Raw genomic sequence first — 143,782 nt, 5'->3', positions numbered from 1 at the left:
GTGTAAAAAGCCAATCTCAAAAGGTTACTACTGAATGATTGCATTCATATAGCATTCCTGAAATGGCAAAATTATAGAGATGGCTTTGTGTACTTTTATACATGAAACTGTCACATTTTTGACAATTAGCTCCCCCCCCCCCGCCATGCTTCTCAATGCTGTCATAAGGCAGTATCTAATTCATCTCTCTCTGTGCCGTGGCCTAATCTAGTGTCTGACTCTAGCGTAGGTGGTAAATATCAGCTTGTTGAATGAGTGAATGAATGAATAAGCGTGCCATGACTCCAGACAGACATCCAGGAATTGTCAGCACCTAGACTAGAACTTAGAGAAGCGCCAACAATCCACAAGGTAAGTTCAAATACAGGCCTGCCAGCATCGCCACATAGACTTCCTGCCAGGAGCGATGTGGTTTTGGAGGCCCAGGTACCCCCGGGTGCCATGTAAAACAGGTGATAGCTGTACCTGGCCAGAAGACAGATAATGGCTACAGGTGGACCTTGAAACCGAGATCCAGAAATGGGCACATTTGCCCAACAGATTCTGTTCTTTGGGAAATGGCTCCTCCATGAAGGGGAGTTTCAAGGACGCCTGGGCTCCCTCCAGGGGCCAATCTGGAGCCAGCTCTGTCCCTACACTTCTCCCCTTCTCCCTGCGCCCACTCAGCTCCTCCAGGCCCTCCCACCCTGCTGGACCCAGATGGGCTCCCCTTCTCCTCGCTGTCCGTGGGTCTTGCCTTAGGAGTGTGTTTAAAGTATTAAGACTGTATGGATTGAATAGTACACACTGCTGTTTCTGGGAGCTGGATATGTGTAAGCTCTTTGGAAGCAATTTGGGAATGGCTGAGCTGCGACCCGCCTGCTCAGCTCACACAGGAGCAAGCGGGAGGTCTCATTAGGCTGACTTTCCCCTCCCTTCTGGGAGCCTGCTGTTCAGAGACCAGCTGTCAATACTTTGGGGGTGGGGGGGGATGACATCTACATTTTTAAGAAAATGGATCTGCAAGTATTTAACCTCGAATCATAAACAGAAGCAATAAGTTAGAGAGAGGCCGGGGAACAGGAAATCGTAAGGGGAGAAGCCCATTCTCCAGAGAGAGGAGGATTTTCTTGGGCAATGACAATCAGCAGCCCTTCATGGAGAGGCTGGTAACTGAGGCCGGGCTGGCCTGGCTGCTCGAACCACTATGGGAGGAGTTCAGCCCAGAGGGGTGTTCTGAGGCTGTCTTCACTGAGTTCTCTGTCTAGTTGTCCCCAGAAGCCCAAACCCAGGCATGGACATTTTAGGTCAGACACAGGGACGAAGATCTCAGTGGGAAATGGACATCCTCCTGCAACCCGACAAGGAGTGCACAGTGTAGGCTCTTGTGGGGATTTTCAAAGAGAGGGAATATTTCTAGCACTTCTCTAGCTGCTAACTTGCTTTGCCACTTTGGACAACTTGCGTAAACCCCAAGACGATGCAAGTTTACAGCAGTTCTGATGGCTTCCTTTGGGCCGGGAAAGACAGAAGTGGATGAAATATGGTTCTAGATTTCCAGAACTGTCCAGTGTAGTGGGAGAGAGAAATATCAGCCACAAAGTATAATATCAATCAAGGCAGCTGGTGATGAGGTGGCCCACGTCAATATGACATACAAATAAGTCAGACTCAGGTTGCAAACCCAGCTTTACCACAGCCTACTGGAAGGACAAGTGATTTCGCCTCCTGGAGCCCCAGTTTCCCAGATCAAAGAAGCAGGGGTCTCATCTCTATGAAGACCCGCGAGGCAAGGAAAGCAGAAGAATGTGAATCAGGTGGAAAGGCAGACCCAGGACATTGTTCTGAAGCTGCCTGAGTGTGAACCGAGGTTTGGGGTGGACGTCTGGAAGCCTTCTTGAGGTCTGTATCATCCAAGAACTGAAAGAAATCTAAAGAAATCATCTGCAGATAGTTTATCCCTGAGTTTCGCCCAGGATCAGCGCTTAACAGACTTTTGCTGAACAAACGGGCGAGAAAGTAAGGGAATGAATGGAGTAAACAGGAGAATGAATTCAAGACCTTTAGTTGAACCCCTGAAAATAAAGATTTTGTTTGTTTGTTTAACGAACATATGGTACTTAGTATATGTCGGGCGTTGTTCTCAGGGCCTCACCTAAATAAACTAATTTAATATTCACTCCAATATAGGGAGGCAGTGTTATTATTATACCCATTTTACAGATGAAGAAACCTAAACACAGAGATGTTAAGCACCTTGCCCAAGGTCACATAGCTAAAAAAGCAACACAGCCAGGCTTTGACTCAAGCGTCTGGGCTCTGGGGAGCCAGACTGCTTCTCTAGTAGGAGGGACGTGTTGCCTGAGGTCTTGAGGGGCGTGGCTACTGGTCCTGTGCATCTACAGCAGTCAGCTCAGGCGGACAGCCCCTGAGAGGGTGTCCGGAGCCAAGGCCTGCCCTCGGCCTCTGCTTTGACTCAAGGGCCCAAGTTTAAGGGCCTCACCCTCAAGCCCCCTCAACACTACTAAGCCCTCTCTGAGCCGAGGGCCCCAATTCTGTCCTTGAGTCTATGGTGGCCTTCCACTCCAGGTCCTCCCAGAAAGAGCCCCTCCTGGCTCCTCTCCAGGGCATCAAGCAGGAATGGCAAATAGGTCTGTCCTTTTGCCAAGTGTGGCCGATCAGCAGTGGCTACCTACAATAATGGGTGGAAAAGGACTTGGGGTCACATGTGAACTCACCAGGAAGGTCACCCTGGTCCCTCACTAATGTCCCCACAGGCATAGAACACAGGTTTGCTGTCACTGGCCAGCATCTCACCCAACCCCACGGCTGAGGCCCATAGTCCTCTGTCTCTTGACCAGCTGGGCTAGATGCCTTCCTCTGGTCACCTACAGGCTATTAAGCCATTATGTCAGTCAGGAATCTTCTGGATGTAAGTAACAGACATCCAGCTCTCTACTAACAAATGAAAAAAAGGCAAACCCGTCACATCCCTGAGCCATTCCTGGACAGATTTCTCACCCCCTCCATCTCTCTGTTTTCTTCTGTTGTAACTTGTTCTCATGTAGATTTTGCCTTTAGGATGGCAAAAAAAATTGCCGCCAATAGTGCCATTCATTTCTTTATCTATAGTTTCAACAAAAGTCCCAGAATTGAGCCTCATTGACTTAAGTTGGGTCGCACGACCATCCCTAAACCGATCACTCTGGCCAGGGGATGTTTCAGTGGACCGTGCCGGAGTCACATGACTGCCTCTGAAACGGGATTCAGAGTTGGGAGCCGAGGTCAACTCCACTAACATTCTATGAACCTGGAATGGAAGAGGACTGGCTCTCCAAAGGAAACTTGGCTGACTTTTCCAGAAGGAGTAGGGATGGATTCTAAGCTGACATGACTCCCAAAGACTGGCCCTCATTCAACGGATAGATTTAGTTCCTAGCTGTCCCTCCTACTCTGGCCTATGCTCTGGTGTCGCCTGTTTCTAGCAGAACTGTTTTAAATAAGGTCAGTGTAGTCCCCTAAGAAAAGGAAAAAGTTGCCTGTGCTTTTGAAGGGGACTGGCTCCTCATCGTTTACGTGCCTTTCCTCCCTTCCCCTGTGGTGACATCAAGTAGCTATGCTAGAGCTGCCTTGTCCCCAGCACTTACCACCGGAAGAGAGGCCAGGGGTCAAAGGCCATGCCCCTGGAACTGATATCCTCACACCAGAGGAAGGAACACATAGGGAAGGGAAATCTCAGAACTGGTCTTGGTGCCACTACTCCTGTGTCCACTTCTCCTCCTCCACCACTGCCACCTGACTCTCCTGCCAGGTTCCGGGTGGGAAGAAGGTGGAGGAAGGAGACATTGGGCCTGAGAAGTAGGGCGGGGCCCCGTTATGGCCCATCTTGAAGACCCCAAGAAGGCATTCAGGCTGGTGCCGCTGAGCCAGGAAGCCTTTGTGAGCTCCTGCGTAGGTGCATGATGAAACAGTTTTTCTGGAAGAAGTATTTATGGGATGGATTAGAGCGGAGAGTCCCACAAACTCTGCCGACTAGTCACTCTTGGCTTCTGTTCTCTGGGTTTTTCCCTAGAACTCAGTCCTGAGGAGATGAGCTCTTTGCTGGCCTTGTAGGTCACTCACATCAGAAAGGCGCTGTGCTCCTTGAGATTTTTTTTTATGGTATGGAAAATTTTCAGATACAATCAAAAGTGTAAAGAATAGTGTAATAAACCCCCCTGTGCCCATTTCTGGGCTTCAACAATTATTATTAACTCAGGGCTCCTTTTGTTTCATCTATAGCCCCACCCATCCCCACTCCACCCTGGATCACTTTGAAGCTACTCCAGACATCATATATCTTCAAGATGCTCAGATTGCAAGTGCCCCAGAAGATCTGGAGATTCCATTCTCCTTGAGAAGAAAGGAATCTGGTCTGTAATTACTATGTCATTTAGCAAAGGAGAGTATTGTCCTTCCTTCTCCACAAACGTGGCCCAATTCTCCTTAGTTGATTTTATACTTTGCATCTTTTGGGGAGCAGAACTGCCCTCCTGTTATTCTGGTCTGGAAATGCTCAGCTGGAGCGATTGCAATGTCGTCTGCCTGGGCACCCCCACTGCCCTCCTCCTACCTTCTTGACCCTCCCCAGGTCTGACCACCTTCTGAAACTGTAGCTGTGTTTTCTGCCTGCTCCCCACTCCCTCTTACCCGATTTCTAGGCTCCTTCTCCCTCCTTCCCCAGGATTCCAAGACGCACAGATGGCCCAGGGAAGCAGGATAGCTTGGAGAACCCTACTTCTCATTTCACAATCCCAACACACAACCCTCTCTCTCCCATACACTGTACCAGCCCGCAAGCTGCTGCAGATTCAGGAATCAAAGAGACACTGGGCTTCGAACGTAAACACGGGCTGACCTTGCGCTTTCAAACTATATGTTATCTCCACCCCAGCAATACTCCTTGAATAACTAATAAACGTGAAAGAAAGTTCAGGAGGAAAAAAACACAACAGAAATGATTATTATTGCTTAAAGAGCTGGAGAAAGATAGCAAGGTCCTTCTAAAGTTACAACACCGTCTTTAGCAGCTGCAGGGTGCATTAAAGCGAGGGGCCAGGGAGGGAAGATACGGCATATTTCAAAGCTGACGGCTGCAGTAACAAAAAGCGAGGGGGGTGTTGTGTGGAATACGCCAAGTGTTTGAAGTGGACAAGATTTCTAGCATGTTGCCTTGATGCCTGTACATACTTAATAACAGATGTTTGGTCTCTCTAGGCAGATAATTGTCCTGCTGTAAGGTTGACTTGACCTGCCTGAGCGGTCCAGCTTCGAGCACCGCAGCGGTAACAAATGATCCCAGCTTCTCTCGTTTTTACTGGGGGAATGCTCAGCCACGCTTCCTTTTAAGCACATAATTACTCGGCGGCAACTGAAGCCAGTACATCCCCCTCTGCTAATGGCCACAGAGCCATTCGGTCATAATTTATGGGGACAGGGTTCAAAGTTTTAATAATATTTGGATAATATCATTGCCCACATGTCGGTGGTGTCGTGATGAATAGAAGGAGAGTGGGCTTATTTCGATTCCATGCATGACAGTGCGAGCGTTAACGACTGGGTGCCCGGCGTGGCCTTTATGGAAAACGCCACCAGGCCACCAGCTCATGAATTATAGATGTGGCCATGAAGGATTATAAACAGCAGTGGGGATCACACAGGGACGCTTGTTCATGAGGGACTGTCCTGTTAGCGCCTCTTCCTTATGCAGATAAATGAATTGCAAAGAATACCAAAACGTGTAAATAAACCCTTAGCGGATAACGTATTAGCACATCAACATAAAAAACCCAGCGCTGGGCCTGCTTGGGGATATTTATGTTTATACTCTCTGCTCAAGTGGCTCCTTGGTTTTTTGGCTTCTTCCTGCTCACCTCATAATTCCCACATCCTAACGGCACTTCTGGGCACATGTCTCAGATGCTCTGCAGACCCCATTGGCTCTGGTAAACCAGTTTGCCCAGAGAATCCCTTCTGGGCAGGTAGTTGGGTAGAGGATGCGCCTCGGATTCAGGACAGACTTAGTTAGGACTGCCTCGGGGAAGTCATGGAATGCCCTCCAAACAGAGGCCGCACACGGGCAAATGCTAGTGGGAGAAGAAGAGACATTTCTGCCCCAAAGAGCAGAAAGGACGTGATCTCAGCCACAAGCCAGGTAGGAAAGAGCCTTAGAGGTGATTAAGTTCAACCCGCACTGCTGGCAAAGAGCAGGTGGGGCAAAGCGAGTCTCAGAGAGGAGAAGAAACTCCCCCGAAATTATACAACTTTGTTGCCAAGCCAAGATTCCTCACTCGGCATGGCCCAGGGCTGCCTTATCTGGCCTGAGTTTTCTCTCCCCAAAGTGTAAACATCCAACACTGGCCCCAAATGATAGTGTTAAGACTGAAAAAACGTTTGCCAACTTCCTCCTGTTAATCTAGACTGACTCACCCTGAACTTTGACAAGATTCGCGTGCCGTGAGCAATCGTTGAACTTACCACTCGATATCCATTTAATCTGAAGGATTTATTTGGGAAGAACAGCAATTATGGCTGCACCTCAGAATAACTAGGAAACAGCGCATTTAAATCTCGTTAAATAGCTCACTGGAGTTCTAAACAGCTCCCCTCCACCCAGGTTCTGATCTTGAGCTGTCTCTCACCTGGGCCTTCTCTCTGAGACCAGGAGCGGTTTGGAGCAGGTTCCAAACAGCCCGGCTTGTTCCTCTGCTGGCGGCACTGTGTACGATGCTTTCCATTTTCCACAGTATCTCAAGACACGTTATCGTTTTTTTTTATCTTGCCAGGAGAAAGGAGGGAGCAGAAAGGCAACATCATTTATTGAGTTTCAATATTTTTTAAAACTATTGTACAAAAATTAACTTTTTTGGTTTATAGTTTTATGATTTTAATGCATGTATAAAGTCCTGTAGCCACCATCACAATTAGGATACAGAACAGCTCCATCACCCCAAAATCTCCCTCCTGCTAGTGTTTTAAAAAGTTAGACCCTCTCCTAACACCTAACCCCTATTCCCCGTGGACCACTGCTCTCCTCTTCATCGCTGTAGCTCTGTCTTTGGGAGTGTCGTATAAATGAAACGGCACGGTGCATAACCTTCGGAAACTAGCTTCTTCCTCGCAGCATAGCCTTTGAGGTCCATCCGCAGCGTACTACTTTGGGTCATTTTAGCCGAGTAGTGTTCGATCGCAGAGCCTCCACTGGGCATCCAGTGTGTCCCGGGCAGTGTACGGGGTAGGGTAATGGCTGCAGCTCTGAAGCTCTGTCCCGGTGTTTCACTATACTAGCTCGGGTGGCCTCTCAACAAACCACTGGGGCAGCTACTAGCATTATGCCCATTTTGCAGATGAGGAAATCAGGCCATAGAGAGGTTACATAGCTTGCTCAAGGTCACACAGTAGGTAAGTACAAGAATCGTCTGTAAGGTTGCAGCAGGGTCCATCCTTGTATTTTCTAATAGAAGATCATAGTTATAAATGTCTCTGGCAGGGAGATGAGAAATTGAAATCCCCAGGGAGGGGTAAATGGCTGATAACATTGCCTTCCAGAAGCAGGCTGTGCTGGGGATTGGGGACAACTGACGTGGCCAGAAGAAAAGCAAAGAAATGGGGCTAGGAGCTCCCTCTACCCCATGCCGCTAAGGCCCACTTAACAGAGTTTGCACCCACCCACACGCATCCCAGGAGAAAAATCGCACTTTACAGGAATACAGTGGCTGATCAACAGGAAAGACCCCCGCCTCCAGCCTTCCTGCCTAATCTCAGGAGTTGGGAAGGGCCGGACCTGAGAATTTGGAGTTACCGTGAATCCTCGGGCTGCTGACCTCAGGTCTCCAGAAGGGCAATCATCAGGCATCTTACCCAGCCACCTTCGAAGCCGGAGACGCTGCTCCTGTCTTTGGAACCATAACTACCTATAAATGGAGATGCAGATTCCAGTTGTCACCTCAGCTGGTATTGCACACGGGCGGACACTGAGGCCCAGAAAGGGAGTGGACTTGCCCAAGGCCACAACAAATCATCAGCAATTCCAGGACGGTAACTGGGATCCCCTGCTCCGCTCCTTCACTCGTTCATCCACTCATTCAACAAATGCTGTACTTACCACATGCCAGCGCTTTTCTAGATGCTGAGACAAATGATGAATACGGCACAGCACTTGGCTTTCTGGGATGACAGTTTTGGCAGGAAGAGAAACATTAAACAAATGATCAAAAACAAGTAGATCATTTAAAACTATTATAAAGACTATAAAATTGTCTTGTAATTCTCAGGCAGTGTGTTTCCAGATAAACCCAGGGGCTTCCATTTCCTAAAGGAATGAGGGTCAAGTTTCCTGTGATGGCAGAAGCTTCTGGGGACCCTCCCAATGAGGTCATGCAAAAACGTAGTTATACAGTTCTGTAGCCTTTATTACAGATGTCAAATGCTGGCCCCCCAAATACCGCTAACAACCTATGGATAAGGCAAAGCTGAGTCTATTGGTCACCGCAGTGGAGAGAGAGCACCACCTCGACAGCGCGTGGGTAGCATCTTAAAGAGGGAAAGGCAAGACCATTTCTACTGAGATTCTGAACTCTGTTTTGAGAAGGGTTTTCAAAGCGGCAGGAGCGGGACCTGGTTAGAACTGGGTAACGGCCGTGTCCTAATAGCTAGAATAGTAGCTGCTGGAAACAGCAAGGTGATGATTTTGAGGGAAGAGTTGCAAGGAGTCTTGGGGTATGAAATGTTGTTGGCTGCTTTCTGTTGAAGAGTTTACGGGATATGCCTGTAACGAACAATCAAGTTAATTCGCTGGGCCACAGTAGTGGGTGGAATAGTAAAGTTATGCTAATGAAGACAGTAATATAGTAAAGTCATGTTAAAGATAGTAAGATAGTGAAGTCACTATAGGTACTAAGCCATGTGGGGTAGATGGTTTTGGTTCTCACAGAAGTAATACCTGTTCATTCTAAGCCAGTCAATAGAGGCAATAATAACCAAAATAATATCCACGCCTCTCTGCCAATCAGTGAGGGTTAGGAAGGGGTGAGGAGATCTATGTTATGGATGCCGACTCAGAAGCTGAGAGGGGTGAAGATGCTCAGCCTGAATCCTCTAGTTTGAAGCAAGAGAACCAGGATTCAAATGCAGATCTGTCTGTCTCTGTCTCTGTTCGATCTCCACCAGCTAAAAGAAAGGAAGATAAAAATCACTCATCCACAATAACCGATTCCAACCTTTTGGTGATTATCTTTTTTCTGTGTACATGTGAACAAACATAATTTTATTTATTAACATAAATAAATTTATTTATTAACGTATTTATTAACATAATTTTACTAGCAGTTCAATTATTTTTACTCAGCTGTCCCCAGCTCTTTGCTCAAGTCACATTTTTTGTCTTGCTTGCCCAAATACATGGCTACTTTTTCTGGAAAAGCATTGCAAAGTTTCTTTGGAAACCACCCTCTCTCTTCCACTCTCAGCCATGCCCTTCCAACAGGGCTCACCCTCCCACCCCATCCTCTTCCTGGCTTGGTGTGACCGTGTTCCTCAGATCTGGACAACTGGCTTGGGCTTGTGTTAAAGTGATTGATTCTGGTAGAGTCATGTGATGCAAGCCAGGCCCATGAGAGTCTTCCTAGGACTTTTTCTGAGACAACTCAGGGAAAATGTCCACTCTTCTTCAGAATTTTGAGGCCTAAATATTCAATAAGCTTGAAGCTGCCAAGGGCCATCTTTGCTATCAACTAGGGAAAATCTATCTGAAAATAAAACCTACAAAGAAGAAAGCAGGGCCACATCCAGTATTCTGATAACTTGCCTGAGCTTCTGGATCCAGCTATGCCTGAAGCCTTTTGAACTCTTAAACTATGCAGGTATAGAAGCCAATAAATTCTTTTTATAGTTTAAGGTAGTATGAGTCAGATTCTAGCCCATAAACCTAAAATCCAGAGGCTTTTTTCCAGTTGTTCTAAGTTCCTGGATCTCATACATAAGGCTGGACAGTTGAGATGCAGCCCTGGAATTCTCAGTAACTCACATTTCCATCATGACCACCGCCATGCCAAACACCCTTAGCAGCAGTTTATACTGTTCAAACCTTTGTATTTAAACATTCTTTCTCCCAAGCCCAACTGCAGAATTTTGCCTCAGTGTGGAAGGTTCAAATTAAGGGTCTTAATTTGAAGGCTGCCACCCAAACACCACCACCGCTACCACCTCCACTTTCACCACCACCATTGCCACCATCACCTTCAGCACCACCACTGCCACCCGCACCCGGCTGATCAAGTGGCCCTTGTTCCATTTCAGAGGGGCTATCACAGCACTTGCCGGGGGCTTTGCAAGTTGTCAGTCAAGTTATCTGTGTACTCCCTGGACAGGGAGCTCTTTGAGGGCAGGGACCCTCTGAGTTAACGCTGAGCCCCCAGCGGCTTGCACATGGTCTGGCCAGAGCAAGAGCTCAGGTAGGATATGCTCGCTAAGTGACGGAACCTGAGACTCTGGTGCAACCCAGATGCCTGAGCAGGAGGCTGAGGCAAGGTTCTTGATCCACAAGCTATGCCATGAGGGTGATGACTACCACTTTCCGGCAGTGGTTGGGCAGGGGCCTGAGAAATGAAGAGGAGGTCTGGGCAGGGCTCCCATCCAGGGGGAAGCCCCTCAGTAGACTGGGAACTTTCTGGAGGCTTGCACCAGCTCCGATTCAATCAATGCTCAGCCCGCAGAGCCTTGCCAAACGGGAACCAGACGTCAGCCAGTATTTGTTCAATGAAATGAGCTTGATATCCATTTATTTACTTTTTAATCTTAGAATTAAATCCCCTAGTATAGTAGTTCTCAAATTTCAGGGGTGCATCAGAGACCCCCTGGAGGGCTTGTGAAAACACGGATTGCTGGAGGCTCCCCCGGAGTTTCAGATTCAGCAGGTTAGTGTGGGTCTGACGATTTGCATTTCTACTAGTTCCCAGGTGATGCTGGCACTGTTGGCCCAGGAGCCCCATGGTAAGAACCACTGCCCTAGTGGAAGGTGAGTGAGATGTCATTGGGATTGGGAAGCCCAGGAAGGACCGGAAATCCCTACCCCATCTTCTCCCATCCTGTCCCCCTCCTCGCAAGGCCTTCCTGGGCCATCAGGGCAAAGGTCAGAGGCCTCATCAAAGAGTCCAGCGGAGAAGCTGGGGCCGGGGCAGGGGAAGACCCTACCTGGGGAAAGAGCAGATTCCCAGGGGCAAGGGGCTCCTGTTTAGCCAACAAACAGAAGGGGCTAAATCCCCAGGCGGGCCTCTTTTTTGAGTAAACACGGTACAGGGCTGCCTGTGTAAACACGCTTTGTCTACTGGCGGATTAAGAAGAGCAGGGCTGGCCTCTTTTTTCTTTCCTTCTCTTTTTCCCTTTCTTTTTTTTTTTCAAGCGCTGAGAAAAGCCATTAAGGGATTAACACCCCGATTTATGAAAATGGAGGATGATAAAGGAACAATGGGTGACAGCATTGTGTAAACGACATTGATTCATTTCAGAGACAGGACTGTTAACCGGGAGAAATGGAGAAATAAATGGAACAATGAGGAGATGCTTTTACCAGCTTGTCATTAATTAGCCGAGAGTACAATTGTTTTATTGTCCTTTTTGAAAAATACAAAATTGGTAGGAAAATACAAGCACTGAGCAAAGCCATTATTCTGTGTCACCGGCTGACATCTGCTTTTCCTTTTCTCCTGAAGCTCGCCTCGCCTCCGGAAGTGGTTTCCTAAGGGAGGAAAAGAAACTTTCCCTCGGCACAAGGTTCTTATGGAGTTTGGGAATGAAATGACCCCCTAAGTATGCCTCAGACTCCTCAGCAATGGAGGGCGGCCTCTAAGCTAGAGACGCCCCCATGGTCCTCTCCCACCTTCACCAGCGAGGGAGTGAGGGGCTGGGAGGTGGGAGGTGAGGGGCTGGCTGTCATGCAGGTCTCGGGTAGTAGGTGGGAAGGGACAGGGGCTTGGGGAAAGGGAGATGGCTGCTGTGAACAGCGAGGCCAGCACAGTGGTCCCCTGCCCAGGCCCGTGCCACTGTGCAGGCTGAGGTGAGGCTCGCTCACCTCCCTCACCCACTTCATCTACAACTGGGAGCTGAGGTGTTTGAAATGTGCTTGTGTCAGGATGCCTGGAACCAAACGCCTTCCCCAGATCAGGAAAGTGGGCTCAAATCCTGACACAGCGCTTTCCTCAGAGCCACACACAGGGCCAGCCCTCTCTGGGAAGGACACATTTCTGGCCTGATGGGAGTTAAAGAAGACTTCTCTGGCTCCAGGAGGGCTCATGGGCTGGAGGGGAAATGCATGGCACAGGCGTGGGACCCCAGAGACGCCCAGGGCGGAGGGCGCAAGGGCAGACGACAGCAGGCCTGCGTGAGCTCCTGTTGGAATAAGCTGGCCACGCGCTGGCTGGCTTGTCCACACCCGGCCGGCCCAGACAGAGGGGCAGCCGGGAGAGGAGCAAGGCTGCCCGGATCCGAGTCTCAGCCACCCTGCCATTTTGGGGACCATTTGTAAATCTGAGCACCCCGTGTTTATATTCTAACTTGTCAGATATAGAAAAGTTAGCCATCTGTGGCTATTTCTAGAAAGAGTCAAACAATCACACAAGGGTTAATAGCACTTATAAAGAAAAGGAGCTCACAGAAACAAACAGTGTGCCTGGCAAGGAAACTGTAAACAGCTGTCCCATTGTTCTTGCCTTCTGTGACTATTGGTCATTGTTCGGCCTTTAATCTGGAAACACTATAGATATAAATATAGCTATCTTTATAGCATTGTATCTTTACAGGCAAAGATAAAACAATGCATCTTTCTATCTCTGATCTTTATATTTATATAAAGATGTCTTTATCCAGGAAGATTATGTATGTCTGTCTCATATAAATGTTGACGAGGTCGACTTGTATCCATTCATACCGCACACTCTGTGTCTCCTGTGTGCCAGGCACTGCTCTGGTGCTGGGCACACAGCAGGAACAAACGAGAAATCCCCCACCCCCTTCCCTATAGAAGTTACAGTACTGGGCTTGAAAACAGAAAATAAATATGTCACGATAGAAACAGGTCACATCATAATTAGTACTACGGAGAAAAACGGAGCAGGTCGGGGGGCAGGGAGATGTGGGAGGTGTTATTTTGTATGAAGTGGTCGGGAAAGGCCTCACCCACGTGGGGACACTTAAGCGGAGACCTGAGCTGGCAGCCACGCAGGGAGAAGAGTGTTCCAGGCAGAGGGCAAAGCAGGCACAGAGGCCTGGAGGCAGGCATATGCGCAGTGGGGTTGGGGCACAGAAAGAGCCCATTAGGCTGGAAGAGTGGGCAAAAGGGAACAGGGCATTGGCGCCTCCTCAGAGGGTGACAGGGGCCACTGAAGAGCTGAGAGCAGAGGAGTGTGACTATCCGATGTGTGAGGCACCAGGATCACTCTGGCTGCCGTGTGCAGAACAGACCAAAGACCGTGTGTCCAGGTAACAGCCTCCGCTGGACCAAGCTTCACATTTCAGGCCCCTCCAGGGGCCAAGCAGGTGCTGAAGGGGAGGAGCAATAGAAAACGGTGGGAAGTGTGGGAAACTGGAGCCCGCTGGCTGGTCCCAAGGGGCAACTGCTACTCAGGCCCTGCTCCTGTTGAACTTGAGAGACATGAGCACACAGTGGCTATATCTTGTTGTCTCAAAGTGAGGTTGCATTTACAAGTGAACTCTCCTAATTTTAAACCTTTTACAGTTAAACAGAGCAAGCTTGAGGCAAGACTCACCCACCAGCCATGGGTTTCTACTCTCCCCTGAATCTTTCATCAGCCCAGGAGAACTCATGCGCATATCTTCTTACCCTTTATTATCCGGCTGCCAGGGAACTCAGGGATGAGCTTAATCTTAAAGCATTGTAACTATAGTGCATAAAATTACTGGCAAAATCATCTCCTTTCTTCTTCCAATTCTCCTAGTTTAACACGATTTTTAAATGTTCAGTTAAAGACCATGTGCTGTTTTATTGTAAGCAACCTCAAATTATAAGTGAGGAATAAATTCTAACTAAACTAGGCTGTAAGAGAATTGCTACTCTGATCACTCTTTTATAACATATATTATAGGTGTTTAGAAAAAAATGTATTCTGATAACAAACCTTATTAAATGTTTGCCTTTTGTTTGTGAAGCTTATGTGGTCAGGTCTGTAAGTGTCCCCACGAACAGAGCTTTCTGTCACTTCTCTGCATCCTCCCAGCCTGTAGATTCCATTGCTGCCGTTCCTCCTCCGCCCGATGGCTCCTGTCCCGCCCAATGATTGGACTGGAAATGGGCCCCATCTCCAGCATCCACCTTCCCAATGCCAGCTCAGCCTCCCTCCTGCTTTGATGCCCAGGGAAGGCACCTCTGCCTCAGGCCACTCGGACACCAGGCAAACACTTTGGATCAGCGAGGGGAAATTATTTGCATGTCGTGTGCCGTTTCTGGTCAGTTGGAAGTGGTTGCTGGAAACATTTGTGTTAAGAAGGGATCTGAGGCCATGTTTGGTTAAGTAGGAAACTGCAGGCCAGTGAGTAGCGCTGTCTGCTGTCGTTAGCAAGCCAGCTTCTTGCCGTGGGGTGAGGAGGGGCAGGAAGCCACTCCATCCCTTCTGACAGAATCGCATCCAGGGCTCAGGTGAAATCAGAGACCACCAAGTGCAGGCTGAGTGGCTGTTTCCTTTGGCTGCTGTTACCAGCCTTTAACGGTAACATCCCTGGACCCTAACTCTGTCTCCTACAGGTTGCACGACCTTTGTCAAGTTCCTTAAGCTCTCGGAGCCTCGGGTTCCTATAAAATGGGGATAATAGTTGCATCCCATTTGCCAGGACAAAAGGCATGATTAAATGTAAAGACCTTAACTCAGTTGTCGTAAGTATAAACAGTCAATGTTGTCTATTGTTGCCGTTATTATCATTATTTTTTGGAGGGTCACTCTTGGGTGTGCCCATGGTTCTGTCAAGTTTCCTTGCTCCACGTCTCACCGCCTCCTCCCGCCATACGGCCTGCCATGTCCCCTCCACTCCCGGCTCCCCAGTCCCCGTCTCTGGACGACGTCATCATCATTCACGGTCTGGGGTTGCTGCCAGGGCTCAGCTCGCCGTCAGTATCCTGGTCTCCACCTCGCCGCTGCTCTGCTCCTCAGTTTCTCACCAGCTCACTCGGAGTCCCAGAAGCAGAAATCTGATTGCACCACTGGCCCCTGCATTGTCCCCATCCACTCATGGTCACTCGGCCGACAAAAGAGCCCACGTTGCAGCCTGTGGGCAGGAAGACCCAGAGCCGAGTCAGACATGCTAGAGGCTGAGCCAGCCCGAGGCAGAGGCCAGCCCCGTCCGCAGCACGCCCCCGGGACTCCCTGTCGGAAAGGTTCCGAGAGGCCGACTGACGGGCGGCTGAGGTACCAGCCTTGGCCTTGGCTGCATCCTGCAGTTGACCATGAAGAGCCTGGGGGTGGCCATCAGGTGGCCCCAGCCCTGGCACCAGGGGAAAGAGCTCAGGAAAGATGTGACAGGTGAAAGAAGGCCACATCTGGACTCCAGTCCTGATTCTTCCAGAAAAAAGCAGAGATGGCAGGGCTGGGCCACTTTGACTCTGCAAGCCTATGTTTTTTAATCAACGAAAAGGTATGAAATTGCTGTTATTTCACTGAGTCCTTGCAAAAGCATATGATTTACTGATGAAAAAAGGAAAACAGGGCAATGCTTATGATTAGCCGTCTTTACAGTTGTTTCCTAAACTTTGCATTAGTCAGTCCTCTTCTTCAAGTGACAGAAGCCCAATCTATGCTGCCTTTGGCCAAAATCAATATAATAAGAACGATAAGGCGTTTACTGGCTCGTGGAACTGAGAGATGTGAGGGTCAGAAATCCTGGCTCCATTGGCATCTTGGCCTTTTGACGTGAATTCCCGCTCAGCCTGGGCTCCAGAGCCAGACATCCTGGGTTCGAAGTCTGGCTCTGCCACGTTAGAGCTACAGGATCTTGGGTGAGACACTCACCTCTCTGGGCCCTGGGTTCCTCCTCTATTGTGGGGCAGTAACAAGAATACCTCCCTTACAGCACTTGAGGATTCCACAAGGCGATACGCGTGAGTTACAATAGCACCTGGCACACAGTAAGAGCTATAGTATTATTAGATTTTATGATTATGATTTTTTTAGTTGATTTTTTTGGATAGTTATTCCTTTGGCCACCCAGCTCATTAACTTCCTTCTTATTTGGGAAATCTGCCACCTTTTGAGTCTTAGAAGGAGTGGAACCCACCTCTCAGCAAAGGCAAAAAGTGGCAGCTATCCATCCCTCCAGCATCGCTTGCAGCTGGGAGGCGGCACGTGACCTGTGTTCCACCCATCAGAACATCCACCTAGGTGATTAATTGGGTCCTTGTGATACAAAAAAGGTTAGAATTGGGCAGCATTCTTGGGGCAGTGGTGGCCTCACAGCAAGATGGAGTGCCTGGGCCAGCTGTGCAGGGGTCAGGCAGAGCAGCCAGTATGCCACCCTCAGCAGGGTCAGCGATGCTTCTGATGCATAGGAGTAGTGGCATCAGTGCCCTCACCAGACCTTTCTGTGGAATGGTGGCAGCATCTGCCTGGCTGTGTGGCCTCGGAGACTGGCTCTCCAGCCTTCCTAATAGTGTGATGCACTACCCATATCCTTAGATTAATTTCTTTCCTGCTTAAGTCAGCCAGAGTCTGCTTCTGCTAAGAACCCTGCCTGATAATATAATAATGCGGGGCAGAAACGTTTCTCCAAGCTCTAGAAGGATTTCAGCTTTAATTCTTTTAAATTATTAACCTCATAAAAATGCCTCTTCCCATGACCAAGCCGGAGTGGCCCCTAGGTGTTAAGAGTCTGCAGCTGGCATTGATCGATGCCCCGCCTTACCAAGATGCCAACAGGTCATATGCAGCCAAGACTGCTGCCAAGAGCCCTTGAATTTCTGCTTTGCCCGCTACTCACCACCCCCGGGTGCTGCCTGGACTCCTCAGGGAATTGTGGGAATGAGAGGGAGTGTTGGAGGAGAGAAGGAGAGCAGAGAAGCTCATGGCAGCCGTATGCTCAGAATCACCTGGCACCTGTAGCCCGGCCCTGCCAGAGAAAGCCCACTGCAGAGGCAGCCGAGCCGGTTTCAAAAGGCTTTTAAGGTCTTGTTGGTAAAGAACAATCAAGCAGCCTGATATCTTTGGCCAAAAGCTTTGGCCCCGTGCAGTAGAGTGGAGTCACGCACACAGCCTGTGAGCCTCAACATGCCGTGGTCCTTCCCTCTGAGATAACAAGGACTGTGTGGGGAACCAGCCCTGCAAAAGATTGGGAGAACTGGGCTCATTGATTAGCCACAGGTGGAGGGTGGCCATCAGAACTATCTGGAAGGCCTGTAAAAATGCGGATTGTAGGGCCCCACCTCGGAGTTGCTGATTCACAAGGTCTGGGGAGAGGCCTAAGAATGTGCATTCTAGCAAATTCCCAGGTGATGCTCACACTTTGAGAACCACTGCCTTAGGATGAGTCACTTACAGTTTCCTCATCTGTAAAATGGGAGAAGTGACCCACCTCACAAGATGGTCCTGAGGGCTGATCATGTTCATGGATGTGACAGTGCCATATAGTGAACCAAACCATCTAAATCTGAGTCGTTCATAGTAATGTTCATAATAATGTTGTTCATGACAATGCTATGAGTGTTCTCAGAGGGAAGCTGGCGTGCAGCGACACCACCATAAGTAACAACATTTATTGACCCCCGTGAGGGGCTCAGCACTGCTGAGAGTACAGAAACCATGGAAACGAGCCTCCCACCCACCAGCAGCCTCCTGTCCCATTAGATTTCTCACTTGGTGCTCAAGAACACCCTTTGGTTTAGTCTCTCCATTTTATAGGAGGAAACAGAAGCTCCAAGATATGAAGAGACTTCGCAGAGGCCACCTAGAGTGGACACTTTCTGGGATGCCTGAGCGTCTCCCAACCACCTCCTGCCTCTTCCTCTTGGAACTGCCTTCCTGCCCTTGGGGGTTGACTGCGTGTCATCTTCATGCTTTGTGACCCTGACATTCTGGCCAGAGTTGTTGGATCAAAGGTTGACCCCTGACCTAAGCTGGTCCAATTAGTTCCTCCCTCCTGGGACTGTAGACCTGCTACTAAGAGACACCGCCTAAGTGTGCTGACCAGAGGATGCAGGTGGGAGCATATGTGGGAAGGGAGAGGAATAAAGGCCGCCCACAGAAAGCATGGAGGCAAGAGCCGGAGTGTGCCCGAGCTTCTGAGTTCCTATTTCCCATAACCTACTGAGACCCTGCTACCTTCCTGACCTTTGATTCCACCATATAGCACTGTAGGGAGTAAAGTTTTTATTTTTGCCTGTAAGTGAAAGAAAACTACGTCAAGGAACTTTATATAATAAAGATATTACTGAATGTCACTCAAGTAGCTGAAAAGTCCAGAGGTAGTTCTGGCTTTAGATAGGGCTGATTTGGTAGCTGAAATAATATAAGAGAAGACCCAGTTTTTCTCTATCTCCCTCTTCTGCTTTTTGTGATGTAGAATTTATTCTCAGGAACCATGGGGTCCTTTGCAGCTCTAAGCTTTTCTTTCTTGGTAGCAAAATGGCTGCAACAGTTCCAGACTTCACATCATAACCCATGCTATCCAAAGGAAGAGGGAATCTTTTCAGTTGGCCCTGTTCAAGTTCTAGGATTCACTCTTATTGGCCCAAACTAGGCTATGTGCCTATCTCTCAACCAATGGACAGTGAGATAAGACATGCTGTTTAGATTGAACCAATCAGGACTCTCCCCGGGAACAGACGGCGGTGGGGTCCATCCCTCCCACACCATATGATTGAAAATGGGAGAAAGAAGAATTCCCCGGAAGACAACTGGGCATTTTTGGTGGAGATGGCAGGCAAGGAATAGACGTTACAAGAACAATCAACATATGCCCACGACATCCTATAGTCTTAATAAATGTTTCTTTCTTGTTTCATCTTGAGTTAACTTTTAACTTTTAACCAAGGCACCCTAGCTAAACAGGTGCAGATGATCTTCACCCTTTACTTTCACTAATTTATGCTAAATCGTTTCTGGGAAGCCCCTAGGATATTCTTGCCGAGTTGAAGTAGGCAAGAGGAGAGAGAAGTCAAGCCCCACTCATTGAGATAGAGTCTAGTCAGACACGGCCGATCTCCTTGTCTCTACAAGAACTTAACAGAAATATAGTTATTGTGACCAAAAATAAGATATGAACAAGATCTAAAAGAATGATACTAAGTAAAATTATAAGGATTAATTGAAAATATTTAAAATGCAAATCCTACATGTTTTATAATGTTTCATTAACTTATAATAATCCATTTCAATCAAGATTTAGTTGCCTGACTCATTGAAGGAAATTTAGCTTGAGTCATGACTTTAAAGAAACGGACTATTTGTTTTACTAGATTCTTTATATTATTATAATATTCATATAAATATTTGCCGAGAGGAAAACGTTCAAAATCTTACTCGATGAGAATAGCAAATAAAACTTCAGAACTATCACAAATGCTTAAGCCACAAATAATGCTGTGTAATTTGCAGGATGAGTAATTTGCAGGAGAATTTGCCTGGGGAAGAAAACGCCAGAGACAATAGCCGCGCACCCTTTTAGGAAATGCTGAATCACCAATGTGCATGATGGCAGAGGACAACGTGTGTGAAGAACACAGACACTGAAATCTCGGAGCCAAAGAGTTAATTAAGAGCGTTGGACTTTTATTGTGGAGACATTTTAGGAGCACCTTGTCAATATACTTCTCCTCAACGATTGCCCAAGAGGAATATGTAGGTAAAATCATGTCTAAATCTGCGTACAAAAGCTCTTTCAATCCATTTAACTTCAAAACTCTAATGACAAGAAAACATTGCACAATATTTATTTGATGGCATTTTTTCCTTCTTAGTGGTATGTGAAATGATCACCATACCTTGACAGCATCCTAGATTTGACAGAAATATGGTAGTTCAAGTTTCGTAAGCTGAAAGCTCACGCGGTGCAACTCCACTATATTATTATTGCAGTGACAGTTATTTTTTGCTACTATCGGCCACTCTCCAATGCTCCATAAACTGTTTTCTTTTTTCGCCTCATATGTGTGCATCACAGCCAAAGTACAGTGAAGCTTCAAAGTTAGCCCCATCATCGGTAAGGATATTACTTGTGGTTCTATCCGAAAGGGTAAGTGCATTTTATAAACAATTTTACAACAGTACAAATGCCATTATATCACAACTGTTTTCTGTGGTTGAACACCTGATTTCCTCCATGAATCTCAGATCTGTTAAAGGAAACATAGCAACCAGACACAGACACATTACCATTTACTGACAGGCACTGATGGCTCCAGCACAAATGGGAGAGCAGGTCAAATAAACAAATGCTTAGTGTTGTCCAGTGAAGTGTAAACAAGATCCAAATAAATGAGTGGGCACATTTCCTTCCTGCTCAGGCAGCAGTTCCGTGTTGGTTGGTCTTTAACTATGCCTTCAATGCCTCCATCCGGATGGGATTCATCAGCCAAGTTGCCTTACATGTCTGGCTGTTTCTAGAAAATTAATGCTAGAATTAATCCTATAACCATGTGAAAGCATGATCGTGCCCCTGCAAATCTTTCTTCTTGTCCATGGCTGATCATTCCATTACGTCATAATTATCATACAGCTATAGCGTAAATACATAGTTATTTCCATCTCTCCGTCCAGATGGTCGGTTACACGATAATTACAGTATGTTTGTACTTACTGGGTTTAATTACCAGATAATCAGGAAGAACATGCAAATTGCTAGGTTGTTGTAACACAGCACATTGAACCAAGTAAAACCTGTGTATTGCATATAAGTAAACAAGCTCTTACGCAGGATTGTGCACCATAACCTGTGACAGCAAGAAGCCTGAGGCTCATTATAGGTCCATTGTGTGGGTTAGCATTACACTCCCTGAGCTTGGATTAATGTCCAGATTATAAGGAAATGTAACGGGAGAGACGCTGGTGCTGCCACGCCTGCCAAGGGGACAATGGGGAACTGGCTGCAGGAGTGGCTGAATAAGGCGCCAGCTCTTGGCTCTGGAGCCCTGCTCGGCTCCAACCTAGTGCATTCCAGAGTCACGTGCACGCATCTATTCTCAGCCCAACCGTGTACCTGCCCCAGTGCTAATAGAGAGAGATTGGAAACCATCAACTGAATAAACCTCTCCCGGGAACAAAACGTCGCTTCACGCAGATGCCAACTGATAGTTCCCTGGTGTGTCCGTTTTGCCACCAGGACTAATAACTAAGCATTTTCCCCCTTGGTCACACTAAGGGGAGCTGCCCAGATCAATCATCTTCTGATTCCCGTGATAGGACCACTGTTGCACATTTTGTGGTGGCCTCATCTATTTTCCTACTTTCCCCTTCCTAACTTCCACTTGGAAATCCAGGTCATTCCAAATAAGCCAGACTCATCCCTACTTCCAGGTATGAAACTTGTGACATTTGCAATCAACCTCTTCCCTCCCCCTTCCTACAGCAATTGGTTTAGGGTTGGACATATGCGTCAAGCCACTTAAGCCAAACTCAGCACAGAACAATTTCTGGAAACGTCAGAAGTAAGGCACTCTCTCTTCCTTCCTGGATGTGAATGATCAAGACTGAAACCTCAAGAGCCACTAAAAGCCATCTTGCAACCATAAGGGAGAAACTGGGTCTTTAGTGACATCATTGAGCCACAGGAACAAGCTTTACCTGAAACCGCTATTTTCCAATTACATAAGTGAATAAGCTCCCTTTATTGTTTACGCCACCTAGATAGACTTAGGGTTTCTATTTTTTACAACTAGAAGCATAATAATTTATAAAATTGCCACGACTTATCTGCCTGGATTGTCACAGAAAATTTCTTATAGGTTTTTTTCATGGAAACTTCTGTCCCACCTCCTGGACATGAGCAGCCTTTGTGTTCTGATACGTCATTTCTTGTTTCTCCCCAGTTTTATTGAGATATAGTTGACATATAACACTGTATTAGTTTTAGCTGTACAACATAATGATTTGATATATGTATATATTGAAAAATGATTACTGCAATGACATTTGCCACCTCACATAGTTACAAATAATTTTTCTTCTGATGAGAACATTTAAGATCTACCCTTTTACCATTTTCCAAATATAAAATAGAGTATTGTTAACTATGGTCCCCACGCTTCTGTACATTACATCCCCAAGACTCGTTTATTTTATAACAGCAAGTTTATACCTCTGACTCCCCTCACTCTTTTTGCCCAGCCCCCACCTCTGGCCACCACTAATCTGTTCCCAGTATCTATGAGCTCAGGGTTTTTCACTGGTTTTTGTTTTGTTTTGTTTTTTCCAGATTCTACATATAAGTGAGATCATATGGTATGTTTCCAATTTATTTCACATAGCATAATGCCTTCAAGATCCACCCATATTGTCACAAATGGCAGAATTTCCTTCTTTTTATGGCTGAATAATATTCCACTGTGTGTGTATATGCGTGCATGTGTGGGTGTGTACATATACACATATCACATTTTCTTTATCCATTCCTCTATTGATGGACACTCAGGTTGTTTCCATGTCCTGGCTACTGTAAATAATGCTGCAACGAACATGGGAGTGCAGATATCGCTTCCACATAGTGAATTCTTTTCCTTTGAGTTTATACCCGGAAGTGGACTTGCCAGATATGGTAGTTCTATTTTTAATTTTTTGAAGAGCCTCCATACTGTTTTCCACAGTGACCGCACCAATTCACATTCCCTCCAGCAATGCACAGGGTTGCCTTTTTTCTACATCATCCCCAACACCTGTTATTTCTCGTCTTTTTGATGATAGCCATTCTAACAGGTGTGAGGCGACATCTCACTGTGGTTCTGATTTGCATTTCCCTGATGAGCCGTGATGGTGAGCACCTTGTCAGGTACCTTTGGCCATCTACACGTCTTCTTTGGAAAAATGTCTATTCAGTTCCTCTGTCCGTTGCTTAATTGGTTTGCTTGGGTGTGTGTGATTGAGTTGGATGAGTTCCTTATATATTTTGGATATTAACCCCTTAAAACATATATGATTCACAATTATTTTCTCTCATTCCATAGGTTTCCTGTCACATCATTTCTACAGCTTACACTTTGATTGCTGCTCCTGCTGACATAAGATGGCATTCCAGTACCTATCAATGGGAAAGGCAGCTTCCTCTCTGGAAAAGAAGCAGAAGAAGTTTTCTTCATCCCTGGGTGGGGCTGGGGGGAGACACAGCACGGTTCTGCTCTCCTCCCTGTAGAGAAGCCTGGCAGGAGGACCCCGAGACAAGGCAGGTGGAATGTTGCTTGAGGTTACTCAGTGCTGCAGGCCAGGATGGAGACAATCCAAGGGCAGTGCCAGGAAGACAACTGACATAAACCCAAAGAGCAAAGGGAAGGCATAACAGTGGAAGGAGTGGGGAGGGGTCTTGGTAGAGAGAGGCAGAGAGAGGGATGTGGTGTGGTCCTGAACCCACAGATGAAGAGCATGCACTGGGTCACCCCTGAACAAGGGCCCTGTCATCTGCCTCAGAGTCAAGGCTTGAAGCAGCCATGTGGGGCTAGACTTTCATTCAACCCGCAAATGCTCATTGCCTGTTGAGGTACAGAGGGCCAGACTTGTCCCAGACGTCGAGTCAGACACATACACCCCACAGGGCCCTTGCACTCATCCTTCTTGTGTCTGTCAAGTGAGGCAGACAATTAAACAACCGATTGCAATAAAACATGGAAGTTGCCGGTCTAGAAGAGGTACGAGGGGCTGTGGGCGGATACAAGGAGAGAAACCAGACAAACTCAGGGTCAGGGTCAACCTCTGCAGGAACCGCCACTCACTCTGAAGCCTGAGGGAAGAGCAGCCCTGGTCCCGTGTGAGCAGGACGGAAGATGCTTCAAGCAGAGGTAAAGAGCCTTTGTCAGGAGACAGGAGCGGCTGGACAGATTTCTAGGAGAGGAAGGGGCAGGCGAAGCTGGAGAGGCAGCGGGAGGGCGAGCCTGGCGGAAGTGCGGCTGCCTGGGCGGGCGGGGGCCGGACTCCCAGGGCCTCGCCACAGCCACCGGGCAGGGAGTTTGCCTTTTATCTCAAGGGCAGTTTCGAACAGGCAGAATGACATGATCAGGTTTGCCTTTTAATGGACCACATTTTGTTCCAAACACATCTCTAAACTCCTTTTCCATGATCTTCTTTGGGGGCATAAAGGGAAGGGGACAGTCTCAATATAACTCTGAACATATGTTCCTGTGAAACCCACGTGCAGCAGAGGCGAAGAAAAGCCGTGGGCCTCAGATGCACTTGCTCTTCACCTGTCAGCCCCCTTTCCACAGCTGCTTGATGTTCGAGACTCCCTCAGAACACTTTCAATAAATCTTTTTAACTCTGTTTGTCCTCGAAGTAGGAAGCCTTGTCCTCAGCATGTGATTAGGTTGCAAAACCAGCATTTTCCAGACTCTATTCATCAGGCGCAATGGAGTTTCCAGCCCCACCAGGTGCCCTGCTCCAGCCAGGCCAGGATGGCCATCGTTCACGTGGATGCAGCTTAACCTCTTTTCCTGCTACCATAAAGCTTAAGAGGGACATTAACTCAGGATGCTATCAGAGTCAAAAAAGAAATCTGTACCTTGAGTCTAATGACCAAAATTATGCACTCAGCCAGGCTCTTATAGACCAAGACAGATGACAAAGAAAGGCGGAAAATGGCTTTTTATTTCCACGAGTTGGCTTCCCTGACATTTCTCCTATTTTATTTTTTAATGTGACTAATTATAATCATTATCATCATCAGAGGAGATTTTTAATGAGAATAATGATCAGTAACAGCATCGACAATAATGGCTACTACTCATGGAGTTTACAATAGGCCAGAGCCGGAGCAAAGTTCCTTCAGTAGATTATCTCATTTAATCTTCACAGTAGCCTTGTGAGACAGATAATATTATTATTCCTGTTTTACAGATGAGAACACTGAGGCCCAGAGAGGTGAGCAGCAGCTGGTGCTGCCGGGAGGGTTTGAACTCAAGCCGTCGGACTCTCATGCCCGCACAACACTAACTCAGGGGAAATCCATTCCTGACGAATTATTAGGAAGTTGAGCCGGTCCACTAGGTTCGGTGCTGTGCAGTGTAGGGTAGAGATCTACGCTAGAGGTCTGCTTCCCCAAGCATTTCTCCCTGGGGAACTCCCCAGCTAGAGCCACAGAACTGAGCCAAGAGAGGCCCAATCACCTGGGCCAAGTTTTCATTAAATTGTGTGCATGTTTGGGGGCTTAATGATTATTTTCAGTCCCGGTTCCTGCTTATTTGGTTTGGGTTTTGCACGATTAATTAGGAGCCTAAATTAATGAGAAGGGAAACACGTGTCCAGCTGGTCCTCCCAGATGTTCCTGGAAAGAAACTCTCCAATTTGCACAGCATGACAGTGTAAACATGACTTCGGGAAGTGGCTCCAAGCTGGTTCAGTACCCAGCACTCCTGACTGCGAGGAGCGGGGCCTTGCCTGGCGTCTGCGCTCTTCCGGGTCTGAAGTAATGTCTCCGATGTGTTTGCTGATCCAGCTCTACAGAAGCGTCTGGTTCTACACGGTGCGGCCACCGTTGCACTTCCTCACCTGAATCCTGGGAAGAAGGAAATCCAAGCTCGCAGCAAGAGATAGGAAAAGAAGGAAATGAGAAGTGAAAAGAGCAGTCTTAATAAAGACGATGAGGAAAAAAAGTTCCCCACATTTCAGTGGTGATATAAATTTCACAGGCACCCATCAGTAGTCCAGTTTTTTTCTCATCCTTTCCCTGGTCTATATGATGAGAACAGACCCATCCATCTGTTCCAGTTACATCTGGTTTGAGGTGGCAACTGGATGAAAATAAATCAGAATCCTTTAGGTTCATCCAGTATGTCTCCCCATGAAGGAGGAAACGTGGGAGAACGTACCAATATTGGAGTGGACAGGTCTAGAGGGTCCACAGACGGTCAGGGAGCTTTACATTGCCTCTCTTTCACTGTATTGGGCACCTACTGCATGCCGGTGCTGGGCGCTGGGGTCGTGCAGCAAGCGAGTGAAGCGTGATCCCTATCCTCAAGGAGTTTGTGGTCCAGCTGTTCTTGCTTCACCAATCACAGTCCTGACGAGGACACCGGCACAGCCAAGAAGCGCCCTTGGGTATACACATACGATGAATATTATTCAGCCTTACAAAGTCACTTCTGAAATGCAAATTAAAATCACAATGAAACGCCACTACATACCTATTAGAATGGTTTGCCTAAAAAGTAAAGCTTTACCTAAAAAGTAAATTGTGTTTACCTAAAAAGAATGAAATTCTGATGCGTGCTATGACATGGATGAAACTTGAAGACATTATGCTAAATGAAATAAGCCTGCCACAAAAAGACAAATATTGCATGATGCCGTTTATCTGAGGTACCTGGAAGAGTCAAATTCCTAGAGACAGAAAGTAGAATAGAGGCTGTCAGGGGCTGGGGAGAGGGGGCTGGAGAGTTTGTGCTTAAGAGGAGCAGAGCGTCAGCACAGGATGACTCCAAAGGCTCTGGAGATGGATGGTGGTGATAGTTGCACGACACTGTGGATGTCGTTAATGCCACTGAACTGTACACTTAAAAATGACTAAATTGGTGAATTTTATGTGTATTTTCCCACAACAAAAAAAAAAAGGAAGGGGCCCGCCCCATGGTGTAGTGGTTGAGTTCCTGCACTCCACTCCAGGTGTTCGCAGATTCTGATCCCCAACATAGACCTACATACCGCTCATCAAGCCATGCTGTGGCAGCATCTCACATACGAAATCAAGGGAGATTGGCACAGATGTTAGGTCAGGGCCAATCTTCCTCACCAAAAAAAAAGGAAGAAGATCTCTTGGGTTTCACAGGACACAAGTTCCTGGATGAGTGGGCAAGTTGAAGTCACCAACTATAAACAATCTCCCCACCCTTCACCCTGCTGCAAGCCCCTAATTCAAGTCGGACCATCATTGGTCTACACAGCATTCATTCAACAAATATTAGTGACATGTTCCCAACACCACTCTAGGCACTAGGGATAACCAAGACAGAGTAACCAAGGCAGAGAAGGTTCCTGCCCTCAGAGGCTTACATTTTAGTGGAGGTCAGGCAATGAACAAGCAAAACCCCACCCCCAACAGCTCTATCCTGGCCTGTTTTATTTTCATCCTTAGCACTTATCACAATCTAACATAATATCTATGTGGCTAATATATCTCTTGTGCCTGAATCTTTCCACTAGAATGTAAGCTCAATTTTAGTTATTTCATTGATGCAACCCTGAACCTAGATAGAATAGCACCTGGCACATAATAATCCTCAATATATGTGTAAAAGGAATAAAAATCAACAAAAGATTTAAAAGAATAATTTTTTATTGTGAAAAATACTTTAAAGGAAAGACTCAGTGTTCTGTGATGAAATATAACTTATGGAAAAGAAAGAAGGTAAAATAACTCAAGGTGTAAGATTTTAAATTAGATGATCAGGGAAGTGGTTCTTTTATAAGACGACATTTGAGCTGGCACCTGAAGGACAAGAAGGATATCTCCATGGAGCCATCTGGAGGAAGAGGACTGCAGGCAGAGGACAGCAAATGCAGAGGCCACGGGACAGGAACACTTCCACGTGTTGACAGAAGAGAAAAACATCAGTGTGGCTGAAGTGTGGTGAGTGAAGAGGAGAGTGGCACAGGTGAGGTCAGAAAGGTGAGCAGGCATCAGGTCCTGGAAGACCCCGAGAGCTGTGGGAGGAAATTAGATTGTATTCTAAGTGCGACGGGAAGCCACGGAAGTATTTTTTTTTTTCTTCATAAGATAGGTTTTTTTTTCAATTGTGGTAAAATGTACATAACGTGACACTTACCATTTTAGCCATTTTTAAGTGTACAGTTCAGTGGCATTAAGAACATTCACATTTTTGTGCAACCATCACCACCATCCATCTCCAGAACGTTTTCGTCTTCCCAGACTGAAACTCTGTCCCCACGACATACTAACTCCCCATTGGCCCACTTCCCCCAGCCCCTGGGAAACACCACTCTACTTTCCATCTCTATGAATTTGACTACTCTAGGTATCTCGGGTAAATGGCATCATACAATATCTGTCCTTTTGTGGCTGGCTTATTTCACTTAACATAATGTCTTCAAGGTTCATCCATGTTGTGGCACGCATCAGAATTTCATCTCTTTGTATATATATACTACATTTTGTTTATTTATGCATTTGTCCATAGATATTTAGGTTACTTCCCCTTTTGGCTATTGTGAGTAATGTTACAATGAACGTGGGTGTAATATAGCTGCTTTCAATTCTTTGGGGTATATAGTCAGAAGTGGAATTGCGGCATCATATGTTGTTGAGTTGCAAGAGTTCTTTACATGTTCTGGATATTAATCCCTTGTCAGATATATGATTTGCAAATATTTTCTCTGATTCTGTTGGTAGTGTCCTTTGATGCACAAAAGTTTTACGTTTTGGTCAAGTCCAAACATCTATCTTTTCTCTTGCTGCCTGTGCTTCAGTCTCATATGCAAGAAATCATTGCCAAATCCCACTTCCTCAGCCTTTTCCCATTGCTTTGTTCTAAGAGTTTTCTACATTTAGGTGTTACATTGAGATCTTTGATCCATTTTGAATTAATTTTTGTATATAGTGTGAGGGGAAAGTACAACTTCATTCTCTTGCATGTAGATATCCAGCTTTCCCATCAACATCTGTTGAAAAGATTGTCTTTGCCCCACTCAGTGGTTTTACACCCTTGTGGAAAATCATCTGACCATACATGTGAGGGTTTATTTATGGGCTCTCTCTTCTATTCTGTTGGTCTGTATGTCTGCCTTTACACCAGTACAAGAGTTTTGATTTCTGTAGCTTTGTAGGACCTTTTGAAGTCAGAAAGAGTGATACCTCCAACTTTGTTTTTCTTTTTCAAGACATTTTGGATATTCAGAGTCCCTTGAGATTTCATATAAATTTTAGGATGGAGTTTTGCATTTCTGAAAAAGCATAGTTGGGATTTTTATAGCAATTGCATTGAATCTGTAGATTGTTTGGGGCAGTATTGACATCCTAACAATAGTAAGCCTTCCAATCCATGAACATGGATGTCTTTCCATTTATTTACGTCTTCTTTAATTTCTTTCAGCAATGTTTTGTAGTTTTCAGAGTACAGGCCTTTCACCTCCTTGGTTAGGTTTATATAAGTATTTTATTCTTTTTGATGATATTGTAAATGGAATTTTTTTCTTCATTTCTATTTCAGATTTTTCATTTTTAGTGTATTGAAATGCAAGTGGTTTTTGTGTATTGGTCTTGTATCCCACAACTTTGCTGAATTTTTTTATTAGTTCTAACAGGCTTTATTGTGGAATCTTTTTGGTTTTCTACATCTAAGATCAGGGTATCTGTGAACAGAGAGAATTTTACTTCTTCTTTTCCAGTTTAGATATCTTTTATTTCTTTTTCTTGCCTAATTGCTCTGGCTAAAATTTCCAATACTATGTTGAATAGAAGATGCAAAAGAGGGCACACCTGCCTTGTTCCTGATTTAGAGAAAAAGCTTTTAGTCTTTCATCATTGAGTATGGTGTTTGTTGTGGGTTTTTCTTATATGTCCTTTATTGTGTTGAGGTAGTTTCCTTCTATTCCCAGTTTGTTGAGCATTTGTATTGTGAAAGGGTGTTGAATTTTGTCAAATGCTTTTTCTGCATCCATTCAGATGATCACGTGGTTTTTTTCCTTCATTCTGTTAATGTGGTGTATTAATGTATTACCTTGATTAATATATCAATGATGGTCATATGTTGAACCACCCTTGCATTCCAAGAATAAATCCCTCTTGATCATGGTGTATAATCCTTCTAATATACTGCTGAATTCTGTTTTTTAGTATTTTCTGAGGATTTTTGCATCAGTATTTATAAGGGATATTTATCTGTAGTTTTCTTGTAGTGTCTTCGTCTGGCTTTGATATCAGATCAATGCTGGCCTCATTGAGTAAATTGGGAAGTGTTTCCTCTTCAAATTTTTAGAAGAGTTTGAGAAATATTGGTGTTAATTCATATTTTAGTGTTTGATATAATTCACCAGTGAAGTCATCTGGTCTAGGGCTTTCTTTTGCTGGGATGTTTTTTATTAATAACTCAGTCTCCTCCAAGTTATAGGTCTATTCAGATTTTCTATTTCTTCATGATTCAGTCTGGTGTGTTGTGTGTTTCCAAAAATTTGTCCATTTCACCTAGCTTATCCAATTTGTTGGTGTACAATTCTTGATCATACTCTCTTCTTACTATTTTTTTTTTAAATATACCTGTGACCTAGCAATTTCTCTTTTTTTTCTGCTTTATCTCCCCAAACCCCCCCTGTACACAGTTGTATATCTTAGTTGCAGGTCCTTCTAGTTGTGGGATATGGGTCACCACCTCAACGCGGCCTGACGAGCAGTGCCATGTCTGCGCCCAGGATCCGAACCCTGGGCTGCCGCAGCAGAGCACGCGAACTTAACCACTCGGCCATGGAGCCAGCCCCTCTTCTTACTATCATTATCCTTTTCATTTCTGCAAAATCAGTGGTAATGTGCCCACTATCATTTATGATTTTAGTAATTTGAGTCTTCTTTTTTTCTTATCAATATAGCAAAAAGTTTGTCAATTTTATTTTTTTAAAGAACCAACTTTTGGTTTAATTGATTTTCTCTATTTTGTCTGATATTAGTATAGCCACCCCAGCCCACTTCTGGTTATTATTTGCATGGAATATATTTTTCCATCCTTTCACTTTAACTTACTTGCATCTTTTGATCTAAAATGAGTCTCTTGAAGACAGCATATAATTGTATCATGTTTTTTGTTTATTCTGCCAATCTGTGTCTTTTGATTAGGGAGTTTAATCCATTTACATTTAAGGTAATTACTGATAAAAAAAAAGTCTTACTTTGTCATTTGTTATTTCCTTTCTCTATGTCATGTATCTTTTTGTTTCCCATTTCCTTCATTACTATCTTCTTTGTGTTTAGTTGATTTTTTGTAGTGCACATTTTGATTTTCATCTCATTTCCTTTCATGTATATTCTATAGATATTTTCTTTGTAGTTACCCATAAAAATTATGCATAACATTCTAAAGTTATAACAATCTGTTTTAAATTCGTGCCAATTGGGGGCCGGCCCGGTGGCACAGCGGTTAAGTTTGCACGTTCTGCTTCTTGGCAGCCCGGGGTTCACTGGTTCAGATCCCGGGTGTGGACATGGCACCTCTTGGCAAAAGCCATGCTGTGGTAGGTGTCTCACATATAACGTAGAGGAAGATGGGCATGGATGTTAGTTCAGGGCCAGTCTTCCTCAGCAAAAAGAGGAGGATTGACAGTAGTTAGCTCACGGCTAATCTTCCTCAAAAAAATAAATAAATAAAAATAAAAAATAAATTGATGCATTTGTATAAATGATGAATAAATTGATGAATTTGTATGTCCATTTATTTCCTCAAATCTGGGACATTTACAGCCATTATTTTTCAAATAAGCTCTCTGCCCCTTTCTTTCTATGGGAAATATAGTCCCCCTCTGGGACTCCCATAATGCATATATTGGTCCACTTAACAGTATTCCACAAGCCCCTCCGGCTGCAATCACTCTATTTATTCTTTTTTCTTTCTACTGCTCATACTCAACTATTTTAAATGTCCTATCTTCGAGTTTGCTTATTCTTTCTTCTGCCTGCTCAAATCTGCTGTTGAACTTTTTAGTGAATTTTTCAATTCCATTATTGTATTTTTCAGCTCCAGAATCTGTTTCGTTCTTTTTTATAATTTCTTCTGTTTGTTGATAATCCCATTTTGTTCATATATCATTTTCCTGACTTTCTTTAGTCTTTGTGTTTTCCCTTAGCTCTTTGAGAATATTTAAAACAATTCTTTTAAAGTCTCTGTCTTATAGATCAGATACCTTCAGGGACAATTTCTGCCACTTTATTTTCTTTCCTTGAATGGAACATGTTTTCCTTTTTCTTTGTGTACCTTATCATTTTTTGCTAAAAATTGACCATTTGAAATGGCAGCCATTTCTCCCAGTCTTTGAAGACTAGCTGTGACAGAGAAGTCCTTCACTAATTAGCTGGGCTAATCCTTGGGATCAGCTTGAGGGGAAAGCTTAAGGTCTTCTTAGGTCTATTTTGAACATGGGTCTCACCTATACCTGTGTGCTATTTTCAATTTTCCCATATACATACTTGCCTTTAAATGTTTTATTTTCCAAAAGATTTTACTTCAGCTTCTCTTTGGGAGCTTTGGATGGTCTATTGGTCTATTGTGTGTCTCTACGCATAATCTCTTGCTCCAGGTGTCTGGGGTCTTAGTCTCCTGCAGCTTTCCTGAGTAGCATTCACTGCCTCTCCCCACCTGAGATTCATGTTAAGTGAAACAAGAACGAGTCCTTTAGGTAGTCGCCAGACAGGTGAGAACACTGCTAATAAGGACTGCTCTGCTTTCTCCAGTTTGAGGTAGGGAATTGGGAACTGGGTTGCTGCTTCCTCCAGACCAAGACCACACTGCACTGGGGAAGCAGTGGGATAACAGCAGGCAAAAATGCTGCTAATTTTCCTACAGTTTTATATGGGTTTTTTTCTTGATTAGGCATTTATTTGATTGCTGTAGATATTTGACTGTTTTCCAGAGCTCCTATAAGATTACTTTAGCTGGTTTGTGGTTGTTTTTTGATGTCTCCATAGGGAATGAGGGCTTGGAGCTTCCTTGTCTGCCATTTTGCCTATGTCATCTTCAATAGAAAGTTCCTGTGAGCCAGTCCTTCCTGAAAAGTATCACATATATCCCGGGAAGGTTGCATGAGTTTATTCAAATGAATGGTTAGCACCATCTAAAAAACAAACAAGGGGCAGGGATAAGGCACAGGAGGGACTGGTTTGTCCCAGGAAACTGTTGGCTTCATGGATCACTGAAGCATTTTTACAGCAGTTTTATTGAGATATAATTGACTTACAATAAATCACACATTTAACATGTACAATTTGGTACATTTTGACACATGTATTTATCTATGAAAACATCATCACAATCAAGAAAGTGATCATATTATCTTTTACATCCAAAAGTTTCCTCCTGGTCTTTTGAAATCCCTCCTACCCTTTTTCCCACACCCTCACCTCCATTGTCCCCAGATAACCACTGATCTACTTTCTCTCACAATAGATTCATTTGCATTTTTTAGAATGACATATAAATGGAATTATAAAGTATATATTCTTTCTGTCTTCTTTCACTCAGCATAATTATTTTGAGATTCATCTATGTTGTAGCATGTATCACTAATCATTCCTTTTTCTTCCAGAATAGTATTCCATTGTATGAAGTTACCACAATTTTTTATCTATTTGTCTATTGATAGGCATTTGGGTGAATCTAGTTTTGAACTATTATAAATAAAGCTGAAATGAGCATTTGGTTACAAGTTTTTGTGTAGACATAAAATTTGATTTCTCTTGGGCAAATAGGTAGGAGCAGACTGTCTAAGACATTTACTATATGTATATGTTTATGTCTATTTCTAACTATTTAAGAAACTGCCCAATTGTTTTCCAAAGTACTTACACCATTTTATATTCTCACCAATGGTGACTGAGGGTTCTATTTCCTCTACATCCTTACCAACATTTCATATGTTCACTCTTTTTAATTTTTATTATTCTAATAGGTGTGTAGTGGCATTTTGTGATTTTTAACTTGCATTTCTAAAATAAGTAATGTTGTTGAGTAGCTTTTTTGTGTGTTCATTTGCCTTCCACATAATCTTCTTTTTCTGTTCAAATCTTTGACCCATTTTTTCATTGAATTGTTTGTTTTTGTTTTCGTATTATTGAATTTTAAGAGTGGGAGTGTGTGTGTGTGTGCATGTGTGCATATTCTGGATACAAGCTCTTTATCAGATATACACTTTCCAAATATTTTCTCCAACTGTGTTGCTTATATTTTTATTCTCTTAGAATAAAATATATCTTTTTAAGTCTTTTGAAGAGCAGAAGTTTTTATTTTTGAGGGAATCCAATTTGTTATTTCATGGATCGTATTTTTGGTGTCATATCTAAGAAATCTTTGACTAACCTAAGTCCAAAAGCTTTCTGGGGCCAGACCAGTGGTGTAGCAGTTAAGTTCACGCACTCCACTTCAGCAGCCTGGGGTTTGCCAGTTCTGATCCTGAGTGTGAACCTACACGCTGCTTATCAAGCCATGTTATGGCAGGTGCCCCACATATAAAATAAAGGAAGATGGGCACAGATGTTAGCTCAGGGCCAATCTTAGCTGAAAAAAGATTTTTGTTTTTAAAGATTTTATATTTCCTTTTTCTCCCAAAGCCCGCCAATGCATAGTTGTGTATTTTCAGTTCTGAGTCCTTCTAGTTGTGGCATGTGGGATGCCACCTCAGCATGGCTTGATGAGTGGTACCATGTCTGCACCCAGGATTCGAACCAGTGGAACCCTGGGCCACTGAAGCGGAGTGTGTAAACTTAACCACTTGGCCACGGGGTGAGCCCCTACAAAAAGATTTTTATCCTATTTTTTTCTAGACCTTTTATAGTTTTACATTTTATATGTAGGCCTACATTTCATTTTGAGTTTTTATGTGTTGTGAAGTATGGACCAGAGTTCATCTTTTTGCATATAGCTGTCCAAATGTTCCACCACCATTTGTTAAAAAGACTATGCTTTCTCAACCAAATTTCCTTTGCATCTTTGTCAAAAACTAATTTTCCATGTATGATGGGTCTATTTCTGCGCTCTGTAATCTATTCCATTCATCTATCTGTCTATCGTTACACCAAAATGGCACTCTCTGAATCAGTGTAGCTTTTTAAGAAGTCTTGAAATCAAGCAGCGTTAGTCCTCCACTTTGTTCTTGTTCAAAGTTGTTCTGGTCCTTCTAGGTACTTTGCACTCCCATATGAATTTTAAAATCAGTTTGTCAATTTATACAAAATGAAAGCCTGCTGGAGTTTTGATTGAAATTGCATTAAATCTATATCTCTAGACCTATAAATCAACTTGAAAAGGAGAATATTGAGACTTCTGACCCATGAACATGGCATCTCTCTCCATTAGTTTAGATCTTTTCAATTTCTTTCAGCAATGCTTTATAGTTTTCAATGCATAGGTCTTTTCTCTGATTAAACACAGAAGGATTTTAATCAGAGGATTGACATGGTCTACTTCAGTTTCTAACGTAACAGTGAAGGACTGAAAGCAAACAGGAACGGGAACAGAGAAACCAACTGGGGACTAGGGCATGGTCCAGGCAAGTGATGATGGTGGCCTGAACCGGGATGGCGGCAGCAGTGATGGAAAAAAGAGCTGATCTGGAATTTAATTATCTTGAATCCCATGGAATTGCCATTTTTTGTAGGTCGAAGAAGTTATAATATTGGCAACTTCATATGGGTCAAGTTAATATTTTGGAAACGTCAGGTTGCAGGACTTGCTAGTCGATTGGATGCAGGGAACTAATGAAAGGAAAGAATCAAGGAGGGCTCTTAAGTGCTTAGCTCGAGCAAATGAATGGATGAGGATGATATTTCCTCAAAATGCAAAGACTCCCATTCTCCCTGACTTTCTCTTTATTCCCAGTTCTTTTTCTTTCTAGCCATCATCTTTAGCTTTTCAGGGAACACAATTATCACAGAGCTACATGTTTACTTTTAAACATACATTTTTCCCACCCAGCTCCCTGCCTGACATTTTTACGACTTTTGCTGGCTTAGCTTTCCATGGGCAGGGCATACAGAAAGAACATATTTTCTGTGCACAGTTTGAGGTTCGTGCATACTCCCTTGATTTTAATGCTATAGCAACATACCCTGAACTTTTTATTTCTCTGAGCTGGGCCCTCATCTGGAAGGGTTCTGGGCCACATTTTCAAGCAATTTGGTGCCGATCATTGTGAGGGTCCTGAGTTTATGGAGGCCAGGCTGGGAACGCATGCTGCAGTTTATACTCAAATTACTATCTTAAATGACTCCACGGGGGGTTTCTTTTAGGGGTCACTGAGAGCCAGAGTGGAATGTTTTTCCTTCTTCACTTTATCCCAGGCCTTGGGGCACGAGGACCATAAATACAGGTAATGTGTTTTATAGCCAGATTCTCTAGGTTCATTTTTCCACCTCTCTCCCCACTCCCAGTGATAGCCAGGAAACTCCACAGAGCTGACTGGAGACTCACTTTGTATGGCCCTGTTTCTACAAGGACTAAGAGACTTGGGTAGCTGAGAGACATAGGAGGGTGCCCTTGAGGGGCATGACACCTCCTGTCTGTAGTTCAGCCAGACATGTGTGATTGCCCTCAAGCCCAATGGAGGGGTCCAAACTGGAAAAAGCTGCTTATAAGGTAATGAGCTCCCCATCAGTGGAGGTGTTCAAGCAGTGCCCACACAACTGCTTGACAAATGGGTTATAATTAGAGATTTATGTATCTGATGAGAGCCAAACTATAAACATTTAAGTGTTTTGTATAGCACAAACTTTTTCTGAGACTAAGATACCCCTTCCTTGTTTCAAGAGATATTTATTGAACATCTACTATGGGGCTGGGAATTGTATCACAAGGATACAGCAGTTAGCGAGATGGACAAGGGTCCTGCCCTTAAGGACTCTTCAGTTCAGTGAAAGTGACAAATAGGTAATTTACCTCATAGGTGATAAAGATAACAGTGACTATCTATCAGGCGTCCGGCTGGGCTCCTTGCTGGCATTTTATGTAGGTTATCTCAAAGGTGCTTCCTGACTGTTGGAGGCCAAACTCCACTTTACAAATTATGAAATGCAGCCTCAAAAGGTTGCACAGGTTGTCCGAGCTTACACAGCTGTTCGCTGCTGAAGCTGGAGCAGCCCAGGGCACCCAGTCTCCAGGGTCGATACAAGCAACTAACCCTCGGTTAGGATTCTTTCAAGACCGAGGTCGTGCTCAGCTCCTGAGGGCCCCGGTCCCCACATGCCCTGCCCCCACTCTCACCTCCAGAAAAGCAAACAGTACAGGTCCTCTCACTCCTACCCCCACGAAGCGAACTAGTCCTTGGAGGTTTTCAAATAAAAACCATCTCTCTGCCTTACGCAATTAAGTTTGCCAGCTCAAAAAAAAAAATTATAATAACACATTTTAGTTAAAACTTGAGAATTGATACTTGCCAGAACTCCCTCTGTCATTTTGAAAGTGAGGAGTAGGAAAGGAAAGGCGAGAGGGTTTTTGAGGACCCTACTATGTGCATAGAACTTGTGAGGGCCCTACTATGTGCTCAGCCCTGGAAGGGGGTAAAGGTTGGGCAGCTGGAGTGTGATGCACAAATAAAATAAAACACATGCTGCTTGCCCTTGATAAACTTGAAATCTCACTGCACAGGCAAAAAAAGAGATGAGCAGGAGGAGGCAACAGAGGGCCAAGGACAGGACTGAGACATGGCATCGCGATTTGTGTTTATCCAATCCTGGGTCTTGCTGTGTGTGTTTGGACAAGTCTCCTTGCCTCTCTGAGCCTCAAATTCTTCACCTATAAGAGTGCCGTCCAAAAGAACTTCCCACGATGATGGGAATGTTCCATATCTGAAGTGTCTGACAGGGTGGGCGTTGGCCACGCAGGGCCTTGAGCCCCTGAAATGTGGTCAGTGTGACTGAGGGCTGGATTTTTAATTTTATATCACTTTTAATTATTTTAAAATTAAACAGCTAAATGAGGCTAGTGGCTACCACACTGGGCGGCACAGATCTAGAGAGCTGGGAGTTAAGAGGCATCATCTGTTACGAATGGAATATTGAACGAGAAGCTCAGAAATGTGCCTTATGCCTCTGGAACTGTCTTGAAAAAAAGTAGTGGTAAAACACCTGGGCTCTGGAGACAGGGTCCACATCCCAGCTCTAACATATGCAGTTGTACAGCCCCAGACAAGTCCCTTAGCTCTCAGTGCCTCAGTTTCCTCATCTGTAAAATGGGGGTAATAACCAGAACCAGGTTCACAGAGTTGTTGTGAGAACGACATGAGACGATGGGTGGGACTCTCTCAGAACAGTGCCTGACAGTTGCTGGATGCTCCACAAATGTGGCTGCTTGTTAAAATTCAGCGTCATTGTTACTCTCAACGGGACTCAGCCTTACTCAGCCTCCTGGAATCAGGCCTCGTCCCCTTAACAACTCACTCTTCACCAGGACACTCGAAAAGCCATCTTCTATTTTTTTTTAATTTTGAAAACATTTTGTTATGGAAAATTTCAATCACGTACCAAGCTAGAGAGTAGCATGATGAGCCCCCCATGTACACATCACCCAGCTCCAGTTATTATCGACCCATGGTCAATGTCATTTCATGTATACACCTGCCAGTTTATTCATCACCCACCTCGACAGTATTTTTTAAGCAAATACAGGAGATATCACTTTAACCATAAATACCTCAATGTAGATCACTAAAAAGAGAGGTCTCCTTTAGGGAAGAAAAAGAAAACATAATCACAATACCATTACCACATATCCAATTTTTTAAAAAATTTATTTGTTTTTATTTTTCCAGTTTTACTGAGACAGAATCAACATACCACACTGTGTAAGTTTCAGGTTAACTAAACTTATTGTGGTAATCATTTCACAATACATGTACGTGAAGTCCTTCTGCTGTGCACCTTAAAAGCCATCCAGGTTGGCCAAAGTGGAAGGATGAAGGATGAGAGCCCAACGTCTCAAGGCGCCCTCTGTAAGCAAAGAATGCTCCCCATTGTAACCAGGGGAGAGGCTCCCCTTCCCCAGCACTGAGAAGCCGTGGAGAGAGTCTAATATCTCTATGGCATCTGCCTGGAGAGCTTAGCCAAAGGGATTAGGATTGTCCTCGGGTTTCTAAATTAAACTCTAAGTGCAAATCAACAAGATAATGACTAAACTAAGACATTCAGATATTTTTATCCAGAAGTTTTTTTTAATGTTGTTAACAACATTCAAATGGGCCTGGCAAAGAATACAGAATTTCCTTTTTTTCTTTTTTTACTTATTTCCAGTGACTTTGAGGAAAAAAAAAAAAATCCTTCCATTATAGAAACTTGTTCTTAAATTGCTTTGGATTCAATTCAACTTAATGGTTACTGTGGGATTTCTATGTATGGGTGACTCCCCATGGATGTCACTGTCCTCAGCTCGGTGTGTGACTGTGGGCAAGTCTTCTCCTCTTAGATCTTCTGTTTCCCTGTGAATTCAGCAGGGGTTTGGACTGGGGACGGACTGGTTCTTTAAAAAGGCCTTTTCAGCTCTGACAGTCCAAAGTTCAACAATATCCTTTCTTTTCAAATTGACAATAGGACAGGGTCATAAAGCAGTCATCATTAAACAACAGTTCCGCTCTCCTGGGCTAGAAATGCACAGATCACGAGTCAAATACTCAAATGCCTCCAGGAGCCAAGCAGGTCTCGGGAAGGAGAGAAGCAGGCTGAACAGGGACCATGATGAACTGCAGAGCCCCACCCCGTCTGAAGGCGGCTGACACTGAACGTCTCCAGCCGACGTTACCTAGTGGGAGGGTGCACGTTTCTTGACACATCTTCAACTTTTCCAAGAAAAACCGGAAATCTGGATTTTTATGTAAAACACTCAATTTTAAATGTTGGCTTAAAGAAAACCAAAACGCCTCTGTGGGCCAAATGAAGAATACGTGTAGGATGAGCTGTCCTCATTCCTGCCCCTCCAACACCAGGAGTAGATGTTGACCCAAAAAGCCCTGATTCCAGGACAGACCTTGAAAGGTGATTTTTAAAAGAAATCCAGATATCAGGCCAACTCTTTTAACCTGACTCTTTCTGCTAAAAACCAACATAATGACCTTTGGCCAAAAACAAAGTCCAACCTGGACTAAAAACCAGCAGCAAACAAGATTCTACTGATTTCGGGGAGTGGGGGCTCCTGTGTCCAGAGTCGGCTTTCAGAGCCCTTTGCTACTCTCCATCAACTCCCCGGTAACTGACCCCCAAATCTCCTGGATTATCTTGAATTCCTGGGCGACAAAGCACTCAAGTAGTGCCCATTGCTGAGTCACAGAATCACTGTCCCAGTGTCCAATTCCCATCTGGACCATCCTGGAAACACTGGAGGCTGGGCCCCCTCATTCCCGGCCATAGCGGCCTGTCCACGTCCCTCCTACCAGGTATCACAAACTATGATTTTAAGAAGCTTTTGGTTTCCTTGTTTTGGGTCTGCATCCTCCACCCCACTAACATGGACGCTCCACGAGAGCAGGGTTCCAGCCTCTCTAGTTCACAGCTCTTTCCCTAGCTCCTACAACAGAGCAGGGCTCCAAATAGAGATTGCTAAATAATACATTAATGAGTGAGCATCAAGGTTATATTTTACTGTCTCCAGGAACAAAAAGTTTATTACTTCCCAAGACAGGCCATTATTTCTTTGAACACTCTTGCCAAATAGGAAGCTCTTTTAAAACATCTGAATCCATGTGATTTCCACTAGATCCAGTTTGATCTCTTGGGGTCACACAGGCTAAGCCTGCATTCTCTCCCAACCCACAAGTTCCTAAATGTCGAAAGACAGGTGTCACAGCTCTCTGAGTCTTGTTTTCTACCCAGGTAAGATGTATTCCTTCTCTCATTTGATTTCTTAAAAGAGGAGAACAATGGTTGGGGGTAGGAGAGAGCTGGGAAGAAGACAAGAGGGGTCAGTAACCCAGAAGTCCTGAACACAGCGCATAGTTGACAGTCTCACTGGCACTCTTACTTACGATGTGTATTTTAAAGCCAGATGATCCGATTTTCAAAAAGTGCATTTCTCAGTCACATTTGGATACATACATCAAGAAATGAGCCTGTGTCTTTGGACCCAGTCACATTTCCATGTGAATGAATAGAAGGGTCCTTTGGTTGTATTATGAGAGAACGTCTCGGGCCCTGCTAGCCTTGAGGTTCTAGAACTCCATGAAGAATACCAAGCACTGTCGTGTGGCGTGTGTGTGTATGTGTGCATGTATGTTTTGTGTGTGTGTGTGTGTGCATTTGACTATACAGATGGGCTTTTCTCCTAAACACTCTTGAGAATGCCTTTCAAAGTGCAGAGCCAGTGGCCCAGAGTGAGAGAGCAATAGGCTCAGGAATGGTGATGTTGGCCTTGAATGACCCACACCTCTTTGGTGTCCTGAAGAAAATTAATCTTTATGGAAAACAAGGCTATGCTTCTTTTGCTTCCTGCTTAACTGACCAAGCCTGTTAATTACCTGGCAAAGTCTGGATGGGAAGCAGATCCGGAGACCCAGCCAAGGCCCTCCTGAGGCCTGGACATCAAGCTACATGTCTCGCTAGAACCCACATGCTGTTCACCAAGACTGTGCACTGATAAAGTCCAGTGCCCTGCGAGGGGCAACTTTCAAAGCACCAGAAAGCCAAAGGAGAAGAAGGAGCGGATAGGGCGAGATGTATGATCAGCTGAGCCTCTTCATGAAGTAGAATGAAAACAACCGCATATACAGCTGAAAACTGCGTATGCCTGAATATTAGGCAAGCTAATTTTTCCCTAAAATTATTTACTGAGTAAGAGGGAGTTGGATTATATTTAAGTCTGCTTAAAGTTTCTCATGTTGTAAAAGGTGCTCACAAATACTTTATCCTGAACAAACAGTACTATTTCAGGAAAAGAGCCTGAAATAACCTCAGCCAGCTGGTTTGGGATGCTAAGAGAGGTCACCTGACAGAATAAAGAAAGAGGGCAAAAACATTTAAACCAGATTTAGTCATTCTTCCTGGGGGTATGACTTTACGAGCAAGTTTTGAATGTTGTTGTTCACAAGCCTTTAGATGATTGGTTCAAAAAGCAATGTAGTAAGTTATTAGTACCAGAGGTCATGAACAGTACTTGTGCACTGGGATAAAATTTCCAATGACAACATCATTCAAAGATTCCAAAAGTGCCGTATCTAGACACAAAGAAGGACATTTTGTAACGGTATAAGCGTCAATTCAACAAGATGTAACAACTATAAACATATATGCACCTAACAACAGAGCCCCAAAATTTATGAAGCAAAACTGACAGAATTGAAGGAAAACTAGACAATTCAACAGTAATATCTGAGGGCTTAAATACTGTACTTTACATACTGGAAAGAACAATTAGACAGAAGATCAACAATGAAATAGAAGACTCAAACAGCGCTATACCCTACTAGACCTCAGATATCTATAGAATATTCCACCCAGAAATAACACAATACACATTCTCCTCATGTGCACATGGAGCATTCTCCAGGATAGACTATATGTTAAGCTATAAAACAAGTATTGATGCATTTAAAAGGATTGATCATACAAAGTATATTCTCTAACCTGATGAAATGAAATTAGAAGCCATTAATCAAAAGAAATTTGAGGGCCCGGCCCCCCGCCCCCATGCTTGATGCCCGCTGCGCAGTGGCCATGGGGGCATGACTGGGCAGGCACGTGGGACCTGAAGTGGGCTCGGAGGCCGGGGCTGCGGCAGGGTGTGGGCCCGTGCCTTATGAGCACTGGGTGCCCTGGCTCCATGAGATCAAGTCTACACTCTGTGAGCAGCAGCCTGAGTGTGCCCAGCAACTGTTGCACCTCCTGTGCCAGGACCCGGGCCTTGAGGGGACCCTCCTTACCAACATCCTCTACAGGAATGTAGAGGTGGACCCCATCTCCCATGACCTGCTTGTGAACCAGCCCCAGGACTTATAGTGCCCAAAACAGACTATGAGCTTTGGAAGTGCTCAGACAGGATCTGCCAGCAGCTCATCTACCACCTCACCCCACACTCCAAGCAGTAGTGAGGTCCTGCCTCAAAGGAAAACCCAGAGCTGCCTCAAGAGCAGCCTCCAGAAGACTCTGCTGGCAGGGAGACCATGCACCATTCAGGAATCCTGCTGTCAGCGTGGGACGTGCAGCACATAATGCACTACCTGGGCAGCCAGGGTGCGGGGCTCATGGTGCTGGATCTAAGCTTCACAGGGCTAAGTGACGAGCTGCTGGGCCTGCTGCTGCCCAGCCCCTGGGCACTGCCCCGCCTCACCCAGCTCCTGCTCAATGGCAACCAGCTAACATGGGCCACCACCCGTGAACTCACCAGGGCCATCAAGGATACCACCAAGTTTCCTGTGTTGGTCTGGGTGGCCCTGGGTAACAATGTGGATGTGGCCTCCCCGTCTCAGCCCCTGCTGGTCAGCCTGCGCTGGTGGCTGAGCCACTGCACCACAGTCCCCACCATCTATGAGAGCTGGAGGACCTCAAACCTGAGGATGGCACAGCTGGGGCTGCCACCACTGCCTCCACCTGGGGCTTTACAGCTGTGGGCCAGGGCCCCGGCCCCAGCCCCAGGTCTGCTGCACCAGGTGACACACCACCTACCCTGGCTCCTGCTACCTGACCAATGATGCTCCCAAGCCCATAGGAGAGAAGGTGATGGAGACCCTGGAGGTCCCCCAGGCCCCCCGAGATCCAGTGCAAATGCTCAGCCTGGGGTTAAGGGAATGGAAGGAGACTGAGCTCATGGGAGCCCAGTGGTCAGCCCAGGTGGTGGTCTCAGCTTTCCCTCAGCAGGAGGGGCCTGGCACCCACTGTGTGGACCCCACAATAAAGGGCGATGACCCCCTCAAAAAAAAGAAAAGAAATTTGAAAAATTCATAGATATGTGGAAATTAAACAACACTCTCCTAACTAAGCAATGAGTCAACAAACAAACCACAAGGGAAATTAGAAAATACTTTGAGATGAATGAAAATAAAAACACAACATACCAAAACTTATGAGATGCAACTAAAGCAGTGCTTAGAGGGAAATTTATAGCTGTAAGTGCCTATATCAAAATAGAAGAAAGATCTCGAATCAATAACCTACACTTCCACCTGAGAAACTAGAAAAGAAGAGCAAACTAAGAGGAACCCCAAAGCAAGCAGAAGGAAGGAAATAAAAAAGATTAAAGTGGAAATAAATTAAATAGAGAATAGAAAAACAATAGTGACAATCAATGAAATCAAAGATTGGTTCTTTGAAAAGATCAACAAAATTGACAAACCTTTAGCTAAAATGATCCAGAAAAGAGAAAGAAAGACTCAAGTTACTAAAACCAGGAATGAAACAGGGGACATTACTACTTACCTTAGAGAAAAGTGCAGTATCCATGCTTTCGTAGATACTGACAAGCTGATTCTAAAATGTATATGAAAAGACAAAGGAACTCAAATAGCCAAAATAATTTTGAACAAGAAGAACAAATTTTGAGGACTCACACGCCCTGTACTCCGAGACTCAGCACAGGCGTTGGATTTCCTGTGCTGCCATCTTTGAGTCCCTCCAACCGGATTTCAACGCATCTCCTCCACATTCCCATAGGAATCACGCAAACCTTCAGCAAGTCACTCCCTGAACTGCATAGTGTGAGTTGTTCTTGAGAACACAGATGGCATCTCTCCTTCTCGTACCCCCAGGACTCTGCAGAATGCTCGGAACAGAAAAGATGGTGAATAAATGTTATTTTAAATGGATGCATGGATGGATGATTTTAGAATCCTTTATCTGTGTACAAATGGATGAGGCAGTGTGGTTTCTTAGAAAGCCGCCATAGAAGGAACACTACCCTGGCAAACGGGACCTCCAGTTCTGTCACAGACCCCCGTATGAATTTAGTCAAGTCACTTCCTATTTCTCATCCTCATTCTCATCTGGAAAATGTATAAGTTTTATCAGATGATCTCTAAATGTCAGATTTACGTTCTATTAGCCTAAGACTAAGCAGGTTCATCTAACCACGTGCAGCACATTTAGCATTTGATGATATTGGCCTTTTAAAAGCCAAGTTTAGTGAACAAATTTATTAAACCTCTCAGTGTGGTCAAACCAGTTGAATACCTAAACACAATACTCTATCTCATTTGAAACCTTTGCTCAACTTAAACTCAGTACCCTTTGAGCTCCTTTCGTAGAAAATGTACATGGCACTCAATCAGCATTCACAACAGGTTTTTGGCATAGATAATTTGTCAGCCACAACAATGTCACCCTATAAACTGACCCTAAATTCCATTTTCTATTACTGATGGGAAAGTCCATGTGATGGAAATTTATAGGGTGCCTTGGGTTTGACAGGCAGTCATGTGGGTAAAAGAAAAGGGCAAAGGAGGTCTCCTTTGGTATTTAAAAGCATGGGTCCCCGTGTAAAACTTGGGAGTTGTTTTTGAATGTTCTTGCCTCTCAATTTCAAAGACATTCTAGGTCAAAAGTATGTTATTTCTCAGAGATTTTCTTAACACAGAAAAAATTGCTTAGGTCTAATTTCAGAATTTTAGGTCTTTTTTAATTTTGACCAAGACACCCACTCAATCTCTCATTCTGAGTCCAACCACAGGAGATCTGACCAGGTCTTAATTTTCAACATCCTTGCTGGGGCCAACATGGTGGTTTAGAGCTAATATTGGACACAGTCTCTTGAAATTACTTAATTATCCCATCATTGTAGCAACATTAGTAGATTTTGTGTTAGAGCATTTTCCAGGAGTGCCGAGGACCACAAAAGCTCCTCATTTTGCCGTCCTAAAAAAGTATAGTCCTTGTTAGCAAAATAAAAAAGTCACCCTTAGAGTAAGGGAGTTGGCCATTTTTCCATTGGTTTCCTAGCACTCATTGTTTTTATTCTAGAAAGGTGATAGTTAAAAACATCTAGAGCTAAAATCTGCTTTTTATAAAGCGCCATTTTGTGGTAATTATGCAAAGTGTTTTCTCTTAGTCACTATCAGAAATTCTAAACATCACTAAAAACACCTAAAATTTTTATGCAAAAATTATGATTTTGGTTTACCATTTCCCTAATTTTATTTCTCACAGAGCAAGACAAAACTGGACAGTAGGTTAAAAAGAAAGAAAAGAAAAAGGATTTCTTTCTCTACCTCTTAAGGGAGCTCACCAAGAGGCTACCAGAAGCCAAAGGAAATGCATTTGGTGAAGGAGACAGACTCATTAACAAATGCCTCTGTATGTGTTTGGTTGGTGAGCTTGGGACATATTTTCAGAATTTCAACTACAGCACACACCCCATGCCAGGGGCCTGAGCATTTCACTGGTGAGAACGACGTGAGGTCCCCAGCACATTCACACACCAGCGCTCTCACTGACCCACTGCGTGCATGTGTGCAAATTAAAGGAGGGAATTTGAATGTCTGGCTTCCTGGGAATAAAAGGTCAGAGGGTTTATTAGCACCGTCAAGCCTTGACTGCCCAGATCCACGGAAAGGAGCAGCGGGCTGCAACTCCAAGTGGCACTGCTGTTGCCTTCCCAGCAGCTTGGGGGACTTACTCTGCCCCATCCTTTATTCCATGACTCTCCTTCTGTGTCAGTCTCCTCCTCTGGGAGGAAGTAGTGTGTGGTCCCTAAGAACCAATCGAAGGAAGAATCCTTTTCATTCTGAGAAGTCATCAAGGAGCAAAGTCTGGATGCGCCTTGCTGTGTTACAGGCTTGGTCAAATGGTGAGATGAATGAACTAAAAAAATAAAACAAAAAGACAGGCCTAATATCAACCGCCATTAGAGGGTGGGGGGTGAGTAGAGGGAATGGCTCCTGGCCACCGGCCTAACAGTTCATCCCCCAGCAGGCATTTCAGTTCCCTGAACAGGGCATCTCTTCCTTACTTTCCAGGCAGGAAAAGGAAAGGCGGATGACATCCCTCACATTTATGCCATTGCTTCCCATACGAGTGTCAGTGATTTCTCATCATCAGGACTGAAGCACCATCCCACCCCCAAGACAGAAAATGTCATCCCAGCAGGTAGGCAGATTTCGTACAAAAAAAAACTTATAATATTAAGTGATAGATAGATGGATAGGTAGATAAATGATAAACAGGTGGATAATGGAAGGAAGGAGAGAAGGAAGGGAGGAAGGGAAGAAGGAAGGGACACAGAAATAAAAGAAGTTGAAGATTATGGTTTCCTGACAATGCCCATTGGGATTACAGAGCATGAACCTTCTCCTATCCTGAAACTCTGTCCTGCATTCTTGGCAAATTACGAAAAGAACACAGCCCTTCAACAAACATTTAGTAGCCAGTGCTATTTGTAGCGTGCAATGCCCCTGGTGCGCTGTAGGGCACAGCTTTCCATGAATGGTTTAATCACCAGGAGAGCTCTTCAAAAATACGCACTCCCAGGACTCATCCCCCAGATCCCGACTCTATAGATCAAGGGTGAGACTAAACCATCTGCTCTTGCTCGCTCTCTCTCTTTCTCTTGCTTTTTCTTTCTTTGTTCCCTGAGTCATGTTACTGGTCTTGGTAGCTTGAGAACCTATGCTACAGGGTATGCAAAAGAAAGCCAAGCCATAGGGATTCTAGTCCTGGAGAAACGTAAACATAATCAGAATCCCATTCAAACCCAAGTGCTTCTGAGAAAGTGCTGGAAAGGACTGTGCTGCAAGCTAGAGCTGAACCTAGGCTCAGCTACCTACTCACATGGACATCTTGGCCAAGCCACTTAAATTGAGTTTTCTCAAGTCTAAAATGAGGATAGCTAATAGCCTCTATCCCATGGGGTAGTTAAATGGATGGAAGAGAAAACCACGTATAAAGCACTTAGCACAAGGCCTAGGACAAATACTGAGAGTTTTTAAAAGTTGGCACGCGATGTTGTTATTGTTTTCACAGCCAAGTTAGAGAGGCCGGGCCCTATTCAAGTGCCGTGAAAGACAACAGAGGGGAGATAAGTTTAGAAAGTGGTATTAGCAAGGAAAATACATAGTAATAATAATAATAACAGTTGGAGGCTACTTACTCTGTACCAGGCTCCGTGCTTGGAGAGCTTTTAGAGCAATGCTGTTATCAGTTCCAGACAGCAAGCTCCCTTTCCAATTCCCCCATGTGGCCCTTCCTTCGTGATCCTAACTGGGGCCCAAACCGAGCTCTGCCCATGCCGAAGACGGAGATCAGAAGCCAAGGACGGCCCTTGGGGGATGTGAAGTTGGGCTTAGCTTATCCCTGCTTCCTTGTTTGGTCCCCTTGGCCTGACCCCAGGCACTCCTCCCTCTTAACCGTCCTTGAGCCTTGCCCTCCCTCCCAGGAAAGGACTGATGAACTCAGTCCCAGGGCCCTGTAAATGACATATGGCCCCTAGAAAGTTCACCCCCTACAGCCACCTGGAAACCTGCACATTTTTCTGAGAACTTAAACCTTAAGTTTACGAAGGTTTAAACCAAGGAGATTATCCCTGATTGAAGAACTAGAGATACCTGGGGATCAGATGGGAAGGTGTTTTTAGGGAGGCAGGAGCCCTGCCTCTCAGGTCAGAGGTCAGCCCGCCCACAGGAAGTGAGCATCTGCCTGCCCCAGGTGCACGGCACCCTCCTGTTTAGGAAGCCCCCCCACCCCTCTTCTCAGTAGTGCCACTCAGCAGTTCTGTGACGGAGACAAGGGAGATGAAGGCAGTGGTCAGATCCAAAAGAGCCCCTCAGGATCATTAGGTCCAGATTTCCCAAAGCACAGGACGCACATAACACATGAGCTGATGTGAGCTGCCGCCCTGGTGTGGCGGACCCCCACCAGACTCGCTGCCAGCCGTCCTTCTAGCCCTCTGACTAGCCGTAGAGCAAAAAAGTCTCCGTGGGTCCTAGTGCGTCTTTAGTCCCGCTCCAACCCTGGCCCGGCTCCCTTTCTAGGAATCCCTAGCGGGCCTGTGTCTCAGAATCCTTAGCAAGCAACAGCATTTAGCTAGCATTTAATAACAGCTTTTTTGTTTTAGTTGCAGTATTCTTATTTCTTATATCACCTTCTATTTATGACAACTAGTTTTCCATCTGGGAGAGTGGATAGAGATTCTTTCTTAAAAAATTTTATTGAGCAAATTTAGTGAGTCGATTAAAAGGAAAATATTAATATTATAAATAAGAGGACATGTTCACAGGGGCCGGCCCCATGGCCTGGTGGTTAACTTTGGTGCACTCCGCTTCGGTGGTCTGGATTTGCAGGTTCGGATCCCCGACACAGACCCACACTACTCATCAGCCATGCTGTGGCTGCAACCACATACAAAATAGAGGAAGACTGGCACAGATGTTAGCTCAGGGACAGTCTTCCTCAGGCAAAAACAAAGAGGAAGATTGGCAACAGATATTAGCTCAGAGTGAATCTTCCTCAAGGGAAAAAAGAGAAAAGAGTACATGTTCACAGACCTGACAAAAATTGGAAAAATGAATGAAGCCTTAGTGATGGGGCAAGGAGGGCAAAGGGAAAAGGCCCAGAGAGTCTGAAATCCGACCAACAGTGAACCTGTAGTAGGAATCTATCTGCAGGATTAACTCTGCGTTGGGAGGCAAAGTTCAGGGTAGGAGCCGCAGGTAAATCCTAGAGTTCAGGGTCTTTTCCTCCTGCAGAGAATCTATCTGTGGCTAAAATAGAAGCATCTCGGATCCAGTCTTCCCGGCTCAGCTGTTGGACTTTAGGAAATAACATGTAAACATGTGAATGTAAACTAAAGAGCCAGTATGGGGCACCACTGTGTGCCAACAGAGATTCTCACCAGAGTGAACGGTTACCAGACTGCGCTGGACTGATCTTCTCCAGTGACCCCATGTGGCAGAGGTGAACAACAGTGGTATTACACAGATTAACTCATCATTTCTTCTTTGCTTGGTGTTTGGACTAGAGCCGAGCCCCTTGAGTGAAAGCTTAGCTTCTCAGCTTTGGTACTATGGACATTTGGGGCCAGATAGTTCCTCATCGTGGGAGGTTGCCTTCAGCATTGTAGGATATGTAGACACACCTCTAGCCTTAGCCACTGATGCTGGTGGAGAACCCCACCCGCTATAATGACCAAAAATGCCTGCAGATGTTGCCAAATGTCCTCTGGGGGGGTTAAGGTGCCCTAGTTGAAAACCACTGGGCTAAAGTAATCCCAAGAGGTCCTTGGACAATTTACAGAGGGTACAGAAGAATTCTCAAGAGGGAAATACTGTTCATCTTGGTTCTAGGGGATGCAGGAGTTCAAGAAATTTATTAGAAAAACAACAGTTTATATGACAGGGCTTTCTAAATATAAATATAAAGCGTCTGGCATATGGGCAGTGCTCAATAACAGTTAGATTTCCTTGCCATGCTCTTGCTCTTTCACACATCTATTTCTTCCATGAGCTTTTAAAGATCATCGTGAATGTGTACATGCTAATTTCAAAATTAGAAAGAAAAATTGGATGAGAGAGAAAGGGGGCATGTGTGTTCAATTGGAGTCCTCTCTTATATAAAATGGTACAAAACCAAGACTGTGGTGGGTATCACGGCTCCTTTGGTTTTTGTCAACTTAGTATTCCTTCCCCCCTTCTTGGGAGTATAGCATCCACCTTTTCTTTGGGGAAGCAACAGCCAGCATAAGACACCTCACTCAGTCTTGGCCACAGAGTGAGAACAGAATGTAACTGAGACCAGTCAATCCTTCCTGGGAGTCTGAGTCTTGAGTAGAGGTGCTCTGGGATAGGCGTTTGGCGTTTGGCCACGTGATGGTTGCCCTGGAGCAAGATGGGTCACGACTGAGATCATCAGAGATGTTCTGGGTCTGCCCAGGAGCCCTCCCACAGTTCCTTCTTCTTGCCTAAGTTAATTAAACCCAGTCTCTATTATATGCAACCAAAGAACCTCCTAACAGTCTTTAAAACTCAAAGAGTGACAGAGATTGGACCAGCTTCCTGTAACAGAAGCTTTTTGAAATTAAATTCTATTCGATGAATTAGAAATACGTTAAAGTCAATGACATACACAGTGAAAGTAAATTCAGTAAATTGCAAGGGAACTTGGGGTAGGGGGAAGCAAGTAGGAAATGCAAAAGAGGAAAAATTAAATCAATATAGTCAGCATTGGATAACTGTGGTATGCATTCTACACAAAGAACCATTAGCATATCATCCTACCTGAGTTGGGCAGACAGGCACAGTGTGGTTCTTGTATTAGGGAATGGAATTTGTAAACAGACACAGAAGAGTTGCACCATACAAGAAGCGACTTTGCTCACTGCCAGCTAATCAAGCTTGGTAGAGCTAGATAAGGAGAAAGAAAGAGAAGTCTAGATAGGACAGGATGCCCCTGGAGTAGTGTGAAGTGGGACTCACGAATCAGCTGCCTCCTGTCAGCCTCAGTTTCTTCATGCCTCTCACAGTACGAGCATCTCGCTCCAGTGAGTGGGACTTTATATTTTTCACACAGCCCCTAAACTGCTTCATCTAATGCTCAGCTCACAGAGCTTGCTGTCTGTCAACACTGGAGGAAATTCTAACAGGGTGGCACTTACTGAGAGAGTGGTCAAGAGTAACTGAAACGTTTTGCTTTGAACCATTTATAATGTTTTTTCCTACATTTTACAATCGGAATCAAGGTCAGTTATTACTTATCTGTCCCGGTGGACAACGGTCACAGTTGGTGTGTGCGCATATCCTGTCTCCATTTAGCTCTGCAAGCTGAAGGCTGCTGGAAAGGAAGGCCTGACTCTGCCTTGGGACTCTTTGTCTGGCCTTCCGCATGGGGAGTGGTGGGCCGCGAACACCCTGGAAGCAGCCCTCGAGTAACAGCAGACAGGGAGCTGCTGGATAATTCCGGCCTCCTCGCCTTCCAGAAGGTTTCACTCCGAAGCGAGCGCTCTGCTTTCTTCCCAAGTTCTCAGTGGGACTGAGTCCCATCCACCCACAGTGACACCCCCCGTTTATCTGGCTGCCTTGCCTTCCCTGTCTCACTCATAAACCACTTGCTTTCAAATTCTTATCTTGGCATCTACTTCTGGAGGAACCCAAACCAAGACTCCGGGCATTTTTAACATCTATTATCCTCATCTCAGGGCTGTGCTCCCAAAGGAAAGCTAAGCGAGTTTTGAGGGTCAAAAGCCTGCATTGCCCATCGGGCCATTTCCTCAAATAGAAACATAGATACATTTACAGCTATGAGCTTGTCAAGGGCCTGCAAAACGTTCGAGACCCAAAGCAAAAGGCATTGGCTCCACAATAGCCAAAGAAATTTGCAAAAGCTAATGTAATATATGTTTGATTAAATGTCTGCCAAATGTAGTCAACCACAGCTCAACTAGGGTCATGCGCAGTTATATAAGAACTATAATTAATATACAGGGTGTGGGTATTTTACAATGCTTGATAAGAGGTAGGGCAGAGCAGGAAAAGCTTGCTGAGGGGGGTATGAACGTTATAAAACAGTCCTGGGGGCCGAGACTGGAGTCTGTGTTCAAGACGACACTGGGACTCTTCAAAACAGAGGAAGACACGTCCTTCCTGCTCACCCTGCCTCCCCTTGAGCTATGGATCACTGTCTGCAGACAGAAATCTTTTCTTGGGAGAAGATGTCACCGTTTACAATCCAATATCTGCCCTGGCTTTGTTCTGCCTTCCCAGGAATCCATACTCCGCCGCAGTTCTGAGGAAGTCACAGCCTTCCCAGCCGGACTCTGACACCTCGGGACCCCTCCCCCACATTAGCTTCATATCCAAATGTGACTGGAGGCTGGCGGGGCTCAAGGTGATCAATGACAGCTCCAATCAAAGCCACCCAGGGAGGCAGCGCAGTCACAGCTCCTTGATATAAAAGGTGTTTTATTTCTCATCCCTTCATTTTTGTCACTGAAAGAATGCTTCCCATGTGTGGATTAATTAAAGTGTAAACATTAAATATTGATTGATGCATTATCAGCATGGAGCAGTGGCCTCCCGTCTGATTGATTCCTGTGGTGATTTATTGTCATATTTGGGGAGTCATTTCGCTTGATAACCAAGAGGGATGGCCTGCCTCCCCCCGCCACGCCGGCTCCACTCCCCTCTTTTTTTCCCGGTACCTCCTGTTATTCTTCTAGGTGACATCTGAGTTCCAATAACTGAAACATCTTCATCTTACTGTCGAGAGAAAAGTATGTGGTCTGACATTTGTTTTGTGTATATATATATGTCTATGTGTGTCTCCCAGGCAATTATCAAATCAATTAACAACTTAACAGACAAAATAACAAATCTACTTGCTTCTGTGGGGTATTTCTGATTAACAGAGCCTGCCCCTATAGAGCTTGGTGACATATGATTATGGGCAGGTTGGGGGAGAAGGGGGACAGCCTAAAATGAAACAAAGGGAGAAAAAATCCCATGGTTCCAGTCTTGTCATTTCTCTGAGCTGTGCTCAGTGCAGAGCTAGAAAGTGGGAGGGAACAAAGTAACAATTCATATTTATGATTGCTCATAGGGCTCTATAGATATGAATCAACATACCACATTTCATCAGATTGACCCACACGAAATTACTGTTTGCATAGGTCAAAAATGATCAAATACTGACAATTTCATATGGCTCAACCTTGTATATTTAAACTCCTTTCTGAAATAGGATATGATGGTTATTGTTTATCCTGTTTCTCAAATCAGAAAATTGGCAAAAAATGAGTAAGTAACACATAGCTAGCATTTAGTTTGAGTTTGGGTATAAACCAGGCATTAATCTAAATGCTTTACAGAATTTCCTCATGGAAAATCCTACCACAGCCTGCGAGGTGGTGCTGTGGTCTGAATGTTTGTGTCTCCCCAAAATTCATATGCCGAAATCCTAACCCTCAAGATGACGATATCGGGAAGGGGGGTCTTTGGGAGGTGTTAGATTGTAAGGGTGAAGCCCTCACGAATGAGATTAGCACCTTATATGAGAGGCTCCAGAGAAATCCCTCCTGCCTTCGCCCTTCCACCACGTCTGCAGCCGAGAAGAGAGCCCTTGCCAGACCAGGCTGGCACCCTGGTCCTGGACTTCTAGCCTCCAGAACTGTGAGAAATAAACGTCTGTGGTTTATAAGTCACCTCATGTGTGGTATTCTGTTATAGCAGCTTTTTTCTGTGTTAAGTAGCCCGGCATGGACTGAGACAAGTAAGCGCTATCATTTTACCCATTTTACAGACCAAAAATACAAACGAACGACAAAACGAATCAATGCTTCAAGAGGTTAACTAAGCCAGTGGAGACCTCATTGGACACATAAGCGTAAAGATGCCAACATCCCTGCAGTGTGTCTAGTTCAAGGCATTCTTTGGTCAAGGGGAGATGCCCAGACACCCCATGGCCCTGGCTCCAGTTAATGGCACACATGGTCCAGTGGCCCCATGAATGGGTTGAAGACTTTGACGTTGAAAGCTTCCTGTTTCCTGGTTCCTTCCTCTTGGCAGGAGAGAAGGGGTAGGCACTGTCCAAAGTGTAGAGAAAACATCCAAGGAGGATTTTCTGGTGATCTTCAGTCACCAACATCCTGTCTGGATAACGTCCACAGGGAGGTGAGAGTCTATGCTTCTATTAGTCACCAGACTAATTATCAAATGAAACTAGAAAAGGAGGCCAGCACACTGCTCCCCCCAACCTCCCACTACCTCCCTGGAAATTCCAGCTGGCAGCTCAGGTCCTGCCTCCCCTGAGGACCCTGCACAGTACACTCAGGCCAACAGGTTCTCTGCGGTGCCGCTACCATACGGCACAGATGTCATCACCCAGCAAGAGGCTGCTTCACATGGTCAAGGGTCCACAGGAGCCCTCTGCTCTCTCCAGGACCTCTCTGCCAGCTCCCTCGCAATCCCCTCCCTCATCTTTGATTGGCACTTTCCCAAGGATGGTCTAGACAAAAGAAAGCATGATGGACTATTATAGAAAGACTGTCCTTTAGAAAGCTTTGCATTCTGCATGGAGCAGTATACAATTAGAGATTATTGATTAGTGGAAAATTTATCAATTGGTGACCACTTTCAGAAAGTCTCTTTGTACAAACACAGCCCACTGTTATAAGACTCTTCTATGAAAAAACTCAGTTGAAAATTTTTTTCTTCCTTTGTGTGTGTGTGTGTGTGTGTGTGTGTGGTGGTCTTGGTGGCAGCATTAGTTTTCCACCTTGTTGAGTTGAATGTTTGGTTCATGTATTTTCAATCTTATGTTTTGATAAATCTATTTAAGGCTACAAATTGTTCTCTGAGTACTACTTTAGCCGCATCCCATAGGTTCTGGGACACACTGCCTTTAATTTCTAATAGTTTCTTATTTCAGTTCTGACTTCTTAACCCAAGAATTTATTTGGAAAGGTAGTTTTAAGTTTCTAAAAGAGAAAATTTGCAGCATATTTTCTAGAAATATTATATATCATAAATTCCATGGTTAGCTAAATTTCCTTAAATTGTTCTTTTCAAATCAATTTCCCAGCTCTTAAAATTCAAAGATCCAGTAAGAGTCAACTGGCATTATTCCAACCCTTTAAGGCACAGCTGGCGTCACCCACATACCAGACAGACGAAGTCCGTAGAGGTTAGGTGGCTTTCCCAAAGCCACGGAGCAGAGAGAGGACATAACTTAAGGCCTCTTGACACCTAGGAGAGTGCTTGTTTCTGCCACATTCAGTCCTGGCTCTTCATAAGATTCATTTTTCTCAATAATTATTGACTATCTAGTATATGCTAGGCACTATTCTAGGCACAGGGAGTGTAGCAATGAATAATACAGACTAAAATTTCTGTCTTCCCGTGCATTTCCTTGGAAAGCTCACTTTCGGGTCAATGAAGCCAAATGTGTGAAAACAACACCTGGAAACAGGAAAGGATCCTGGAGCGCAGAGGAATTGCTACCGCAAAGTCAGAGAAAAAGCAAGTCCTTGTCACAGCACCCACACAGCCGTGCCTACTGGGCTCCCAGTAATTCTTGAAATCCACCTTCCTCTACTCCTCAGGGACCCTCAAGTGAGTGGCACAGCTGCCACGCACTGCTCCTCTCCAGTCACCCTTAGGTCCTCTCCAAGACTGGACCTTCTTCTACACACCAGACATCTGCTGGGCACCTACCACGCCAAGTAAGGTGCTACGCACTTCGACCCAAGATCTCTTTTCATTTAACCCTGACATTTCTGTCCATTTCATAGATGAGTACACCAAGGCTCAGACAAATGAATTCACCCAAAGTCACATCTCATGAGAATGAGGTCTTCTGACTCCAAGACTAGCGCTCATTCCAGGACTCCAAGGTTTTGGTTTGGGGGTTTTTTCTCATCAAGAGGAGCTTTTGGGGAGAATCTGTGGAACTTCAATTGGTCTATTGTCCTTTGTTATCAATATGTGTGATCTTGTTCTCTTAACTTCGTTGCCATCACCATCGTCATCAACAGGGTAGTCATCTTCATTGCTACCATCTTATGAGCAGCCAGGGGCTGTGTGAAGCACTTCAGATCCACTGCACCCTTTAATCAGGATGGTGGGTAAAAGCAGGGACTCCGGAATGAAGCTCCTGGGTTCCAATGCTGGCTCTGTGTCTCACCAGCTGGGTGACAGTGGCATTGGGCTCTGTCTCTTACCCGGTATTACACAGGAAGTAAATGGCAGTCTGGACTGAATCCAGGTCTGTGGAGCCACAAAACTCATGTTATCCTGCCTCCCAGAGGCTGATCATGGCCTTCAAACAGAGTCCTTGAGGAAAGAATTCTAACATCTTCAGGGGACCACAGGGTTCTCTAACTCTCCAGACCTGTGGATGACACTGAATGCACCTGAAAAGTCCCAAGGAGTAGTGGGAGCACATCTTGCATCGGTAGGCAAAGAGGAAGAAATCAGACATGTGGACACTGAGATCGCCGGTGAACCTGGGGAAATCAGAGGCCAAGTTCTCTAGCCATGCAGAGCATTCATGCCTGGAAGTCAGATGACTTCGGGAGGACTCCCTGGAAGCACGGCCTGAGACGGGAATCTGCATGCACGGGATTGGCTGAGAGAGTGCTGGGGGAGGAAAGAAGCAGGAGAGAGGAAGGAAAGGGGCTGAGCAAGGCTGTGGTCTGGAGTAAGGTCAAAGCTTGGCCTATGGGGGTGTGGCCTCTGAACAGGGCGAAATGTCCCTTAGGGCCATCTCCTCCTAACGGGGCCTGCCGTTCACCGGCCATGCGCTGCTCAGGGAAGGATGGGTATAACTCTCCAGGGAAGGTGGCAGCTCTGAGCTATAGGCAGCTGACACTTTCAAGTGGCTGGGGAGTGGGTGGCCTGACCCAGAAATGGGGATCTGGATCAGGCCCCAGGATTAAGCCACACACAGAGCCAATCGACGTGCGGGTGCACGACTGAAGGACTCTCCGCGCCAGCACCCCAGTCCTCTATCACTGACGTTAGAATTGCTGGCTTATGGTGATGAAAAAAAGGAGACCTCTTGAGTTGGTATTCATTTTTAAATCCTCTGTGGTCAGTACACCCCTAAGTGCATGCCCACCACCCTCGGAACACACTGCACACCAGGGCTTCCTGAGCAGAGGGGAAGCCAGGGCCCCCTTTGCAGAAACGACTGGGAGGTGTCCCATGATGCTTCAGGCCGTTCAGGACTCTGTTTTCGCTACCATGCAAAAGGAGCTCCCTGGGAGACCCACCAGGGGGGTTTGAGATCTTGTCCTCACAGAGGTTTCCCCGAGACACACCCCCAACCTCTCCTTCAATAAGGGAACACAACTTCCATTCACAAGAAAAATAATTCAAGTACACCTAATCTGTGTAGTGTGCTTCACTCTTACTTACGAACACCACAAAAGCAAATACCCCCATTTCTGACCTCTGAAGGAGCGGGAATTGAGAGAGCAGCATTCTGATCTCGGCATTCAGGGAGTTTGAAAATAATGTCTAAACGGCTAGAGGATGCTCTCCATCAGAAGACACAGCAACTTGAAAGGTATATTCTTACAGACATCACCCTAGGATGGACGATCCCTTCATCTCAGAAAGGAAAATTCTGGCGTCCCAGTGGTGTCGCTTCCCCTGCGGACACATTTCAGACTAACTCACAGTAAGTCACGCTGTGGCTGCATTTATTAGAAAGAAGGTTCCCAGGAGCTGAGAGGGCTGAGGGCTGCCTTCTCACCCTGTGCCAGGGGCCTCCGTTTAACACAGACAGTAATTCAGAGACAAAGGGATGCTAGAAAGTTGCTCCTGTGTGGCTGAGGGAGGCCGGAGTTGTGAGAGAGTGGGAATCGGATTAAGGGATGCAGAAACAACACGTGGGAAAGGCGGCGGAGCTTTATGGAGACATCCTTTACAAAAAGGCATGAGAATCTCCCTTTATACGAAAGCTGGGTCTCTAACAAACTGCCAGGAGAAATTATGATCTGAAAGGAAAAGCATCCAATATTTTACTTTATTCCCTGCTCCCCAACATGACACAGAAGACACCCTCACCACACAAGCTCCACAATTCGCCTTGGACCCTCTTATCAAGCGAGCTTACCTAGTGTTCCAAAAACAAGGGTCTGGAAGAGAAAACTGCACCATTTCTTCTTCCCAAAATGGCTCTCCCATTTTTTAATCAACAAGCAGAAGTCATCTCCTAATGTTGGTGTGTTATTTCCTGAAATTGTATATAATGGGTTCAGAAAAGTTTGAAAAAAAAGAGTTTTGAAGTTTGCTAAATGCCCACCATCTCCATAACCACTCAAATCAGGCTATTTTTTGTAATTCCTTTAAATTAAATATCTTTGATAATAAATGCAAATTAGGGAACAATAAATTATAACTTCTAGGCTGACCAGTGACTAATTATATATATTATAATTAACTCCAGTTTCCAGCACAAGGTATTTATCTTAATAATCAGCCCATGTACATTAGCATATCTTAAAGGATTTCTAAAGCAGGCTTTACCATTTGAAGAGCCGTCTGGGCTTCCTCCCCTGGCCTAGGAGGGGGGCAGAATCAAAAGAGATGGAATTACTTTCAAAAGAAGTTTGGGCTAAATATAAGTTGAGAAACTCAGATTATAGGCATAAAACCCTAACTTAAAAATATTTATCCTAAATACACCCTGGGACCATCACTAAAGAGCCTTCAGGTTCTAAAGATCCACAATTTCCACGAATCTCTTCAAAATGTCTTCAGCTCTGCTAGGCTCTTGTGAACGCATCCATCAAACTTTGGGGTTAAGATTTGAACTTTACGGAAGGAGACGGATTTCTCGGGAAGCTTCTGACTCCGTCCTAGGAAAACCAACCAGGAGAATCCACCCTGGGCGGCGGCGGGCGGAGCGGCTGCGCGGATTTCATCGCCGTCCCTGCTCCTCCACTCACGTTAGAAACTTCATGACTCCCTCGGCCTCAGTGCTGAGAGCTGGGGCTGAGAAATAAGGCGAGCAGGGCCTGCCCGGCTTTCTGAGGGCCAGTTATCCGCCGGCTTTTTTGTAAGATGCAAAGCCTTGCTTTCCGGATTTGCTACCGAGTTCAGGGGTGCGCTTGAAGCGCAGAGAAACGCGGCCCCCGGCGCCGCCTCCCCGCCGGCAGCCCGTCTCCGAGGCCCCGCGGCCGCCTCGCAGGGCTTTTGCTCAGGCGCTCAGGAGTCTCTCGGGGGAGCGGCTAAGCCTTTTGATACAGCTGGTAATCCCAGCTCTGGCCATTATCGCTGCATTTTCCAAGTGTCCCTGGGTAATTGTCCAAGCGACTTAGACAAGTCGGACCAGCCAAAGGCACCACGAAGGTCAAACCGCACTAGAGCATACCCTGATTTTATCCAGGAGATTGATGCTCAAATCACCTTGATTTCGATTTGGCACCAGGGTTATAAAACGCACTTGCGATCACCGATAACACGTGAGATCAAGCCCAAGCGTGGGACACTGTATTTTATACTCTCTGTGGAGTTTTCCCTAATGCGACCATAAATCAGCCCAAAGCAGCACGTTTGGTCCATGCTAATCGACGACAGCGAGAAGCCCGGGCGCGTCACGATGGAGACATTTGGGGAACTTGGGAAGGGCTTGCAAGCCTCAGCTTGCGTCAGGGTCACCCGGATGTAAACTTCCAGCGGGAGCGGGCAGAGCTCAGGGGGCCTCAGGGGAAGCCACAGAGGAAATCAGGATCCCCCGCTGGAAGCGCGTGCACTGTCCGCGTGTGCACAGATTTGTATTTCTGAGGACCTGAGCAGAGATTCAAAATCTTGAAGTGGGAGGAAAAAGTACAAACTAGAAAGCAAAGTCTTTCTAATACACGCATTTAACCACAGGAAAGAGAAGAAAGTGGACTTGGGAGGAGGACAATAAGCCGTCCAATCGGAAGACCACACGGTTTGCAGTAACTGTTGGCAGGAGCTACTGTGTCATTCCTCTGCTGCCTTTCCTGCCTCCCGCCATGAAAGGGGTACTCAAACTAATATTTTTTTAAAAGAAAGTACGGCCTTTAAATACTTTTAAAAACTCAGCAGCAGTTACCATAGTTTATACAAGCATTTCATGCAGTGTCCTGAGTGGGACGTTTCACTGGTCTTGGGATGGTAAACTCAATATCAGAAAAAGAAAGAAGCAGTTGGTGCCTCCAGGCCCATCTTCCCCTTGTCATGGGGGTCTCTGGCTTAAGTTCAGCCCCCAATTCTGCTCAGGAAAACTGCTCTGCTCCCCACAACCTTCTTTCACTCCCTGACCCACCTACCCCCCTCCATTTGCATGTGGGAGTCCAAGCCAGCAGGCATCGGGCCTTGCTGTGGGGGCACGGGAGGGTAGAGGCAGGGTCCAACGCACCTGGTGGGAGCTATATAGGAAGAAGAGGAAAAGTCTAGGTTGGAAGAAATAGAGAAAGAAGTAATTCTCTGCATTACCCTTGACCGACATGTTTATTCTTTGAGAGCTCCCAAACTTCTCCCTTTATCTAAAGCAAGCAAGAAAACATCTAATGAAAATGACTCCTTCATTTGGGGTTTCACAGATAATCCTTTCTCCCCAAGTAAAGCAGAAACCAGCAGGCTGAATCCACAGGAAAAATTTACTCCACTTAACACAACTAAAGTTTCCTTCGATTTCAAGAAAAACTGCTTCAAATCATACGTATGTTTTAAGCCGCTTGTAATGTCTCACATTTGTACTTCTGATTTAAGGAGCGTGATTTGGGTTGAAAGTTGAAGTAACTAGAGAAGCCCAGCCCTGGTGCCTGTAGGGTGGCGACTGCCCAGCAGGAAGCCTGTTTCCTAACAGACTATGATTCCATCTTTTACTTTTTCTTGTAATTAAAGTGGAAAACACACACCACTTCTTTTTTTAATCATCTTTTCTCTATGATATCTTATCAAGGTAGGAAAATGAGTCACTAAATGAAAAATTTGCGCTGAGTTTAGAAAGGGGAAGAATCCTACAAATTCTTGAAGCTGGGAGTCTTGAAGGTAATTTATGTTTCTGCTATCTGGCTTCATTGTATCCAAATTAAACTCTCTAACAGTTTGATACAGTTTAAACCGACACAAAACAAAACAAAAAGATAAGAATAAAAGGAAGCTCCCCCTGCACTTTGCCTGAGGTCACGATGTTAACTTGAAATTAATTTTAAAAAAAAGAAAAAGAAGAAGAAGAGAAATAAAGTAGAAATCACATTCTCCTTCCAAAAGGCAGAGGCTGTGCTCCGTGATGAGACGGAAACCCAAACCCCCTGCTGGGCATTCCCCCTTCTTCCCCACCGTGGCTCTCAGCACAAGGTGGAAGGTTGAGGGGCATCTGCCCACCTGTGTGCAGAACGAACCACCCCAAACCCAGCAACCATGCTCTCACCGAGGGTCCCGCTGAGCCCACCAAGTGGGCACACAAAGGGTTCTTCCTTCTGCTTCCAAGAGAGAGGGGCCTTTCTGGGCGGTGCTGCCCAAAGGGAAGAGACAGAATTCAGAGGAGCTGTCACAGGTCGAGATGGCCCACCTGGTCCTGTACCTGCCCTGTGCTCCTGCCCTTGGCCTCCCGGGAACTGGGCAGCCACGTGATCTCCTAGGGAGGGCCAGGAGGCTGGCCTCCTTGCAAAAAATGTGTCACCTAGAGCTGGAGAAGCGGGGTGTATGCCTTACAGGTGGTGGGCGGTGGGTGGGAGGCTGGGCAGGGAGCTGTCATGTGAGACAGCCCCTGGAGCCCCCGAATCCCCCAGTGCAGGGTGCAGGCTGGGTTTTACTGCATATCCTTTGTCTTCTCCTCATCAACCTCCCGGGGGGGCGGGGGGAGAGCCTGATCCAGCCTAGTCTGGCCACCGCTGTGGTGAGACATGAGGCCTTAGGAGTTAACCTGTCAGGGCCTCAGTTTCCTCCCTAGGAGAGGGGTGAAGACCCTGCGTGTCACAGTGCAGCTCTCGGGGTCTGCCTGGGCATCCGCTGGCCCGGCGGCCTGCAAGCTCTGTGACGGGGAGGTGATGCCTCCGCCTGGCACCTCCACCCACAGAAGAGGGAAGAAATCATTCCTGTTGACCCCCTTGATATTAGACCAGCTGACAAGATAATGCTTGGAAAATACTTGGCCCAGGAGTAGGCACACACTAAAGCCCAAAGGAAAACAGGTTCGTTTGCATGTGTGTTTGTTTTCAAAAATATTATTCTTAGGGGCTGACCCAGTGGTGTCATGGTTAAGTTAATACATTTTGCTTTGGCAGCCCGGGTTTGAGGGTTCTGATCCTGGGCAGACCTACACACCACTCATCAAGCCACGTGGTCGTGTCCCACATACAAAATAGAGGAAGACTGGCAACAGATGTTAACTCGGGGCCAATTTTCCTCACCAAAAAAATATATGTATATATCCTTAGAGAGAAAAGGGACTCCCCCTTTTTGAGTGTCATAAAAGCATTTTCCTATGAGGGTCTCTCTAATACATTTAGGAGACACGTCCACCCCAAATGACCTCACTTGATGCCAGTTGTATGTATGATCTGTACCAGATCAAATAGGGGGTGAGGGGAGGGCCAGGAAAACACACACAGATTTAGTTACCCTTTCTCGGGGTGAGACTTCAAAATGGCAAGTGTTGTGGATCAGAGAAAAAGCAACTTTGAAAGCTGGGAGAGCTCACAAATAGCCAGTGGGCACTTGAGGCTTGTCTTTAATTCCTGGTGACAGCATCATACAGAGATTCCTGAAGCACTGAATCAAAAACCCCACTGAACAGTGGGCCCAGGAAGCAACATTAAATTCAGGGATGCTGAAGACCCTGGGTGATGTCAAAGTAGTATTTCTAACCCAATATATTACAATCTATATTGTCTTCATATCTCAGCCTAACTAAATAGATTAGATACTGTAAGTGGACATTAGAAAATTTATCTTTGCATCAAACAGTTAATAAAATGTTCTTTATAGATACTACATTTAGGATCTCATATTCTTCTTAGGAATTCAAAGGAGTGATGTGGGCGACTTAAAGAGCTGACTGCTGTGGATAGACGCGGATGCCGCTGCTGCGTGAGGCAGTGAGCAGCTCCCACTCCTGTTCCTTCGGTCCCGCCCACGGAGGCAGGCCCGCCCGCAAGCACAGGAGGCCTCGTGCAGGTCACACACGTCCGGTTCTCTCTTCTAGCATGTGCTTCCCCGGTGCATACTTTCGCTGTGTCTATCAGAATGTGCGTCCCTTCTCTCTGGCCTCTTCCCACCCCCTCCTCTGGCGCTCTCTGTCCACAGGACTCCCCACCTCCCACAGACGCCATTCTTGGTAATGATAGTTTATTGATTCTCCTGCTGTTTGCTGCCCCTGGCGCCATGTTCTCCATCTTAGTTGGGGCACCTTCTCGTCCATCACAGCCTGCATTTCTCAGGAGGCAAAGTGCTTGGTGTTCCAATCCAGAGAGAGAGAGCTGCTACCTGGACCAAGGCCAGGGAATCTCTCAGAGGCTCCTCCTCCACCCCCTGCTAGGGCCCTGGGGGCTTAGTCAAGAGGGCAGTTGAAATAGTGATCATAGCACTCAACATGTATTGACGCTTACCACATGCCAGAAAACTTGTAAGAGCTGCTCACAGGCACAGTCTCCACATCCTCCCAAATCCTTCCTACTCATACTACTTATCACTACAAATGAAGCTCAGAGAGGTGCACGGCTCACCCCAAGTCACACAGCTGCTAAGTGTCGCAGGTGGGATCCGCACCCCAAGCCTGCACACACAGATCCCCAGCTGTCCCCTGAAAGGAGTGGGACTAGTGATGTGGGTGAAAAGATGGTGAGAGGTGAAGGAAAAATGCCCCAAGCTGCTGATAAAGAAAAAAAAAGTTCCCTGAGACTAGGGTGACTGGCAGATTCCCCGCCCATTGCCCCCCAGAAAGAGAGGTCCTCCACCAGCTTGAGCTGTGCCCCAGCTGCTGCCGGAGACAACCAGGCTCCCGAGCTGTTTACTTCTCAGCCATAAACAGGAAGGCCATAAAAGGGGCCCCTTTGGGTCAACCACTCAGGGGCTGTCTCTCCTCCTCCTCTTCCTTTTCCTCCTCCTCCGCAGCACTTGTCCCCAGGCAGAGGGAGGGTTTCCTTTAGAATGCAGCTACCTCCAAGTACCTTGGTCCCTTGGCCTTCAAGCGCCTCCCCTGGGCTGGAATTCCAGCTGTGACAGTCACTCCTGAGTTGCAGAATGGGGGTAGACACCCGTGCTTGCCCCAGAGAGACAAGGACATGTGCTACAGTGACAGATACGCAGTGACCTCCACCAGGCTCCACTGGACCAAGGGATTTTTAAAACTAATGGGTAAGTAGAATGAACTATTTTTTGAAAGGAGGAACCTGCAATTCTAAAAGAAAGCAGGAAAGAAAGAGGCTAGGATGTTGAGAGGTGACAAAAAAGTCACAAATGAGACATGAGACCGTGTATCTCAAAGAATGTTTTCTATCCCATATCACAGTCTTTCCCAAGAGATTCTGAAAAAAACAAACAAACAAACAAACCTCCACGGCCAAGTAGGGAGCCATGTGGCCCTCCTGGAGATGCACAGTGCTCATGGCCTATTAAAGGATCTGAGAAGTCCCGCAGCAAAGGGTCTTGTTTCATTGTGTAACTCGATTTTCCAAACATCTTTACCTACAGAAGTCTGTTTGCACAGATGGCCGATTTATTCTCATGGCATTTCATTTCTTCTCTATGCTTTGGGAACCTCTGTGTTAACGCATGAGGTCGGATGTTCTGGATGCTCACTAGTCTCATCTGACCATGACTTTCCTTGTCAGAGCCTTAATGTCAAATTACATATACATAACGTTAACTGCTCATTGTCCCACCCCGCAAGAATGAGCTGAGCCCCACAAACAGCTGCGGAAGAGATGAGGCAGATGGAAATCCCTTGGCTTCATCAGGGATTTATCAGGGAACGTCCTCCTTGGGGTCCAAGCGGATCTCCAGTTTGCAGGGAGCCTTGCTCTATGACAGCCCCTTCTGCAGCCCTTCTCTTTGGCTCAGTGGCATTCAGCCAGATCCCACTCAATCCCACACACTCACGGCGGCGGTCAAGCTCCCAGCTTCCATCACACGGAACAAGGAGTGTTTCCTCCAGGATTTGTGTGTGAGGCTGACGGCCCCATATAAAAATCTCAATAGTCCCAGCAAGACATTTTCTGTGTGACTGAGTCCTTGAAAATGTCTGTGACTCTCTCTACCCTCAGGAACACTCTAGCCCCTGTCATCTTACCGCATGAGACCTCTCCTCTCTGGACTCTGGACATCTGAGTGCCACCTTCATGCCAAGTCTGACCGCCCCCTCAAAGCCTTCTCAGACCGCAGCGTCTGCTCCTGTCCTTCTCTGTCCACCCAGTAACCCTGACCACCTAGCACGCATCTGTTAATGGCCCAAATTTTCAGTTGTTTTTTAAATGAGAAGTTGCATGTTGTAAGGTCTCAAGCTGGTGTCAAATCTAGCTCACCCATATCTTGGCCTTGAGGTGTTCAAAAAGACAAAAAGCCTTCCATCAGCTGCCTATGTATAGTAATTGAGACTTCACATTGAAACTCTGGATTTATGGCCTCTCTTTCAAAAAATCAGGAGATCTGGCAACAATTGGCCACATTCTTCTTTTACAACCACCAGCTGGAGCTGAGTAGCAGCCATTAGATGGGCCACATATCTTCAGTTTCTGAAAAACCCCACCATTCTGTATTGTCCCTGGGAAACTAGGACCCAGAGTTGTTTATCCCAGGTCCACCACTAACTAGCTGTGTGATCTTGGGCAAGTTTCTATACGTTTCTGTGCCTCAATTTTTCATCTGGAAAATGGAGACAATAATAGTCCCCTATTTATGTCAGTTAGGTTAAGCTAGGTTTGCTGTGGTTAAACAAAAAAAATCTTGTGAATTAATATAACGAAAGCTGACTTCTCACTCACGCTGTTTACTGCGTGTTGACACAGGACATGGTGAGGGGAGGGGACGCTCTCGTCATTGTAATGACCCGGAGTCCCAGGGCAAAGGAGGCTTCTCTTAGCACAGGCGTCCATCCCCAGTCCAGGGACCGTGAACAGCAGGGTAGGGGAGGAAAGCGTGGAATCACACACTGACTCTTAAAACTTCCACTCGGAAGTGACACACACGAAGTCTATTCACATCCGATTGAGCAATGCAGGTCACGTGACGTTGCCTAACTTCCCAGAGATCAGGAACCTGCAACCCTAACATACGCCAAGGGGAAAGAGGGAAACTCAGGCAGACTTACCGTACAGCTTCAGAGCCCTTCTCTTCTTTGGGCGCCTTCCAAGGACCTGGATGTAATTTTATATTTGTAACTTTGTATTCCTTTCCTTCACAAGGGCTCCCCAAATTGTACGAGCTCCAGGCCCTGCAAAACCTGGATCCGCCTCTGGCCAGAACCCTTTGTCAGGAAGCCTGATGGTTTCCCCACGATGGGCTTGCTGACAGGCTTGAGCGAGTGAACCTGTGGCAGTTTCAAGACAGTGCCCAGCACTGCGTCTGCATTCTAACAGTACTGGCTTCTGTTACCATTAGGACAATAGTAAACGCTTACACAGTTCTGACTCACGCCGGATGCAAAACACACACACACCAAATTTGCTTGGGAAGGACTCTGGTTCATCAGGAAATGATCACTAACCAGCATGGAGAATTGCCATGATGATGCACCTAACTAAAGTGTGTGTGTGTGTGTGTGTGTGTGTGTGTGTGTGTGTGTTGTTTGGGGCATCCTTGAGGAGTCCATCCCTTTGCCAGACCTCAGTGTGCACGAGGGTGGTCCCAGATGACTCGTGTGCTCCACGATGCTAAATTAGGGGCCCCTTTAAGGAGCTCAGGCAGTATAGGTAGGAATGCTAGTTGTGGCAAAGAAAACGGATTAATGTCGCAGCAGTCCCCCCCCTCTGCAAACCACCCCCTGGGAGGTCGGTCTACAGACACTGTTCCTCCTGACATTACAGGCCTGTGCGACTTTGCCCGTAGTCATCCAAATAAAGCTTCCCAGCAGTCCACGTCCAGCCCCGCACCCTGCCCCACACTCTGTTGCTGCGTCACAGCTACGGTCCTTTCTCTAACGAGCTTCTCTGGTCAGAGACAAGGGATGAAAGAAAAGACCTCTCTGATGGAGCAGTCGAACTCTGCTGGATGTGTCCTTCTCTGAAGTTTTTTCATGCTCCTTTGCAAGCTCCCAACTGCTATGTCTCCAGATGCTCACGTCTTTCCTATTTGAAAGCAAGAGACAGTAAAGGAAACCGTCCCCCCGAGCCACAGAAAGAGCCCCATTCAAGTGGCCCCGTCTTCATTTACTGGCTAAGTGTCTTGGGCAAGTCCCTCAACCTCTCTGAGTCTATTTCCTCACCTGTAAAGATGGAGACACCTGTCCTGCCCTTACCTGAGCATCGCTGGCAGGATTCAGTAGATGTATTTTGTTATAAGTGAAACACCTCATAAAAGCAATGGCATAGGGAAGAGGGTACCACAATTAATTCTGCTTTGATTTTTCTAAAGCAGCATGTATTTCTTTTTTATCGCTGTATAACGAGTCACCGCAAGTTTAGCGGCTTAAAACAAACCCATTGACTATTTCACAGTTCCGTAGCTCAGAAATCCAGGCAGGCCCACCTGGGTCCTCTGCACAGAATCTCACAAGGCCAAAATCAAGGCATTGGCCAAGCTGGGTTCTTATCCGGGGCCTCTGGAAAGAATCCACTTCCAGGTTGAGTCCGGTGGTCTGTTGGCACAATCCCATTCCTCGTGGCTGTGGGTCTGACGTCCCCATCTCTTTGCTGGCCGTCAGCTGGGGGCTGCTGTCTGCTTCTCCAGGCTGCTCACATCCTTTGTCCTGCGGTCCCTTCCACCTTCAAAGCCAGTGAGGGAACTTCAAATTCTCCTCACTCTTACAATCAAAGGCTCAACTGATTAGGTCAGGCCCACCCAGAGGATCTCCATATAGTAGTGTCCATTTACTTAGGACTTTAATTATGTCTAAAATCCCTTCACAGCAGTACCTGCACTAGGGTTTGATGGAATAACCAGCGGAAGAGAATCTTGGAAAGGGGAGAACATTTTTAGAATTCTGCCTACCACACGGCGATTCTTAAACTGCATTTCACACAGATAAGATGATGATAGACATTCTGTGAAAAAAGGAATTCATAGCCCAGTAATTGTGGGAAACACTGGGTTAAACGGAGAGAAAGCAGTTTTGCTTGCTAGTGTTTCCCTTCAAGACATATCAGAGCCATTGATATGCGATTGTGACTCTTCAAAATACATATTTTTTCCCACATACATTGAGTACCCTTTTCTGCCAGAATACCTGTTATTCCTTATAACCCAGTATGGGATACAGTTAGCAAAATTTTAAAAGGAATTTTAGCTATTTGTGTAGCCAAGGACCCAGGATGATATATAGGGAATTCCCTGCATCTTTATACATCAACTTTTAGAGAATTGTGACCTGAGTGCCCAGCTGCCTCATGGTCTCTAGACATCCTCCAAGGTGCAGTTCTGGATGACCAGTTACCAGAAGGAGTTAAATAGTTGCGGTCATTCAAGGGGCCTCATCACCCCTTCCCCTAGGGCGAGGTCCCTGTTATTGTGCCAATGAGGGCAGCCCAAGACAGCTGTAGTTTCCCTAGTCTAATGGTGCTCGCTGCCCTGGAGGTATTCGCCTGCCCCAGAACTCAGTCTGCCTTTGGTTAAGGAAGAAAAGCCAGAGTGAGGGCCACACCTACGAGGGCCGGAGCAAAGGGGCGTCGAGTGTAGCTGAAACCAGGCATCTGTGCATTGCCCTTCCAGGCTGGGCTTCTCTGACCACAGCCTGAGGCAGAGAGCAATGCCCCTTCTTGGAAAGACTATGTCGCTGGCAAGCAGCGCAGTCCCCTGCTGCCTCTTCTCCCCTCCCTGGTACGGGCCTGGCAGCCCTCTCAGCAACTGCCCCAGGGCCATAGCTCAGGCCAGGCCTGTGGCCACTCTATGACTTAACCCTGTGCATTTGGAATAAGAAATTGGTGCAAGTTTTACATTATTTCTCCTGATATCATCTCCAAAATAATTTTTGTTTTCACTCTATTTATCTGTGACTCTATACTTGATTTCAAATTTCAAATTGTGGTTTTTTCCCCCGTAAGAATCCCCTGGCCATCTTTTGGGTAAACACCAAGCATGTTCTGGCCACTGTGATAAATTGCAAGTTCAGATGGAAGGTTGTTCTTGCTGGAGGCGAGTGATTAAACAGCCTAATAGCACAACAAACTTATCAACAGACCTTACCAAAAACAAAAGGAAGTGATTTTATTCTCCCAGCTTGTGATTCAGAGTATTTTACTGCTGGGGTCAGATGTCTGTCAAAGATTTTTGAAACCCAGATTTGCCTTCGAAACCTCAAAAGGCTTCTGAAATGCACGCTGCATCATGCCCTATAAACAGCCAAGGACCTGCCTGCATATGGCTAACTATCCCGTCCACATCACCATGGTGCCTGGCAGGTTTCTAGCATAGATATCAAATATACCCATAGCATCACTTCAGTGAGAGCGCGAGCTGTGCTTTTTTCTCTGGGGTCTTCCAAGCTATTTGCTGCTGACATACACTATTAAAAATAAACCTACCCTGAGGAACTAGTCATTTTACACGGCATTAGGCCTAATGTTATCATTTAAGTAGCTGTGGAGATTTGCCAGCTATAGAGGCCCCGATAACGATGGAAACATGATCACGTGAGATGATCTTCTGCAAGGAAATGACTTTCATCATCTGTAATATGTCGTTTAGATGCTTATTTAAGACTTATCCTATTGAGCAAATATTGATGCCTTCAACGGAATAAAAAACATCAATGCTACGATTAGATAAAGGATCAGATTCCCCTCTGGAGCTTGGGACTGGACAGCGTATAAAACATCCCTGGAATGTGGGTAGTGAGCAGGGGAAGGAGGCTATGGCAGAAGGAAGAAGGAGTTCCTCTTCAATTCCACCACCTTCCTTTTACCAACATGCCAGGTACTGGTACATACAAGCTTAAGGAATCTGCACAACCACCTTATGAAAGAGCCAATACTTTTACCCCCATTTTACAGATGAGGCAAACTGAAGTTCAGCAAGTTTTCTTAAACTGAAGTTCAAACAAGGTCAGGATACGACAGACCTGAGATCTGAATGTGGTTCTGACTCCAAAGTCCACTTGCACTATACAAGGATTGTCCTCACCATTTGTAAAGGGACCGGGACTTTGATAGCTTTCTCTACTCTGCCCATAGGGCAGAGAAATAAGTTTATGATGTAATTCAGCATCTATTCATCCATTGATTCAGGCAATCAATAAATATTTCTTGAGCACGTACAATGCACTAGGCACAGTGTTAGCACAGAAGACACAGAAATGGAAAAGGCCTAACCTAACCCCCACTGCAAAGTCAGATGTCCACATGCAGACTTAGTAGCAGTGGGATGCCCACAGTGAATGCCTGCACAGCTTGCTCTAAGTCAGTGCCATGTGGGAGGCCTGCACAGTTCTGTATTCCTTTGATAGACTGGAAGAGAGCCAGGACCTCTCCAACCCTTCTCAGACCCAGAGCTTCACCAATGGGATTCCCCATCACGTCAGGCTTGGAGCTCCCAAAAGATGCAGACACATCCTTCCACATACAGAGCACACTTCTGCTGTTTACTGCCATACAACACCATGCCGTCCACCCACTGTCTGTGTGATCCTTCTAACAGCCCAGGAAGGGAGGTAATATTAGCCCATTTTTCAGATGAGCAAACAGGCTCAGAGAGGTGATATGATTTATCCAAGGGCATGAAGACGGAGTGATACGGTGGGGTGAGGACCCTGGGCTTTATCCCTGACGCTCTTCACCCCTCCACGAACCCATTACCAAGGATAACATGATCTGCGAGCTTACAGCTTGCCAGGCCCTTTTGAGGGAGGTGCTGTCGTCATGCCCATTTTAGGGTGAGGATCCCGAGGAGCAGAGAGGAAAGTGGCTTGCCCAAGCTCACACCAGGGAAGAGGCAGACACACAACTTCCACCTGAGCCTTCTGACTCCTGACCCCAGACTTCCAGGCCCTCCTAATGGGGGGTTCTCTTTGAAAAAGGCAACTTGGCCTTAGTAATGGTTTGCCAGGTCCTCTCTGGTCATGATGCTACCATTCTGGGGACAGAACCCTTATTAAAGTCAAAACACTGAAGAGGTGCTCTCTTCTTGTCCCTCTTTCCCTCACTTGCCTCTCAGATGCCGGGATCCCTCAGCCTCATAAGATCTGGGGTTATTGAAAGAGACTTTTCAGAAAATTATGGGGATCTGTTTTTGTAATAGAAAGAAAATTAATTTGCATGAGGGGTCCAGTGTAGGGGAGAGAAGGGGATGAGAAGAGGGCACCAGAGCTGGTTCTGGGGAAGGCGTGGCTGGGATGGTTTCGGTCTCTGGTTCAGCTGTGCAGCTGGTCTGATGGAATTTGGCAAATTCAAGCCCTGTCTCATTGCTAGTCATTTTTACCTGCTGCATTTGCATATACATATGATATCCGTTATCCTAATTATATCTATTTTCCCAGGTACAGACAGACATACCCCAGAGTTGGGGTGCCCATTAGCAGATCACACGGGCCTCTGCAGCTGTGTTTTGATTAGCAGAAAAGGTTCTTTGGCATCAGAGAACTGAAATCACCTTTTAGGGTATGACAAGCGCAGCCAAGCATCTCGCAAGTGAAAATCAGAGGTTTCTCTAAGGAAGGAGTGAGAACGACCACAAAGAATTAAAAGGAGAATAAGCTTTAATGGTTTCAACTGTGAAAGCTCAGTCACGCTTAAGCCCTGCCATCCATCAGACAGCATGACACCAGAGCTGCCTCAGGCCTGGAGTCACCCCCAGACATGCTTCTGGAAGGAGGGGATGGCAGTAGAAGCCCCCAGGGGGTCCCAACCCACCATTTTTCCAGGCTGGGCTCCAGCAGGGAGGACGTGAAGGTGAAGAGGCCAAGGATGGTTGGAGGAGGGAATCCAAGAGTATTATGGGTCCGATGCATTCCCACTGGCCTCAAACAACTTGCAAAGGATATGCAAATCATTATGCAAATCACCAAAGCCCTCTTTGAGACCCTGAGGCTCAGGGACTTCTTTTAGAAGACAAGGAGGCATTTTCTTGTTTGCAGCTCCCACCATGGACTTGCACGCCCACACTCTCACGGACCTCCTTGGGAGGGTTGTACCCCATGTTATGAATGTGGCTTACGGGTCAATACCTTAGATGTTAGGTATGTGAATCCTTTATAATACACGGCATGTTCCTAAGTTCCTTCCTATTTGACACTTGACAACTCTGTAAGGGAGCTGGAGCAGGTTTTCTGACCCCGATTGCACTGAGCCTAAAGGCACTGAGCAACTCCCCTAAAGTCCGACAGCCAGGCTGTGGGTGGACCCTGTCTTGAACCCAGCTGCCCTAACTCTGAATCTGGAGCTATTTCCTCTACATTTCTCTGATTAAAATATTACCCACGCAGACTGGTGGAGGACTGGAGAGGCAAGGGCCATCAGGAGAGGGAATTCCCAATCTTCCCTTCCCTCCTTCCCAAATAGCAGCAGAGCTTCTCACTGGGGAGGGCCAGGCGGGACAGTGGGGGGTGGGGGGAGCAGAGCTTTGTTGATTGAAAACACTCCTCAGGTGACTAGGATGTGTTCCCTGCATGTCTGGTTGAGGTTTACTCATTAATTCATTCTTTCCTCCAACAAATACTTATTGAGGACCTACTATATGTCAGGCATTGTTCTACACAGCTCGCATTCAAATGGAGGCAGACAAGTATCAATTGTGCTAAGGGCTGTGATGAAAAGAAACAGACCTGCTGAGACTGGTTTAGACAGGGCAGTCTCTGAGGAGGGGCATCTGAGCCAAGACCCCTCATGCAGCATGAGCCGGCCCTGCAGAGAGCTGAGGGGAGAGCCTTCTGGTAGGGGTGCCACTTGGCAGAGGTTTGGGAGCAGAAAGGGCTGAGTTTGAGAACCAGAAAGGAGGTGGGCCTGGCTGGAGTAAGGTCGCCAAGGGCAGATGGTAGGAGGTGAGTCTGGGAAGGGAGGCAGGCGGGAATCAGGGTGGGGCCACAGGGGATTTTTAGGGATGTCTTAGTGGCTTACAAACAACAGTTTGTTTGTTTTTTTTTACATATAGATTAGAATAGCACAGCAGATATTATGCAGTAGTTCTCAAGCTTTAGCATGTGTCAGAAGCACTTGGAAGGCCTGAGAAAGCAACCAGAACTTCTGCTCCAGCACCACGTCTGGGGCCGGCCCCACAAGTGCATCTCTAACAAGATCCCAGGAAAGGTGGCAGCCGGTTCAGGACGACACTTTGAGAACACATCGCATATGTTAAAGGCCAGTTTTGTTCTTTCGAAATTCCTTTCAGTAATATCTGCATTCGCGTGTACTAGATCCTGAGGTAAAATGTATTTTTTAAGAGTGGGTCATATTCAAAAACAGTGTGACAGGCCCTGAATTAAAGACTTAGGACCTTTCTGGAGAAGAGAAACCATCATCACTCTTCAATGATCTAAGTGACTCTGCTGGAACTCTCGAGACGTCCCTAAAAATAAATAAACCAGCAAATACACGAATGAAAAAGAAAAACAGATTAAAGAAAACCTAGACAGAATAGGAAATAAGATTCTCCTGTTCATAGCCCCACCTTGGCCTTAATTTATCCCACTGAACCTTCTAAAACACTGTGTCACACTTTGGCACAGAGCCCAGGACCACACGTCCCGAGGCTCCCTGCCTCCTGACTTCCTTGCGCAGGAGCAGTCCGGCTGCTGGGACCGTCCTTTCCCGCCCTGGTACCGGCCCCATGGCGCTGGCAGGCCCAGCAGCATTCAGTCCCTAAGACGCAAACCCACTGGCCTGTGGGGCGCCATGGCCTGGATGGTTCTCCACACACGTGCGTTGAATAACTTCCTCTGCAGTTAGCCCTGCTTCTCCTGTGAGCTGCACTGGTTCCAGATCCCCATAGGAAATTGGGGGTAAGTCCCAGCTTCTCCCTCTCCGGCCAGTTCTGACATCAATTATAAAACAGTATCTAATCCTCATTCCAGTCCTGGTGGGGAGGTTGAGGGCTTCTCTCTGGAAGCCCAGTAGAAAGGCCGCAGCCTCTGGAATCTACCCGTAGTCAGGTCAGCCTACTATAACACGGTACCATAGACTGGATGGCTTATAAACCACAGAAACGTCTCCTCACAGTTCTGGAGGCTGGAAGTCTGCGATCAGAGCACCAGTGTGGCTGGGTTCTGGTGAGGGCCTCTTCCATGTTGCAGATTGCTGACTTCTTTTTGTATCCTCACATAGTGGAAACAGGGCCAGAGAGCTCTCAGGGGTCCTTATTATAAGGGCACTAATCCCATTTATGAGGCCTCTGCCCTCATGACCTAATCACCTCCTGAAGGCCAACCTCTAATATCATCGTATTAGGAATTAGGATTCCAACATGAATTTGGAGGGAACATTCAGCCCAGTGCATACACTAACTCAGGAAACTCGCATGATTCATTCCACAAGTCTGTACTGAGCACCTAGTGTGTGCAAGGCGCTATGGCCATCACAGTGGGGAACATGAGAACACAGGTCATGTACTCCTGCCACTCACAATGGGTTCACTTTCCAGTGACATCCCCAACTTGCTGGGTGACTTGGGCCAACCACTGCCCTTCTCAGAAACTTGGCACTTCCCGTAGGGCATAGTAGGGAACATGAAATGTTAGAGCTGGACGGTACCACGAGGGTAACTGAATCCCATCTCCTCTTTTTATACGTGTGAACTCGAGTCACAGGGAAGGAAAGGGACTTCTCCAGGGTCATCTGGTGTGTTGCTGGCAGAACTGGCTGGGAACCCAGCTGAAACCTCAGAGGAGGGGATCCTGCACATAGCCCCTTGCAAGCGCATCCTTACCTCCTGATCTCCTAGGACCATCAGGAAGATGCCTACGACTGTCTGGTTGGAAGTACATGGAGTGCCTAGAAGATGTGGTGGATACTAGGCAATTGCTGCCTTCTTGGGACAACTCAAGTTTCATGCCTAGATTTAGATGGTGTTCTAGGGAGGGGTCCGGGTTGCAGAGCCCAGGCCAGGGGCAGAAGCACCAAGCAGCCTCCAAAGTCATCCAGGGGAAGCTGACGCCCCCCCTCTCCCCTTCTCGTCTGCTGGGTTTCTTCCCATCTCCTGACCCCTCACAGCACAGTGCAGTGGGAACAACATCTAAGATGCCTTCTCCAGGCCACCAGTTTGAAAGAGCCAACCTCTCCCCTCTCGGAGCAACCAGCTCGTGCCTCTGTCTAGGACTTCTCTCATTCTGCCTCGAACGTGGGAGAGTTTTCTCATTCCAGCATGTATCTGACTCGTCTGTGCAGGACCAGAAGAAGAACGAGGGTCTCGATCATGGCAGAGATTCAGACACAGCCTAGAAAACTCAAGAACCCACACATAGATAACTGCCATGATGAACCAAGGTCCTCGGGAGCCCCTGCAAATGCTCCTGAGTTGTGTGCCTCTCTGGCTCCCTGACCAGTCTGTAGTCTTCTTGAGGGCAGGGACTGTGGTACAGCCACTTATCCAGCTCTGTGAACCGCCACCTCCTGAAAGACCCAGCAGCTTCCAGCGAAGCCTCAGGAGGAAGAGGTGAGATCACAGAAACCTCTGGTCTCCCCGGAAAACTCTAGGCAGAGCCAAGGCCATAGAATCACAAGGGAAATACCTTCCCTCTCTCCGGCCAGCCCCTCCCTCCAATGGCTCTAGATGACTAAGATGGAGTCTACTGGGCGGTCCTCCCAGAACTCCCTTTCTAGCAACTGCCTTGCTTACCATCTCCTACCTTTAACATGGTCATCAAGGGAGTCACTCTGCAAGTCCAATGTGACTCCTGACCACAGGCGACTGGCTTGGGGATTAGCACCTGAGCCACACTGAGCCAATCAGAGGCTTTTCAGGGACCCTTGAAATTAAAACTGACAAAGAGCATCCAGTATCTTGGAGTGAGGCATGGACTGTTCTAGGCAGCCCCATTTCCTTCCATGAGGGTGTCTCAGAAGTGGAAGAAGCCAGTCTGCAAGAGAATAGGATGGAGCAGATGCTCAGCTGAAGCAGAACAAGAGATGAATTGTTCTGATGCCATTGGAGCTCTGCATTTCACTGACTCCTAAGGTCCTGTTGCATCTTTTCTGAGATTCTCCAGTAGCTATTTAGTCCCTTTCATCCTTAAACTTGTTCAACTTGAGTTTCTGCTGCTTGCAACCTGCAGCATCCTGACTAATGGTACAACACTGCTCTGGGAGTCTTTCCACTTGGAAAATGTCCCAGATGTCACACCTTTGGTGGAGTGTCTTCTCTGCCTTACCCTCACCCCTACCCCAAACCAAGAGTCACCCATGGGTGGTGCCAGTAACCATATTAAAAGGAGACTAAGTCACAAGCTACATTTAAAAACAATATTAAAAAAGACGAGGAGCCTCTAATGGCAATGGCAGGTGATCATCAAAGCTCCAGGGCAGAGTGTCTGTAACAGATGTGTTTGGGCCATAGATTGGTTAGTCCAGGCTTAAAAAACAATGAACAAATAATGTATTTTCATTCTGTTGATGCTTTGGCTACGTCATAAAGGCATTTATTAGCTAGAGAAAGAGCTAAGCTTGATCACAGCTATCAGTATGGTGAATACTTGACTAGCCTGGGACTTCGTTATTAGTAAAAGGTGAGTTAAGCTTCTGCACATTTATAGATACTTAAATGTATTATTATTCCCTGTAGTGGACACTGGTGACCTGCCCAATATCTGTATCTCCCCTCTGATCTTGCAAAGGCCATGCCGTCTGGGCTTGGCCTCCAGCTCCAGCGACAGGTCCGAGGTTCATCACGGCCAGCAAATGTTTTAGTGGTGGTCATGTGACTTGATTGTGGCGAATGAGACTCAAGGAGAGGTTTGCAAAGGCTTCTGAGAAAGTTCTTCCACGCGCCTTAGAGAGAGAGGGAGCAGGAGAGTCTACTCTCCCTTTCCCCAGTGAGACAGGAGCAAGGACGCAAGGAGCCCTGACGCCTGTGATTGCCACCCTGCAGCCACGAGGGGACCCCGCCTTAGGATGAGGCTGGCACAGGTCCCTGATGTCATGGCTGAGGTCCTGCATTCACCAACTCTGGGCACGGGAGCTCAGAACTTTCCTCACTATTGGATCAGTCTGAGTAGGGCATCATGTTACCGTGAGCTCAGCTCATGCTAACCAAGGAGTCCCCAGTGAAAGGAAGAGCGATTTAGCCATTAGAGCTCAGTGTCTGGAGCACAAGAAAGATTCTGATTGCAGATCCCAGCTCTGCCACTTGATGCTTGATGAGAAACTGGGCAATTTACCCAACCCTCATGAACATCAGTTTATTCATCTGCAAAATGGGAGCATTAATGTTACTGTGGTGCTTATTTGCTGGTTTGGGCTATCTGAAATCCAGTCTCCCATACATTCAAAACTTCTTTGGGGGATCCCCCAATGGTAAGTACCCTTAGTGGAGGACAGACCTATCTGGGATTGTCAATGCTTCACAGACAAGATGTTTTATTCCTGCTCTGGCCCGGCCACGTGGCAGGTCTTGATGTAAACTCAGCAAGTCCAGATTGACTCTGGGGCATGGAGAGGCTTGGAAGCCATATTGACTGGAGCAGCCGAGGTGGCACACGGAGCAGCCCTCCCCTGCTGCCTGGCCCTTGGAGGTTCACGGGGTCCCCGGCCCTTTTCACAACCTTGTGTTCTAGGCTTCTGACAATTACCATGAGGCCAAATATCCTGCTGAGGTGCAACAGTTCTTGGCTGTATTGGAAGACCCCAATATCCTTCCAATAAACTCCCTCCTTCTGGATAGCAAGTCGGCTTTAGTTGCTCGCAGCCAAGAAGGATGCCAGATAAAAGGGCCTCCTTTGTAAGGTTGCTGTGAGCCTTCACTGAAATGGCACTTGTAAAGCAGTGCTCTGAACGCCTGCCTCAGTCCATGTGAGCTATTGAGATTATTACGGACTCAGATGGCCCCCATGAAGGGATGGTCTGAGCTAAACACAAGGTTTTAATTGACCAAAAAGGGTACACAGGATCCCAGTTTCCAAATTGGCAACCTTCCCCTCCATACCCAGCCTCTGGCTGCTTGGGGTCTCCTGCTTGCCAAATTCACCATGAATTGGCAACACTTGGTGGACACAACAGAATGAAGGCACGGACCATCCAAAAGCCACACCAAACAAACAAGAATGTGGAGTGACGATTTTGGCAACAAATTCTCCTTCTTAACCATGGCTTATTAGCCCTAATGTGAAAATCACTTTATAGGCTCAGGACACACGGCCACCGGGCAGCATGAGGAAGACAGAGCGGTGAAGGGACCAGGGCACAAGGGCAGAGACTCAAACCAGCTCTGGAGTTAAACAACTATCCCCGAGACGTGTTCTGTAACGGCTCTGCCTGGCCTCTTTGCCACCAAACATGCTTTGAAGTGGCTGAACCTGATTCTCACCTGACAGGTATGAGTCAGACGAGGAAAGCATGTGGCTATACTTTGTCATTCGGTACATTCCAGACACCAAGTGACCATTGCCATCAACAGCATCATCATCAACAGCATCTTTTTCTTCTTAACATTTACTAAACTATTATTAAATCCCACGATGGAGTACCCATTTTATGCACATTACTTCATTTAATCCTTAAAACAACCTTAGGGGGCCAGGTACTATCATTGCCGTTAATAAACTCATGCTTAAAGAACTTGAGTGGCTTGCCCAAGGTCATATAGCTAACAAGTGATGGATCCACAATTCACCGCCAGGTTTGGCCAGACCCTTGAAGACTTTGCCAGCCCTCAGCCAGACTGCCCCAGGGGCACCCCTCTCCTGGCACACACTCACACGTTCGGACTCTAATTTCAGCCTGCCTTATTCTCAACAGACCTTTCTCTGTAGCCTTAACAGCCACAGAACAGAACTTTGGCTAAAGTGCCTTTGTATTTTTATTTGGAAGATGGGTTTTATGCCCTGGTTGCGGCTGATGGTGGATCCCATCTCTTCTACAGTATAAACTCTTACGTACGTGCCATAAAAATGTCCCCTTGGTGCTTATGGCAATATATTGATCTTGGCCATTTAATCTCATGCGCGAAGTCAGAGGGTTGGGTACACTCTTTTCCACATGTTGGGCCTGCAGGCTTTAGGCTTGTAAATCTCGCCCCCCACACCAGTGCTGGGGGGCTAGGAAAAAGAGTTATTTATGAATGGGATTCTCAGGCATTCTGCCCCAGATTAATTGCTTTCAGTCCTATTTAACAGAGGTCCAATGTGTCAATGATGGAAAAATGAATCACACAGCCACACCAGTTCGATGAGGAAAAAAATCAGAAGACGCACACATCTTTCTGAAAGGTCATTGTGCAAGCAGGGCCGGGCTGTCTCTGCGGGGACATAGAATGGTGATCTGGAGGGGAGCAGCCGTGAAGACTATCACGTACACGGTCACCCCAGGGGCGGCCGCAGCCCCGAATAACACACGACTGGGGCTGTGCTGCAGCCCTGACTTTACTCCTCTTTCTTTGCTCCAGAGAGGCAGGAGCACAGCCGATCAATAAGATGCGTTGACGGTGGTGCCTGCAGCACAGCCATTTCTCAGGCCGGACACTGATGGCACCTATCACCAGCAGTAAAAGGCTGCTCGAGACAGAATCGAGGCTTGTCCCATTGCAGGCCTGTCTACGCCTCTCTGATAAACATCCCCTGCACAAGCTTGCAGCAAAGAAACCATTTCCAGGAGGCAAGGTGCCGCCGGCCCGCCACCTGCCCTCCCACTTCCCGATCCACATTTCCTCGTACTGTTCCACAATTCTCCCAGGCTCGCTGGCGCTGGCCAGGCCTCTCCAAGGATGCCCCCATTTTACTCCCGCATGCCCTGTTGAGAGAGCAGACCTCATGGGAATGCTGCTGGAGGGACTGTGTGGCTCCCGGCTCCTGAGGACGTGGTGCAGAGAAGGGCACGACGTGCTGTTGAGAGGCATTCCAGATTAAGGTACTCCTGGGTGGCCACACTTCGACAGGCCTTCCTCATTTTTTGGAGAGGAAAAGGCATTCTTCTGCCAAACTAGTGGCCTAACATACTTTTTTTCCTCCTTCTTCTGTCTTTGGGGGAAAAAAGAAAATGAGTCTGGATGTTGCAGCCAAGGTGGGTCTGAGCACTCTGCCTCCTCCTCCTGGCCAGGCGCCCCTCACTGATCTCCATCAGGGCAAGGCCGGCAGTGGCCAAAGAGCTCTAGGATGTGCTTTTTGTTCCTTTGAAGGCATGACATCAGACTGGGGACGTTTCTGGACAGAGGATGACATTTCTAGGATCTAGTTCTGAAATAGAAGACAGAGGCACATACCCACCGGGGCCCTTTTCTCCCTTCCTCCCTGCATATATTATATGGGAAAACAAAATCTCCCCAACCCACACATCCTTACTACAAAGGCAGAGGGCTCGGGGGTGGGGACGGCAGGGACGTTCTCACTGGCCTTTGTTTGAACCCACAGCACTAAGAGGCAATATGCCTTAAAGGTTAAGAAAATAATATCATGAGACTTTTCTACTCCAAAGTCAGTTTAGAGACCTGGAGAATATTCACAGGTGGAACTGAGGAGAGCATTCTCTAGAAGAGGCATCATCTGAGCCAGCGTTTCCCAACCTCAACACTATCGACATTTTGGGCCCTGTAACTATTTGTTTGTTGTGGCCGGCTGTCCTACACATCGGAGGATGCTTAGCAGCATCATGGTCTCCACGCATAAGGTGCCAGTGGCACCCCTCAGTCATGACAACCAAAAATGTCTCCAGACACTGCCAAAGGTCCCAGGGGTGGAAATCGCCCCCAGGAGAAACCGCTGCTTCAAGCCAAGGTGCAGAAGTGGGAATGAGCCTGGCAGGTCCAGGATCTGGAGATGAACATACCAGAACTTGCACAAGTAATACCCATGTCATCAAGTTGCCAAGAAGAGATGTGAAAGGATTTCATAAAGCAATCAGCAGCAGCAGCAGCAGCAGCAGCAGCAGCAGCTACCTTTCCTGGAGTGCCTATCCCATGGCAAGCATGTGCTGGGTGCTCAACACGCACCGTGTCTGACAAGTATTAGTGGTTACTAATGCTAGTGCCACGCGCTGGTGATTCAGAGTAATGGGCAGCCAGAGCCATCATTTTCACCAAATATGGCAAACATGAGATGCCACGGCCAGGCCACGCGCTCTGCTGCATGGGGGGAAAAAAGCATGTGCTTTTTGTTCCTTTGCAGGCATGATGTCAGACTGGGGACGTTTCTGGACATAGGATGAGCTGGAGAACTGAGACATGCTCCTGTTGGAAGATCACTGGCCTAAGTAACCCCCATCTGGCCCCACTCCCGTCTTGTACAGGAGTTTTTTTGCTGGCCACTTATTTACACCCTCACTACACAGAGTGGTCCATGACCAGCAGCAATAGCATCACCCGGGAACTTGTTAGGAATTCAGAATCTCAGACCCCACCCTGAGCTTCCAATTCAGAATCTTCATTCTACGAGATCCCCAGGTTATTACTGAGTGCACGAAAGTCTGAGACACTGCTCTATCAAACAGCACGAGGCTGCGAGCACCCGTCAGCATTTGAGATGGCACAGATGCACTGAAACAGCCGTCCTTGCACTAGATTCATTCATTTAACAGATAATGTATTGAATGGTTACCATGTGTCCTGTCCTTGTGGAGCTGACAGCCCGGTGGCCCATCACCACCCCCCAGACAGGTGACTACACAGATGAAGTCACTTGGTTTACAAACTAGGAAAATGAAACTCCAGCAGCTTCAGAGACTGGGGAGAAATCCTGCTACTAATAACCATAGCAAGAGTTTTAACTCAGACATCCTTTCCCCAAATCCTGACTCTTTCTACCACACCCACAGTACTTTTCAACTACGATCATCAGGGCAAAAAGAAGAAACAGAAGTTTCTGCCCATTTGAACTACTGAGTCAGCTGAAGGCAGGATTGGGGGCTGGGAGTCACTCAGACTGACCGCTGGCTTCAGGCATGAACTCCTCTAGGACCAGAGACAGTTTAATTCACTGCAGTGGGTCAGCTTTGCTCAAAATTCTCCATCAGGTCCATCAGTTCCAAGTCAAAGGCATTTGAAGACAACCCGTATAAAAAGGTACAGAGCAACCACAGCTCCTGAGATTAACAAACCTGCTCCCTCCAACTCTATCTTCCTATCACCTTAAATCAAATGAAGGTCCAGGTTACATCATCCTGTGGACTCCACAGTTATCCCCCAAGACCCTGCCTCAGCTGGGCTCCCTAAAACGTGGAATCCTTTTTGTTGCCATTTAGTTCCATTTAGTTTAGTTTAGTTTTCCCATAAAGATGTCACGAGACCTGCATAGGCATGCAGCAGCTCCAAAGCTCTGATCCCAGCGAAATGACTCAAGAGCCTCAGTTTTCTCATCTGTAAAATGGGAAAATTAGAAACTGCTTCACAGAGTTCCTGGGGGATTCATGGAGCTGATGGTGCATCCTGTGCTCAGCCTGAAGACGGAGGCCTGGCAAGTGTGCCACAAAGACCAGCTACCTTCTCCCTCCCTTTGTACTGAGACCCTTCCAGGGGGCTGCTGAGGGTAGATGGCACCTGATGAGTCTCCTTAGGGATTCTCCCACACCTCTGATTGAGCTGCTGGGGCCACAGAGGAGGCAGGGCCTCATTCAAACACAGAGGATGGAGCTCAGCAGACGGGCATTGCCCTAGACGCTGACAGCAAGTTCAGGGCCTTCTTCAACACATGTTCTGTGGGCCTTCTGTGATGCTCCAGAAAAGAAGAAGACAGCTGTGCAAGTCTCAGATGGGAGCTGTGAGTGTCTGCAGGGACACCTGACATTCTTCTGGTTCATCCAGCTCAGGGGCCTTAGATCACCTCTAAGACAGAAGTTGAAAACGCCAGACATCCATTTTCCCAGCCTCCCTTGCAGCTATGAAGCCGCCACCAAATGCCCTCACTGAAGATCTGACTCAGGAGCCAGGGCCTGTAAGGAATCCAGTCTGCTGAGGATGTCACAGGAGTGGAGCTACAGTATGCCCAGATGCTGTGACACCCAGCTTCTGTGGGGTCAGCAGTGGGACTGTTTCCAGTGGCAATAATGATGTCTCCTCAGGAGCTATTCTGGAGACCGAATCTAGACAGGCTGAGCCTTTTTCTCTCCACCTCCTAAGGACTCTGTGAGCTCCTCAAGTCCCTTAATAGGCTATTTCTCTGTTGAAATTAAACAGTGTCTCTTGCTGAAGCCAGGAACCCTGATGGCAGCATCTCTGTTTAATTTCTAGTCTTAAACTCAGCTTGTAGAGAGAAGTAAGTGCACACTGATAGAGAAATCCCCAGCACTGCCCACCCCCACTATGTCTGCATGAGTGCTTCTCAAAGTGAGCTCCTTGGAACACACACATCAGTCAACTATGGTGTAACTAGGGTATTGATAAAAGCGTAGACTCCTAGCTCTCACTCCACAGATAATGAGTTAGAATCTTTGGAGCTGTGGTTCGGAAGTATGCATTTCTAGTAAACCCCTCCCCCAACTGTTATGCTCACCAAAGTGTGAGGACCACCGGTCTATGGTGCTCCCTAACCTTTTCCACAGACAGTTGTAACGTCTGCGTGACTCAGTGTGATAAAAGCAGGCAGCTCCCTATGACCACAGGCAACTGGCCCGGGGGGGCTCTGGCTGCCCCAGGTCCCACCCAGCTGCCCTGAGCACTAGTGGGAACCAATACCTCACACACCACTACCCACTGTGACCACACTGGCTGTGAGGTTCTGGACTACTCCAGGGCTACTCAAACTGTGGTCCATGGACCCGTGCCATCCGTGAACAGCTTGTTGTCATTCTGCAACACCGAAACTAGAGAAATTGAGAGTAAACATCTAGAAGCCACTGTGGCAGTTTGCCAGGGTAATTTTATGTTTGCTGAATCTGTAATAAATTTTGGGCTTATACTTTATATGCGACTGTTTTCTATTCCATTTTTTTCTAGTAATATATTCTATTGTATTCTACCAAAGTATTGGTCCATGACAGATTGGGGGAAAGAAAACTGGTCCTTCACCAAAGATGGTCCTTCATGATAAGTGGTCTACAGCATTTCAACATAGTCACCCAGTCAGTAAATCATAAGTCAGTTTGGCGGTTCTGAGCAGTGTTGGTCCAGCCTTAGACCCTGAGGCCCATCTGGATGCACCTGCCACTGGGGGCTGTGACCTTCTCTCTTGCCACCCACAGGGCCTCGATTCCGAGTCTAGGTTAGTACCTGGCATTCAAAGGACTTTTTGTGTCTGGGTAGAAATAGAAAGAGTCACTAGTACTCAGAAACATAAGGAAAAGTTTATATTTTTTTCAGCTTCAACATAAGTGACGACGCCAACCGCAGTCTCATCCCCACCCAAGCCAATACTTGTCCCCAGATCAAATGTGACCAAGCCCCAGAGAAATTTTAGGGTTCAAATAGGACAGTGGCAATTTCAATTTTCTCTTTAAATTCCTTATGTATAACAGCCATTTCCAATATTTTTTAAAATCAACCTAAATTTTCAACTTAGAGATATGATTGAAGTATACTGAACTGCACATACATAAAACGTACAAGCTCAGTTTTGAAATAGGTATGTGACTGAGATCACCACTATAATCTAGGTAATACGTCTCTATTAACCCTAAAAGTCCCTTTGTGTCCCTTAACAGTCTCTCTTTCCCTCCTCCTCTGTCCCCGGGCAACCAGTAAACCACTGATTTCTTTCTCTAGGTTGGTTTGCATTTTCTAGAATTTTATGTAAATGGAATGATACTGAATGATCTCTTTTGGTTCTGGCTTCTTTCTCTCAGCACAATACTTTTGATATTCATCCACATCATTGTAAGTATCAGCAGTTCATTCCTTTTTTATGGCTGAGTAGTATTCCGTTGCGTGGATATTCCAGCATTTGTTTCATCCATTCAACTGGAAAACTCGATTTTAAAAAAAGAAAATTAAATTTCCCTAATCCTCCCGAAAGTAGAATCTCGACGAAGAGAAGAGGAAAAAGGAAGAAGGAAAAGGAACAAAATTCTCCGAGCCCATTCTCACCTCAGGATGGTTGCACCTGCTCTTTCCTTTGCTCAGAATGCTGTGTCCCCAAATCTTGGCATAGCTGATACTTTCTGATCACTCACATCTCAACACAAAGGCCACTTCCAGAAAGGCCTTCCCTGATTCCCCTAATACCCTGCCCAGGCCCCCACCCAGGTCACGCTCCATTACTTCATGCAGTTTCATGTCCTCTAAAGTATTTATCGTTCTCTGAATTTATTGAATTTTTTTTAATGTCTATCCCCTTCATTAGAATGTGGGCTCCAGAAGACCAGTGACCATACTTGTCTTGTTCCCCATTATGTCCTTTGTGTCTAAAATACCAACTGACACACAACTGGTGCTCAATAAATTTTGGTTAAATGAATGAATGAAGGAGTGAATGAGAAGTAAAGGGTCACTATAGATCGAATTGTTCTTTTTAAAGTGGTAAAACCTTTCGTTTTATAGTAAAGACACTCGGGAGGCCACCCACCAACACTGGGGGCCGCTCATAGAACAACTCCAAGGCCAGGAGAACGCACAGAGCCGAGCAGCCAAGACACAGAAACCTATTTAATGCAGTGGTGAGAAACCCAGCGTGGGCCACCCCCACTGCACTGGCTGGCTCCAGCACGCCTACAAATCATCTGAAATGCTAAATCATGTTTAAATCCCTCCGATTGTGACCACCGGGAACTATGAAGGACACTTACGCATAATTTACATACTGCCGAGCTCCTAAGAGCCTCTAAATAAAGCCCCTGAGGGCCCGGGGCACTATTTTTGAGGAGAAGGACATCAAGTGACAGATTAAATCGAGTCTGCTCCCTCAACACGAGGTGAAACAGAAACCTCGCCCTCCACTGCTGGCATCTGTGGATGTCTTCAACTCCATTTGCTGTCAGATGCTCCCCGAGGAAGTCGGCCTGACATCACAGCGGTGTACCTGTGCCGTCGTTCCTCCCCTTTTACACTACAACTGCTTACAGGTATTTTTGCTCAGACTTTCATTCTTTTACCAGATTCTAACCATAAGAAGTGTTTTAATCTCAAAGGACTGGGAGCGGGGTGGTTCACACGAGCACTCTGCCTTCTGCCAGTAAACACGCAACTACATTTGGTCACAACGTGGTTATAACACTCATTACGAGCAGGGTGCTGCAGCCATGAGGGTCTGCGTCCAGACCCGCAGGACACACTCCGGGAGGGGAGGACCCTGATGGGAGGGTTTCCATCCCAATCTTTAGGTTTGGTTACAGAATGCTCTATTGTAATGACCATGATTAATTTTTATAATCTGCAAAAAAGTGAAAAGCAAAAAAAGCCAGAAAAGCAAAAAGGCCTAAGTAAACACCGTAAGTGGTTTATACCTTTCAAAGGGCCCAAAAAAAAAAGCACCTGTTTTATTATTTTGTTTTGTTTTCTGCACAACTCAGAGGAGTCTACACAATCAAAAAAACAACTATGTGAGCCAAATAAAACAACCACGTAAATACCAGCTGGCACCTAAGCAGAAGGCCACTTCCAGGTACCCCAGTGCTCACGAACCTCCCAGACGCGTGAAGATGGTTCGTCCCTGGCCCAAAGGACCCGCAGCCACAATTGAGACTTGGCTCACGCACAACCTGCCCTAGTTTCAACTTTCTTTATTAGTTGGGACTTCCTGTTAGAATGTTAGAAATTCTCTGAGATCTAGTACTGCTTTTATCCTTGCTCCCATACTGTTCCCCTCATCCCCAACTCTGATCCAGGCAATAACACACTCCCAGGAAATAATCTGTTGGAATAACTACCTGCAAAGAAGGAGAGAAACAACAGTGTGTATTTCACAGTTGCCTAGCATGGTACTATACAGTGAGTGAAGAAATGGATGGATGGATAGATGGATGGATTAAAAAAGAATGATATTTTAACCATATTATAACATTTGATCCTCACAACAACCCTGTGAGGTAATAACAATAATAGCTAACATTTACATTGTGCTACTTATATGCCAGCCACTATTCTAAATTCTTCCTACATATCGACTCTTTTAACCCTCAAGAGCTCTATGAAATAAGGACTATTGTCATCCCCGCTGAACAGAGGAAGAAACTCTTGGAGGCATATGGTGGTCACACTGCTAGGAGGAGGCAGAGAGGATCCCTGGCTGGATGTTCCTAAGCACTCGCTTCCTCTCCATTAGCTACATTTTATGGGGCAGGAAACAGAGGGTAGTGATCTTAATTTGACCAAGGCTACCCACTGCACGGGTGCAAACCTACGACCGTGTTCCCAGGACACTGTTAAATGACAGAGCCAGGATGCAAACCCAAACAGCCTGCCTCTAATGCCCAACGAGGACACGTGGAATAAAGCTGGTCCATGGCAAATATTTGAGATCAGTAGAAGAGAGATTGTCCAGGGGGGCTGAAATAAGAGGCCAGTTTGCTCAGCAGTATTCTCCCAAACTGGAGGTACCGTGGGGTCCAGGAGAGAAAGGGAAAATAAAAACAAACCCAGAAAACGTGGGCTTCACCCCAGTTCTCCTGCAATCATTTTGTTTTGGTTGGAAGAGACATTCACTGGCAAATTCCGGGTTTTCAGTCCCTGGGCAAAGACCACAGCAAGTCCCAAGCCAAGTTCTAAGCAAAAGTCACATATATTACAGCCTGAGCAAGGTTCTGAGAAAGGCTTCTCAGCGGCTGGAGTTTACTACCAAGTGCGGCAGAGTCCGGGGAGGGGTGGAGCAGGCAGGGGCACCCCAGTGGAACAGTGGAGGTCAGGACAGAATGGGAATTACACACCGAAGATGAAGAGAACGTTGGAGCTGGTCCTGACATCAGGTCTTGCCGGCTTCAGGATTATGACAAGATATAGGTGCTTCTGCTTTGAGAAGGCACAAGAAAGCAGCGAGACACAGGACTGGAATTGGAAATGTTAGTCTCTTAAATTTAAAACTCCACATTAAATGAATACTAAGTTGAAGAGAGCAGTGTTGTTACTGTGGCTAGAGAGATGAGGATGAAAATTAAGAGAAAGAAATTATAGTGCAACAATTAACAAAACAGCATTGAGCTAGAAAAGGAGATGAGTGGGCTACCCACCTCCTTTTTCACTCATCACACATATGGAGCTGAAAAGGACGCAGGTTTGAACTGCACAGGATTGATGAATTGAAGTTTGGTGTGGGGACAGGGTAAAGCTATACTTCTGACTCAGAATGCAGCCCCCAAAAGAAACAGCCCTCGCCCTTTCTCAGTAGAGAGAGACCCAGGGAAGTACTCCCTATGAAAGTCATAGCTGAGCCAGGCTTGTGGGATTTGTAAATTATCTATACTGTGAGTGACAGACAGGCCTTGCTCACAGGCTGCCAGGCAGGTAAGAGCTGGGACCCAGGATGGCTCTGAAACCAGAGCTGGCCGTTTGAGTTCTACCAAACAGGAACCAAGAGCTGCTTTCCTCCCGCAACACCGACAGACAGAAGCGATCCCCAGGCAAGTTCTCAGTGGACACAAGCTTTTCATAAAACCAAGATGCACATCTCTGAGAATTTTTGCTCTGTTCTTTAAAAGGGGACGTTTTGGTGGGGAAAGTGGAAGAATATATGTTTTTGTTATAAGAGATTTGCTAAATTAGTTTATCTGGGAGTCCCATTGGGAGGTCATATGAGAGGATCTTCTATATGAATGAAAATAAGTTTCCTGGCAGAACCCCGGTTACACCCCCAAACGCGCAGAGTCCAGGGCTCCACAGATCTCACATCTATTCCCAACAGATTACATAAAAGAACTAATCACTATGCACTGGATCCAAAGTCCTTCTTCTTGAGCTCGAAGATGGGAATCTGTGAGCCCTGCTGGGCTTTCTGAACGTCCTGCTCCTCGGTTCCAGGAATTAGCCACACTCTAGCGCATGGAGATGATTTTTTTTCCCTCCACGCTCAGAAAACCGCAAAGGGATTTTAACCTAAAGGAAATAAAGATTTTCTTTTTATAAATTCAATTCGTCTTTTCCCCTTTCTCTACCTAGAGACATATCCTTTGGGAGGAGTCTTATACCCAGAGACCCCTTAGCGAGGCACTGTTGCATGTAGGGCGCAGTGAATTTAAGTACAAGACGCTCAGTGTGGACGGAAAGTAAAAATCGCAGGCACTTGCAGTAGCCAGCGAAGTCATTTCTAAATGCCGGCGTGGGGATGGTCCTGCAAGAGAAGAAAGACGAAGTTTGCCTCGGGCAGGCAGTGTGGGACCCTTGGCTGGGGTGCGTGCGGCTGGGTACCAAGCCCGCCCTCTGCTCGCCACGGCTCTATTTCCCGCCGGAGCCGGCGCCTGAGCGCCTGGTCCCCGCGCTGCACCCGGCGCCGGTCTGGAGATAGCCCTTGGCTGTGGGCGGCGGGAGTCCCCCAGAAAGTGCGCCTTTTCACCGCCGGGACTCGGCTGCTGGGGAGCGAGCGCGCCGAGAGCGCACAGCGTGGACTCCGCTGGGGCCCGGGCGGGGGTACCCACCTGAGCCTGCTCCCCCAGGCCTCGGGTTCGAAGCCTCTCCAGTGGCCGAGAAGAGTTTAGGATTTGAGCGACAGCAGTTCCGTTAAGGAAGGAGTTTCTGAAACTCCCGGGGAAGCGAAGTCCCGGTGCTTAGAAAATACCCGAGCCTACGGTGGGCTTTCCCAACTTGTTCTTTGCCTTCTGTTCTTTTTCCTGCCCCTCTCCTCCCGCCACTCTAGTCCCAATCCTAGTAAACAGCTTAAGGTCTAGGATACTAGCTACGTCAATCCATCTTTCTTCTTCCCTCTCACAAACTTCCAGACAAGAAAATTACAAATAAACCCCAGGAGTGGTTAATGCGGGTGCATTCAGGCTCTCCCATCCCAACAAATACACCGTCGCCACAGCCGCCGCCGCCACCACCACCACCACTACCACCCACTCCATCCCTCCCACCTCCGGGTAGGGGAGGGACTGGCAACCTGATCTCCAGGCTCCTGCTCCGAATGTTTCCCCATCAATAATGTTGATACCATCGATGTGCCTCCACCCCCACCCCCGGGGCGCCGCGGCCGCCTTTTCGCCGGTTTTTGCTTGTCATAAGAAAACGAAACCTCCTCTTCTGCCCTCCTCGCCTCCGCCAGGGGCCAGTGGGGCCTGGGGCCGGGGGCTGAGGAAGCAGGGGCGCGGGCAGGGCGCATGGGGGCATCCTTCAGTTCAAGAGTAGAGTGCCCACTAGCGCCGGTGAAAGAGGAGGGTCCCTGGCCCAGGCCAGGCCTCATTCCAGGTTCCATCCCAAACCTGGGATCAGACTGGTCCAGAATAGGATATTTTTGCGGGTAGAAGAACCAGGCCTCAGAAAGGGGAGGCTCAGCACCCTCTCCCCTTCCCAGGATCAGGGATGGAGCCGAGAGCTCGGAAACCCCTCCGCCAGGAAGTCAGTTCTAGCTCGCAGCCTTGGGGCACAGCCCTTCGGCCCGCCAACCCACCAACGACGCTCTAGGTCTTAGGAAAACTGAGAGGACGTATTGGTAGAAACACGGGCATCAAGCCCCCAAAATGTGACTTCGCTCAACTGGCCAAGAGCCTTCCCCGGGTGCGGTTCTTGTTACCCATGAGGTCATGACCCTGGCGCAGCAGCTGCCTCACTTCGGGCCACCCCACTCCCTTGCGTGGATCAGTCCCTAAGAGGCCGGCGCTCTCGCGGAAACTGCGAGTCCGAGCCCTATCACCCGGACGCCTCCAGCAGCTGCTCCGCCCAAGGCTGGGACGGCGCGACCCCCCGGTAGAGCGCGCAGGTCTCTTGGGTGAGCCAGGCGCGGGGATGGGCTCCAGCTGTGGCACCTCGCTCGCACTCGCTGCCGTCTTTCCACCCGCTCAAAAGTAAAAATCAACCCCCACTCTGTCTCCGTTTTTATTAATTTAATTATTTCTTTGCCTCGCGGCACACGAAGCCTCACCCGAGCCCTGACATCGCGGCGCCCGCGTCAGCGAACCACGGAACTTGGGCCCGAGACAATGGCCCGTAATTGATGTACTGCCATCAACAATAAAGACCAATTCTCCTCTCCCCGCCATTCTGACCATCCCCCCTCCTCCCATCCCCCCTCCTCCACCTCCCCTCTCCCCTCTCCAGGCCACAGAGGGAAAGAAAACAAACAAGAAATTAGCGGGGGACGCTGCGCTCAGAGCCAGACGCCCGCCTCCACGCCGTCGAGGACGAAAAAGAACGAAAAAAGTTATTAAAGTTTGGATCCCCCAATTAATTCGTCTCTGCTCCCCTATTTTAAATTAAACATTGCAAAGCTGCTTTTGCGTGTTGCATTTCCTTTGGTTGGTTGTTTTGGTGCTTTGGGGGGAGGGAAATCTTTTTTTTCCCCTTAATCTTAATCACACATAAAGCAAGGAACGAACTCGTGTGAAGCTATTCCCGCGAGCTTCCCGCAGCGCACGCGGCGCGCACCGGGAAGCAGGGTTTGCGGGATCGCCAGCTCGGCTCGGTTCTCGGCAGCACGCGGTGCCCGGAGGCCCGGACTTTCAAGCAGCCAAGATTGTTGGAGACAGATGCGGGCGGCTCCAAACGCGGGCATAGTTGGAGAAACGAGTGTGCAAGTGCATACGGACGCGTTCGTGTACCTAGGAGAGTGCGAGTTGGGGTGTTTGCGAGGACCACAGTTTGCGAGGTGGGAGGTGGGTGCGGGATTTACACGTGCTCCTGTACACTTTCCCGGGGGTCTGGGGGAAGCGAGCCGCTCGCACCCCGGGAGCACGCAGATCCATCTTTGCCGAGAGATCTCTTTAAATATTCAGTGAGAAATAATGGCATTTGAAGCACCACCTATGGAAACATTATTATCTTCATTCTTCAACATCAGCCCCACTGATAGCTTCGTTTGTCTTTTTATCAAAATCTACTGTAACCAACAGGACCTGAGGAGAGAGGGAAAGACAGGCGAAGAGGGTGTGTGAATGTGTGTATTAGACACCAACCGAGGGCAGAAAAGAGGAAAAGTAAGAGGGATAAGAGAAAAAGTGAAGAAGGGGCGAAAAAGGAAAAAGGAGGAACGGAGAAGTTACACCAAGAAAAAAAGTCGGCAGGAGAAAAACAGAAACATTCACCCGCACACCAAAGACTTAGATTAAAAAAGACCAAAGAAGCTAAGAGAGAAAGAGCTATTTGGGGGAACGCAGTCAGGGTCCAGAGGACCCGAAGCTCTACGCAGAAGACTGTGCCCACTTCGCGCGAACTGACTATGGTGCTATCCAGACTCAAGGGCGCTCCCGAATTGGGGCGTCCTTATGAGCCTTCTCCTTTCCCGATCGCGAGATAGGGCAGGGATTGTGTATCTGCACCCCCTCCTCCCCCATTACTCAGCCGAAGTTGTTTGTCCTTCGGGCGCAGGACTTCGGAAACCTTGGAGCGAGGAGACCCCGAGGCGCGAGGGGGAAGAGCGAGGCTGAGCCCAGGACTGAGCTCCAGGTTCGCGGGCGCCCGAGCCCAGCGGAGGGAGTGCGGGGCCCGGGCTCCCGATTCCGGGCTCCGGGACGCGGGGAGGGAGGCTGCATCCCAGCCTGGGGGAATGGAGCTACTGCGAAAAGTTTGGGTGCCGCGCTCGGCAAGTGCCGCAGAGGTGGAGGCGAGCTTCCGCGGGGCCAAACAGCTGAGGACAGGGACCCCCGTCACTCACTCCCGGCTCAGCGCGGCCACTCCGTCGCCAGGAGCGCGGCCCCCTCCCCCAGGGCGGGGAGCCTAGGCGAGCCGGAGACTGGCTTTGCCCAGGGCCGGTCCCGGCTGGGCCGCGCCTCCGGTGGCCAGGGGGTTGCAGCGTGCAGGGTAAGCGGCGGCTCGGCCCCTCCCCTCCCCCCGGCTGGAGCTGAACTCGGATCCCAGGCCGGTCCCCGCTCTTCGCCCGCCCAGGGCTCAGCGGCGCCACCGCCGCCGCCGCCTCCCCGCGGAGTGACGCGCCCTGCAGCCAACCGGGGCAGCCGGGGGGGAGGTCCGGGAGGGGTCCTGGGCGGAGCCGGGCCGCCCCTTATCCCACGGGCTCGGGGCTGCTTCTCCCGAAAACTTCAGCCCTAATTGTCCTGGGAATGTCCGAGGTAGAGAAAGGGAGCGAAGGAGCAAGCGAGAGGCTGGAGGATCGGGGCCCTTTGAGGAGGATCGGGGTGGCGGGAGAGCTGCCCCTCCCCCCCCAAAAGCCGCAAACCCATCACGTTCCCAAACCTTTCCTCGGTCCTCTTCTCCGCGCCCCCGCGAGCCCGGGATCCAGGGGATGGAGAACTCGGGGCGAAGGAGCGCCGAGCCAGGCGGCGAGCGGGCAGGAGGCCGGGCCGCGGGCGGGAGGCGGACCGGCGTGGGGCTGGCTCTTCCCCACTCGCTTATTTGTTTTTTATGGGGGTGGGGGTGGGGGTGGGCAGCTTTCTGGTAGCTCTTAAAGAAACGAAGAAACACTCACGAAACGGGACTTCCTTCCCCCAAATCCCGCCACGGGACTCCCTCCCCCCGCGGGCCGGCGCGCCCAGCGCGGGAGTTGGGAAGTTCGCCGCGCGCTCGCAGCCCGGGTCTCCAGCCCCCGCCGCCCGGCCCCACCCCCCACCCGGGGAGGCTTAATTCCGGGGAGGGCATGCTAATTCGGGTCGGCCCAACCCGGGATGGGGGGGCCGAGCGAGGGGGGCGCGCAGGCCCGAGCGCCGGGTGCGCAGAGGCAAGGAGGCCGGCCCCCGGCGGCCGGGCCGCGGAGTCCCGGGCGGTCGCGAAGAGGGTTAACCCAGTGCCGGGCGGCGCGGCGCGCAGAGCCAGCCCCGCGGCCGGCTTATTGGGCCAGCGCTCGGAGAGACAGGGGTCTGCAGCAAATCACGAACTAATTGATTAAGGCGAGCGGGTTTGAATAGCGCTGGCCCGGTGCCAATCGCCTTTCAAAGAGCCCCTCTATGATTAATCGCAATGCATTATTGATAATCATAATTATAGCAGGACACATGCGCGCTGCGCCCGAGGCCGGGGAGCCGGGGAGGGGGCGGGCGGGCCGGCGGGCGGGGGGAGCCGCCGCCGCCGCCGCCGCTCGATTTCCGTAATTTTGAGAAGATTTTTTTTTAGTAATTTTTTATTCTGCCCCAGCTGATGTTTGAGCCAGCATGTCGCGGAGGAAGCAAGCGAAGCCTCAACATTTCCAATCCGACCCCGAAGTGGCCTCGCTCCCCCGGCGAGATGGTGAGTGCTCCGGCCCGCGCCGCGGACACACACACGCACACACGCACTCGCGCTCACACTCACACTCACGCACACCCGGACCCACGCACACGCGGCCGCCCCCGCGGCCGCCCCCGCGCCCACTGCCCCGCCACCGCCGCGTCCCCGCTCGCCTTTCGACTCGGCGTATTTTTTTTTTTCTTTTTAATTTTCCATCTGCCTTTGCTGGCCTTCCCCCTGCCCCAGGGAAAGCAAACACTTCTCCCGGCAGGATCTTTCCGGAGTTGTTGGGTCCTCCTGCGGGGAGGAGAAGGGCAGGCCGGCCTTGCTCCTCCGTCCCGGCCGTTCCGGGGAGCGGAGCCCGGGACCCGCCGAGCCGCGGCCGGGGCCCGGGAGTCGGGCGGGCCGCGGGCGCGGGCAGAGGCCGTCCGCGCGGGGCCCCTCGCGCTCCCCGTGCCGCGCCCGCCGCCCTGGCCCGGCCTCGGCCGCCCCGACCCTGCCGCCTGCGGGAAGGAAGTTTACTTCGCGCGCGATGCTCAACTCCGAGCTGGGGGAGCCCCCTGCGCCGCCCCCCCCACCCCGGTGCTCACGCTCCCCCGGGTCCGCATCGCCGAGTGGGGCGCCTTTGGGGGTTCAGAGCTGCAGGAAGATGGGGACCCGTGTCGGGGCGCCCGCGCCTAACCCGCTGGGCTCGCGGCCCGCGTGGAGAGCGCTCTTCGCTGCTGGTTGCTCCCGAGGCGAGAGTGCGGGCGGACGGGGCCAAGTGTCGGCGTCCGGCCGCACAAGTTTCTCCCCGCATCTCTACCCCGACACACGCACCCCGGCCCCTAGAAATCCTTAGCTTCGGTGTGCGCCCTCTGAGGATCGTGGCACCCCGTACTCCCAGGACTCGGAAGGGTCGTTTTCCGGGGCTGGGGGACTGTCTCGCCAGAGGAGAATCCCCCTGAAAGGGAGGCACTCGCTTTCTCCGATGGAGGCGACGACTGCGGGGTCCCGAAGGGAATGAACAAGTTCAGAACAAAGTTTGTGTGAGGGAACTAAGGCCGAGAGTGGGAGACATCCGCCAGGGAATTTGGGGTACCGGAGGAGGACACTTCGAACCCCTCCTTGTCCCTGAAGGAGTTTCACTTTAGGGGCCTCCGAGCTCCCAGGCCCAGGGCCGGCGGCGACGGAGCGGCGCTGGGGCTCGGTCCCCGGCGGGATGCTCGCCCCTCGGCGGCGGGAGGACGAGGGACAGCCCTGGCGGGGTCTCCGGCGGCTCCGGGTGCCTCTCAGGATGCGCGAGTCCCGGGCGGCGTTCTGGGGTCTGGAGGAGGGAGCTGGACCCCGACAGGGCTCAGAAGCGCGCCCTTGGATGGGTACCTCTGTCCACTAAACTCTGCGGCCGCCCGGGCCCCACGGTCCCCGGGTCCTTCCCTAGAGGCCTGCTTCTCAGTAGGGTCGGGGCTCAGGGACCCGCGCAGAACCCGGCAGAGAAGCGAATGGACCCCCTCCCTTCACCCCGGCCGTCGGGAAAGCGGATTCCTGGCGTGGGGTCCCTGTAAGAAATTGGGGAGAACTGAGACCGGTTAAGGAAATTGTTTACAGTACCTGCCCCCACACCCCCATCCCAGTGCTTTCTCAAGCTTCAAGCCTTACCTAGAGTCTCTGGGATTTCTCAGTCCGCTGGGAAGAGCCCCTGAACCCCGCTTTCCACCCCAGGCGAAACCCAGTCCGCGAGGGAAATGGAGGTGAAATTACCCAAGGCCGCTGCCACCACTCCGAGTATGTTTCCGGGTTTTCTCAGCTGGTTCTTCTGCTTCTCGCCCCCACACCCATCTTTCCTGAAGTTTCTGGTGATACCATCCGCACCGTGATACTGTTAAAGTTAACAATTTGTATAGGAAAAACTAAAGGGAGGAGAAGAAAGAGGTTTTTAGTCTTTCTTGTAAATTTGTGCTGATTTTATACATTTTCAAAAAAAAAAAAGACGGGCTTCGCGGAAAAATGATCTTTGCGTTTCTCCTGTCGCCTTCTGAATCCAGAATTTTTAATAGTTGAGGCTTCTCATAAAGCGATAGCATAAAAGGAATTCACTACCTCTTACCACTATTATTTATTAGGACTTTTTTTAAAGTTTATTTGAGCTTTGTGGTAAGTTAATTAAGTAACTGAATCAAGTTTCCTTTCTTTCTTTTTTCTTTCTTTTGTTTTCTTCTTTCCTTTCTTTCTTTCTTTTTTCCTTCTTTTTTATCCCCCAAAGCCGGTTCATTGTCCTAAGAAGCAGTAAACGGTTTAGGGGCTCCGAGGAGACACTCCCGCCCAGCCCCCTTTCCCACCTCTCCCCACCCCTTCTTTTTCTTCAGTAGTAATGGTTTTACGTTATGACTGTTTTTACATGGTTGAACAATAAGTTTGGGAGAAGCTGCCTAGAGGGTAGATTTTGTAATAGGGTTACAGGATTTAGTATGTTGTAATAATATTAGTACACAACTAATCCTGCTCAGCGTCTGACTTACAGGAGGGCCTTGCACACTCCAGCTCTTTTTATTTGGGAACAGTTGTGAGATAAATGGAACTGAGAGTTCATGACAAAGCTCAAAGTTACCTTTAAAAAGTCACCACCTTTGCTGCAGTGAATTCACCCATCTCCGTTCTCCTCCCCACACAGAGCACGCACTTCAAGGAGTTGTGGGGTTTTTGGTTTTTTGGTTTTTTAAAACATATATAAAGGTTGTTAAATTTTTAGAAGACAAACCGTTACTCAAACAGTGTGGTTATTTTTTCTACTATCTTCAATTGGTCTTAAAATATGGCAAATGGAATCTTGAGCATACCGAGTACGTCTAGTTGGTGCTGTTATATGCTAGCCCTTCCAATTTTATGACTTCTGCCCAGAGTGGGACCTAGGAAGGTTTGTAGACCCCGGTTGCAGAGCCCTGCAGGGGCGGCTCTCAGGCTGCGAGCAGCCGGGGCTTCGGTGCTGCGGGTCACGCCTGTGTGTGTTTGAGTGTGTGTGCGCGTACAAAGAAAGCCTCAGCCATGCTCAGCAGCCACACGGATAACTTCATCGGAACAAGCACAAGAAAACAAGATGATTTGGTCAATCTTAGGATGGTCATATTTTAGTTCTACTTTAGTGCAGCTATAATACCAGAAACACCCTAAAATAAACTTGGGAATTTTTTTGTGTCTTGTAAAACCAAGAGTATGGCAAATATAACTTGTCTCTTAAATGATATTCAACAAGTCTTGAATTACTTGTAGTAAGATGACTGCCGTTGGAAAAATTATTTACTGAGATAAATAATTCCAAGGAAAGGGAATATTAGAATGTAATGATTTTGTATGTGGGGTCTTTACTAGATATGTGGATTTCAGTTGTGTATATGCGCATGTGTTGGGTTTTTCTTCCTTGGGTGGTGTTTTTAAGTTTCCTGTAACTACGTGGATGGGCCACTCAGACTCCATTCATTTATTGAGAAAGTATTTTGGTGCTCAGCTTTTTCAAGGAAAAGATAATATTGGAAGAAAGATAAAAACATCCTGAACTGCAGATGAAACATTGACTTTCATATAAAGTATCATAAAAATTCCTCTTATTTATATTAATAATGAAATTCTATTATTTACCAAAGTAATTTACTCATTGTGAGCAGCTTAATGGCAACACATTGATTTCTGGGCCCAAAAGGTTAGAGAGAACTATAATTAATTGCTCTTTTTGAAAAACCGACACCTGCAAGATAAGGCACTTGGAAAGAATTCGCGTTTAATCAGGCCTATTTCAAGTTTGTGGCATAATGGAAGATTCTGGATGAGAAAATGCAAACTGGGATTTGCTTCGGGCTGCCCATACTTCCTAAAATGTTAAAAACAAACACACAAACAAACCAGCAAAGTGTAGTTGGGCATGAGAGAGTACGTGTGAAGGTGAATTTGTGACACTGGACGTTTTGGGGTTTACTTTACAGCACGTTTCACCTATGGTTTATAGGCACAAGTGCCAATTTATAGGTTATTTTGGGGGGACTTTATTTCATTTCTTTCTACTTTCGCAGGTAGCAAGTTGTCCTTATCACAGTCCTTTAGAAGGCAGAAACCCACATTTTTAATGTGGAGATCTTACTGAGAACATGGGGAAGAAATAGGTAGGATAATAGTTCCCTAAGTTTTTTGAAATTGTGAAAAGCCAAGCTTTACGTAGTAACCAGAACAAATTCCTTTGCAGTCTTAATTCAGGTTTTCTAAGATATATCCTGGTGCAGCTAGCCATATCTTCCAGAATATTCTGAGATTACCAAAACTAAAGTAATTCAGCAGTTTAGCGAAGGACATGGTCAGTTATCCTAAGAACCAACATTCCTATCCCCAAAAGAAAAAAGTTTTGTGTGCCAGGCTTTAGAAAACCCAGAAGTGTCGAGCTGTTTTAACCTTTGTGAGCCTCCTCGCATGAAAGGTGACAAGGTCCAGATCATAATATGTCCTTCAGTATCTTCCCAGTGACCCCCAAATTGAGGCTTGCTAGTCACTTAGCAGGAAGTTAGTAGTTTATTTTAGTTTCACCTTATCAGCTTGGCTTCTTTTCCTAACCTTATTCCCCTGTCACCCTCAGATGCCAGACCCCCAAAGGGGAAGATTGACAGGTAGTTCCCATAGCTCAGTTTTACCCGCAAACAACAGGGATTTAGTTTCTTGTGCCTTTGCCAATGTTTATGTAGTCAAAGTTTAGATCTCGCCTTAAGGAGTCTCTCTTTTACGCGTCACTGGAAGAGGAAAGCCACAAAGAAGTTTTTGAACAAACCCTTGCGACTGGAACCCCATCTAGTGTTCAATCTGATTCATCCATTTTTCCCCTTTCATTGAATGTGTACATTAGGTGGGCTTGGATCACCATTTAAAAGGAGGGTCTTGTCTGTGTTACTTTGTCAGAGATTTCACTTGTATTCTTCCCCCGGAGAATACCCTAATCCTGGCCAGAACACGGAGGCAACTTGAAGGGGGCCAGTAAATTTGTTATTTGGTTGCCTATCACCTAAGGGAAACTTAAGACGTTACAGAAAATAAGCACAGCACATGTTGTGTGTTTGAAATTTCTTTGGAATCTTAAACTGGGCATTCAGATTCAGGCTTTTCCCAGGTCTGTGCAAAGGAAAAGATAAAAGACTAATCAATCAAAAATGTTTGTGATAGCCTTTCTAAATTGGCCTGCGGAAGGGAGCAGCCTGTTACAATTATGGGCTCCAAAATCACAGTCATGGGCAGTTCGATTAAAAATGTGAGTGTGATTTTCAGGTAAGGGGAAGTCAAGTGAGAGATCTTTCCCAAAAGGGAAACTCAATGTGGGAGAATAGAGTTGTTGTTGTTTTGTTTTGTTTTGTTTTTTCCTGGCTGGCTAAACCTTTCTGTGTGGGGCAGCTTTATTTTTGTTTTCTTAGTCGACAGACATACTGGAACTCTTCAATATTTTGCCTTCTATTCTGCAATGTTTGGTTCACATGATGAAAAACTAACAGATTTGAATTGGACATCAAGAACCTAAATAGGTCAACAAGAACTAAAACATCTGAGATTTTAGTATAAATTTGATGGAGCTATAAGATCCCCTCCTCCCCCTCCAAAAAAAACCCTAGAAAATTCCAAATATCTTTTTGTGTGTACATACTTAGAAACCCACTACTTCTTAAATTTTCCTATCTGACCAGGATTACAAAATTGCTTTAATTTGTATGCAAAATACATAGAAAAGGAACTGGAATGTTATTTTCATCATAGTACAGAGAACAAGGCGATTGTATTTACTATAATGGGGTCACCAGTTGCAGTCCTGTGTAACAGATTATTGAGAGAGATACAAGATAGCAGACGGTCAGAAAAATGAACACGAACTTGTGAGTTTATGTGTGTGTATATGTATCTTACTACAACTTAAAATATTCCCTTTGGTACTTAAAGATTCTAACTAGTCCTCATGTTTTATCTTTTGTTTAAAGCTGTTTCATTGGAATTCTGTTCAGAATGCAGATAGATTTAAAGTTAAGAACTATTACAGTGTAGCGACACCTGCTTTTGAAAGAAATCATAATAGATACCAGGATTTTTTTTTTTTTTTTTTTTTGGTGTTCATAAACATCAGGAAATTAAATTAGTTAACTCTACGGTGAGATCAAATGTCAGCTTATTAAAATGTTGTGAAAATCTAAGCTAAAATATGAGCAGCTTTTTAACACAGTCTCTTTCTTAGAAGCAAGCAGGCATTTATTTTTAAGTATCTCTATTTTCTGTCCAGTTAGCGTGAGCCTAAATATAAAAATGTTCAGGTTGAAAAACTTGAAAATTCTCAAGTGAGCCTTGAGGCAGCACAAAGGCAGAATCCGAGCACAGGAAAGTAATGACCAGCTCAGTCCTGTAAAGTAACCTTCTTTTTATTTTCTCTATATATTATGAGAATATCAGATGTTTGCAAGTTATAAAGAATTAAAATGCCCTTTAATCGCCAGCACAGATGTGCTAAATATTTGAAGCAACTACATTGTAATGTGTACAATTGATGAAGTCAGTTTTCTGATTTCCCTTGCTAGTTATTTAGTTCTGAATCTGTCATTATTTGTCTAAGCCCAGCTGACCAAGCAAAACTGTGTTTTAAAGTGGCTTTATGTTTTGATAAATGTGAGCTGGTTGAAAAGTATTTTCCACTGAATGCAGAGCTTAATAGAACATGCTGACATAATAGTTTTAATGCATTTTGTTGAAAATGTGTGAACAAACAGAATAGCTTTTGTTCCTTCATAATTGGCTGTAAAAGTAGATGGAAACATAACCATTACATATGGAAATGTGCAAAGAGAAAGAAATAACATTTCTGTTGAATATATTAGGAATTGCATTTCCTAGTTTAAAATAAGCATCTGAAATGGATGCATCATTTAAAATTGGTTGTCAAAATAAGAAGCTTTAAACAGAATTTTTGTCACATTATTTTTGTCCCAAGTTAAGCAGCATAACTTTAGTGAATTTCGTTTAATATTTTGTTTGTCTTATTTTAAGGCAGGGAGAGAGACAGAAACTGCTTAAAACAGCACCTTGAATGTGCATAGGAATCCCGTGCCGGTGGGATGATTAAACATTAAATTAAAACTGAATCATTACTGGTATTTTCTGCTACAACTAAGATTTGTTGGGTATTGTTAATGCGTTTTGCACTATACCCTTGTGGAGACTAGAAGATGAGTATTAGGAAAGCTAGCCTGTTAAGTTTAACTTAGCTACTCACAGAACACTCCCAGTGAGTAAAATGGGCATCATTCGCCATAGTTGACCAGCGCGCCTCATCACCTTCGGTTTCGCTCAAGGCAAATACAGTTAAGGAATTTTCAGAAGTTAGGATTTAGGGATTAATTATATTTTCTGACATGCAGAAATACTCAGGCTTTTTTTGATGTTCACCACAAAAAGGCAAACGGCAGGCTCTCTCGAATTGACTCTAAGTTGACTGAAAAGGTAGCATTTTGATTTTGCGTTTATTCATATCTGCAATTAGTTTTTTTCTTTTTTTTCCTGCAAGTTTTCTGGGAGATTCAATTTGGAAGTCATGGAAACTAACTATTATCTGATTCAGTTCTGCAGAGAAGCATGCAGGGAGGTAATCCTTGAATTAAACAGTTTTTTTTTTCACAGCCTTCGGAGATGACCACACACCATTTGTACAACAGAAGTTGGTGTTCCCCATGCTGGGCAAACAATGGGACGCCATCCTGTCTTTGAATAGGATGTTAGCTTGGAGTTGGAGATTTTTATGTTTAATTTACAAATGGATCTTAGTGAGAAGAAATCTGAGCAACCAGTGGAAACAAACATGAAATAAAGGGATTTTTATAATGAAAGGTTCAGGACAATCTGTTAAACAATTGATAACAGTTAAGAGCAAACTGTTTCTGAAGGCATTCAGACAAGGAGAATTGCAGAGCATTTCCAAACTCGAAACCAAGAATTATTTCTTCACTTCCCCTTAACTGCGCATCCTTCTTGAAGTTGATGTTTAATCAGAAATGTAAATCTCGTGCCAGTTTTTATAGATATAAGGAGCACTTTTGATGAAATATTTAGAGGCGTAAATGTTGCCATTTGGAGCATGGTGGCATATATTCCTTGATTAGTGGAATGGTAGCCAGGGTTGCATTCTTTAATTTTAAAAATAAACATGCCATGGGGTGATATATAGGTGCCAGGCAGGCCTTGTAACGGATTATGATCACTGTGTTTCTCTTCATTGTGTGTGTGTGTGTGCGTGTGTGTGTTGCTTTCTCTTTTGTATTCAGCTGAGTCTGGAGGAGCAGCCTGCAGGGTTTGCTACTGATGTGACTTACAGTGTGTTTGCCGTGGATCAGACTTAGCTCAGGTTCTGGGTAGGGGCTGGAGGTGATTTTCAAGTTGTCAGTCTTCAGCTTGGTGATATGCATTTTTTTCCCTTCTTGTCAACAACTGATTGGAACCTGAATGACTACAAATTAGTTTAGTGACAGAACAAACTGTCACAGATATCTTTGAATCAGTTGAAAATGAATAAGGTTGACAGAAACTCAAGAGCCTAATAAGTCCTCAGAACAGTTGCTGGGCCCTCTCTGGATGAGTAGACAATAAGGTGGATAAAATATTGGAAATCAATATTTTGCTATGGAATTTCATTATGCACCAATGTCTTCAGTTCATAGTATTTTATATTTTGATGGATTGTCTGAAGGCCATGGCTCTCTGAGATACCAGATTGATAGGAATTCCTCCAACATCCTTAAAATTTAATTAGGAACTTTCTTAGGCAATATTGACTGGTGTTCAGGGGCGATAGTTTTGAGTTTTGCAGGTAGACAGCAATTGATCAACCTCTTTCTCTTTTTTGAAGTCATCGGTGACTGTGTGTGTCCTGGCTCCCTTTCTAACCCTGCGCCTTTTGATGTTTGCAGGAGACACGGAGAAGGGTCAACCGAATCGCACCACTAAGAGCAAGGACGCCCACGTCTGTGGCCGGTGCTGCGCTGAGTTCTTTGAATTATCCGATCTTCTGCTCCACAAGAAGAACTGTACTAAAAATCAATTAGTTTTAATCGTAAATGAAAGTCCAGCCTCCCCACCTGAAACCTTCTCCCCCAGCCCCCCTCCCGATAATCCCAGCGAACAAATGAATGACGCAGTCAACAAAACAGATCCAGTAGACTGCAGCAACCTTTCAGAACACCAAGGACTGGACAGGGACGAGTCCATGGAGGTGGAGGCCCCGGTGGCTAACAAAGGTGGCAGTGGTCCTCTGAGCAGCAGCCACAGCAGTGCCACCCCAGGCTGCAGCAGCAGCTCCTCCACAGGTACCTCAGCGATCACAACCTCTCTACCTCAACTCGGGGACCTGACAACACTGGGCAACTTCTCCGTGATCAACAGCAACGTCATCATCGAGAACCTCCAGAGCACCAAGGTGGCGGTGGCCCAGTTCTCCCAGGAGGCGAGGTGCAGCGGGGCCTCCGGCGGCAAGCTGGCCGTCCCAGCCCTCATGGAGCAGCTCTTGGCCCTGCAGCAGCAGCAGATCCACCAGCTGCAGCTGATCGAACAGATTCGTCACCAAATATTGCTGTTGGCTTCTCAGAATGCAGACTTGCCAACATCTTCTAGTCCTTCTCAAGGTACTTTACGAACATCTGCCAACCCCTTGTCCACACTAAGTTCCCATTTATCTCAGCAGCTGGCAGCAGCAGCTGGATTAGCACAGAGCCTCGCTAGCCAATCTGCCAGCATCAGCGGTGTGAAACAGCTACCCCCCATCCAGCTACCTCAGAGCAGTTCTGGCAACACCATCATTCCACCCAACAGCGGCTCTTCTCCCAATGTTAACATATTGGCGACAGCAGTTACCACCCCGTCCTCAGAAAAAGTGGCTTCGAGCGCTGGTGCCTCCCATGCCAGCAACCCAGCAGTCTCGGCATCCTCCTCACCAGCTTTTGCAATAAGCAGTTTATTAAGTCCTGCATCTAATCCACTTCTACCTCAGCCAGCCCCTGCTAACTCGGTTTTCCCCAGCCCTTTGCCCAACATCGGAACAACTGCGGAGGATTTGAACTCCTTGTCTGCCTTGGCCCAGCAAAGAAAAAGCAAGCCACCAAATGTCACTGCCTTCGAAGTGAAAAGTACTTCGGACGAGGCGTTCTTCAAACACAAGTGCAGGTTCTGTGCGAAGGTCTTCGGAAGCGACAGTGCCTTGCAGATCCACCTGCGTTCCCACACCGGAGAGAGGCCGTTCAAGTGCAACATCTGTGGGAACAGGTTCTCCACTAAGGGGAACCTCAAAGTCCACTTTCAGCGCCACAAAGAGAAATACCCTCATATCCAGATGAACCCCTATCCCGTGCCTGAGCATTTAGACAATATCCCCACAAGTACCGGCATCCCCTATGGCATGTCCATTCCTCCAGAAAAGCCAGTCACCAGCTGGCTAGACACCAAACCGGTCCTGCCCACTCTGACCACTTCCGTCGGCCTTCCATTGCCCCCAACCCTCCCGAGCCTCACGCCCTTCATCAAGACCGAAGAGCCAGCCCCGATCCCCATCAGCCATTCTGCCGCCAGCCCCCCAGGCTCTGTCAAAAGTGACTCCGGGGCCCCAGAGCCAGCCACAAGGAGCCTGGGTGGGCTCCCGGAGGAAGCGGAAGGGCCCACGGTGCCCCCCTCCAGTGGCAAAAGCGAAGAGAGCAGCGTGGTCACCAGCTCAGCGCCGGCAATGAGCAGCAGTGCTCTGAGCTCCCCGGCAGCAGACTGCGGCCCCGGCACTGCCACCACCTTCACCAACCCTCTGTTACCACTCATGTCCGAGCAGTTCAAGGCCAAGTTTCCTTTTGGAGGACTGTTGGACTCAGCCCAGGCATCAGAGACGTCCAAGCTTCAGCAACTGGTAGAAAACATTGACAAGAAGGCCACTGATCCCAATGAGTGTATCATCTGCCACCGGGTCCTCAGTTGTCAGAGCGCCTTGAAGATGCACTACCGGACACACACTGGGGAGAGGCCCTTTAAGTGTAAGATCTGTGGCCGGGCTTTCACCACGAAAGGGAATCTTAAAACCCATTACAGTGTTCATCGTGCTATGCCCCCGCTCAGAGTCCAGCATTCCTGCCCCATCTGCCAGAAGAAGTTCACTAACGCTGTTGTCCTGCAGCAGCACATTCGAATGCATATGGGGGGCCAGATCCCCAATACCCCAGTCCCTGACAGCTACCCTGAGTCCATGGAGTCTGACACGGGCTCCTTTGATGAGAAAAATTTTGATGACTTAGACAACTTCTCCGATGAAAACATGGAGGACTGTCCCGAGGGCAGCATCCCTGATACGCCCAGGTCCGCGGATGCATCCCAAGACAGCCTATCGTCTTCGCCTTTGCCCCTGGAGATGTCAAGCATCGCTGCTTTGGAAAATCAGATGAAGATGATCAATGCCGGCCTGGCAGAGCAGCTGCAGGCCAGCCTGAAGTCGGTGGAGAATGGGTCGGTCGAGGGGGACGTCCTGACCAATGATTCGTCCTCAGTGGGTGGCGATATGGAGAGCCAAAGTGCTGGCAGCCCAGCCATCTCAGAGTCTACCTCTTCCATGCAGGCTCTGTCCCCATCCAACAGCACCCAGGAGTTCCACAAGTCACCCAGCATCGAGGAGAAGCCACAGAGAGCCGTGCCCAGCGAGTTTGCCAACGGTTTGTCTCCCACCCCAGTGAACGGTGGGGCTTTGGATTTGACATCTAGTCACGCAGAGAAAATCATCAAAGAAGATTCTTTGGGGATCCTCTTCCCTTTCAGAGACCGGGGTAAATTTAAAAATACCGCTTGCGACATTTGTGGCAAAACATTTGCTTGTCAGAGTGCCTTGGACATTCACTACAGAAGTCATACCAAAGAGAGACCATTTATTTGCACAGTTTGCAATCGTGGCTTTTCCACAAAGGGTAATTTGAAGCAGCACATGTTGACACATCAGATGCGAGATCTACCATCACAGCTCTTTGAGCCCAGTTCCAACCTTGGCCCCAATCAGAACTCGGCGGTGTTGCCCGCCAACTCTTTGTCATCTCTCATCAAAACAGAGGTCAACGGCTTTGTGCACGTTACTCCTCAGGACAGTAAGGACACCCCCACCAGTCACCTCCCTTCTGGGCCTCTGTCATCCTCTGCCACTTCCCCAGTTCTGCTCCCAGCTCTGCCCAGGAGAACTCCCAAACAGCACTACTGCAACACGTGTGGCAAAACCTTCTCCTCCTCGAGTGCCCTGCAGATTCACGAGAGAACTCACACTGGAGAGAAACCCTTTGCTTGCACTATTTGTGGAAGAGCTTTCACAACAAAAGGCAATCTTAAGGTACCTTTCTCCATCTGTACTCACCCCCCCCCCCAATCAGCCCTCCTCCTTGCCATTGATTATTTGTAATGCATGCTCCTGCAGTCGTCAGCCCAGATAGTCAGGGAGAGCATTCTCACAGGGGAGCCTGCTGCGTGGAGCTGACCACGGAGAAATGTGGGTGCCAGTGCGGGTCAGGATCGTGGCAGGGACCAGGGCAGGCTGCAGCTCACTGAATGTCAGGGTGCATTGAATAATTTGGTACCTAAGCGCAGCAGCGGCCTGTTTCTGTTGTCTCGCTAAGTGCATCAAATGAATTGCTTTACCTAGCAAGTAAGACAGCCCCGCGTTGCCATGGGGTATTGATTAAAGACCTCCGTGTGGCCTGTGGCTGCCCATATCACTTAATAATTACAGTTCTCCTTGGCGTATGCATCTATTTTTCATAACTATGCAGTCCAGCATGGTTTGTTTTTCTAAAAACAGTAACGTCACTGCTCTGCTAATGGGTATTATGATAATTGATTATACAGCATTTCCTACTGATATGTGTTGAAAATAAAGCAAATATGCTCAAGTTCTGGAGCAACAGTTGAGCACTCTTACTGTGTACATTTTTCTGTTGACAGAGTATTTCTCTAGAGATCGCTGCCAGTAATGTGAGATGAATAATTACTTTCTGGCTCTTCTCTCCATGCACGGGCCCTCCAATGGGCAATCAGTGAGGGGTACTTTCTTTCCATCTGAAAAGGACATTTATAGGGTAAAGGGTGTCAGATACAATACTTACCATTGCAATGAGAGTGGACATAACAATTCTAACCCTGAAAGGAGCTATCTGCGACTGACTGGCTTGCTTGAGGCCATTATAAGCTAAATACGGGTAATAAAAAAGAGTAAGTAAGGCATCTTTGCCAGGAAGAAGAGAGGCGGCCCCGGGCTGCAGAGCGAACGTGTTATTACTCGTCCACGGGAGCGGATGGGCCCCTTACCTTTTCCACTGTCTGACACGTAATAAGAATAGACATTTTGGCCACTTGTTCTGTCGAGTGTTGGGATATGAGTTGAGACAGATTCAACTATTAAGCTTCTCCCTCTCTCTCCCTTGCCTTTTTTTTTCTCTCCCTCTCTGCCCCCATCTCAGGTACACATGGGCACTCACATGTGGAATAGCACCCCCGCGCGACGGGGTCGGCGGCTCTCTGTGGACGGCCCCATGACATTTCTAGGAGGCAATCCTGTCAAGTTCCCAGAAATGTTCCAGAAGGATTTGGCAGCAAGGTCAGGAAGTGGAGATCCTTCCAGCTTCTGGAATCAGTATGCGGCGGCACTCTCCAACGGGCTGGCGATGAAGGCCAATGAGATCTCCGTCATTCAGAACGGTGGCGTCCCTCCAATTCCTGGAAGCCTGGGCAGTGGGAGCAGCTCACCTATTAGTGGGCTGACGGGAAATCTGGAGAAGCTCCAGAACTCAGAGCCCAGCGCTCCTCTGGCCGGCCTGGAGAAAATGGCAAGCAGCGAGAACGGAACCAACTTCCGTTTCACCCGCTTCGTGGAGGACAGCAAAGAGATCGTCACGAGTTAGAGCAACTCTGGCTGGAGAAATAGCATTCCTGTTCAGAATGAGACCCACGGTTGCCTCCTACTCCTTGCCCTGTGCCCCCGGCCTCTGGTTCCCCCAGATCTATGAACTACCACATTATGAAGACATTCTTTTGTACCTTGTTCAACTTCTAGAGTTCTAAGAAAGCTTATTTATTAGTGATATAACCTTGCTTTGCAAACAGAATGCAAGCATTAACTTTGGTCTTCTGTATTTTGGACTAATACTAATTGACTAGAGTGCTGTAAGCTTGCTGTAACATTTATGGCAATTGCAAGTTGCCCTGCTAGGCGGTCTTAATCTGGCATTAACTTATTTTCTATATCCAGTTTAATATGAATCTGGTGTTGATGCAATGCCTCAGTGATGCATTAGATCTCTAATAAAGTCTGTATATAAATGTACACTTTGATCCTGCTGGAAAATTTTATCAGCAAACACATTGTCTAATCTTTCGAAACAAATTTAAGGAAAGGACTGAAAGTACAGATTGAGCAGTGTGGTTCTTTGAAAGGTTTGGTTTTTTGATTTTTCGTCTAAACTTCAACCTGCTTTTCTTTTTTTGTAGATTTAACCTTTTCCGTTTGGAACTGCTATTTGTATTGTGCTTTTTCCTTGAGTCGTCCTCAATGTTAATAAGTTTCTGTACAGTAATAAGCACGCAGAATTCTTTAGAGAAAATACAAGTGTTGTTTTGGTAGTTGAAACTGAGACGTAACATTTTGCCTTGTAGGTATATTCACAATAGGAAACGTGTGCTGGAATTTCACAATGCTGCTAAGTATAGCATCTTGAACAACCTTCAGTGGAGAAATGTAGATGCTCTTGTATATACAATAAGAAATATCACTTTCATTAAAATGTACATAGGTTCCTTACAAGAGCAAATGCTTCTTCTTGATCAAGAGAGCAGGTATAGTGTTTGTTTATTTTGTATTAGATATGGAAGAAAAAAATTGGACTGTTACATGCACTTTCTTGGAAAGTTGAAAGGAAGGGGGGGGTCCAATTTCTTTAACATTTAATACTTACTAACAACAGAGATACTGTAATTTTACTCAAGTAATCAAATACATTTTTTTTTGCAACAGATAAAGCAAAATACTGTGTCTGTGTTTTGAGAGTGCATTTCTATTCAGCCAGGCCCCAAAACATATTTTAACACATCCCCAGGCACCAGTAAATCCTGTATGTGAGTGTGTCTCTCTCTAAATAAGGAATTGTAGGAGGCCTAACAGCGACAGGTTTGCAGGGGCCTGGGCTGTGTTTTCTTTTTCTTTTCTGTAAATTTGGAGGATCTAGATGTTTTCCCAGTATCTATTACTTCTTTGGCCACCTCTTCCCATCCCCCCCACCCCCGCCAAAAAGGAAATAAAAAGTTATTGGAGGTGTCATGTGGACAGGTAAGTTTCCTTAAGCAGGACATTTGTGCCCCTTTAGCCTTCGCCTTGATTTCAGCTGTGCTGGTTTCACTTCCCTTGAGTTGGCTGCTTTTTTTCAGGCGGCTGAGAGCTGCGTTGCTGGAGAGGTCCCTATGCAGCGGGGGTTATATAACCTGAGTCTGAAACTGGGCCTCAACCCAGAGAGGTCAACATGTTATTTAATTAGTCTTTTAGGCATTAAACACATGCATGTTTGAAAGAAAAGGTTTATTACAAAGGATATGTAGAGTCGACTTGAATATTTCATCATCAAAATTCAATCTGACTCTTCCTCTCTCCCTTTGTTCTAGGGGAAACGTGTTTCCCTCTTGAGCACTGTTTGAGGTGAGCAAACGCACAGGGTGGCAGTTGGCGTCTAGAGGGGTCGGCGAATTTTTTCTTGCAGGGAGGTGCTGAATCACCGGCCGCTGGTGGCCCTGCGCCCAGGTAACGGAGAAGCGTAAGGGCCGCCTTCCAGTAGAAGTTTCCACTGGGCGCGGGCCACTCTGTGGCCACTCCGGGCCGCGCCTGCCGGGCTGGGTGGTCTCGTGGCCTGGAGGCCCAGGCCGGGCGTTGCGGAGGTGGGCGCCCCCGAACGTGGACAAGGCGGGTACGGGGTGTGCGCTGCGTGGTGATGCGCAGAATCCCCACTTAGAGGGCGGTATTTCTCCATGCACCTCTCCAGTCCCAGCCTCGCCGCCCCAAAAGAGACCCCTTTGCTCAAGAGTGGGCACAAGCAGAGAAGGCCAGAATTCTGTCCAGACGCTCTTCTTCTACGTGGGCCAAAGGGGGACGATGTCGTTGCGATGGAGGCGTCCATCCCCTTCCCTGGCTGGGCGCGGCGAGGAGGGGCTGCCCCCGACCTGCGGGGTCTTGGGGTGGGGGAGCTCCTCCGGAAGCGGCCCCTGCGCCTCCGGACGGGGCCTGGGGACGTGCTGGGGGACCGAGGGCTGCCGGCCGCCAGAGGGACAGACTCACACGACGCCCCCTCGGCGCGCACGCCGGCTCCCGCACCCCCGCGCCTCGCCGGCCTCTGCCGAGGGGCCCGGTCGGCTGCACCCCGACGCCGTCTCCCGAGCACACGCCCAGCAGCTGGACTCGGCTTTCCCGCCTCCCTGCCCGCCCGTCGCCGGCCCCGGGCTCCCCCACGCCAACCGGGCGCGGGGGTCGCGGCCCTGGCCACCCCGGGCTGCGCGTGCACTTCCGCGAGGCGGGCGGTCCGGGGCGGGAGCCGGGCGATTTTTTCCTTTCCCTCTCTCCACCAACCTCCTCCCTTCTAGCGTCTTCTGAAAGTGAGTTAAGGGGAGCAAAAGCAGCTTTTCGTTTAGACGGATTTTCCAAGGCAACCGGAGCCCTAAGGGAAAGGTCGGAGCCTCAGGGTCTCCCCCTTGACACCCCCCGCGTTGTCCCTGCCTATCCATCTATCCATCGACTATCTTTCTAATCTATAGAGTATTACCTGCCCATTCCTGTTCCCATTCATTTCCAAAACGAGAAATCGCCCTCAGCTCTGCTGCCCTCGGTGTGATAAATACTCAGCCTTCGGCTCAGCCCCGCAGAAGAGAAATGGTTTTGTATTTATAAAGCAACAGGGTTTATTTTAAGGCAGATGTCGTGGTACACACGACCCCCACCCGGCTCCCCTCCACCTCCCCCCAAGCTTCCTCGCTCTCCTGCCTGCCTTTTCCTCTTCTGAAGCTTGAGGTGCCTCAAAGTAATTTGGAATCACCGAAAACCGAATCTCCTGGGTGGTTGCTGCCTAGAATGATGACAACTAAGTTCACAAAATTTTTGAACTAAAAATATTCATTTTGGTGACATTTTCCCCCAGTTCCTTTTTTGAAAACGTGAATTAGAAAAATACAGAAAAATACAGCGAATAATGTAACAAACCCCCTTCTGCCCATCGCTCAAAATTTACAAACGTTAGCAACTTGTAGGGGTTTTGGGGGATTTTTTAGACGCCGTGCTTTGCTTGTTCTCTCTTTCTCTCTCACTGTGTCGCTGTCATTCTCTCACCATCTTCTCCGGCCTATATTCCTTTGTGTTTTTTCTTTTCTCTCCCTCCGTCTCCACTGCTCCTCACCCCTCCATACCCACACAGGAGCTTCCTTCTTTCTGGAAAATATATGAAAGAGCAGTTTGGTGATTGACAGGGCCTAGGGAGGAAAATAGGAGAGAGACCAATGACAGACCCAAGCAGCCCAAGACCCCTGAGCCAGCGGTTGTGTGGGAGGGGCGGCAGTCAGGAGGGGAGGGGCCTGCCCATCACCGGAGACACCTGAAGCTGACCTCCAGCTCAGTTTTCACGTCAGTCCTCAAGGGCCAGGTTTCTTCAACTGACTTATGGGGGTAAGGGGGCAGTTTTTTAAATTAGAAAAAAAGTGTTCATACAGAAAATCCTAAATGATTTGCAGTTGACATAAATTTCTAGCGGTAGATTATTTGCTTATTGTTTTTGGCGTGTTGTGAATGTCAAGAATGAGAGAACTTAAGAAAAAAAGCTCCCACTCTGTTAAAACTTAGCAGTCCTGTTAGAAAAATAAAGCATTGAAGTCTTTACTAGGAGTTACACACTTTGCCCCAAATGAAACAAATGTCAAAGGGGGTAACAAAGTGGGAAAAAATGTAAAGTGAATTTCAAAGGGCTCCACAGTAAAGAGCAATCTGAGATTCACAGAAAGTGGAGACGGATAAGACAGGAATTAGGTCATCTGGTCCAGACCCCAGGAAATATGTTTAGATCAAAGCCTGCTCCGTCAGAATAAACAAAAGAGGGCCCATTGGGTCCTACCAATATTTTCATCTCTGTTCTAAGAGCTGCTAATCTAACCGGCTCTATTGGATGAAAGGGGGTAAAAATTACAACTGTAAAAATGGCAAGTAAAAAAATCTCCTCTCAACTATAATAGGAAGATAAAGATTTAGATTTGAGCTAAACAGTAACAAGATCCAGGCCCAGATCAACACAAACTTCCTGGAAATTTAGCACTCAGTAAATTATCTAGTCCCAGCCCTTGTTCCCTCCTTGCCGCCCCCCACCCATGCAACTGAGCGGACCAGATGATTTACATAAAAAATTGTTAAATTTTAACTGCAGTCTAAGAACGCTGCAAGAGGCAGACTTTTGGGTTCACTTACTTTACATTCCTTAAGGACTCACCGCCCACCAGCCCCACTGTCCCCACCCCCCAGGCAGCTGGGGTAGCTGCTGGCCTTTATTGTTGTGGGTGGTTCCTAAGCCCAGTACGAGTTTGGGCTCTCTTTCCACTGAGGGCAGCGACAGAAGCCGGAGCTCGAGTCGTTTAAGCCTGGCTTGGGGTCCACACCATTCGGCAGCCGTTGATGTTTTAGCAGCTAAGCTGAAGTTTTCTGTGAAGCTTTCTTTCACCGCAGAGTTGATGACCTTAAGCCAACTGCCAGGGAACTTTTGATAGATAGAAACATCCAGAAAAGGGACAGGAAATCCCAGAGAAGGAAAATTCACCCAGGCTAAATCCAGGGTTGTCGTTCCTTGCTGAGCCTGGTTTCCTCTTAACTGTTTAAACATATGATTTGGCTCTTCTTGTGTTTCTACGTTCATCTGAGCTCAAGTTTAACAAAGACTCAGGGACCGCCTGTCAACTTGGCTCTGGCCCTCTCTGAAGCCAGGACGACGGGGGTGGGGTGGGGAATGTGACGGGCCTCTATAAACACCACCAGGAACAGGCCATCTTCTGTGTGGGGCCCTTGGCTCTCACCTCACAGAGCGCAGTTCCAGGATCAGCTTTTTCCTTGCGTTCCACGGCGGGCTTTGAAGACAAGCGGCACTGTGTTGGAGGCTGCACAAGTCGACCCTTCCTCGTTAGACACAGGATGGGACCTGTCCTGCTCAGCGAGCGTAGCTGGATCCTGACACAGCACCGTCTGTTAGGACGTGGATTCAGAGAGGCCAGGGGTCATACCATTTTGTTGTGATCACAGCCGCATCCAGTAGGAAGCTCAGGCAGCCACCTGTAAACATGGGTAAAGATGTAAACATGGCAGGCCCACTCCTGATATAAGGGGCAGAAAGGGGAACACCAGTCAGCCTGCAGAGCTGCTTGCATATTCAAAATTTGGGGTGCTCCCACATGACTCATCTCAGAGCAGTCCTGTCAGACAGGCAGGGCCACTGTCATTTCCCAGAGGACAAAACCGAGACCCAGAGAGCAGAGAAGGAACAGTTGGACAGCAGACCCGCAACTGTCGCTTGCTCAATAGCCAAATCTGGGGCGCAATCCTGACTTGCCTGATCCATGGACTGATTTCCCATCTGTATGAGAGGTTCAATTTCCAGCAATATTTCCCAGTAGCTTCCATCAGAGTCTTACCATGCTCACAAGTTTACGTTATCGAAGAACCACCTATGCTATCACTTATTTGATCATTTTGCTTAAGTTACTCTCTCTTTAAAGCTTAAGTGTATTTATTTTAGAAGGAATGGGAAACACTGGATTTGATTCTCTCCAGTAGTCTTTCTAGTCTGTGCAGGAGTGATCTTTGCACTTCAAGCCCGTTTGGTGATGTCCCCAAATCAGAATAACACCATCGCGTCCTGCTGCTTCGCCTCGCTGCATCCTTCCTGAGTTTTCTTCTAACCAACTGCCTCTTGCTTTAGACGAGTGTGAGGTCTGTGGGTCTTCAAGAGTTTTATTTCCTGGTTCCCATCCGCATCCTTCTACTTGTCAACACATACCTTGGAACTGGCCCAGAGTTTTCCAAACTGGGTTGGGACCCATTAGTATATTATGATATCAGTCTAGTAGTCATCACCAGCATTATTTTTTTAATGTAGTACAATGGAAGATATCACAGTATATCACACTCTGTAGTAAGGAGTAGTACTGTCTTATGAAGCTCCTCTTTCAGTTGTGGTTGTGTGTGCGCACACGTGTGCACTAGGCCACAGTGATAAATGTACTTCTTAGCACGAGTTGCCATCAAACAGTTTGAAAGTCATTGACAAAGGCCCTGAAAATGCTGTTCTCCCCTCAATTTCTCAGCTGAAATCGCAGAGCCAGGCACTGTCGAGAGGGGCTGGCAGCCAGGTTTGGGAGCAGCGGGAAGGGTGATGCGAAGGCAGGGCAGACAACGCAGCTTCCCCCATTCTCTTTACAATCATTCGCCCATTATGCAGGGTCCTCTAGCAGCTGCTTCCACAAGTAAAGAGAGGCTGGCGCTGGGTCTCTCCTGGGCTGCTTCCATAGGGAGGATTCTCATAGCCTTAAGCCATAAAGGGGATTTCATGAGTGCAGAAGAGAAATCAAAAACTGAGTAGGAAAGCTTAATTATTGCCACAAGCTGCACTGTCCCTTTAAGATTCCTCCCTCATTGGTAATTGGGCCCCAGCTCTTGGGTAACTAAGATAACCCCTCCCAAATCCTGCCGTTTCCAAGCATCCTTAGTCACTGGGCTTACTGCGGGGCTTACCATAGCCTCACAGTGTGTAGCACACTGTGTAATCATTCCTAGAAGGGTCCTTTTAGAAACACTCTCAGGGAGACTGTCTGTAAACTTTAACAAAGGTCAGATTCTAACTAACACATGCATGCGCAAGCACATACACACACACACACATTTATCTTCAGGGCTAGGAGTGGCCAGGAAGGAGCTCCTCTGGACGTATAGAAGTTATTGTGAGAGTTGGGGTCTCAGTTGTTTAGTTGCATCCCTCTCAATTGGGGTTCACAGTGACTTGCCCAAGGTTGTCTTGTCAGCTGAAGATGGGAGATGGTATCTTGACCTGGATTCTGGGTCCAATACTTCCCACGCAGATTATAATACAAGAGTTACTGCGTAGCTCGCTTTATTGACCTCAGTTCCTCAGCCCTCTCTTATCCATAGCCCTTGTCATGTACTTGCAGCGCGGCCCCTGGCAGCAGGTAGACTTCCCCTCCTCTTTGGGTTTGGCCAGGTGAGATGCAGTAGAATGAGGCAGATTCCATGGTGTGTTGGTTCCAAGCCCAGGCCTCCAGGTGCCTGCTTGTTTGTACTCACGCCCTCGTATCCTTTTCCCTCTACCCTCACCGTGAGAAGAACATGCCCACTGGTCGCAGGAAAAGAATAAGATCCAAGTGGAGTATAGCCACCCCCAGCCAGGCCCAACAGAGATCAGCCAAGCCCCAGCCAGCCGCAGGTGCCTGAGGGAGCCCCACTGAGTGGGGCTGGCCCACAGATCTAGGGGACTGGATGGGTGTTGTTTTAGGCCATTGAGCCAGCAGGTGGTTCCTTACCGGGCATCACTGGGGCCACGGTTAAGCATTTCAATAAGATATATTTAGCAATTACAAAGTGTCAGACACTGTTCCAGAGGCTTTACTTGAATTCGCTCAATTAATCCCTGTAATAACCACGTGAGATGGGTAGTATCATTGCACCTATTTTGTGGATAAGGAAACTAAGGCACATAGAGGTTAAGTGAAATGTCTAAGGGCACAATCCTGTAAGCAGCAAGAATTTAACCCCAGACAACCTGGCTCCAGAGCACACGTGCTCAACTCTTAACCACTGTGGCATCCTTTTGCCCTGTCACAAATCTTCCCGAGAAGATTGGGTACTGCCAGTGTCTCCCAAACTAAACCCCAGGCCCAGAATTCTAAAATAAATAAATTGAATCTCTGCACCTTCCCCTTTTCCTACTCTGTTTATGGGTCTCCAGAGAAGAGGACTCCTCGGGGCTTTGCAGGCAAGTGGTGTGCTCTCTAACGCCTCCTCCTGCCAGGAGGACCCTCCCGACCGAGGTCCTTTGTGCTCCGCCTGCAGCACAGACAGAAATAGCAGGGATCCGCACTCGTGCATCTGCACACTAACTCCAGCACCTTGCTCCATGCTTTATGCATGTGATAACCATTATCTACGCCGTGAAGACCTTGTTAATGCTTAGAGATCAAATTATTTTTGTATCTTTTCCATAGAGGAAATGACCCATCCACCCAGCATTGTGTGGGGCTTTATTTCCCTCCCTCTTTCTCTCCTGTGAGGAAGCCAACCAACTGTTTTTCCCTTCCCTTTTCACAGACTGCAAGTCACGCCGTCTTTCACGGAGCGGGGAAGCGTGGCATCTGAATTATCACAATGAGGAATCGCTTGCAGGCACGACCAGCAGGTATATTTTTGTCTCCCTGTAAAGAGGATCCATGAGATTCCCATTTCCTTAAGCACATAAAACTAGTTTGAAAATTCCTGGAAAATCAAGGAAGTATTTTGGGAAGTAGTTAAAAGTTTAGGAAATCTGAGAGGAGGGTCAGGTTTTCATGGCCTGGAGGTGGCTATGGGGGAGGAGAGCGGGAGGGGAAGATTGGGGCTGTTGGTCTTCCTTCCTTTCTTGGTGTCCAGCCTTGACTGGCCAGTGTGTTAGCTTCCTAGGGCTGCCATAACAAATAAAATGACAGAAACTTAGTCTCACAGTTTTGGAGGCTAGAAGTAAGTCAAGGCGTTGGCAGAGCTGTGCTCCCTCAGAAGGCTCTAGGGGCACACCTGCTCCATGTATTTCTCTGAGTTTCTGGTGTTGCTGGCGTTCTTGGCTTGTAGACTCCAGTCTCTGCCTCTGTTGTCATGTGGTGTTTGCCTTGTGTCTTCACATCACCCTGCCTCTATGCATGTCTGTTTCTCTTCTCTTCTTATAAGGACAGTGGTCAGATTGAATTAGGGTCTGCCCCAATGATCTCATCTTAACCTGATCCCTTCCGCAGAGACCCCATTTTCAAATCGGGACACATACACAGATACTGAGGGTTGAAGGGAGGCTGTCAGAGTAGCTCAGGTAAGACACAAAGAGGACCTGCGAGGAAAAGGAATGGTGGAAGGAGCTCTGGGTATTTTGTGTGTGTGTGTGAGGAAGATTTGTCACTGAGCTAACATCTGGGCCAATCTTCCTCTATTTTATGTGAGACATGGCCACAGTGTGGCCTGACGAACGGTGCTAGGTCCACGCCCAGGATCAGAACCTGTGAACCCCAGGCCATCGAGGCAGAGCCCATGAAGTTAACTACCGTGCCACCAGGCCAACCCCAGCTCTGGGTATTTTTGAGCACATTTCACAGCCCAGAAAAGCAACGGCTCTCAGAGCTAAAAGGATACCCAGAGCCCTCGGGTCACAAATTGGAGACTCCCAGGCTGAGTTTGGCCTGCATATGTGTTTTATTTGGCTCACAAGGCGTATTTAACAAATTTGAAAACGCTGCCAACATTTGAAAGTCAGGAGATCTCATATAAAAGTTCAAATTTCCAGATCTTTTTGGAATGTCAGATGATCTAGTGTTCTCACCTTCCCACATTTCAGTGATTGGCTGGCACAAAGGCGTGACTGTCCCCTTTGGATAGTTCTCTACTTTTGGTGGGTTCCCACCCAAACCACGTCACTCATCTGCCAGCCTGCTGGCCTCCGTGTGTGTTTGGCTTTTCTCCCGAGATGTGGCCCAGTCGGCTCATTTTGCAAGTGAGAAAAGAGGGGCCCAGAGGCAGAAGCACCTTGCTCTAGTGCTGGATGCCAACCACAGACTGAGTCAGAGAAGGAAGGTTGGGTGGAATGACAGAATGCAGATACCTTCAAGGTAAAGAGATGAAGCTATCAAGGAAGGTAATCCACAGCCTGAGGACATTTCAGGAGAAGGGCTCCATCAGGAAAAACATCATCAGGTTCAGAAAGGGCCCTGCATTTCCTGCAGATGTCCTTGGTAGAGATGCTAGATAGAGAAAGAGAGAAAGAACATGATGGCTTTCAACTGGGCCTGGGTCGGGGAAAGGAAGGGCCCCTGGTGCTCCTGCGTGTGGGAGGCTTTCTGCATTACAAAGACTTCCACATTCTGTTTCCTCTAACCCTCCAGGGCAGAGCAGATGTAACACCATTCCCTTTAAGCAGAGGAGGAAACCACCAAGGTCCAGAGAATTTAATGAGACCTTTCCGGGGTTGTATGTAAGTAGCAGAGAACTATTTAAACCCAGCATTTCTCTCTGCTAGCCCAGTGCTCTAACACAACACTCACTATTTTAGGAACAGTAATTGCCCTCTGGCAAAAAAGGCTCCCTCACCTTTGAGTTTGGAAGGTTCAGTTCAGACCCAGCCACAACAAAGACTAAAAAAGGTTAGCTTCTCCCAGATCTAGATTGAGTAATCTAGAGAGAGTACCCTCTAATTAACCACTTACCCAGAGCCGGCCTTTCTTTCCTGCCTCACACCTTCTCTCTGCCCTCACCTTTCCTTCCTTCACCAAATACTTACGGAAAGCTTATTAAAACACGAGCACCTCCTAAGCGCCAGGCAGTTTGCTGAGCCCCAGGACCGCCCTCTGCTGCTGGCGGAGTGGTGGAGATCACCGCCATGGAAGCCCACAAGTGCAGTGAGGTCTTCTAGAAGGCCACACACAGGACAGGGAAGTGTAGCCACAGCAGCGGCCCAGGCTCCAGGAAGCCTGCTCGGGCCCTGGGAATGTGCTGGCTTGCTAGGTAGAGTTTGTCCATTTGTTCAGTAAGTGAATATCTAAGGAGCACCGGCTCTGTGCCAGGCCCTCTTCTTGGTTCTGGGACACATCTGTGACCAAAGCAGAGTAAACACCTGCCCTCAGGCTGCTTACGCTCTTGGGAAACGGCTGGAGGAATGGCGGCTACTTTTCTAAAAGCTGTCACACTCCCCAAGCAGAATATTAATGGGTTCTGACCACATCACCGACTGCTGTGGAGATATCTACAGTCTGAATCATTAGGGCACAGAGAAACACAACAGCCAGCGAGACGAGAAGTAGACCAAACCGCCACTGGCCACATACGATGTGAGTGAGAGCATTTCCCGGGACTTCTGCTTCTGGAAGTCTGGAGGACAGGAAAGCTCTCCTGCTTTAGAAGTCCGAGATTCCAGAACCTTCCTCTTCACAAGAGCTTGACCAGGGCACTCACAGACTGTACCCAGAAACTTGAGTGAAACAGCCCCCGTTGCTGTTGCAGGGGGCGCTCTCCTCAGGCGAGGTGTCCATGTCTCCTTCCAATTCACATCACCTCCAGCCAGGCTGGGGCAAAGATCAGATCCTTCCCAGAAGAAACATCTTTATGAGTGACGCGGGCAGAAACACAACAGCAGCAGCTGCTTTTTCTTTTGAAAAAGAAAAAGTAAAAAAGATAGCATTCCTTACCTGTGACTCCTTCTTCGTAGTTTGGGGTAAAGCTGCAAACACCTGTGGGTGGGTGAGCCACGGTCACTGTGGGAGAAGGGGCCCGTTGGTGAACATGGAGAGGCACGCTTTGCTTCTGTTCTAAGCTTTCTTGCATCCTACTTTAATACTCTTTTCTAAAATAGAGTGCTGATAGAAATTGGGCCTTTCCAAATTCTAGTTCTCTTCAACAGAAAGTAGCACTTTTGGAGAAAACAGAGTATTTATTCCTGAGTTAGTGATGGTTGCTGGAAATAATAGCTTTCGGGCTTCAAAGGGCAAAGAGATAAAGTTTGGAGCCTTGGTCAGTTAAAAGAAACACTTTTGATTAAGAGAGCCAGAGTAAACATGGGCTCATATAAATGTGGTCTTCTCCTGACCACTGAAGGACAGGAAGCAAGGCCTGTCTTAGAGTTAGCGAAAACGGTTGCATTAGGAAAAAAAATACTCTCCATGTTAATTAGAAAAGAAAGAGATGGAGACAGAGAGACAGAGACAGAGATTTTACAGAGTAAAAGAAGAGTGGATAGATGCTGACACTAAATGCAAGGAGATGTGTAAAGTATTACAGAGCATCCTGCGTCAGGGGCAGAGGGAGCATGAAGAAGACGAATGATTGTCAAGGGTTAATGATAGAAGTCTCTACTGAAAAGATAGTGTTTAGATTTCAAGTCTTACATATTTTTAAAATATAAACTACTAGCATAACATAGTAAATATTAGTAAAGCTTAGTTGCTTTAATAAAGAACTTTCTTTCCCTTTAAAAAATCTAAATGGAGAAATAACTTTCAGTATGTATTGCTCAGGTAAGTGAACCTCTAGAAAGCCGACAGGCTCAGATTTCGGGGTTTCCACTCAGACACTATAGTTCACGCCAAGGAGGCTTAACAGAAGCATGACCTAGGACAGAATTTTACTCAGCTTTTTTACTGTGGCTCCCTACTGCCAGAGCAAAATCATAGTATACCCAGGTATTTTGTTGCTATCTAATCTGTTTTCGGTAAAAATCAGACAACTTCCATTTTCCTCTCTATGGAAAGTTTATTATGAAATATAACGCACTGGTTGAAGTCAGTACTGGTCAGACTTTCCCCATGTGTTCAGATCACTTGGAATGTCGTTGAAACGCAGTTTTTGATTCAGTAGATCGGGGGAGGGGCCTGAGAATCTGCGTTTCTCAGAAGCTCTCAGGTGATGCTGGTGACGCTGGTTCACGGACCACACTCTGAGCAGCAAGGCTCTAAATTGCTTACTTCCCACCTCTGTTCGAATCATTCCCACAGCTTTTGAGTAAAATGAATACTCTCAAACCATGGTCCTCAAAATTTCCAGTGCGTCAAAATCACCTTCTTGAAAACTTGTTCTAAATTGCAGATTCCAGGGCTCTGGTCCCAAAGATTCTGATTCACTGCTGCTGCCTAGACCCGGGCCTGGCCCGATGGAGGCTGTGTGATCAGGGCCCCACCAACTCTCCAGCCGGCCTCCAGTAGTCTCCCCCTTGCTTGCAAAGCTCCAACCTCGGTGGCCTTTCTTCTCTTCTTTGAGAGCTCCATGCTTGTTCTGTATGTTTGGACATAAAAATTCACACCTGGAAAACTGTCCTTAGAGCTTCCCAATCTCCCCAGGACTCTTTCCTCTTGTTCTTTAGTTCTCAGCTCAAATGTCACCTCGTCTGAGGCCTCCCCTGCCCACGCAGTCTAAAGCAGTACTTTCCCCCATATTCTCACATGGCCGTCGCAGCTCCGATTACTGTCCCGAATGATCTCGTCCATGGATGTTTATTGGTTTACTGACCATTTTCCAGGAGAGCAGGGACTCTACCTGCCTGGTTCCCCACTGAATTTCCAGTACCTAGCACAGTGCCGGGGTATTGAATGAATGAATGAATGAATGAACAAGCATACCCAGGTTGCGAAGCAAGATATAAAACAAAATAAACAACGCCATGAATTCTGGCCTTAGCAATAAGCCTGCAGAGTGCAGGGGGTGTGAGGGTTAATGAGGACGGGATCAGATGGGCAGAAAAGGCATGGCCGCACTTCCTTCAGGGTGAGGAGGAAAATTAAATTAGGAGCAGGGAACAGCAGTGTGTCTGAGGCTTTTGTTCACGTGCTGTGTAATACCAGATTCTTGGTCCTTTTCTGTATCTGCTTTAAAATTATAAAAATACATGTTCACAGTAGACAGTTTGGGAAAACAGAAAAATTGAAATACGAAAATGTATACCGTCTTATCTTACCACCCACCCAAGGGGTTTCATTTTGTGTTTTTCCTTTTAGAACATTTTCAATATTTTCAAATACATGTGTCTAACAGAATACACATATGGCAATATACTTTCATGTTCTGCTGTTTTATTATTTAACCTTACAGGATGAGCATATTCTCATGCCAATAAAGTATCTTTAAAAACATATTTTTAATGGCTATTTAATATTCTATTAAATGGGTAGAAATACATAATCTATTTTCTTTCTTTTACTCTATTGTCCAGGAAAGCACTCTAACTTTGTGCTTTCTCTCTTTTAAGTGGAATAGAAATGTCTAATAAATGAATTTTCCCCTTGGTGAGAGTAGTGGTTCTCAGCTGGGGTGATTTTGCTGCAGGAGATGTCTGGCTATATCAGGAGATGTTTTGTTTGTAACAACTTGCGGGGAGGAGGGGTGGTTGCTGTTGACATCTAGTGGGAAGAGGCCTATGGCATGCAGGACAGCCCCACAGCAAAGAGTGGCCGGGCCAGAGTGTCAATAGTGCAGAGATTGAGAAACTCGCGACCCAGGACAGAGTCAGGGTTAATATTAAACATTTGCTTAAAATGCAAATTAGCATTCTACCATTAAAGAACAGGACTTTGCCCTGGAGTTCTACTTTAGAATAATTAGAACTCCAGTTACTAGAATCTGGAATAACTGATATTTTGCTTTCAAAATTTTTCTTTTATTAGAAATTTAAGAATAACAATAAAAGAAAGTGGAACTGGAGGTTATATTTTCAAAATTACATTCCAAGTATGAACATAGCAGTTGTGGAGTCTGTCCTCATTTGGGTCCATATTCTCGTGCAGACACTGGGCCCAGAGACGGTGTGAGTGGCCCACGCTGTTAGTCCCAGGCTGTTGGTTGGGCTCAGTAGAAAACACCTTCTAAGCAGAGAAGGCCGATATAGAGTTTCTAAATTCTAAAGGAGGTTTTGATGAGCACTAGTTAAATTTTGATATTTGAAATCCTCTTCTCTGTGCCTTTCCTTGAATGGAGGTTTTACTTCTTTGCAGCTTTGCAATACATGAACTTGCTGGGGAACTCCACACGTTTAGTAACAAAGTCGAGGAAACCACCCCCCTTCCCTTCTGTTGAGAAATGTGTGCATCCCTTTTATCCTAGATTTCGATCTTTGGAACTTTACCGACCTTCGCAGAGACAGTTTGTTATGATATATCCCTGTGGACGGTCCAGATACCGTAGGTTCAGTGCTGAACAAAGGGAAGATTTGTTGCTCCCTTTCTTCTACCCACATTCTTTCTGGGGTTTATTGTGAATGGAAGAGGAGTTTCACTTGGAAATGTTTGGAATTGTGTTTCGGATATTTAAAAGATTAAACAAAAGGCTTTCCCCAGTAGGTGCTGACGGGTAAGTGATATAATATAACAACGAATCAGGAATCACTTTCTGACCCGTAACAATGGAAATGTGATCTTTAGTTAACATGGACTTGGAATTTAGGGCAAGTGAGTGGGCTAAGTTCAGTGATTCATGCCTTGGGATCGATCTGTGCCTCTGACCTGGATCATTCTGTGTGCCGCACGGGTTGGCGACTTTGCCTTCTGCAGTATTTTATGAGGGTCACCTGCAGAGGCTCAGAGCTGCAGTGAGGGCTAAGCAGAGCCTCGCCTGCCGTCGGAGCATCTTCCAGGAGAAAGACATCTTCCCTTCTCCTCTTCTCCTCTCCCCAGGGTTGGCTGATGACAAGAAGCATCTCTGGGCTCTAATCGCCTCTAATGGCACAGACTGTATCATTTGGCAGGCCTGGGAGAAGGGACAGGGGGAACAGAGAAGACAGAGCTGCTGGACTGCAAGACAATTTAAAATAAGTAGTCATGGGCTGAAAGAGACTATGTTGGCTGTAAAATAAGTACAGGAATAAAAGAGATGGATGGGAAGTCGATTCTCAGGGCTCTCTCTTCTAGGTGATGTGTAGATTTTATTTTTCTGGTCTTGGTCGGCAGCCCTTGGTTTCCAAATACTTATTTTCTTTGTAATTTTCCATTAAAATATTGATTCAACTGCTGGAAATGATACAGTCAATGCTTTCAAGATTTGCAAGGCTGTAGAAAGGCAGGCCCACTTCTCACTGGCAAGAGATACACATTTGCAGACCCAGATGCACCCAAACATGCAGGTGGCAGCACAGAACACACACACACACACACACACTGGAGATTGCTGTAAACTTAGGCTGTGAAGCAAATGTGATTTATTCATGCTCACCTGAATGCAAGATTCAAATTGTTTGGGCTGGAATGGGTGTGCGTGGTGCAGGGGGTGAGAAAGCGAGATCGAAGGGATAAACTTCAAAATATGGAGAAACATACTTCCTGCTGCAGAATCCTTAAAATAGTGACTCCAATTCAAGTAAAACCCCCAAGATCAGATCTTGATTTATTATTTCAGTCACTTTCATCTTTGATAGAACAAATACTTAGGCTGCATCTATCTTCCCGCCAGGTGCCATGGTGATGACATGTGCACATGATATCAGCGTTGCCCTCAAGAATTAAAATCTAAGCTGAGTATAAGACAATTTTACAAATAGTTGTAGCATAAGTCATCACGCCCTGGATCAAACTGGCTTTTCAGTTCCAAGTAAGGGTATTGGAATTGGCACCTAATTTTTTTCAAATAGTTCCAGTCAGTGCAACTGGCCTCCCAGTGGATGAGAGCCCAGGCTATGAATGACAATTTTTCACTCACCTGTGGACAATGGGATCTTTGAGTTGGATTCTTTGTTAAAACAAAGGGTGCTTCCTTATCAATGGAATTGATAACACTACAATTCTAGCATTTTTAGCCCTAGAATATTTTTGCCTGACACTAAAGGAAGTTGAGTTCTACAAAGGGTAAGTGATGAAACCAAGGTCACACAGCTCGTTATTTGGAAGAGTTGGGAGCAGAACACAGGGGTGCCCACTTTTTCTATTTTCTATGTTCTTCCTGCTACACCATGCTTCATTCGTGCCTAGGAATCAAGTGAAACAAAGATCTTCATTGTATTCAGTTTATGTGCCTAAAAATGTGTCTCAGTCTAGACAAGAGAGATGGAAGATGATTCCATTGAGAGAAACCATGTAAAGTACACAGCAAACTGTTTGCTACACAACAGCACAAGGGATGTAAATGACCATCCTCATCTCCTTCGTCCTCCTTGCTACCATCATCATTTTGTTTGTTGCTTTTTAAGGAAATCCAATTTATGCAAACCTCTGCTTCCAAAACTGGTAAATTCACTTCTCAAAAAGATTCTTCACTTTACAAAGGCATCTTCAATAGTACTCATTTAAATCTTGATCTGCCCTCCAAAAGATGTACCCAAATGGGATACATTATTCTGTAGAGGAAGATACATTTACTCTCAACTTGAGAGTATTTGTAACACATAAGAAACATTAAGCAGATTTTCTCGTTTGTAGATTTTTCTTCTTTGTACCGTCTACATGACAGTGATAATAAAGGATGCCCATAAAGTCTGGAAATATAGATATTATTAGTTGTTTTTAAGATTGAAGATGTTCTTGACCACATTATTTACATTTGCCTATGTCTCCAGACTTTACGGACATCCTGCAGATCATAAACGTAGTAAACAAGAATAAATTACTTGCCGTTTTGGTGGAATTCCTAATGTTTTGCGTGCTTGGTTTAAAAATAATAAAAACATATATTTTATGATGGAATCTCTGTGTTTATAAACAAAACCCCAAAAATTTACAGAGAAAGACATCATTTTGACTTTCTTACTCAATATTGGTTCCATAAACCATGACCAAATTATGGTAAATCCTAACTCGAAGGATGATTGAGTTATTTTGTTTGAGCTAGTTTAATATGTTCAGGACAAGGCAATTTATGTTGTCCTAAATTTCACGCTCTGAAGTTTGAAAATCCAATCATCAGGGCTAATTTTTCTTAGGATTTCTGAGTTCTACAATGTGGAAAATTTTGTTCTGCGGGATTTTTCTTTTCATCTCATTCTTCAAGTCCACACTGGAAGTGAAAACAATTGAATTTAAAAAGCTAATTTTTTTTAAACCTAAAAACTGCAGACCAGATTACTTTTTCATTTGGTTCTTAAAATGATCAGGGGGTTATCTGTAGGTATTAGGCCAAATGGAAATATGAGACCATTTCTTGGTTTTCTCTGCCCAAATTAAACTGGTTTTCAGGTTCTGCAATGACAAAATCACAGCCCCGGTGACCATCTGCCTGGTCAATAAGTGGTCAGCATGGGCCTGAGTCAGCTAATTGTGCGTAATTGGGATTATGTGGCAGAGATGACACTCCCCGCTCCAAACAAAGAAAATCATGTGCACGCTGTTCCATGTGACCACTGATCTTTCCTGGCTGCGAAAGCTGAGAGTCGGGTTGTCAAAAAATCTGTGTCCACCAATGGCCAAGGTGGTAGGAACGATCAGTTCTGGGATAAGCACGAGACAACAGGCAGTGGGGGAGGGGAATAAAGGAGAAGGGGTCAGAGGAATAAGAACCAGATCAGGGGAAAAAAGTCTAGTGCTGAAAAAATTATTGTCAGCCAGCTTCTGGATTCTGAAATACAGGCACATTCAGGGTTTAATACCTGTTCTTATCCTGCAGAGTCTCAAGTGTTATCCAAGTAGCTTCAGAGGGCGGGTGTGTCGTGGCGTAGCTGGTGGGTGCAGGGGGAGGGGTTTCATGTGTGCATTAGGGGTAGGGGTGTTAGGCGGGCGTGTGAGGAGGGCATTGGTGTGCATGAGGGGGTTGTGGAGAGCCGACGAGATGCTAATGATTTCCAGATTGGTGATTTATTTGTTCAAGTTCTTCTGATGAGTCAGATACTTCAAGGGCCAGGCAGGAGCTGGGACAGCCAACCCTCAGCAAGCAGGTGACTAGCTGGTGTGCTGGAAGAAGTCAGAAGGAGGGCTTGTCCTCAAGTGGCCCTGGAGCAAAGGCGCAGAGCTGCAGCAGTGGCAGCACACTGGGGACAATGGCTGTAGGGGTTATCCAGTGGAGAGCTGCGATGCGGCCCTGTTCCCTAGCCATGACACCTGGAGAGGGGCCTGGGTATCACACTGCCCCTCCCCCTTCTCCTGCAGAGAATCGAAGCCTCTGTGGTTGACCCAGTGCCAGCTTCACTGTTCATTCTGGCAAGAAAAAAGGCTGGTGCACCTCAGCCTGGGATTTCTCAATCTCGGGAGCATTGCCATTTGGGGTTGGACAATTCTTTGTTGTGGGGGCTGTCCTGTGTATTGCAGGATATACAGCAGCATCCCGGGCCTCTACCCACTAGGTGCCAGCAGCACCATTTCTTCCCCCTCTCAACCCTGCCTCCCCCAGATTGTGACAACCAAGAAAGTCTCCAGACATTGCCAAATGTCCCCTGGGGGGCGAAATCACCCCAGGCTGAGAGCCACAGTTTGGAGCACTCTACCCTGCTTTGCTGCTGTCTGCTGGGGCAGAGAGTCTTTCCAGAGCCTTCGAGGGCCGGGGAGTCAGGCCTTCACTGACCAAGCTTTCTATGAGCATTTGCTCAGGCGGTGGGTGTGCCTGTGTGCATGCACACACATTTACACGTGGCTGTCCGTGTTTTACTGACCCCTGATAATGCTCCAGGAGTCGACCAGCTCTTCTGATTTTAACAGTCAGTCCAAAATCCAAATGCACGGTGCAAAGGCCAGGTTGAGTTAGAGGGTAGACACAGAGGCTGCCCAACTCAAGCCTCACCGAAACCTCTGTAGCTGAGACGTGAGCCTGGGGCTCCCTGGGAGTCCGTACAGCAGACCACTCCCAGACCCCTCCATCCACAGTGCACCTACCGTGTGATGGCTCTGTGCTCTGGGGACACAGAAGGAAGAAAGCCAGACAAGATGACAGCCCTCAGGGGGCTTACACTCCAGAAAGTGGAGGCAGCATGGAAACGCATGGATTCGATGATTTTATGGGGCCTGGGCTTTCTCTGGGTCTGACTCTCCCAAAAGCTGTCAAGGTCCACCTTTGGGGCCCCCGTCTGTCATGCTACCTCTAAGGCCGGGAGGGACCTTGGCAATGTGTTCATATGTTTTTATGAAATTTGCAAAAGTAGGATAATTGGGTGTTTTATTTTGTCTTTTGGAGGATTTCCCAAATTGCATAAACTTGAGGCCCCACAAAACCTAGATGTATCTCTGGCTTTTAGCATCCTGTACATTACAGAATCAGGTCCTCTTTCAAAATATATCAGGAAGGAGAAGGAGAAAAATGTGTTCCGTTTCAATTCACTGACAGCACTTGGGAGAAAAAAAATAACATCCATTCCCCAAACAGAAAAGAATGAGAAAACCAACTTCAGATCACCCATTGGGTGGTTCCTTGGGTGCTGGGTTCAGAGGCCAGGGTCCTCAGATCCACGTCCGCCAGGGTGGACGAAGCGGCAGAAGTCAGGAGCTCCTCCCAGAAGGCTGGGGAGGGAAGCTGCAGGCTCTGGTCGGGAGGCCCCAGCAGCTGGCCCAAACCCCTTTGATGGGAGCCGGCCGCGTTGCTCCGGGCGGAGCGGAGGCTCGGAGCTCGGGCCGGCCTCCTGCCCGCGGCGTTCCCCCGGCCATTGTGCGCCGGTATTGATCCGGCCAGGAAGGAATAGCGCTGCTGCAGCTGAAGCTCTGGGGTGGGCAGCATCGATCTGGCCCCCTCCCCAGGTTATTTATAGGATGCACCGGCCTGGCGAGTAACGGGGAGAGCTGGTTTAACGAGGTTCAGGGCGCTCTTCGCTAGCTGGTTAACTTTAAGTATTGGAAATGGAATTGATGCGCACATAATAATATTATGATTCATACAAACCACTTCTCAGGCAACTCAATATATTTCATTACCTCCTTTCTAGCAAATGTATTGATTTCTGTTTTGCGGTTTTATAACACAATTTCAAGGCTGTTGTGGGCTTAATGAGCCGTGTTCTTATGATGTTTAAAAAGATTTGGAGCTATTGTTGAAATAAATATTATGGATCACCCCCTCCCGAGGCCCCCTCCCTCTCTCCGGGCTCCCCCCTCCCTCCTCGCCGACCCCCAACTCTCCGGCCCACCCCCTCTCCGGCCGGGCGGAGCCGCCAGCAGAAAGCAGGGCTGCAGCTCTGCAGCCCTTTGTGGCCCAGATCAAAGGACCCGAGCGCCACAAAGGCGGCCCCACTTGGGCCGCGCGGCCACACACAGCCGCACCTGCAGCGCGGCCAAATGTCATTGTCGCTTCTGCGGGGCGAGCGCGGGGACGCACCTCCGAGGCGGCAGACGACTCTAATAACGCTTGATGGGAACTGATGGGAAGGGAGGCGCGAGCTGCCCAGGGCTTTTTATTAGCTTCCCCGACTCCTCGAGACTGAGCCCGAGCGCCTGCACCTGTGGACCCCATTCCTCTCAGCCTTTATGGAAGTTGACAGATTTTATTAACTTTAAGGAAGAACTTTCCAGCGTGCGGAGGGCCGCAGTTTATTTTGTATTCATGCGAAACGGAAACCGAAAAAGCCATGTTTACATATTTACCGGCCCCAGTGACCTCCCTCTGGGGCTCCATAAGTCACGCTCCAGATTAATTTTGTCATAAAATTGACTGGTGTGCTAAGGGATCTTGGGGGCTGTCGTTGGATGTGTGAGGGTTTTTTTAATAGGATAGAGCTATATTCAATTATCTAATATCTCACAGGAACCCCCCAAGACTTTCGAAATCGTGCAGAAATTGGAATTCTTTTTAAAAGCTTTTGCTCCTGGGGAGAGAGCATTTGCAAGCAACCCAAGTAGCCTTTGCTCACAGCAAGGTATCCCAAATCTTTTGGATAAGCTAGAAAGGAAGGCGAGGACAGAAGCATCTTCAAACTTTGCGAGAGTCCTCTCCTGGGAGGGTTGGGGCCCGGGCGCATGCGTGCTGCTGTGCTCAGACATTGGAGGCCAAGCCCCAACACAGTTGAAAGAATAAATTTTGGTTTTAGTGAAAGGACATGCTTGGTGGGGAAAATACTGTTACCCCCAACACAGTTTTACATAACTCCTGCTCTCTCACTGTTAGAAAGGTCCTAACTGGGGACAAAGCACTGGGGTTCTGCTTTAGACTCCCGTCCATTGCTCTCAGGATGTTTTTTGGTTTTCTGTCTCGTGACAAATGGAAGTCCACGACTATGAAAATTCCTGTTATATTAATGGCCGAGTGTTGAAAATTCAGCCACAGAGTCAGCTGGGTATGTTGCTTATTAGCTTAAAAGCACAAAGCTTTCTGGAGCTTCCTTTTGTGTGCCAAATAAACTTCAAATGAACCGAGGATCGTTTTGCAGGAAACTCTTAAGTTGAGCGATAATAGAAAGTAGTTAGTAGAATATTACTCTTTTCATTTGGGCAAACAGATGGGATGCCTGCTTTTAGATTTAATCAGGGGCTGACAGGTAGGACGCCAGCATATTTCAGCTGGAGTCTTTCTTTTCAGGAAAGAATGAAACTACTTAATATTCAGTATACCGCCCCCCCCCCCAGCCCATCTATTCCACCGTGCCTCGTGATCTCTAATGTCTAACTTTTTTCCCATTTCTGATGACATTACAAAGTACAAAGGTCATCTAACTGCAAGTGAATCCATTTATTAACACATTATTTACTCTATTTTTCCCTCGAGAAAAAAAAATTACGAATGTGTGTAGGGGCTTGTTTGTGTATATATATTTAAAAAATAAAACAAAAGATGCTTAAGTCACTGAGAGCACACCCAGATCTCCATTTACACAGACACAGACGTAAATAAATGATTTAACAATTTGGGAGTCATGAGTCTCTGACCTCATGCTTTCTCAACTAACCTTTGTAAAAGATTTTGATATCAATTGTTTCTCTTTTTTCCCCAGAAGCATAATACTTGGTAACCTTAGCATGCACAATCTGTTTCAACAGAGACATACAGACAAGGACAGCCAATGGCGGATTTTCATATCGTCGCAGAGCTCATGTTACCTGACAAGAAACAAAATCTGCCCCCCTTCAAATGCAAGTCCCCTGACACCCCCATCGGAGATCATTTGTTATGCAGAGTTTTGTGAGGCAATCAAAATTAATTCGTGGCGATCTGTCCGCCCAGAACCTCCAGCTTCTAATAATGGTCTTTCTCAACAGGTGTTCATTGTGGCGGTCTGACTTCAAATTGCCAGACTAAAGGTTTTATTCTTCCGTCATTTCTTTTTTAATCTTGAACTTGTAATTTACTAATCTACAGCAGCTGCCAAGAAGGGCCAGCTGCTTACCAAGAGGGGACGCACACCTCCGAGGAGGCCACACAGGACGGTCCACCTCTGGACAACCAGGAGGGAGAAATCAGAATCCACGGCCTGGAGAGAGGGCACAGCCGGGATGGGGCTGGGACACCGTCTCGGCAATACTGTCCTCCGAGGCTGGCCTAAAATTGGTGACATCAGACCCCTTTGGGAAGGCTTCAGAAGTAGCCTGGGTTTTGCAAAAGTGCAGGGGAGAGGGGATTATAACAACAGCAACAATCACCACCAGAAAAATAGCATGCAGAAGGAAAGGATTTTAGGAACAGATTTTTCAATTCGGTCAGCTTAAGTAGCCCATGCTATGGCGCTGTCTTTGTCAACTTTCCGGCCAGCCTCCTTTTAAGGTGACTCTAGAGTGAGATGGGAGGAATTAAGTTTGCTGCAGATTCTTGGACTTTCTGGCTCGTCAGAATTAAGTTGGGTAGTGTGTATGAGAACGTCTGAGACCAGACTCGCCATCTCCAGATTGCTAGGACTGTAGGTGCCAGGCCCTAGAGATTCTGATGTGGTAGGTTGACGTGGGGCCTGGGAATCTGCATGTGAACAAACATCACAAGGTTCTGACGCCGGGGGCCTTGAACGCCTTGCATCACAGTTGGCTGTTCCACTTGCTCAGTAATCTCATCTCTGCAGTGGCTTCTTCCTCTTCCATCTCCTCAGTCACGTGGTTCCCAGCATCCAATCCCGTGGTTCCACCTCTGAGTGGGTACCCCTGGGGGGACCACAGTTCTGGCTAGGGTGTGGTTTTCTTCCTAAGGAGATGACGTCTACATGGCAGAGGGTAGACACGGTCATCGAGAAGTGGCCACCTTTGCCGTGCAGTCATTTTTGGCCTCCTGGTTTCTTTTGTAAATGATGCCAGCAGCTTGTTTATCCCTCTGGGCCTGTATCTCCCAGGACTGAGCCAAGGCAGAGGAGGGTGCTTTGGGCAAAGACTGAACTGAAGGCAAATCCTCGCTGACTGGGGCTGGGGGCCCGGCGAGGGTTAGGAGAATGTTTGGAGGCCTGGGTTGGGTCCCCCAGCCTCTCACAGCCTAGAAGCCCGCTTGCTGCAAGGCATTGGAGTGGAGGGGGAGATGCTCAGTTTCCTGCCTGCCCCCAGACTTTCAGGAAGATTTGGATTTTTTTGGCTATGTGCTGAAAGGAGTAGAGAGAAGCCCCAGCAGCCTCGGAGCCACACTCCGGAAGCCTCCAGAGAGTCTGGGAATGGCACAGTGAGGTGGTGGTGGAGAGGGCACGGTCCGCCGGCCACCTCCCCCAGGCTGCCCGCGGAGGAGCAGCCGCCTTTCAGAGGCGGGACGGCCCTCACCCCGCTGTCCAGGACAGTGGCGCCTTCGCCTTCAGCTCGGCTGTTCCCTTGGGAAGTCCCCTGGATCCATTCAAAACTTAATCATGGCTGTAAAAGCTGTGCAAGGACAAAGCCGTGTTGATGCGTGTGTCGCACAGCGTCTCCTCGGCTACAGTTGGCCCCACGCGGGCAGCGGCCGCCCGGAGCACTGGGGACACTGATTTTGTAATACCCAAGCGACTTCGTGTGCTCGGCTCTCCCAGCCTCTGTGGTTTTGTCGGGGAGTGGAAAGGTTTCTTGGGCCCCACACACCAGAGAGCCCCCTTGGCCGCTGAGGCCTGTGGGGAGAACTTGTGTTTGCCAGCCTGGTTTCTGGACTGTGCAAAGCAGGGCCGTGAATTTCAAGCGAAAGAAAATGCTTGCCAGCCTCTGGAAGCAGATGTGCTTTTTCTCTTGGCCTGAGCAGGAGCCTTCCTGTGGTGGACGTGGCTGAAGGGCAGGACAAAGAGGGTTCTAAGTGGGAGCTGCCATATTAGGCGGGTTAGGCAGGTTGCAGGGTTTCTGGAGAGGTTGGCTGCCCTCAGCCTGGAGAAGAGTCACTGGAGATGGTGTTGTTCTGTAATTGCCACTCACATTATTTGTGTATATGACAACCCCACATATGGAAGGTCTCAGAAAAGATTACCTTCATTTGACAGATGAGGAAGCTGAGGCCCAGAGAGGGGAAGACTCTTGTTCAAAGTCACACAGCAAGTTTAAGACAGGGCGTGTTGCTCAGAGGGGAAGATTCATCTTCTAACCTACCATTCAGAGATTTTAGTGGGTTGAACTATTAAATTCTTGTTAGGGAGATGATCATACTTTTTTCCTTTTTAAATTTTTTGGGTAAATCTTTCCCATATGCGTGTATTTACATTATCATTCATTTGTCTGAAGCATTCGTTCTTTCATTCAGTCAGGCAACAAATGTTACAGAGCATCTCACAGGCGCCAGGCACATGGGAGCCGGGATACAACAGCGAGCAAAGCAGACGTGGTCCAGGCCATCATGGAACTTTTGGTCTAGTGGGGGAGACGGACGTTAAACAAATAATCACACAAAACCAAGTCATGACAGTCATGAAAGTGATCTGAAGGGAGCGTTCAGTGTGGGAGTGAGGCTGGGTCTATATTTTGCTGTGTGACAAATAGTCCCCAAACCTCCGGGGTTAACGGGATGTCTTCGCTTCTTTCTGATGCTGGTCTCCTCCTCGTGTTCACTCAGGATCCCACTGAGAGAAACCTCATCTCAGCCCCGCCTCCACGGGCACAGGAGAAAGAAATGCATTTCCTTGTTTCCTCCCAGAGGCAGCACAGGTCATGCCTGCTCACATTTCATCCATCAGTTCAAGTCGCATGCCACCTCTAACTTTCAGGAGGGTGGGGGCATTCTCCATGTGCCCGGAGGAGGAGGTCCAGGTTGCCCACCAGGGAGGGTTAGGACCGCTTCTCTGGTTTTAGCAGGGCATAAGAATTGTGCACAAGAGTTAACCAGGGAAAGGTTAACCGAGGAGAGGTGAGGGAGCAGCAGCGTGTGCGCAGGCCTGGAGGCAGGGAGAGTCCTGGCCTGTCGGAGCCGCAGAAAGAAGGCCAGAGACTAATCAGGCGGCCGAGGGGAAAGAGGCTCCCGTGCCAACAGGACACGTGGGGACTTGGATGTCAGCGGAAGGAAGACTGTTCGTCTGTTCCCCAGAGGGAGGAGAGTGGCCAGACAGTGTGCATTTTGGCTTCCATATGAGGAACAAATGAGTGGGAAGAGGGGCTTCAGGGAGTGGACGCTTACACATCTCACACACCTGTGAGTTGGGCAGAGCGCCCATTACTGGAAGGAAACTGGGAGCCAGAGACATGAGTTGCTTGGCCCAAGGGTTGCAGCTAGTAAGTGCTAGAACCAGGATTCAAAGCCTGTCCTTGGACTCCGACCACAGCTGCCCCACTGCCCACTTCCCCGATGCGGGAAGCGTCCTCAACACCCTGCATCCTCCTCCGCACCTCGCCGGGCAGCGCGCACGGGCACAAGCCTCAGTTACATTTCACTAGACGGAATTTCTGGTCAAAGCAAGCTCTTCTCTTCGTGGTCCCAATTGCTAAGGAGCTCCTCTGTGTCACGCTGCCGAGAAAACTTCCAAAAGATGATATTTGTGTATCAACTAGGATGAAATGTTGGGGACATCAAGAGAAGTTTCAGAAATGGCTGCTGGAAGAAGCAGGCAGTTTTTCCATGCTGAGCCCCCGTCTCCCAATTAGTATACAAAAACATTTTTAAAGGAATAACCTTTGCTAATAAAGTGCTATAATCTCAATAAGACATTTCAGCAGGGGAATTATTAGATATTAATTCATGCCCAGTTGCACTGACAGCTCTCGGCCGTCAATGCTAGCCTAATAGCACACTAGGTGAGAATTAATATGCCATAATTCACGCTCTGTCATGCATTATTGCTTAAATAAGATACATGAAGAATAACCTATTCTGGCGAAATAACTGAGATTCTCAGAGCTCTCCTGGCCAAGTTATAAATAGTTATGTTAGGATCCAGAATTTTTTTGTATTACTAAATTTGAAATAAATTGCATATATGTATCCTCATCTGTAATTACTGTGAACATTTTTCTTAAGTACTGACATTAAGCTCAGTCATATTCCATGTTTTAAAATTGAACTTAAGCAAAATCACATAGTTTTCTTGAGACCAAAATAGAAATTTCTCTCCTCCATATATAATTGTATCTGGTGCTATGGCATGCTATAGTATATTGGACGATGGCTCAGGGGAGGTGAAATGGGCCTGACTTAGAGGGGTACAAAATAGAACAGTGGGGTGTAAGGAGGCCTCAAGGATGTTCTATTTATGTTTATGAAGAGTTTGTGTCTCTCCGGCAATTATAGCTACTCGCAAATGCCCGCTTTCCCAGCAAGGGAGTGAGGTAGGAGGTGATGCCTTCCTCCGGGAGCTTGGAGTCCCCTGAAAGGGATAGTATTGATGTGGGTGATAAATTAACCTTGTCCTCACAAGGCAATACCTAAGAAAATGCCAAGATGTGAAGAGGAAGACCATGGAGTCAATTGAAAGAGCTCCGTGGGCAGAGTGGGAGACTCCTGAGTTAGGAGATAAATCATTAATAAATCTTTCATGTGGGTGTCGTATATTATTGAGCACCTCACTCTAGACCAGGCAGACACTGAGCGTATGAACACGGTGGCAGTCCTGTGAGGGAGACAGGCACTTAGATATATAGATAACCATGACAACACGTGGCCAAGGTAGAAACCATGGTAACACAAGGGCTCAGAAGGGAGCAATGTCTGTCTCAGACTGGTGGCAGCAAGTTGATCAAGGAAAGCTTCACGAAAGAGGTGACACCTGAGATGTGTCTTAAAAAATAGGGAAGAATGAGCCGGATAAAATATTGGGAGTGAGGGGGAAAGGTGAGGGAAAAGGAGACAGCAATAGATGTAAACAGAGGAGATGCAAATTGAGGCTAGAGGGTGGAAGATGTTGCAGACCATCCTAAGGGGCTTGTATGTTGCCCTGACGTGACTAGATTTTCCTTTAAGATCCAGCTACCAGGGTGGTCTGTGAGGTATGTATCTGGGAAGACAGGTAGGGAAGCAGGGAGCCCAGGTAGGAAGCTGTTGGTTCAGTCGGGGAGAGAGGCTGGAGGCCAGGGCTAGAGCAGAGGGAGTGACAGTGGGGAGCGGGCAGTTAGGGGACAGAGCAGGAACCTGTAGCCACTAAGCGAAGAGGATGAGTTTGGTTTGGGACATGCCGTGTTTGAGGCCTTGAGCTCACAGCAGCGAAGTCTGGGCTGAAAATAGCACTTGGGGGTTGTCCTCATCTGGAAACCTAGAACGACAGAGCTGAAAGGGTTATAGAGATTGTCTTACCCATCCTCCCACCCATGATAAAGATGAGGAAACTGAGTTCCACAAAGCGGGAGGACCTTGTCAAGATCACAGCAGATCTCCAAAATCCTTTTCCAGATTGATTACTTCCCTTCAGTGAAAAGTTTTCCATTTTAACCACCAAATAAGAGGATTGGCCCTGAAAGCAGGAGAGGGGTACGGTAAGTGGAGCAATGGCTCACCACCGGGTCCCCGAAACTTCAGTCATTCTCCGACAGCATTCTGAAATTCACCATGATCAGTTACTTGAGATTTTAATTAACTCCATTTTTTTTTCCTTAATTAATTTATTTAAGAGAGAAAGCTTATATCACTTCCAGATGTGGAAATTGACCTTCCTTTTCCTATCAAAAGGGGCAAACCTGGAAATTAGCCCCATGAAAAGAAAGCAGTCACAAAGTTCTAGCCAGATACTGTTGCCTGCCTGAGGCCTACTCTTTTTGTTAAAGAGGGAGATTGTCAAATTTTGGGGCAGTGTTAAAGGCATATTAGCACCAAATTGAGCCTTTCTGCTTGTCTTTATAGAACTGAAAAGGGAAAATGCTCTCGCTGTGTGATTCAAGGTTATTAAGTAATATGGCCCTGTTTCTCCTAAAACATGTCACGTTTTGGGAAATACTGGGCTAGAAAAAAAAGAAATAAAATGTATTGCTTCCACATGCCCCAAAGATGGGTTGCTTTATTGATTTTTCAAAGTAAAATAATGAGAAAATGCCAAGCTGGCATCCATTTGTTGAATAACTTTGTTAAAGATGCAATCAAACCTCTTTCCAAGAACCCTTTGCGTGGATGTCCTCAGTTTGCTATTGGGTCCAACGAAGGCAACTCTCTGTTCTGCCCCCGGCTCCTAGGTTGGTCACAGGCTCAAATGAGAATGTCACACACTCAAGAGCTGTGCTTGTGCCAATGGGCTGCCCCCAGAGGTGTCCAGATCGTTCCTCCAGCCGCCCCCACTGCAGGGAGGAAAAACAACACAGCCTCGGAATAAGCCTTGCGGGGAGCTGAGTCTGCTCCAGCTGTGGGGGCGTGGCGCGGGCACAGCACGAGTCCTGGCTGGGTCGGGGCAAACCAGGTGTCTCTTGGCTCTCAAACACTTCTCTGGAAGGACTTCTGATTTTTGTTTTCCATGTATCTTAAGTTTGGGTTTCCCCAAAAGCAGAGCTAAGAAAAGGATTTGGGTATAGGTAGTTTATTTGAAATATGGCCCCAGGAAACAAGAGTTGAAGGAGCAGGCAGAGTGAAAAAGAGAAGAAAGGAAAGCCAAAAAAAGCCATTGAGCTGGTTACTGCTATGGGCAAAGGGGCTCCATCGCTCTGGGGACAGTCTCGGAACCGTGCAGGACTCATGTCAGTGTTGTCCCTCCCGCGGAATGAGGCTGGGGTTACATTCCACCTCCCAGCCCACTGGTGAGGGTCACTCCTGGGTGTGTGAGGACCACTGTCTGGACTCCGGGGCAGTGCCTGTACCAGGGCTGAGCCGTGGCTCACGCTTCCCAGGACACCCGAGGTAGAAAAGTGGAGAGGCAGGCAAGCATGGGATGTAGAACTTTCCACCACTTCTGTGCTGAAATCAGCTGCACCCCTGGGAGGTGGCTCAGGCCACAAAAGCCTGTGCCTCACCGTGTCCTCTGCAATCCGAGAAACGTGGGGGTTGTGGACACCAGAGGAAAGTGGCACCCCGAGGAGTGATGTGCTGTACCTTTCCCCCAGGTGGTGAGAGGGAGGGTGGTTATGGAGAGGGAGGGGGCTGGCCTTGAACTCCTCACCTCCCTCCTCCCACCCACCAAGCCATTCTCACGGAGGAAGCTGCATCCCCTCGTCTTCTGGGAAATGTTCCAGGTGGAGAAATTGCCTTGGCCTCCCCCAGCTCCACTGTCTGTTTCCAGTTAGCCTTGATTTCTTGTTTCCTTTGCTGTCCAGCTGGCTGGAGGGGGATTTTCAGGGCCACCAGCTTTCAGGACGCCATAGCCCATCGCAGGTGTAATTTGTGGTTTGAGCAGGTTGGTGGAGGTGGGAGGAAGTTGGGGGGGAATTACGTTAGGAGCATTCTCAGGACTCAAGGAGGAGCTGCTTGAGCATCAGCCTCGCTGTCCGTGCCTCTGACTTGCCTCCAGACTGTGGCCCAGGGAGCTCCCTGTTTGGCTTGATTTGAGGCACAGGTGGAAACTGTAGGGGGTGAGGGGTGGAGGGTGGGTTCCCTCAGCAAGTCTCCCTGCCCGCTCCTCTGCCCAGCTCCTCTGAAGGATGCAGAAGTGTCACTTGTGCCCCAGCTCCATTACTCTGCTAGTCCAATCAATCCACACGAGGAGAGCGGATTAAGTTGACGGATCCTCATAGATTTAGTGATTGCTGCTGTTTGACCAGGATGCGAGGATGTGAGTCTCAGGAAGCACCTGTCCCAAGCTGGCGACTGTCTTTTCATCCCGCATCACTGAATGCCGGGCTCTCTTGCTCCCTGAGATGACCGGTCTCAGGTGATTCCTGAGCTGGCACAGCAAAACTGAGATGCCGAATGGCTCTTGTTCAGTAGTGGATGACTGGGTCTACCTCCTGATTTATGGAATTTTCAGCAGATGTAGCTTCTTGCACAAACAGTCCCATGACTTCTCACCCTACCTCTGTAATTTCTAGAGAGATCTCTCCTCATCAGAAGGGGTACCATGAAATTCTTAGATGGAAAAATTTCTCTAGTTAAATTTGTCACTATTTGACACTACGAGTATAATGATAATTTTAGCCACCATGATTGGAGTCTTGTTTTATGCATTTTATTTGATTTTATAGTCACAGAAACTAAAAAAGGTTGATATTTTTATTTCTCTCTTTTGTGACACAGAGGCACAGAGAGGTTAAGGAACTTGTCTGCGGTCACACAGCAATCCCATGGCAGAGCTAGATGCCAGGCATGCTATTGGACTGCACATACTGAGTGATTCACCACTGCACAATGGTAATTAAAACTCATGAGTGTTGCTGGATGCTGTGTGTGATGGGCACCTGCCCTGTGATAGATCATGAAAACTCATGTGTGCTCCTGGATGCTGTGTGATGGGTACACACCCTGTGATGATATTTAAGGTGTCAGGCTTTAAAACACGGTGGTTATGGTCTCCTTAACCCTTAGCTTCCACTGTGTCTTTGCAGCCTTGAGGATGCGGAGTCTTCACGGCAGCCTGATTCCGGGGGAATGCCTCAACTAGCAATATTGTGGAATGCTTAGTCCACCACGCGTATCTCTCCCTTCTCTCCCTTCTCTCCCTCTGTCTGACTCTCTCTGTCGGTCTCTCTCTCTCTTTGTTGCTCTGTCTCTGTTTCTGTCTCTCCCTCTGCAGCTGAGAGCCTGGAACTTTCCATTTAACACACATCCTGTCAATGTTTTAAAAACTTGTTTCATATATTCACCCACCAATTATTTACCAAGCACCTGCCATGCGCCCATCCCTGTGCTAGGAAAAAGAAAAGAAAGACACGATTCCCGCTCTCAGGAAACTCTCAATCTGGGTTTTGCAAATGCGTAAAGATGATTGCAAACTAGTGTGAGTCCTGTGACAGATACACAGGGTGCTGCGGTGGCACAGAGGCAGCACCCTTAACCCAGGCCACGTGGGGAAGGCTTCATGGAGCAAGCTCTGTTTGCACAAAGCCTTGAAGAGCGTGTGGCAAGAGCCAGTTGGAAGAGGCTTGGCGTTCAAGACTCGCCTGTTTCTTTGAAAGCGTGCTTGGTTGCTTTTGTACTTTAGATTGGTTGGCACATGGTGGTCAGACATGGAGGGAGGGGAGATGAAGATGGAGGGGTGGTAATTCTGGGACATAAGACTGGAAGGTTAAGGAAGTTTGACTTCCATCCAGAAGGCACTGGGGATCCATGGAAGAGTTTTAAGCGTGGCAGGACTAGGAAGCTTATGGCTTGTAGCTGAGAGTATGCCCCCAGGCCCTAGGCATCTGGTTCAAGACTCAACCTCACACTGAAGAGCTGTGTAGCCTTGGGCTAATGTGTGTCTTACCTCCCTAGGACGCCAAGTCCTTGCCAAGTCATACCCATCTCAGAGGGTAGCTGCAAGGGGGAATGGAGAGAGGGGAGATGCGCTTAATGCCAGAGCCAGGCACTTAGTAAGTGCTCAATAAACACTAGCTGCTTTTATGATCAGACCTACATTTTAGAAAGCTCCTTCTGGCAAGGGGGGTGGGGGCGGGGCTGGGAGGGCGGGGGCGGGGGTCATGTAATGAAGTCCCGGCTGGAAATGGAGCCTGAGCTAATGCCGCACAGAGGACGGAGATGTTAAGGAGGTCAAATGGGCAGTCGGCAATTAGAAGTGGATGAGGGAGTTGGAGGCGTCCAGGATGACATCCTGATTCCTGGTTGGTGGCTGGGTGACAGTGGGGTCATTCCCTGGGACAGTTATTATGGGAAAAGCCACAAGCTTGGGAGGAAAAGGAGAGTTCAGACTTGGGGGTGTTAGATTGGAGGTGCTTGTGGGCCCCCCAGTGATGCTGCCTGGAAGGTAGTTGGATAGAAGGGTCTGGACTCGGGCCGCTTCTTTCTCTCAGAAGGATTGAAAGCTCCTCATAGCCTGGAGAGTAATTTATTATTCTTTTTATCTTCCAGAGATCTGCTCTCAGGGCAGTGTCCAGAGAATCCTGTCCATCTCTTAAGGGGACCCCAGAACAGATCACCACCTCCTCCAGGAAGCTTCTCTGACTGCCTGCCAGCCAGAGCTCGCTCCCCCAGACTCTTACAGCATGACCTCTTCCTTAGGGGCCACTTTGTAATTACTGCCGTATCATTGACATGTATGTACCTTGCCTCAGCTAGATTACACACTCACTGATGGTGGCGCGACTCCTTTTCTGTCACATCCCCTCAATGCCTGGCACCGGCCTGGGATCTGTTGCTGACTCACTGATGGATGAGAGGATTCTGACCCTAGAGAAAACCTCTTTCTGCTTTGTCTTCTGTGTCTACAAAAATAAGGACCATTGCTCAACCCACGTGGAAGGGGACATCTGATCAGGAGGGTGAGCCATGAGGGGACCCTGAGATGTCTGCTCTGACCTCACAGGGCCAGCCTTGACAACATGGAGGCTGGCCGTGTGGAGGCCCCCCCATCCCACTCCGAGGAACTCTCAGAGGCAGATGCATTTTTAGCTCAGCCCTGACTCTTGGTTTGTAAACACATAGCATCAGAGTCTCAGGCTCTGAGAAGGTGGAGCCCACAAAGAAGCTGACTCTTTTTATGGCTTTATCCCCCCCTACTACCACCCAGACCTTCCATACATCATTCCTGACTTTTGCCGGCCCCACCGCATTCCTGCCGTGAGCATTTGATCTATGGCTATAAGTAGATGGAATGAAATGCCAAGTTTCCGTAAAAAGAAAACCAACTCCCACCGCCCCCCCCCCCCCCCCCCCCCGCAACTCAAGCTTGAACCTGGGATCGTGCAATAACAGACAGCGATGTTCTGCTCACTTGGGTGGGGCCAAGGCGTCTCACCTGGCTAAAGCCGCCATCTCTAAGTCCCAGAGTCTCTGCCTGCTGCTTGGTTTGGCCAATGGTTTCTCTCTTAACCTGTATGTATTTTCCTTTTGCTTATAGGAAGCCACAAATAACTGCTTACGAGTAACATGAAAAGCGTGAGCTAATAGGCCCTCTTATCTTCCCCAGCTCCTTCTGCCTCAGCAGAGGCAGGTCTGGAGTAAGAGGAGATGCTGAAGCTGGTCCTTTCTGGCTTGTGAGGGTGACTCATCCAGGTAGCGTGGGAGAGCTCTGTTCCTTTCCTTTGGGGAAATGTGAGAGGGGAGATGCCCCAGACTCCACATCAGCCTAGACTGTCTGCTCCTTTCTCACCAGGACCTTCAACCTCCTTCATTATCGAAAGGGTTACTAGATAATCTCATTCTCTTATCAGAGCCTCAAGCTTTGCTTCTATAAAGTGATGGATTAGATGAGAGGATTCCTATCAGAAGAGTTTGTGTGTCTGAACTGACAAGTGAGACAGCTGTTAGTGGGCCTCCAAAGCTCTCATGCTTCTGCCTTTGCGTAGAGGTGACTCCAGGAGTAAGGACGTGCCCATGCTGTGGTCCTGCGCAGCTCTCTGCCAAGCCAGCCCAGACCATCAGCCGAGAGCCCCTTCGCCCAACCTTTGCCTCCATAATGAAGTCGATATACGACTCTCTGTCTACAACAGCGTTTCTCAACCTTGCCACTACTGACATATTGCGCCAGGTGAGTCTTCACTCTCCCTCTGAATTCTCTGTGCACTGTAGGCTGCTTAGCACGTCCCTGGCCTTGACCCACTAGATGGCTGGTAACACTTCTCTCTAGTGTGACGACCAAAACGATCTCCAGACGTCATCCAGTGTCCTCTAGGTGGATGCAGAATTGCCCCCGGCTGAGAAGCATGGTCTACAGCATGATCACATTGGGCTGTATTTATTATTCGTCTTTCGCACTAGCTCTGAGCTCCCTCCTGTCCAAGGCTGTGTTTATTCATTTCTGTGGCACACAATCGGTGTGTGGAATCAATGACATTGGTAGGAGACATAGTAGGTTTCTGGGTCAGATGGACTTTTTCACTTCTTATACCATAATCATCCTCTTATTACTCAATACTCATGAATCCCTGGTAGGTGCCAGGCGCCTCTGCTCCGGGGTTACACTGAGAACATGGCCGTCAAGGGCGGGGCCATATGGAACTTACATTCCAGCGGGAGCAGGCTGGTAAGGGGAGATGTGCAATAAATAAATGGACAAGTGAGCAAGAGAATTTCCAGCAATGATCAGTCCTATGAAGAAAATATATAAAGGGACGTAGATAGAAAGTGACAAGAGTGGAGGTGTCTTAGACTGGGTGGTAAGGAATGCCTCTCTTACTTAGAAGGGGACATGTGAGCTGTCACT

At 47.2% G+C, this 143,782-nt stretch overlaps 1 protein-coding gene, 1 long non-coding RNA gene and 1 pseudogene across 3 annotated transcripts; 2 read left to right on the top strand and 1 right to left on the bottom strand.

Moving 5' to 3' along the window:
• The first annotated feature begins 38,571 nt into the window (after positions 1–38,571).
• On the top strand, positions 38,572–58,723 carry LOC139042345 (leucine-rich repeat-containing protein 75B pseudogene; annotated as a pseudogene).
• Positions 58,724–66,981: 8,258 nt separating this feature from the next.
• LOC139042346 (uncharacterized) lies at positions 66,982–94,535 on the bottom strand. The gene is made up of 3 exons (XR_011498994.1): positions 93,630–94,535; positions 90,388–92,335; positions 66,982–89,622 (listed from the first exon to the last, which is right to left on the bottom strand). It is a non-coding gene; the product is annotated as an uncharacterized lncRNA (long non-coding RNA).
• Positions 92,329–109,633, top strand: SALL1 (spalt like transcription factor 1). 2 transcript variants are annotated; one of them, XM_044761533.2, is made up of 4 exons: positions 92,329–92,885; positions 94,524–94,616; positions 103,535–106,959; positions 108,083–109,633. In XM_044761533.2, exons 2-4 carry the CDS (start codon positions 94,541–94,543, stop codon positions 108,521–108,523), a joined length of 3,942 nt encoding a protein of 1,313 aa, XP_044617468.1. In that variant the 5' UTR covers positions 92,329–92,885; positions 94,524–94,540; the 3' UTR covers positions 108,524–109,633. The 2 variants fall into 2 exon arrangements, with proteins under 2 accessions (XP_044617468.1, XP_070356514.1); XM_070500413.1 differs by lacking the exon at positions 92,329–92,885 and adding an exon at positions 92,929–93,505.
• The last annotated feature ends 34,149 nt before the right edge of the window (positions 109,634–143,782 follow it).

Source organism: Equus asinus, chromosome 28 (genome assembly GCF_041296235.1).
Source record: "Equus asinus isolate D_3611 breed Donkey chromosome 28, EquAss-T2T_v2, whole genome shotgun sequence".
Classification (NCBI taxonomy): Eukaryota; Metazoa; Chordata; class Mammalia; order Perissodactyla; family Equidae; genus Equus; species Equus asinus.
This window is presented reverse-complemented; position numbering and strand designations above follow the sequence as displayed.

What these genes read in the sequence shown, in the direction of transcription:
- SALL1 (XM_044761533.2), top strand. Translation starts at nt 94,541, where the DNA reads ATGTCGCGGAGGAAGCAAGCGAAGCCTCAACATTTCCAATCCGACCCC. An exon ending in CTCGCTCCCCCGGCGAGATG is followed by an intron (nt 94,617 to 103,534) that starts GTGAGTGCTCCG and finishes TGATGTTTGCAG; the next exon opens with GAGACACGGAGAAGGGTCAA. An exon ending in CAACAAAAGGCAATCTTAAG is followed by an intron (nt 106,960 to 108,082) that starts GTACCTTTCTCC and finishes CCCCCATCTCAG; the next exon opens with GTACACATGGGCACTCACAT.